This window comes from Rhamphochromis longiceps, linkage group LG4 (assembly GCF_057381845.1).
Source record: "Rhamphochromis longiceps isolate RC_006_pf linkage group LG4, R_longiceps_female_GT1.1, whole genome shotgun sequence".
NCBI lineage: Eukaryota > Metazoa > Chordata > Actinopteri > Cichliformes > Cichlidae > Rhamphochromis > Rhamphochromis longiceps.
This window is the reverse complement of record NC_140560.1, coordinates 26,294,505-26,416,400: the sequence shown is the minus strand read 5'-3', so window position 1 is coordinate 26,416,400 and position 121,896 is coordinate 26,294,505. Positions and strand designations below refer to the sequence as shown.

Here is a 121,896-nt window from a genome sequence, read left to right as displayed (position 1 = left end):
AAAGAGAATGCAGATTTTAAAGTAACCAAATTTAAAAATTAAGATTCTAACTCTCTTTCCAATTTATTGAATTTCACAATTTAAGCCATTTTTTTACACTGCATGTCAATGACAGATAAGGCCTACTGCAGTATGAAAAATATCAACGTAGGACAGAGTCAGGCTAAAATTAAACACATGTTAGGATTCAGTCACACAGGTCAACAACATCTGCTAACTAAGGAAAAATGTGTTTTGAGTGGTTGGGAGTGGTTGTAAGAGGTCGCTTGTTGTTGACAGGTGAAAATGACTACAAAGGGCTACATGGTGTTACACTGAAACCGTCCTTGCAACTGCTTTGCTCACTAGCAGGTTGCTGTGGTTGGTCCAATAATTTCTATGGAAAATGTCAACATGGCTACAGACACTCACTAACTGCTCACTAAGCAGTGATCCAGTGAAATTGTGAAAATAGTATAATACAAACTAGAAATGATGACTATCAACTAGAGATGGACCGATCCGATATTACGTATCGGTATCGGTCCGATACTGACCTAAATTACTGGATCGGATATCGGAGAAAAAAAAAATGTTATCCGATCCATTAAATATCACGAAAGCACCTCACAAAACTTGCAACACGCGTAACTCACCTCAGAACGTTAGCACGTCGGAACAGTATGCATCACGTGATAGAGCAGCTGTGGCATTTGTGACCTGTCGGTGGTCTGGATAGCATGTGGAGCTTCGCTAGCAACCCGGCATTTCAGCTCCGACAAAGTTATCCCCGAGAGAAGTAAAGCAAGTGTGTAAGTCCATCTCTGAATGTTTGTAAAGCATTCCTGCGTTAAGCTTAACAAGCGACTGCCTCTTCTTGCTGCTACTTCAATCATGAAACTGCTTAATGATCAGCTGATCGGCTTTTCTGTCGTGACTCCGTCTCTCTGGTTTGTTTTTGGCCCACTTTGCACCAGAAAGAGGAAACCAGCGGCTGAACAACAGCAGCACGTTTAAGCTTGATCAGCTGTTGTTAGAATTTATTTAATATTACTTTCTACTCGAGGATCTTTTGTAGCTGACGGCTGGTAACTGTGCAGGGGCGGATCTAGCAAAGTTTAGCCAGGGGGGCCGATAGGGCATTAACAGGGAAAAGGGGGCACAAAGACATACTTTTCTTTCTTATTCTCATTTAAAATGTCTAGCTTTTAATAAATAATTATCTGACACCCAAAGTTTTAATTTGATGTAAAATGAATAGAAGTCAATTACTGTATATAGTAACTATTAAGTCTAATATACCCTAGTAAGCTATAGTACTTTCTCCTTTGGGAAGGTACCATCTGTGCAGTCTGCAGTTCTGTTAAAGAAAGATGTTGAATCTATTTAATATTTCTTGAAAAATAATTGATTTCTGTGCATTTTTTTTCACACTGCATCAAATTAAGGTTGATTACGTCGATTAAGCATCATGAGGTGGAGTGTGAGGGGTGGTTCCCTATTTTTTATTTATTTATTTTTGTTGTTCCTGGGAGTTGGAACCCTATTAGTTAGGTTGCTTAATATTTACGCTAAGTACTCTTTAAAATACCAGAATAGGGAGGATGGTGTAGGTTTAAGTTTATTAGATTGATCAGTATTGCTGAACTATGAAATTTTTTTTTTTTGCATACAGGTATAACAGAATAGCTTTAGTGTAGTTGTTGTTTTAAACTTGAGTATGAACTTATACAAAATGCAGCAAGATATTAAAAAAAAAACAGTTTTGTTGATTAAAAAACACTATATCGGATTCATATCGGTATCAGCAGATATCCAAATTTATGATATCGGAATCGGTATCGGACATAAAAAAGTGGTATCGTGCCATCTCTACTATCAACCAGCAGCCACTTGCCAACTGGTCAAGGAATATATGTTTCCCTAGCAACCAGAGGTTGGAAGGCTATGACCTTAAGTTGAGCTAACTGGATAATGGACAGGTGGTGAAAATAAGCTTGCTTAGGAGGGAAATGCTTTGTTCCTGCTGCCACCGCAGGAAAAGAGGGCTCTAAGAGCATACAGTAATCAGCTCGCTATGAAGTAAGTAGCCATTGATGCCACCTTTCAGAATCAACACATGAGATTTAAGATCATGCTTCGTTTACCATCAAAAAAAGCTTCCACGTGAATGCCAATTTGTTTCTTAACATTGCTTCAATAAGTAGTGATTATGTGATAAAATTAAACGTCACTGGTTTATATTTGCTCTTACATCAGCTGCACTGAACCGATCACAGATGGATACCAGTATATGACATCTGCAACTAGTTTAAAAACATGACTTCAACGTTGTCTGCATCATTATTCAGTTGACTTTGATTAAGTTTAAAAGCTTAATTGTGTTAAGGAGCAGGAGCTGCTTTCATTTCCTCCCAAAAGTAAAACAAGTGGGAACTTGATTGATTGTATTGATTGGGGTTTCGGGTAAATATCGGGCATATTTCAATTTCAATATATGTAGAAATGAAGATTCTTACGCTAAAGGAAAAACAAAAAAAAAAGTGTGAGATAGACCTCCTGTGGAGAAACTGCAGATCTAAATGCTTGAACAGTGCTCGCTGTAGCTATCTATGTGAAAGCTAAAGGTAACAGGGTTCATTTTCACGTACTGCTCAGTTATATTGGGCTAATAAGCAATAAGATTACCGTGCTCCAGTAATAGTTTGTGCACGTCCACTGATGTCATTAAGCACTGTGATAAATGAAAAGCTGCAGTCAGTCATTTGGACTGAATAACTTCATACTGTACATGTGAAAATGGATTTCTCAAAAAATCAAGCAAACACTATATTGGTCTGACTGAGAATATCACCATTTAATGCTGAAGAACATGTCTGTTATTCCACTTTGGATGTGGGGAGTCTATTTAAAAATGGGACCCCCTCAAGTAAAAAGGCTGACGCGCCTTATTAACATAAAAGTTTTCTGAAAACAAAAACAAGAAATTCTGCATAGCTGTTTATCTCTGCTGCCTCAGACTAATGGGCTGTTTTTTCTGCTCTGATTTGAGCTGTTTCAGTGAGAACACAACCTGCTGCTTTTCATCATTATCTTTATTACATGTCACTGCCTCTTTTTTGGCGTCTTTTTTTCTGCCATTAACTGTAAAAAAAAAAAATCATCTTCACAAGTAGACATACACAAATTAAGCTGGGGTACATAGCTTACAAAAACTTTTGCTTTTACGTGGGATGAAATCTGGCTTTACATACAGTGGGGCAAAAAAATATTTAGTCAGCCACCGATTGTGCAAGTTCCCCCACCTAAAATGATGACAGAGGTCAGTAATTTGCACCAGAGGTACACTTCAACTGTGAGAGACAGAATGTGAAAAAAAAATCCATGAATCCACATGGTGGGATTTGTAAAGAATTTATTGGTAAATCAGGGTGGAAAATAAGTATTTGGTCAATAACAAAAATACAACTCAATACTTTGTAACATAACCTTTGTTGGCAATAACAGAGGTCAAACGTTTACTATAGGTCTTTACCAGGTTCGCACACACAGTAGCTGGTATTTTGGCCCATTCCTCCATGCAGATCTTCTCGAGAGCAGTGATGTTTTGGGGCTGTCGCCGAGCAACACTGACTTTCAACTCCCGCCACAGATTTTCTATGGGGTTGAGGTCTGGAGACTGGCTAGGCCACTCCAGGACTTTCAAATGCTTCTTACGGAGCCACTCCTTTGTTGCCCGGGCGGTGTGTTTTGGATCATTGTCATGTTGGAAGACCCAGCCTCGTTTCATCTTCAAAGTTCTCACTGATGGAAGGAGGTTTTGGCTCAAAATCTCACGATACATGGCCACATTCATTCTGTCCTTAACACGGATCAGTCGTCCTGTCCCCTTGGCAGAAAAACAGCCCCATAGCATGATGTTTCCACCCCCATGCTTCACAGTAGGTATGGTGTTCTTGGGATGCAACTCAGTATTCTTCTTCCTCCAAACACGACGAGTTGAGTTTATACCAAAAAGTTCTACTTTGGTTTCATCTGACCACATGACATTCTCCCAATCCTCTGCTGTATCATCCATGTGCTCTCTGGCAAACTTCAGACGGGCCTGGACATGCACTGGCTTCAGCAGCGGAACACGTCTGGCACTGCGGGATTTGATTCCCTGCCGTTGTAGTGTGTTACTGATGGTGACCTTTGTTACTTTGGTCCCAGCTCTCTGCAGGTCATTCACCAGGTCCCCCCGTGTGGTTCTGGGATCTTTGCTCACCGTTCTCATGATCATTTTGACCCCACGGGATGAGATCTTGCGTGGAGCCCCAGATCGAGGGAGATTATCAGTGGTCTTGTATGTCTTCCATTTTCTGATGATTGCTCCCACAGTTGATTTTTTCACACCAAGCTGCTTGCCTATTGTAGATTCACTCTTCCCAGTCTGGTGCAGGTCTACAATACTTTTCCTGGTGTCCTTCGAGAGCTCTTTGGTCTTGGCCATGGCGGAGTTTGGAGTCTGACTGTTTGAGGCTGTGGACAGGTGTCTTTTATACAGATGATGAGTTCAAACAGGTGCCATTCATACAGGTAACGAGTGGGGGACAGAAAAGCTTCTTACAGAAGACGTTACAGGTCTGTGAGAGCCAGAGATTTTCCTTGTTTGAGGTGACCAAATACTTATTTTCCACCCTGATTTACGAATAAATTCTTTACAAATCCTACCATGTGAATTCATGGATTTTTTTTTCACATTCTGTCTCTCACAGTTGAAGTGTACCTCTGGTGCAAATTACTGACCTCTGTCATCATTTTAAGTGGGGGAACTTGCACAATCGGTGGCTGACTAAATACTTTTTTGCCCCACTGTATATAATTGCCAAGTAAACAAGTCTGTGTAATGTTTTGCTTGCTTGCCACCTTCTTTTACAATTCACTGATTCTCTGGCCTGCCAGTCACTTTGCTCCTATATAAGGTTTTTGGTGATTTTCTCCGCCCTGGCTTTCGCTCCTGTTTATGTGAATATCTCTCTTCTGGCTGCAAAGGGCTGCCGGCCGGAGCAGAGAGGGGAGGCATGCAGGCTTAGAGCCACAGTCAGACCTCAAGAGAAAAGCCTGGCTCCCACACTCCATCCCACAAACTTTTCCATAATGTGAAACCATCGCTCATTCTCTCAACTCTGTCGTCATTCCAAACCGAGGAGATCAGCGCTGTTACCACCCAGTATGATACTGGCAGCAAATGAGCTTTAAGAAAGGAAGAAAGGCAGATCACTATTGTCGAATGAAAACCAGGGAAGTGTAATTTTGGTTATTTTTCTATTTAAATATATATAATTTTGCAAAATATAATTTTGCAGATTTATGGCCCCTCTGTTGCCCACATTGAGTGTCATGAAGCCCAGTTGAGAGTGGTTTTGAAGCACCTTCAGCTTTCAGCACTACCTGCTGTGGCCAGCCAGGCATGGCACAGGTGGTGCCGTGACCCAGTCCAACGCAAGCTGGCAGAAATCCCTCAGATGTAGCCAGTGTAGGAAAAATCATCTCCAGCCAACAACGCAGGGTTGATAAGAGAAGGATTCATTAAGGAAATGCACCAAACTTTGACTCTGGGAGGGGCAGTGAGAGGGGATCTAAGTTCTGGTATCATTTTTAAATTATAGTGATAATAGTAACAGATTAGCCACTTGAAAGTGACCTTAAAATTTTCCAAAAACTAAATCCATGATTTCAGACAGAGGTAGACAAAAGCAGTGTTACAATTTCTGGCTGGTGACGATCAGTTTTGCCAGGCGAAATGACAACTTTTCATCAGCTTTAAAACTTCTAATAAAGAATCAATTGTAACTCTAAAAGTTGGAAATATGCTAACCATCATTTTTACTGCCGATTTTAAATTGTCATTGCTTAAACAAACATTAAATAGGTCCATTTGATGGCTGTGTGTTGAAAAAAAAGATGAATTTAGATAATAATGTCTAAAGAATGGTAAGGACAAAAATTATAGTCAATCTGACTCATTCCTCTTTACCTCTTAATTTTAATGGAACAAGCAAGATGTGTGCTTTTATTAACAAGCTTAGTAATTAACGTTCACTGAATGAACAGCTCCTTTTGTGCTGGACTGAAATCCTAATCTTGCTGATATTAGTCTGCACCGTGATTTAAAATCTCATCCTTTTTTCCAATCCAGTCCAGAAGCTGCTGCTGTATACTACAAAGAACCAGGGGTCCAGATGAAAATATTGGATTTAACCCTGTCATCTTGCATTTGTATTTTGGAGAAGAAAATTAACAGAGTGTAACATTTTTGTACGTATAGGTTTGCTTTTCTCTTATGTCTGCAGTCACACTGCTTAAAAAACATGCTGCGAAATCTAAAGTTTCACAGGCTTGGTGTTTTTCAGCTGCTAAGCTGTTTGGATGATCACTTTGGTAATTGGCAGGTCTTCCCACCTTCACCCTCACTGAAGTCTAACACTGTTGCTTGCACTGACTGAGCTGACCAGCCTGTGGAAAAACAGAGATCGCCCATGAGAGGAAGAATCTGACATTTGAAGCAGCTGGCAGCAGAGTGCAGAGAAGAAGAACAGAGGACTGTCAACTACCTTGTGAGAGTCCAGGAAAGCTGAGGAAAACTCTGATGGATCAGTAAGATGAAAGGAGGGAAGAAACTAGAAAAGAAGGGATTTCCACAGCTGGCAGTGAGATGAAATGTAAAAGCGCTTTTTTTGGTTTCTTAGATGTTAAAAGACTGTTGAACTGTGACAGTGCAGCTGGTCCAGGCTTAACAGCGGAGGTATAACAAACTGCAAAGCTCATACGCTTCGGACTAACCGGCCTACTTGGCCATACCCAGTGCATTTAATTAAAATTTCATGCTGTTTAAAGAGTGCAGCCAGACACTTTAATTCAATTCAGTTTTATTTATATAGCGCCAATTCACGACAACAGTTGCCTCAAGGCGCTTTGCACATTATTCCATGCAAATGTCCACTTCAAATTTAATCAAGGCCACATATGAATTACTTGGATGTTTGCTATCCCTCTGGATCTTATCACACACAAAAATGTAATGCAATTAAATTAATCTTTATTGCATTAAATTGTTAACAGCTGCATGCCAGCACTGTGGGGTATGGATATATTGAACCAGAGCTGACATGAGAGACATGAAATCATGCCCGGTTTTAACATGCTTGTTGATTTTATTTTTTTTCAACAAATGTTGTGATCCAGAAATGTTTAAACACGAATAATCTCAACTTACTTTTAGTATGATAATAATAATAAACAATTACAGAGAATGAGGTCAGGTCAGTGTTTTCCTTTAAAGGCTGCAGAAGAGTTTTGCAATTTGTCAGCATCTTAAAGACATAACAGCCTGAAACTTTGACTCACACGTGACAACTTCTGAGACTGACATCTGGAAAAAAAAAAAAAGTGAAATTAAACATGAAATATAACTATCAAGGTTGTATAGTTTGATTTGGGGTTTTTTGCGTGGATGCTAACTGAACATTAACTGAAACCTTCTTAATGCTGTTTTGGAAAAGACTTAAACCCTTGTCTGTGCCCTTACTTTACTTATATCTGCACAAGCCCAGTTTCTCAGTGTGAAGAAAAGATTATTATTTCAACAAACTGGCCAATGAGAAATAATAAAATATAAAAATGTATATTTTTAAAAAGCCTGTTTGTTCATATATACAGTGAGCATCCTGTTGGGTAAAAATCAAAGATGAAAATGGCTTCTCCTCGTGTTGAGATATGAACCCGCAACATCTGGTATAACAATTCACCTCACTGTAAAATCTCAAATTCTGTTTCTGTTGTCAGGACCGTTCCAAAACATTCAGTCTGTCAGTTCTCAGCTTCAAACCAGACTTTGACATCTCTTCCTCGTCCGCATCCAGAAACAAAGGTAAACGGAGAAAGATGAGAAAGCGATATGTGTTTCTGTCCGTGTGTGCGTGTGCATCATCATCGCCATCATTAGCTGCATCCCCGGTGGATGTCTTCGGGCGCAGCGGTCAGTCTCTACCAGCGATAGAGTGCCTGATAAAGAGAAAACATCAAGCACAAACCGCCGTCTGAGGCTTCAGAGTGATGAAGGGCAGAAAATGGCACAAAAAATAAATAATTTCTAAATGAATCAGTTTATAAAAATAATACAAGTGTAATAAATCAGAGCATTCAATTAAATTAAAAATGTGACAGAAATAGATCATTTTTTTATTAATATAATAATAATAATAATAATAATAATAATGGATACTTTATTGATCCCCATGGGGAAATTACTTGTTTTTCTCTGCATTTGACCCATTTGACCCTAATATGCTTCCCTATTTATTTATTTATATTTAATTTTCCACTTTTTTTGCCCCATAACAGCTGAGAGAAGAGGAAGAAGACAGGTGGATGAATGGATAATCGATTGATTGGCTTTATTAATCTCTTTGAATTTTATATTTAGCATTTTTCTTAATGCAAATCAATCCGGAGGCTCAACATCCAAGAGAAATGCTTGCTTCTAGAGACCTGAGGCAGCTGGCTAAGCTATCTATCTAAAACTTATACAACTGCTCAGTACTGTTTGCAAGCAAATAAATTAATACTGAAATACATTCATACATTAATATTATAAAAGAAAAAAGTGTTCTATTTTATAAATTAACACCTACACTTCTTTTTAATAATTTTTTATTTTAACTGTCTGACTCTTTCATACACAGCAAAGTAAATCTGGATATACACTAAAAAAGGAAGCAGATGTACTCTTCTTATGCAGTGCATTATCTATCATTACTGACCTATGTCATCAAGCTGCTCTTTCGTCAAGCACCATGACAACCGCACATAATAACCGGCTCACCATTAGATGACTTTTTGCACAGGTTTCACGGGGTCGTGTAACCTGTGCAGCAGTTAGGAATAAGCAAGTTGAAACTTAACCTTTAACCGCAAAAAATAAATAAATAAAAGTTTCATCAAAAAGAGCTGATTTCACTTACGCATTAATCTCTTGGTGATATCAGTGACTTAGCGGGCTGGACTTCTTAAGGAAAGTTTATCTGATTTTTGTTTGACTATACATCATGGAAAAGGCATCAAGCGTGGAGCTGTTGGATCCCGAAGACAAGAATCATCACTCAAATTCTGACACTGATACAGGCAGTGAGTAAACCATAGGACATGGAAAAGATATCAGTTCGTCTTGTAAAGCTGAGCATGATGGATTGTGCATCGCTGTACAATATAATGCTCAGGAAAATAATACCTGGAACGATATTAAATAACATGAACCCACAAACCCACATACAGCTGCTGAACCATGGCACACAACTTTTTTTTTCTCTCTGTCTTTTTTTTAAGCAAAAATTTTGTCTTTGTCTTCACTCTGCCGGCCTCCTGTTTTAAAAAGCTGCTGAGTGTCTAATGAAAGCACGGTCATAATGAATTCAAGTGAATCTAATTGTCTAAGAGGTTAAGTGTTCCTTTTTAAAAGAGGCCTGACAGGATGTCTGATGTGTCCAGCAATAACTGCACTCATGCAGTGAGAGAAGTAAATAAAGAGACAAATTACTGACAAGGGAGTGTCTCACAAGCTTGTTTTCACAATTGAATCAGCCTTGTTTTCTTTTCCATAAAGCCCATCATTTATTTTCTCACTATATTCTCAATCCTGACTAATGAAAATGAGAAAAAGTAACGCTTCTGCCACAGATTTCCTTTCTAATCATTTTCTCCAACAAAACTATGGATCCAAGGGGCCTCTTCCATCAGCTGACATAGCACAAGAGGCAGGGTCCAGTCCATCACAGGCGCTCACAATGTAGAATCACCAATTAACCTAGCATGCCTGTTTTTGCACTGTGGCAGGAAATCAGTGGCAGAATAGGGAAAAACATGCAAACTCTGCACAGGCAGTGGAGAAAGTGCTAACCACTGCACTACTGTCCCGCCCTCACATTCCTTCCATAATATGAAAATAAACAGTCTTGTCTTGAACCAAATCCTTGGGCAATCTGCATAATTACAAATACACTTTATATAAATATATTGGCAGGCTGTTTTTCAGTGTAACACTGTCCCCCAGAGGGCACTGGAGGTTTTGTAGCATGAAGATTCATTTGTCAGGTTCAGGATATTCATTCAAGAGACAGTTTTGAATTTAATGGAAATCCATTTATTACTTTATTAGCCTTATATAACCTTAGGTGATATTTATAGTTGCACAGTTCATGACAAGTGAAGTAGCACAGTGGTGAATGTAAATAATTTAAACCGTCTCCATTTTTAAGAAACACCACGTTTCGTCACCACGTTTTTGTCTGGAGCTTTGGGTGTTATTACACAAGTTGTTTTGATTATGTGTTATGGATGTAAAAACGTAGCATGAAGATTCTCTTTCCGTCTCGGACTTTTGAGGGTTCCACTCAACCCCAGCTCAGTTTGTCGAGATCAACCTGTGCAGCATGGAGGGCCACTAAAATCCTGAAGGAATAGCCGTGGTCGTAGGAAAACTATCTTATGGCACCCTCAGGTAATGACTATCTCACCAAAATGCTGCTTCAGCTGCTCGAGGAATATGAAGGTTAAGACTGTGTGAGGGATGAGGCGGATAGCTGCAGGAACAAGACCCTGGACACAAATCAAAGCACTATTTCAGTGTCTTAATACTCTGTAGGTTACTACAGCACATAATTAGAAAGAGCTGTATAAAACATCATGTCTGCGTGAATGTGACATCCACCTTGTAGAACGCATTCGGCCCCAGCTTTGCTGTTTCTGTTAAGCAGTGAGACACACTCTGCAACAAGGAGACAAAACACACAAGAGACATGCCAAGCTGTGTCATTTTCCCCATAACCAATGAATAAAACATACATAACATCAGAGTGATGAGGGCGGGAGAACTCAGAGACCTAAATAAGCCAAACTCTCCTGCAAAACCAGATAACAGGAAAAGTCATTTTAAAGACACTCACCCCATACTGAACTTCTGAATTCATTAATCTTGTTTTAACAACATCCAGTGGTTGACAGAGGATTGTAGCAGAGCCACCCTGCGCAAGAACAGAGGGCTTATTTCAGAAAATCATGTGATGTTTGTCTTGCTATGCTATGACAGACGTGAGTCACTTACTGCAAACACACTCGCCAGGAAGTGAGTGAAGATGTTGTCAGTCAAGTAACCAGTAGCCAGAACCAACTCTTTGGACTGGTCGTAGCAGGCGAGCTGCAGGAGCAAAACACACATGTGCTGCGTAAGTTGGCTCGCATTTATGGCTTTCTGTTTTGTTTCTTTATTTTTTAAAGAAGTGTATAATTTCCAAGAAAATACTTAAAAAAAATATCAGTGAAATAGACCTAAAACCCAAAATGTAGTTTTGGTTTAAATGCTGCAGGCTAATCTGTGTCCTTCCTGCCACAGAACAAGAGCAAACTACACAGTGGATATACAGTTGTGGTCAGAAGTTCGTGGGTACTCAACATGGGCATAAATGTCATGGTGATTTAGGGCCTTTAATGATTTCTTTGAAGTTTTCTTTCTCCAGGGTGGAATGATTGTGCATAGATCTTTAAAGACATTAAAAAACAAGAATTGGATGCACAAGTTTTAATTTATTAGGATTTCCTCCAATCCATGCAGGGTCAAAAGTATACACACAGGCTCAAACATTTACATACGCTCACTTAAATCTTAATAAGTGACGCTGAAGGCCCTACAATGTTTTTACTAACTTAACAACACCAAGGCCTGTTAACATCTCGTTAGTGATCATGATTGTCTCCAACTGGTAGTTTCTCTTTGCCAGAGAAAAAGGAATTTCTTTGACAGCACTTACTGGTCTGAGCAGTATTCAGAATTTTGGCATTTTGCATGATAATTACATGCAGTATAACTTTTAGGATTATACTGACTGATTTTAAAATTTAAAAAATACCAACATTTAAATGTATAGATTTTTTTAATTGAACTTTATGCGTAGCCTCTAAAATATATTTCCCTACATAACAAGCTAAGAAAAACTGAATAAACACAGTTTAATCAGCTGACTATCTGCATATTTAGCCATTACAGATTTATTTATGGCAATAATTGTTGGGCATAAAAATTATAACATTAAGGCCATTATGGTTCTGTCTTACAGTTTGCTGTTACTGCTCAAAAATTCACAGTTTCACTATATTTGCAGTCACTGTTGTCTTGTAGGGCAGTTTATGACTTTACCTGTCCAACAGACACCAGTGCACCTCTCGAAGAAGCCATTGAAGCACCAGAAAACAGTTTCCTCAGCCCCTCTAAAAAGCACATTTCAGAAGGATGAACATTGTAAAGAAATCTTTAGTCAGTATTTGTTCTCTTGAGTTTAAGGATTGTGGATTTTAAACTTGTGACAGAACATACAAAGGAAATAAAAATAAAGCTTTAATGGTACGTTTAATGGTAGAAGCTTTTATGGACTTTACCTTCCTTACAGACACGTAAGAGCCCATCAAACACATGAGCATAACTGTAAAAAGGGAAAAAACTATCTTACAATATGGTTATTTGGAAAGAACTATAATTGTCTGTAATTATGATTCAGGATGTATTCCCATTTTTCGTGCACTTACTTTCTTCTGAACTCTGCTGCCATCTTGACGTCATTCTGCATTCTGTAAAGATGAGAGATTTCAAAGCCGGTTGTCTGTCAGCACGTGCAGCCTTAACACTGATTGTCTTGCTTCTGCACTCTGGGAAAATTGACCATCTAAAATTGGAAGGCTTTTATGCCACCACAACTTTTTTTCTTGTGTAGTTTGTACTTTCCCCAGCTATCTTCCTTTCACTTCACAACATTTCTACAGGTACCTACTTTGGATGTTATGTTAGAAACCCCTTAACCCCTTAACTTGTGTTTAGAAATATATATACACTCACAGACACTTTGTTAGATAGTACCACGTTTGACCCCTTTTCCATTCAGAACTGCCTTCATGGCATTGACAAGATAGCACCATGTCAGTTGCTGCAGATTTGTCAGTTGCACATCTATGATCTGCATCTCCTGTTCCACCACATCCCAAATGAGCCCTGGAGGCCTTTTTGATACAGTGCGTGCTGGACATGTTCAGCAACAATATTCAGGCTGCCTGTGGCATTTAAATGATGCTCAGCTGGTAATAGGGATCCCAACGTTTGCACCACAAGCAGCAGCATGATGATACCAGGATGAATCAATGTTTTCCTGCTGTTTATGACAAATTATGACCCTACTATCCAAATGTCAAAGCGGAAAAAGTCATCAGACCAGACATTTTTCCAACCTTCTGTTGCCCATTTTTTTTCTTTTATTTATTTTCAATTTTCATAACAATCAAAACACAAAATAGCATACACTGGACATGGTTACATCTGTGCAATCAGTAAGGAGAAATACAAAGACAGAAAAGTATCCAAGTACTAAGAACAAAATAAATAAGGGGTTGTGTAAAACTTAGCAGACGCACAAAAGAGAAAGGGCAACTGTCTGTTAGATTCTGTCCTTTGTTTTCTCTGCAACCTCAATCCACTCTTGCTGAAACTTTCCTTGACAGTTATTATTCCTTACCATCAGTGATTCACAGGAAGCAGTGTCTTTAACCATTCTATGAACTCTGGTTTAGTGTGGCTCCTCCAAAGGCAAAGAATAACCTAAGAAGCACAGGGTAAAACAGCCCAAGCTCCCAGTCGGCACAACTGAGGCAACTCTGGTAAAGGCCTATGTAGCGACTATCCAATACAATGAATTACTTGAAGATCAACAGTCCCTGAAATACTCCGACTAGCCTATCTGGCAGCAACAACCATACCACCTTCAAAGTCGCTTCTGTCACCATTCTTCCTCATTTTGATGTTCTCTTTGAACTTCAGCAGGTCATCTTGATCACGTCTACATGTCTAAATGCACTGAGTTCCTCTCATGTAATTGGCTGATGAGATATTTGTGATGAGCAGTTGGACAGGTGTACCTAATGAAGTGATCCGTGTTCGTGTATCCTTTGTTACTTTTTGGTATTTTTCTTTTTCTATTATTGTTTGTTTTTTGGTCATCAAGCACTCACACAAAAGTACGGTGGACAGAAACCGCAAAACCCCAAAAGTTATAAACAACATTTTTAAAATGCTCAAGATAATAAAACGGCCACTTAAATGGACCAGAACAAACTAAAAATAAATGTAGGCTTTTATTAGTAATATGTTTCATGATTCAGTTTCAATTTAATCTCCATTTAAATGTATATTAAATATTCATAGAATTATTATAACTATTAAAGCATTTTGACAACAAAATGAATCACTTTTATCTCACGGCTGGAATGACAGCAAATTTAGACCTTAAACAGCAATGTAGTGGATGCACTGAACTATAAAATATAAACTATGACTTTTATGTGGTGAACCACAAAAATACATTCGATTCTACATGTGAAGTGCAAACAGATACAAAGACATAAACACTGTATCTCATCTTACATTCACCAGGTCAGTTGGGGTCCCAATGAAACCACCTGTAAAACCTGATGAAGGAAAAACAACATCTTTAAATGCAATTTTAAGTATAAAATGAAACAACATCTTTAAATAAAATGTAAGCTATTTTCCACCATTTACCTCCAAAGGCACCCAGGAGGACTTTCTGGTGGAAAGGCATAGGACCTTTATTTTTTCTCTTCATCTTATCCCTGACGGTCTCGTAAATGGCAAATTGTGACAAAGAATATGTCATCTGGACAAATGAATAAATAAAAACAGCTATGTCAAAGAGAGGAAGAGTGTGCGGCTGATAAAGGTTTTATGGAAATGAGTGTTGTTTTTGACCTGCCGGCAGAGGGAAGCAGTGAGCCCGCTGTAGAGAGCCAGAAAACCCTCTCTTCTCACTACGTTAAGAGTCATCCCAATCATCCTCATCCTCACTTCCTGCTGTGTTTGCAAGTGGACCTGGAAGCAACCATAAGGAAGCAGCACTAAGAGTCAGTGGCACTTTTAGTGAGAATTGGCCTTAGATATATGTAAGGTTCCTGTCTTTAAAACCGTTAATATCTAGTCTGAAAATATATCTCACGCTCTAATATTACCAGCACCATTCAGTCCGCATCCTAAATTAAAGAAAACCAATGCAATAAGTGGATAATAGCTGCAAGAAATAAAAAACTGTGCCACTAAACATACACTACAAATGTTACTATCATTTAAAGCACCTTAAGGAATCAAAGCAAGCCTAATGATTGCCAATATAAAGGCAATTTGGCTGCATAATAGCCAAGTGAAATTCTAAGAAACTGCTAAAATGAATATTGCTACAACACATTATTCCAAATTTTATCATCAGCAAGTAAATAGAAAACCAAAATAGCCAAAATAGACACATCAGTGAGGCCTATCTGGATCTATTTTGTCTCTGCCGAATGGAAGGATTGTGCTCTGGTGTTAATTCAAATTCGATAAGCTCTATAATTTACCTTTATCAAATCCAGTGGATGGGTTACACAGGCTGCTGCACTGGACGAGACCCCACCAAAATACCAACGAGAGACACGGTTCTCCTGCATGCTGTCAGTGAGGCAAACTCTAGAGGGGGAAAAAACCAAAGGGTCGACTTCTCAGAGGCTCAAAGGACAACTTTGCCCGAGGGTGCTCCTTTCATCGTTTTTCCCCTCAGCACTTCTGGTGATGCGTGGCCACAATTCATCTTAAAAGTCGACGGGAGTCATCTCAATGTAAATCTGTATTTTTGTTTCTTTTGAAGCAGTGGACAGACAAATATAATGAGTGTCCCTCTGTACTTACTCCATGTTTGTGTGCCAAGAAGAAGAGGGGTGCAGCTGGTTCATGGGAGAAAGTGTACGTTACTAAAAATAGTAAGCGGGCTTGACCGCTGCTGTAGTTTTGAAATTGTGGCCGACACACTGACATGGAGCAAAGGTCTCGAAGTTTAAACAAATATTTGTCAAGGATAGATTTGTCTAATTATAGCATTCAGACTTCAGGTCATAAGCACAAAAGGTTACAAGGTTACAACATTTTGAACAATGGGTCAGTGATGCACAGCAACATTATTATTTTCATACTTTTCTGAAAGTTTCTACAGCTAATGCAACCGTCTGGGTTGTTGAACATGACATGATTTTAAATGAGTGCTATGAATGACCAGCCTGGCACAGCAGCACTTGGGCTGACTCAGAGGGGGGGCACTCATGACAGATGATACAAACAGCAACTGGATACCCACTCCAAGTTGGAGCAAAGGTAAGATGTGAGCAGACACAGGCAGGAATGGGTAATGACAGCTAGCAATAGTCAGAACTGAGATTTAGGTTTCTGTCTAATGCTTTAACATGAGTTGTTGTTGTTGGGCCTCTTTTAGGGAGCTGTTTGATCAGATTGGGGGTGGTTGCAATTTGGCCTACCGTCTGTGAAATAAATGAGATGGGCAAAACGATAACTGCGAGGTCCAGAATAAAAATGAAGTTGAATGAACAACAGGCTTAACCTTCATGGTTGATAGGATTTATTGCAGGCCTGCTCCATTATTTTCTGCTGGCTGTAGCTACACCGGTTGAGATTGCAATCAAGTCAGACTGCAGACATTAATCTACTGCACATGAATCCAAATCTTTAAGGGTACACTGAGATTAAATAACAAGAACCAACTAGGAGTTAGGTCTATATGGATGTTATATTGCATTGATGCTGGATGTCTGCAGTTGGTGGACCGTAGGCTGACCTCAGTCACTTGAAGTGTAGGAGAGTGATATGCTGCTGCCCTCTGCTTTATGCTAAATTGCTGCATTAAATTGCATACAGCTGGATTTTGTTTTTATCATAAAGTGAGTTAAAATGAAACCTGCGACTGATTTGATGTGGTGACTTCCTTCAGCAGTCCAGGCCAGGCTTGCAATGCTATGACCCAGCCAGAAGCCATCATCACTAACACAGCAAAGTATCATTTTCATTCTCCAGGACAATTTTCTACGACTCTCATCAGGACTAAAGGGTTTTCCCTCCTCACTGTAGGAAAACTGGATGACAAGCCATTTCTTTCACATGTTCTTCACAGAGTTTTTAATCACTTATGTTGCGTTGCTCTTTCTCATGTTTCATCTGTACACATCTGTCTTCATTCTTCCTGCTCTCCATCTGTGCTTTGCATTTGTTCTTGTGACAGATGTAAAAACAGACTGTATTCTCTCTAAGATTTAGATGTGTCACGATAGATTAAGTCCGAGTGTTGACATAAAAACTAAACATGTTAAATTATCAAAGCACTAAAATTTACATTTAGGTTTAACCTTAAAAAAAACTAAAAGCAAAACTCCGTCATGATTTGGCACACATACCTTCATCGGGGAATGAAACAGAGTTAATGAAATCACTCGATCCTTCTACTTGTGGTGTTTCACCATTAGGGATTTCCCATTAATTATATTCCCCCAATGATAAGCTTCTTCCACCCAGGATCAAAGTGGAATATTCCACCAGTGAAACGATATAAGAGCAATCTTCAACACCTGGACCGATACAGGAGCCCAAAAGGATCAATAAGCCCAGAATATTCACCAATCCAACAGGAGTGAAATACTCCACGGTTTATCCTCAGCACTCTTTGTGCTAAAAACACATCAGTTCCCAGGTCCTGAATCCTTCCTGATGCTTCAGTTACAAAAAATTGCTGAGACTACTTGATTAAAACAACTAGCCAACATATCTACTGGGAAAAAGCACTATAAAAAACTGTTATATTAACATTATACTGCCATGATAGCAGGTATGAAATTGAGCCCCTTCAATGTTCTCTACATACTTCTTGACATGTATGTCCTTGCAACCTCTAGTGTCCATAAGTACAAAGCACCTGACTCCTCACCTTCTCCTATAACTATAATTAATCAGAAATTGTTTATATTCTTCAGGTTTTTCTTTTTACAGTCAGCAGTCTGCAGGTGATTTTGTGCAGGGTTAGCAGTTTATGTTCCTTATGTGAACCCCATTGAAGAGACAGATTCTCCAAGAGGAAAAGCAGTCCAACACTAGTTTTAAAATAACTGTGTATAATTTTTCTTCTTTACATGCTGACTTTTGCAGACAAAATAAGATTGTCTACCTACAGCAACTAAATGCATGTAGACATTAAATGGGCAGAATGAAAAGCAGATTTAAAGGACTTTGAAAGTGACATAGCTCGTAATGACAGCTGGGCTGGACCGAGTACTTAACTGCTGATCTGCTGGGGTTTTCTCACACGACCATCTCTAAGGTCTCTTCTGACATCTCAGTGTGAGATGTCAGAAGAGAATGAGTGTCTCCTTTCATCTGATAGGACAGCAACAATAATTTAAACAACCACTTGTTACAACCAAGGTATGCAGAAGAGCATCTGTGAACAAATCAGACCTTGATGCACATGGGTTACAGCAGCACAAGACCACACTGGTTGCCACTTATGCCAGCTAAGAGCAGGGAACTAAAAGTAGAGTTTGCACAGATTCATGAAAACCGTTTTTTGTTCCGAAGGCAAAAGGGGTTCAGAGGAAGGTATACCTAATTAAGTGTCCAGTTAGTGTAAATGGCGTAAATTACTTTCTCTCCAAATCATACATCATCACAGATACTGAAGCTTTTTTCCCTCTTTTAGGAAAACCTACTCATTTCTGTTCATTTCAACACTAAGGTTTACTCAGAAACAAAATGACATGCAAGTGCTGTTATCCAGCGTTATTAAGACCTCTGGTGGACAACCGCAGTAAAGCATTATCTAGTGAAATTCACTGTTCCACTATAAATGTTCAGTCAACACAGCACACATGAAATCTTGATTACACTCATCAAGTTTTCCATAAATTCAGCCACACGACCAATAACACATAAGAGCAAAATAATTATTTCAACTTTAATCACATTATTAACATTTCAATGAGATTTATCTGGACTCAACCCTGCCATTCTCTGAACTACACACAGTATCTGGTGCTCCTCAACATCAGTCATCTGTATCAACCTGGAAACCACAAGATTTAACCTTGTGAGAAGATTAAACACAAAGAATTACAAAGTAATTTCAGCCTCTTTCAGACATGCGCTCCTTCCCATTGATCTGACAGCATCTTGGTGTGGTGATGGTTTTGTGTCCATCAGCACCCTGATCACGCCTCTGGACGCAATAAATTTCAACCGTAGCAACTATGCATGCATCTTTGGCGAGTTACTCAGCTCACAGGAGAATGCAATTAAAAGCAGAAACGTTTACATCGTTTCTAATTTGGAATATGATTCAAGCATTCTTCCTAATTCAGAAGAAAGCTTTTTAGAGCATGCATGTGGGGGGGTAGGGTACAGCTCTCTCTGCAACACCACGCAGCACATGCAGCTCTTTGTAACAATGACAGAGAGAGAAGTTCTCTCAGTCTGTCGCAGGAAGGTCAGATAGAAACCAGAGGAACATTAATGTGATCAATGACCGCCGATTGACACAATGCCATTACTGCAATGTTATTCATTACATGTCTGAAAAAGGCGTTACTCTGCAGCCAACCAATCTCCTTAGCTTGTTTGTGACACGTGTATCAGACAAGCGAACCACCAAACAGTGCGGCGGCACATCTGCGAAGGCTGCGTGCTGGAGAGTTCAGTCTCAGCTGTGCCGTCACGACCTGACGTTGTAAGGGGACGGCGTTAATGTCAGAAGGCATTTGTTTCCATTTCTCTTACGATCCACGTCTTTGTCGTACAAAAAAAAAAAAAAAAAAAAAAAAGGGAGGAAAGAAAACAAATAAAAAGAAAAACTCAAGGATGAAGTGCATGAGTAGTAAAATGATGGCGAACAGTGGGCATAAGGGCAGACGAGATCTACTCCAACTCCACGGTGCCACCTGCTGCCTCCAGGGCTGCTTTTAATTTCTCTGCCTCTTCTTTGGATACGTTGGCCCGGATTTCCTGTGGAAGAGACTCCACTAGTTTCTTAGCCTGTTTCAAATAAAGAGGGCGGAGAAAAAAAAAAACAATTAGTGAAATTAACAAATTTGTGCTTTGAGAAGCTTTAACACTGCAGACAAAGCAAATTACACTATACACAATGTTTGCTTGTAGTTACTGCTCACAATAAAAAGAAAGAAATTAGGAACACTTGATCACCACAATACAACAAATTCATATCAATCTGTCAAGTTAGAAACTGTTGGGAATGCATTTCACCCACTTTGGTGCAAATAAAGGGACAACAGGTTCACTGCAAAGCCAACACCACAGACAACCTCTGTGAGCAAAGGACCCACTAAAAGACGTCAACCCATGCTACCCACGTGCCCTCTGACAGTTTGTTTAGAGGAATGCACATGACGAGCTTGCTGGAGGTCATGTAGTAGGACTGACAATTCTTTGCTCAGAGGAGCAGACACTGATGCCCTTGATATCCTTCTACAGCCCTGTTCAGCCTTCCTTGTGTAACAGCCCACCTGCATCACCTCACCACTCTTGAGAACATGCTGGGAGACATAGCAAACCTACTCATAACAGCACGAATGGATGTGTCATCCTGGATGAGCTGGACTGCATGTACTGTTTTATGCTACCAGCAGTGAGATTTTCATTTGCACCAAAGCAGCTGAAACTGATTCACAAAATAAATTGGACTGATTTTGCAGACTATTATGTAATAATATATGCATATTATTACCTCCAAAGCGTCATCTCATAAACATTTTATATCTCACATTCTAACACCGGCCCACTGCTTTTTGCCAAAAGCTACAATAAGCCCGCTTAAATAGCTCCAACAGTGAGACTTACCTGTACCAGATTCAAGCCCTGGATGCAGTTTTTCACTTCCTTTATAAGCTTTACTTTTTCAGCAGCTTTCAATTCTGTCAATTTTACTGTAAAGTGAGTCTTCTCCTTCTTTGCTGGTGCCACCTCCTCCTCTGCAGCCTAGTTGCAAAAGGAACACAATCGAGGTCATTTAACTGTGCGCACGGAGCCTCGTTGGCCACATCAACTATGAGTGGCTTTAAATTCTTAAGCTAGACATCTGAAAAAGAACAATAATGATGTATGTTGCTACTTAAGCCATTAATGATTTATAAGGCAGTCTTCAGAACTTCCCTTTAAAAACAATTATCAATACCTGAGCTGCAGGAGCAGCTAATGTCGCCATCGCCCCCATCGGCATCATTCCGACACTCTCAATGTTCAGAGTTTTCTGTGGTAAAGACAAACAAGTTATCACTCAACATTTAACACAAACGGACAGCAAGAAGCTCAGACAAAGTGCACTGTGGTTTTAGGTTTCCCACAAACCTTGAGGAGTTCGTTGAGATCGGACACCTCTAACAAGGTGAGGCTGGCTATGTCACTGACAAGCTGCTGGATTTTGGGGGAATACTGTTTGGGGGCTCCATCTAGAGGAGGGGTGGCGATGGCATCTGAAGACGAGGCTGGACTGGTTTTCAGAAGTCTGAGAGCACATAAGGCTGGTGTCTGCCGTTGAAGCTGTTGCCTGGGAAAGTGAAAAGCGGTTAGCTAAACGGCAGACTGTATCCACATATTCAGTATGGTGTGGATCACACCTGGCATCATCCACTGCCATATTTTGACTTTGTCTACTGCTTTACAAAACAATCCTTCTTACATTTAGAGTGCAGACTGCCTAACTTATGCATAATTAATGGTCTCAATTTGCAAACCACCAAATAACCCCTCAAGCTTCTCACTGTGTAAAGACAGTAGCTATTACTATGAGATGGGTTTGCTTTCTTATTTCACCTGGAGGACACTTTTATGCTTATTGCTTTGCAGTTTAACAGCTCAAACAAATTATGGTAATTTGGCAAGCAAAAACCCTGAAATTCCAGTTTTGCATCAGCAAATAATGCTATACAAAAACACCACACCACAAAGGATTTGGCAGGATTCTGCAGGTACTGGCTAGCTTTGGTTGGAGAGTCACGCATCCCTGGTAAGAATAGTAAGAAGAGATTTGTTGTATGTTATATGCGAGATGGCACAAATGGTAAATGGCCTGCATTTGTATAGCGCTTTACTCAGTCCCTAAGGACCCCAAAGCGCTTTACACTACATTCAGTCATTCACACACAGGCAACGGCAAGCTACATTGTAGCCGCAGCTGCCCTGGGGCGCACTGACAGAGGCGAGGCTGCCGGACACTGGCGCCACCGGACCCTCTGACCACTACCAGTAGGCAAACATGGGGTTAGTATCTTGCCCAAGGATATTTGGCATGCAGCCAGGTGGCAGCCTGGGATCGAACCACCGACCTTCTGATTAGTGGCTGACCTGCTCTGCCACCTGAGCTACAGCCACCCACAAGCGGTTGCTCAGGGCGGGCAGGACTGGTTGACATTACGGCAAGTACCTGTGAGCTAAGAAATCAACCATTATATTCTGGCAGTAAGGACAGATTTCAGGAATATTGTAGGTTTATTACAAAAGTACACTCTGCAACACGAATATCCAACTTGAAAACCTTTGGAACACGATCAAGTTTCATGTAAGCAGAATGTACAATAATAATATCAACTGAATTATAACCCTCACAGATGCAATTTATTTACCCGTTCTGTGTTACACCTTCCCTGTTGAGGTTACAATTGCATTATATAACAAAGGTTATATATCAGCTCAATCTTCTTTGTTACCCATCATCGTTTAGCAACCTCGCTATTCTATGAATGCAGGACTGTAATCAAAGAAAGTATGCAGACCTAGAAATGCACTGTGGAAGGGGGGCAGGAAGCTCAGTCCTGTTAGTAAAACTGACAGCACGGTGGTTCTTCATGCCTTCTCAAACATCTCAGACTTGGAATTTCACAATAACAGACGTGGACAGCTCAGCTGAGCAGTTGCTCTTCATTGATTGCATGGAGACCAGTTGGATGAGGGATGTGCAGACGATGCACTTATAGTGTCTGATGGTTACAACAAATTGTCAGGCATGTGGACAACCCACCCCCAAAGCTTCCCATTCTACTTGTGATTACAAAATTTAAGTCCCTTTACCCCCAAACAAACCCCTGGGTACTTGCAGGCAAAAAAAAAATTTAATAAATACAAAAATAAAAAAAATAGTTGTGCAAAGGGCAGTCAGCCTCCATGTAACCAGGGCGACACTGGAGGAAACTACAGCTTTGGCTGAGAGGTCCTGATAAGGATGAAGAGAGAGAAGCGCTCCAGGACAAGCCATGGTGGCTTACATCATAAAATCTCCAGCTGACAGTCTGGACATTAACTTAAACATCTTAACCTGGTTCGGGAACAGCACCATGCAGGACAGACGAGCTCTACAGAGGGTTGTGCGGTCAGCTGAGCGCACCATCCGCTCCGAGCTCCCTGACCTGCACTCAATCTACAGCAGGCGGTGCTGGACCAAGGCCAGGAAGATCGTGAAGGACCTCAGCCATCCCAACAACAGACTGTTCTCTCTGTTGAGGTCAGGAAAGCGATTCCGCTCCCTGAAGACCAACACAGAGAGACTGAGGAGGAGCTTCTTCCCGCAGGCGATACGGTCTCTCAATCACACCACCACACAGTACTGACCCACACATACAGTTCTTACACACACACTGGACTTTCTGGACTTTGTTTTTGCACAACAATGGTCACTATATTCTTCATTTCCGGTTAATACTTGTACAGCTGCTGTTATTGTGTATATATTTATTTATATTTAGATTTCTTCATACATTCTTATATAGTTCTATATTGTGTATTGTGTATTTTGTTGTACAGTTATTTTATTTTCAACTTTAATTTATATATTTATCTTTATCTTATTCTTCCCAGTTAAATTTACCCTTCATTCTAATTTGTGTTGTACAGTTATTTCATTTTTAACCTTAATTTATATTCTATTCCTTCCTAGTTAAATTTACCCTTTTTAATTTTTCATATTTATTTCCTATCTTATTCATAGCCTTTTCCTTTTTTGTTTTCTTTAGGTCACGAGCAGTTGTCCAAGCATTTCACTACATATCGTACTGTGTATGACTGTGTACGTGACAAATAAAATTTGAATTTGAATTTTGACATGTCTGTTTTAAGACACAACTGCCTCTTTTACACACATGGCATTGAAAGTCTCAAGACTCCCGAAAAACCCCAGTTAAAACTCTAGTCAGTTTTAACAGGGTAATGTAGCCTATCAAGCTATAAAAAATGTTTTAAAAAAAATCACCCAGAGTATTTTTACTACTGTCAAATACCAGAAAAGTCCCATTTGACCAGTGTAGGTAAGAAAAAAAAAAGGTCAAAGCCATGCTTCTCTTAGATTTTTTTTAAGACGAAGCCATGAAGGTATACTGCGTTTTGTGTCATTAGTCGGACAGCAGGGCTCAATTGGTCACGTTGTTCAAGTTGAAGCCTGCGATGGAACCCTTAACGTCGGCTAACCTACTTAGCACACAGCCGCAAACCACTAAACTCATTTCTGTGCTCACACAACGCGCATCGTCTGTCTTTAGACGAATTAAAAAGACAACATCGTGTTCTCCATCCAAATTAAGCGGCAGCAGTGGCCGGCTCTCTGCCCTTGAAGCCGCAGACACTCGGATACAGGTGTACTCCGCCTGTTACGTACCGATGCGTGCTGGCTGCGGCTCGCAGCGCGGTGCGGAGGCAGCGGCTGGTGCAGAACATGCCGACGGTAAATGGAGCCGGTGGTCCTCTCTCTGAGAAACAGACAAATTTATCACACACACGTCTCCTTCCAGCGGATCCTCTGCCTCAAAAGCACATGGCGTCCCCTCTACTCCTGACCTACCCACAATGCATTGCGTGAACTGTTAAAAAACCTCAATTCAACTGCTACGGGAGCCCACAAGGGACAATGAATGTGCGTGAGAGAGCGACAGAAAGAAAGTAAGTTTGAAATAATAATAATAATAATAATAATAATAATAATAATAATAATAATAATAATAATATGTCCAGTCTCATCTTTCCATCTCTAGCATTATCACTTCAATGACATGCAATGACTCATAGTGCTCCATTATCTGTTTTTCCATCCAGGTGTCTTTACTGCATTGGCAGTGTGGTTGGGATCATTCTAATGCTCAAAAATTAAGCTGTTACAGTCACATGCTTTCCAGGTGGAATTGCATAGTGGATCAACATCTGAAGGGATTTTGCTGTGTTCAGAATTCATCAGCTTTGACATTATCCACAACACCACTGGCTCAGATTAAGCCCGAAACCATGTCAGATCCAGATCCGAGGTCCTGTGTTTGGACTTTCTTAACAAGGCTTAACAAAAGAAAAGAAAAAAATAGTAAATGAGTGAAAAGTCAGAATTGGAGAATTATTGGTCAAGACCACTTTAAAAATGTAAAGTGGACTGGCTCCTTGCAAGCAAAGTAGAAAGAAATAAGAGGTGACTCAAGACTATAGCTGTCCTATTATTTGCTGTGCATGTGCATATGTCCTACCTGTAGTGTACCAATGCTGGGCACTTGGACACTGGGAAGGAGCATGAAGGAAATCCTCTTAACCAGGTAATCTCTCCACCCATCTGCTGCTACTGTCTTCCACCAACATGCCATTCCCTCCACTGGCCTTTATCGCCAGTGCAAATAAAAGGTAAGAAGCATCCGCTAAGAGAACAATGCAATGCATGGGAGTGCAATGCTAGATAAAAGAGGCACACATCTTTTCTTTTCTTTTTCCTTCAGGCCATGCTGCTGTCTCCTCAGGCTGAAAGGAACTGGGAGAGTGTTTGCTCAGTGCTCGAAGATGTGTTGGAGAGCCAGTCACACAGGCAGTTATTTGCTTTAGAGCTTGGTTCTGGAACTGGCCAGCATATCATACGGTTTGCTCAGAAGATGCCCTTTGTCATTTGGCAGCCATCAGACATCAAAGAGGATTCTCTAGAGAGGTTTGTGCCTTTCAGAAAGTGCTTGCCATGTTGACGTGTCAGTATAGTTATGTGTGACAGAAAGATTTACGAACATATTCCAGTTAAATCAATGATCTATTTAAACAAGTGATTTGTTGAAGTCTATGGATTTGACATTAAATCTAAAATGAAGCTCGTACACACCTTGTTGGCAGTATCAAGGCATATATTGCTGCAACCCAAGCAAAGACGGTGCTACCACCTGTTCACCTGGATGCCAGTGATCCGTGGGAGAAATGGGCAGGACTGAGTCACAACTCCTGTGACGTTATTATTTCCATTAATTTACTGCAATACAGCTCCTTCAAAACAGCCCAGGTAGGCCTGGTTGCTTATAAATCAACTGAAGAGCTTGAGATATATCCCCACAGTATTTTATTTACTTATCATTTTCTCAGGGAGTGTTCAGTGGAGCAGGACAGATCCTCAAACAAAACGGCCTTTTGATAACATATGGGGTATGTAATGATAGTTAATTACACTACAAATAAACCTGAACCTACTAACTGATGTCAAATTAAAACATTTCTCAGGTGTATGCTGTTAATGGCATCATCACACCAAGTTGTAATGAAAAGCTGGATGAGGAGCTACGAAAAATGTGAGTAGCAGCTATTTGGTAATATGTGTATGTGGTTGGCTGTTAGGATAAGATATGGACCATGTTTGGTTCTGCTGCATACAGGAATCCAGACTGGGGTCTTCCAGATATCGACGTGCTCAGACAGCTGGCCTATGGGAACGGGATGCGTATGGAGCGGATAGTAAGTCATGTATCTCGGCTTAGAGGCGATTCCACCTCCCAGCAGCATGTCTTTTACACTTGTAATGTTTCCTTCTTTTAGATTGAGATGGAAGAATACTACAAATGCCTCATCTTCAGAAAACTCTAAAGAAGCCAAAATACCAAAAGGACATTAAATTATTAGTTCACATCAGTTATGAGTGTAAGTCTATAGTCTTTATATTTGTAAGACAATTCTGCAATCTGATAATGGATATAGTTGAATAAAAGCTTTAAAAAAAAAAAACCCTCCTCTGTGTGTGGTTACAAAATACAAGTCGAGGCACGTGGACAGTAAGAACCAGATATTTATTAAATATAATTTTAAAATTACTTCAAAGTCAGATCAGTATGTTGGAATAAAGAAGTTCACAGATGCCAACTGAAGAGTTACAGAAACCACTGATTGGGTGTGTGATACATACATGCAGCACATCATGTTTGCTCTGCAAGCTTTTCTTCACTTCTGGATACTCAAGCAGACTTTTGAAAGAGTGCCCACATGTACTCCCGATGCAGGCATCTGTATATGTGAAAATTACAACTAATAGAATGTAGGCTGGGACTCCTGGAGGAAACTTGCACTTTATTACAGGTTAAATTCATATGCTTCAATTTTGTGATGGCACTTGATGTTCGGCAACACCAGTCGCTTTAACAGAAGGGATGCAAGATGCTATTAGAACTGCTGGACTGCTTTTAGTATGAATATTTTTTTGTTACTAATTGTGGATTTTTAATGATTTAGTTAATTAAGTATAATTGATGAAGACAAAACAACCACCCAGCTAATTTTCTAAACAGTTTCCCGTAACGTGCTAATCCCTGCATCGTCTCTGAAACTATATTAACACACAGTTGAAGCAGCACACAACAAATAAATGCCCCCCCCCCATTAAAAAAAGAAGACTCTAATTTGTAATTATGAGAAGGGATGATATGAAAACTACTGCCTATGCATTAGTGAGATTTTTTCCAGGTGTCTGACTGTGCTGTCACTCTTCAGACATACCAACAGCATCTTAAACAGTGAATACAGATGTTTCTCAGTCACTTCTTAAACTGTTAAAACACGTTGAAATAATTTGCTTCCATTCCAGAAAAGAACTGAAATTTCAACATGCAAATTTGGATTTAGAAAAATGTGAGACAAAGGATGGTTGCATCTTCTTCTCTCTCTCTCTTTTTTTTTTTTTTTTTTTAATCTCCTAAATGGTCATATTTTCTGTAACTTTAATACCACTGACTATTTCTGCTCTTCAGTTATTCATTTAATAAGGAGATACTACATACATATCAGCTGGAAAGGAGGAGGAAGAGGGTGAAGGTTCTTGGTTATGGCGCTTCCCATTGCAGCTTCACCCCTCCTGATTTTTATACTTCAGCGGGGGAGAGGCAAGGAGAGCAACAGTTCTGCAACATCATCACAATATTTCACGTTGCCACAAAAATCACAGCGAGGTGGAAAGTGGGAATTATGTGTGTGTTTCCAGAGGGTATCCTCAGAGTCCAGAGAGGGAAGAAAGAGACCAAACAGGGAGAGGAGCTGTAGTGTGTTAGACCCAGCAGCGTGAGGCCCTTCAGTCGAAGGAGATGAGCTGTGCCTCTGCGCTGCCCGGCACGGCTTGAGGTGCCTGCTGCTGCGGCTGCTGCGGCTGTTGCTGCTGCTGCGGGGGGCCACCAGGGGGAGCAACCTAGCAGCATGAATGCACAAGTAAAAATAGGAAGATTAGCCAGGACTGACATTTAAATAACCTAAATAAAAATACCAAAGATAAAAATAAAGAAAGCTTTCATGCGTTAACTGTGAATGACAGTTGAACCAATTAACTTTTAGTCTGTCAGAAGCTTCAAATACATAAATATACAACTGACCTGCTGATACATGGGCTGCTGGCCTGGCATGTACTGCTGTTGGGGGGGCATATTGGGGTCCTGTCCCGGCAATGCTGAAATCATGTTCTGCATATTGTATGGCTGGTAACCCATATAACCCATACCGTTAGTGGGGGGTGCCTGGGACATGGGGGGCATACTCTGCGCCTGAGAGGCCACATTCTGCACAAAACACAGAGAACAGTGAGATGCATTCATCTTTAAACGTTTTTGTGGCATTTCATGTATTAATCAGAAAATTTAAGTGGAGCTTTGTCAGACCTGGTAACCCTGCGTAGGTGTGGGCTGATAGGTGGAGTAGGGTGGACTAGTTGTGGGTGGAGCCTGACCAGGCGGAGGAGCGGGCTGCCCATTAGTTCCTGGAGGTGGGTACATGTATGCATTAACCATATTGGGATCTGAAAGAAAGGGGGGGAGGAAACACAAAACATTGTAGTGAACGATTAAGATTTTAGATCATATCGCTAATTGTAACACCAGATGACCAAAGTTGGTAGATTTCTTGTCTTTTCAGCTGATCCTTTTTCTTGTGAACCTCCTCACCTGTGGTAGGACCAGGCATAGCCTGGTACTGTGCTGGTGCAGTCTGCCCTGGCTGATTCATATAGATGTTGTGCATAGGTGAACCCTCCACAGAACCAGCGGGGCTGAAAGTGCCTGGGTAGCTGGGCGGAGCACCGGGTTGGTATACCACCCCTCCCGCGACATTGGGGGGCAAAGACTGCATCTACATAACAGCAAATAAAGACAGCATTAAAATTTCACCAAAAGATTACAATGAACTTAAAAAAGTTCAAAAACATAAAAAGTCTCCTGCTGAAATCTAAAAAAATGTTTCATTAGCTGAAATTTATTCTTTAGGTTCATATATTTCTGCTATTATTGAGACATTTGGTTTCTGCAATATCAAGTGAATTTACTGACTAGATTATCCTTGGGTTGAGTTCAGTCTGAGGCCAGATGGAGTATAAAATGTGTACCTGGGCATAGGGAAGAGAGAAAGCAGGCATCTGGGCCCTCATCTGGATGGTGTGCTTCTGCTGCTCCAAACGCATCTGCCTCTCTTTCTCCTGCTCCTGGAGGCGCTGAATGGCCAACTGTCTTTGCATCTCCAGGTACTCCTGCGGTCCAAAGAAATACCTGTGAGCATGGTAATGGCCTATTATATCTGAACTCTCATTGAACAGATTCAGTTCAGTACCTGTTTCTTCTGCCTCATGATCTCCAGTTTTTGTGCCAGCTGGATCTGCCTCTGTCTTTCCGCTTCCTCTGCAGCGCGACGCAGTTTCTCTCTGTGTTCGTCCCGGAGTGCGTTGAGAGCGGCCCGAGCATCACGAACCTGAGCTAGCTTGTCCTGCAGCCCTTCATAATACACTGACAAGACACAGATCATCACAGTTCAGAGCCTGGACACGTGGAGAGAGAAATCTATAAACATGGACACAATTACACAAGGCCAACGCTTACATCGCTTCTCATCTAGCTGGTTGAGGATGTCCAAAAGCTGTGGGTGCATGTTGTTGATGGACTGGAAGAGTGAGAGCACGGCGCTGTCGTTAGTGATGCTTCGCCCACGCATGTGGTTGCTCTTCATGCGGTTCAGGAAGGTGGTGACAGCATTCTGCAGAGCCTTCAGAAACTGCTCATGGTTCTCCTCTGATTCGCCATTCTGGTACTGCTGCTGAAAGAGGGGATGAACAGGGCAAACCATGAGCAGGGGCTCATTTGTGTTTAGCTTGATTTTGGTTTTTTAGAGCTCACAACTTCAGCATACCTCCACTATGTTGACAGGCTGGACAGGGACGTGACTTTCCACGGGCTGACTGATTGCCGGAAGTGGCTCAGCCAATGTCACAGGGGCAGGGGCTGAGGGGGTGGGACTCTTGCGAGCCTCTTCCTGTTTTTTCTCCCAATATGTTCTGTTCAGGTAACGGGCCAGCTGGAATGATGTCATATTTCCTTATTAGCTTTAAAAGCACGGTGTAGCATTTCCATTAATCAGCAATACTGCTAACATTTGAGAAGAGCAATATACCACATGTACCTCAGGATCTACATCTTCAGCTGATGGAGCAGAGGAGTTCTGCAATGTGTTTCATAATAGTCAAAAAAGAATGCATTTTAAAATTTGCTTAACAATAATAAAAATCTTTCAAACATGCTTTTAAAATCATGAAAACATTTTTTGTAGAGTATAAGTGATTTTGCTGGAAACAGCCTTACCACAGGGGAAGTGTAGAGGGTACTGACTGGGGGAGCTGAGGAAGTCACTGGGGTGGGATCGGTTTTGGGATACATCGAGTACGAGTTCTTATGTCTCTGCAATTGAGCATTCAGCTGTGTGTCAGCTTTTATTCTATATACTAGCTGAAAACAAACACATCCATACCCAAAAATGAGCATTTCAGCTTAGCAACCCACCATTCGCTCCTTCTCCTCAGCCTCACTTTGAGAAAGAGCTATGGCCAGCTGCAGCTCCTCCTCCTCCTGCAGGGCAGCCTCATCTCTCTTGGGGGGCATCTGGTGAGAAAGAAGAGCAGGAGAAATATATAGCAGGAGAGTCCAACAGCGAAAGCTTGGCTGCAACTGGATCATCTAAATTACAACAAATCTACAATAGAATAGCTGAAAAAGAAAACACTAAAGGTTTCATAATGACCACAAATAAAGCCCAGACATTCAGCTTGATTGAAATGCTGTAGAATTACATTAAGAGAGCTCTGCCTGCAAATCTCAGTGAACCAAAGCAACACTGTAGGAAAGATTGGGACAAATTTCCTCCACAGCAATATGGGAATTAAAGTCAGCTAGAAAACACTGATTTCAAGTGATTGCTGGTAAAGGTGGTTCTTTAAGCTAATGAATGATGGGGTGTACATGACTATTTATTTCCAGTGTGACAATTTTAGCAACTTTTTCCAAAAAGGCTAGAAAGCTGTCTAAAATGTAAAAAAACAACAACAATATAATAACTCGAAAATCATTTAAGTCCTATATTTAACAGGTAACAAAACAAAAACAAAAAATCTAGAAAGACAGTGATTGATATAAAGAGTTTCAAATTATTACCTGTGACTGCTGGGACAGTGGGCTGGTCAGGTACTCAGGTGGCAGTTCAGCAGAGCCTGAGGAAGGGGCTTTTCCTTCAGCTTTCCTAAGTGGAGGAGAGAGGGAGGGGTGGCTGCTAAGGAAGAGGGATCAGGGAGGACAAATAACCTTGTAAATCAGAGTTTCAAGCATGCTGCTTGAAACAACAGTAGCACTCCAAAGAGAGAACAATACAACAAAACATCATGGGAAACACTTTCAAGTTACTCCCATTTGGATTTCGGATCTCCATCCAAACACACACACTGACAAACAATGCTTCCAAGTATGGTACACACCTTTGTTTTTAGTTTGTCGTTCTTATTCACTAAAGTTCTGTTATTTTTGTGTTTAAGTATTTTTCCCCAGTTAACATACAGAAAGCTGCTACATTAGAGAAACAGTAAACAACAACCCTTATCATCAATACATCTGGCTCATCAGCTCTTTGTTCTGTGTATAAATAACAGGAAACAGTGAAGACGCATATCACGATTTCTTGAAGTCGAAGCTGAAATGTCCTAATGTCTGATTTATTACTTCTAGTTGATTACGTCGATTAAGCATCACGAGGCGGAGGGTGGGTGGTTCCCTATTTTTTTTTTTTTTTTTTACTGGGAGCTGACAACCCTATTAGTTAGGTTGTTTAATATTTCTGCTAAGTACTCTTTAAAATACCAGAATAGGGAGGATCGTGTAGGTTCAGGTTTATTAGATTGATCAGTATTGCTGAACTATGAAATATTTTGGGTGCAGTGTATTTTTTGCATACAGGTATAACAGAATAGCTTTAGTGTTTTGTTTTTTTAAAACGTGAGTATGAACTTATACAAAATGCAGCAAGATATAAAAAAAAACAACAACCTGTTTTATTGATTGAAAAATACACTATATCGGATTCATACCGGTATCGGCAGATATCCAAATTTATGATATCAGTATCGGACATAAAAAAAGTGGCATCGTGCCATCTCTAATTACTTCAACATTATTTATTGTTGTATGTGCGATGATGTTCATACAAATTTTGTCCAGATTGCCCCCCCCCCCCCCAAATTGTGGAAGAGATAGTGAAAATACAGATATATATACACACACATACATATACTATCATCATTATAATAATATTATCATCATCATCATCAGAATGTCTGTTTTCTGCTGCAGGAAAAACGGCCTCAAACCACAACTGTTGATATGCTCACTTTGCTTTGTTGCAGCCGCCACATGCTCTTTTAAAGGATCCCACACACATACTCACTCATTCACTAGCTCACGTGTGTGTACACACATACACATTAGCGCTACCTCAATCAAGAAATATAATACTGTCAGAACTTGTTTTATTGCTACTAATTTAAGAAAGTTTTATAATAAGGAAATAATATTTTAATTTATAAGGCATAAATTAAAATGTTATTTACAACATAAAACAAGGCGTTTTATGTTGTTTGCATAACTTATTTTATAATACAGTATTATTTATTATTTTCTTTTGCACTTAAACATTTTTCTTAAGGAATGCTGTCCAATTCCTGTGTGATGTGGGATTCTAGGTGTTCTTTGCTGCTTTCAATCAGTGAAAGGTATGGAGTGCAGGCATATTCTTCAACTACTGTCTTGCAAAGCCTTCCCTGAAAAAGACGTCATTTGGCTAGGAGCGTATGTTGTTCTAAAAAACGTTCAGTGCCGATAATGCCTTTCCAGATGTGCAGGCTGCCAGGTCCCCAGTACCATCAAGAATGCAACTGACCACTGATAGCAAACCACCTCCTCTTCAGTCCAGAGGATATAATATTCATGTTTTCCAAAAAGAATTTCAAATTTCAATTCATCTGACAACAGAACACTTTTCCACTTTGCTTCAGTCCATTTTAAAAGCCAGCGCTTTTCTTACTTTCTTCTGATGCCAAAAGAAGGAAACTGAACTGCTTTCTGAGCTGTTCATTCTGATAGACATCAGTTAAAAACGTATTAAACAAGCTCTTGTTGACACTGTTTATTAATCATCTCCATTTTATTTTGAGCCTGGTTTTGTATTGCTATTAACTGTATTTTAATTTTCTATCATATTTCATTATAATTATTCTGTTTGCACAGCACTTTGTGACAACATGTCTTGTGAAAAGCCTTATAAACTTTACTTACTTACTAGACAGGCTCACAAACATAGTCTGCATGTTTTCACAATCCATGTATTTCTTTTCTTTTTAGAAAAAAAACTTAACTACTCATGTTGCAGCATACTAAGTACTTCCTGATTTTAGCTTGACACGTCCAGCTAAAATCTTTCTGCATTGTCCTGTGAATTACCAGCTGCGAGTGAGACAATTTAACGACTGCTTGGAGCAGTTGACTACACAGCATGTTTCACCCAGTGTTACCAGCAGTCTTTCAGTATCAGCTGCCAAACATGTGCAAACATGCCTCAGAACACGTTACACAGTCGCAGACATCATTTGCATACGTTTACATAGTTTATTTTTAAAACCGGCATTATCTTCATATATCTACATACCATTTTTTCATTAGAAGTCTTTCCGTGTTTTTCTTTAATGGTATTTGTTCCAACTTCTCAAAACACACTCTCACTCATTAGTACATTTTCATCACTACCCTTAATCAACTTAACGTGCTGCACATCCTTTCCAGCTTTATCTTTTTGTCTAGGTAGTCGATAAAAATTATTTTCTCGTTCCTTAGTGCCCAGCCTCACATACAGCTCACTCTAAGCCTTTTCCACCTCTGCTGTACCCCTAACATCCTAGTACTCTTGTCTACTTTACTCATCTCCCCTACTATCCCACTTTTCTTTTGCTTCCCTCCTCCTTTGAATATTTTCCTGCACTTCCTCATTCCACCACACATCTATTTGCCCTCTTTCCTCTCTCCATAACACATTCTCTGCATTTTACCTCAGCACCACAGCTGCACATATTTAACCTATCATTTTTTACAAGTCATATCACAGCTACATATCATTTTTACCTTGAATTTTTACCCTAATTCTAACATTTTAATCACCACATCTGTGGACTCACTTGTTAAGCAGCTCGAAGCAGGGCTCGCACACACGCACTTCCTTCTCGATCCCAAACTTTGGAATAGTGGAGTACTTAGACGAACACTTGCCGCAGAAAATCTGACCACAGGCTCGACAGTGGTGCTGGGAAAGCACAGGACACAAAATGAGGTTGATTTCCACACATGCGCCGTGAGAAGGTACCGCATACACGCAGACACACACTCACAGCATCAAATGAATGAAGGAAACCATAAAACCTCCAAGTGGCCTAGTTACAAGCAGGCCCGGCCTACCTTTCTTGTCATAACGCCAAACTGGACTCTGCACCGGTGGCACTCCTCAGCGTCAACCCAGTCAGGGGCCTAGATAAACAAAGCAGACATCACATTACTCAACTACTTCTCAATGTAAGGGGCACATGCCACAAAAACATAACTCTCTTCACACATCAGTAAAACAAGAAACACAAAATATCTTACTCTCTCAGCAGCAAACATGGCGTCACTCTCCTTGAACTCGGGGAAAACGTGACCTGCAGACAAACAAAAGCAGAAAATCTTTTTACAACAGCTACAAAAAAAAAAAAATATCACAAAGAGGCAATAACTTCTAGCTGCTGATGTACCTTTTGACAATGAAATTTGAATCAATAAAATCAGTTTTTTATCATTACAAATCATCTGAACTGGTATCACCCAGTTTTAAGTGGCCTGTTAGAAAACATTTTCTGGGTCAGTAAGCTTTCAGAGATCCTTTGGTTTCATTTCAGATGTGAGCACTCGGCTCGTTCAAGCTTACCTTCCACTTTCATGATCTGATAGGTGTCTTGAACCACTTTATATTTGGGTTCATTGCGGAAGGCGTGAGCCCAGGCCTGGATCAGGTAAAGGATCTTGTTTCTGACATTTGGTTCCGTCTGTTTCTGGAAGTCAAGGAATTTACACACAATTAAAGCAAAAAGGTCTACTTTCCCTGTTTCTGAATTCTACTGTCAAATAACACACTGAATTCATCAACACTGTGAGGTGGGAAGTCCCTTGTTTTCATCTGAAAAAAAAAAAAAAAAGACTCCTGTCACACGGCAATGACATCACCAGGAAGTTGAAACCAGCATGAGGTATACAGCCTGTGTCACATGATACAGTTAGGATCCAATCAAATATTGCTAGCTCATGCTGTAATCCAGTCAGCTGAAAGAGTGAGCAGTCATAGGAGAGGGGGAAAGCTTATGAAGCCTCCAGCCAAAATATATAATTGAAGCACTGTAAAGACGCTAAACCTGTTTTTTAAAAAGTTCATTTAGTATCAACTACTTTAATATCAGACCACTGTGTGGCTGCTCACTTTAACATCACTCTAACATGTACACCTTTGGGAATCTGGAGCCTGTGTTTGAATAAAGGTTTGAATAAAGACTAAAACTCTTCATTGATTAAGCCAAAGCAACCACTCCGCCTGACCTCTGCCAACAAATTAAGCTTCACAGTAAGAAGACAACACAGGCCATCTCTGAATGGCATTGAAAAGAGTGTGGTGGGAACTGAGCAGACAGGGAGTAGATAAAATGAATGTCACCTTAAGTAGCTCCTTCAGTTCCTCCATGGTTTGCTTACTCGCCACCTCATCGTGCACCGTCTGGCCACAGTTCTTCACCACTGACTCCAAGACCTGAAGGGTGAGGCTGCATTATTCTCAACAACCCAACGCAAAAGATGCCAAGTCTACTATTGCCCACAGTTAGGTGACAAAGCAAGAGAACACACCAACCAAAGCAAAAATCAAACTATGTTTACAGGCAACAGAGATTTTGTATTTTTGATTGTATACTTTCCACACGTCTTACCTCAAGTGCATAAATCGCCACGTGTGGATTTTTGTCATTCAGCTTCTTTTTAATGGCCCCAATGGCATATTTAGCTCTGCAAGGACAAAAAACACAGATATCGCTTAATGCAGAATCATTGGCATAAATTCAATAAGCAAACTCTCAAGTATGTTTATTTCAAAAACATTGAAGACAATAGTCGAAGCTGTATTAAATCTTCAGCTGCTGGAGGATGTGACTGTAGAGGGGAAGAAGACAGAATCACTCACTGTGTGTCTCCCTGTCGAATGAGATCACAGATCTGCAGGATGGATTCCCAGTCAGTCTCCAGAAGCAGTTGACTGGTGGCTTTATCTGCATGAGTACAGAAAGCTTTAACATGCATGTCTGTCAAATGGCATCTACAACAGCAGCTCCACAAAACTGCACCGGCAGTTACACATGAACAAACGCTTCTTCCACATGCTTTAATCTTTATAGAAACATCTGTACTCCTGCTATTAACGTAGGACTCCAGATCGATCTTTGTATGATATCAAACTATTACCACACAAAAGGTTTGAGGTGTCAAACCTTAATGATATAATAGAGATCTACTTATTTATTATATCATCATCAGCAGGGATAACTAAAAATATTTTATTGCTACAGATGCTTCCGTGAGTTCAGCTGTCAGAAAGAAAATAGCCTTGCATATGATTCAGGTGTGCCAAAGCGCTGCAGTCCTGGGTCTGACATTTGTTATGCCCTGCGGAACTGTGGGGAAAACAGGAAAGCACTGATAGCACGAAGTGATAATCCTGTTTGGCATATGATTGCGATGCATTTAGTAGATGAAACCTGGTCTTGATTTGCATTTCTAAATACAAGTGGAACCTAATCCAACTTTCAGCACAACAAACGACCTGTTTGCAAATCATAAAATAAAAAAAACTGCCCAATTTTTAGGAACCAAATATCATCTTATTACATGTCAAACTGAAGGATGTGTGCTGTGAATTCAGCAATCACCCACACATAATGGTGGTTTAATTGAGTTAAATATATTTAAAAAGATTAAATGTTTTAAATACACATGACATCTGCTATAAAACTGCGAATCTGATCATAGGTTTAGAGGTGTGCATTACTCAGTTCAGACTTTTTTTATTTTTTTATCTGCTTCTATACTTTGAACGTCAGGTAAAATTTATGCTTCAACAACAACAATGATTCTGACTACAGGCAGGGGGTAAACAACTGCAGAGGTGGTGCAGGTGTAGTATCTCTGCATCAAGTTCAAGAAAAAAAAAAGGAGATGAGTGTGCTTTTTAGAAGGGACAAAGACTAGCTTCCGCCCCTGCAAATCAGTAGAACAACTGTGGAAGTGGTCACCAGCTTTAGTGTACATCTCACTGAAAACCCTATCTGGTGTCACAACATTTCCGTCCTGGTTAAGACACCAACACCAACGCTTCCACTTTTTCAGGAGGTTGCAGTACGAGGAACTTGTTAGCTCAGTCTTAAACCTATTCTGCAGATTTGTGGGGAAAGAGTGTCCTGAGGACGGCAGAGAAAACGCCTCTGCTGAGGGCCTCCCCATCACTACAGACATTTACGCCAGCAGATACAGGAAAAGGGCCTCCTCTATCTTGAAAGACCCCACTCACCAAGCACATGCAGTGTTTGTTCCCCTCCCCTCAGGCAGGAGGCCACAGAGTATCAAGAGCAGAACCACCATGCTTTTAGACTGCTTCTGTGTCTACTTCTCCTAGCCAATCGTAACAAAGACACCAATTGTGCATTTGCAATATCCTCCATACCCTTAAAAAATGATTATTCATTCTCTATGACACTGTAAATATGTTTTCTCTTCCTTGTTTCTGTATATTGTTCTCTTGTGTGTTCTCATTGTTGCTGGCGTTAAACAGGGACCTGAGTGCTAAATTTAGTTTCAACTCATGTGAATACACACGTTTGAAATGGAATAAAAACCCTTGAATCCTTGAGAAAAACAAGTTGGGACTGCAACGATAAGTTCGGCAGGAATTATATTTAATGGATTCAAATTCTGAAACCATTTCCATCACTGGTAAGGAGAATCAAACACACGATTTATAACCTATTTGATGGTTTTAATACAAACACTTTGATATTTAGGCCTCAAATATCAAATTATTACTGGTTACATTGGCAGAGTAGGCAAAACTCTCCAGCTGAACTAAAGAGACCTAAAATGTCTGAAAATTGTTTAATAGTAATCAATATGCACAGCTGCGTATTCATTTGACACTTCACAAAATAATTTGACATTTACTGGGTGTATACATTTTTCATCCAGGTTCGCTAGTTAACCTGCTCATCTTTGTAGCCCAAGAAACTTGTTGTTGCATAACTGGAAATTCACTTGGGACTCGTTTTAAACCAAGGTAACTGTTGAAACATGCTATGACAGAGACGCCTTGTTTTCTATGATTAGTCATAGAGTAAAAGCAACTATTAGCCATCTGACGTTAGCGTAGGTCTATACGTGGATCACAAAGTATCCCAGTCGCTAATTATAGACATGTGTCAGCGAACTAATCAACCTGTTGTGGTCTTTAAAAAAAAAAACTCAGGACAACAGAGCGCCTCACGAATACCAGCGTTGTGTTTGTCTGCCTGGTTTCCTTGGATATGGGGTAGTTAATGTGTGAAGTAACAGCTAATCGTATATTACCGTGTATGAAACGCACAGGAACACAACAACAGCTTTGGTTAGCTTAACTAAAAGTAAGGCGATAACACTGGACCAGACTTTGAGTTAAAACTGTTCGCTTCAGCTAACTTCTTAGCATTTCTTGGCCTTCGAACAATAGCAGCGAATTTGTTAGCAGGCTAGGAAAAAAAAGCTAGCTGGCCTGGGAGCCACAGCCCGATCGACTGTCAAAACAATACGCTGGAAAACATCGCACTCTGCCTTATAGTTGCTTATTTTACTCTCAACTTACGCATGTGCTGTTAACTTACCGAGAAGCCTTTCAAATGTGCCTCCACCTTTTCCCATGTTAAAGTCAGAGTCTCAGAGTGGCTGTCGAGATGACTTATTTAATTAGCGGATCCCGATACTTTCACAACGGAGGTTAGCTGTTAGCCACGGAGCACAGCTGTACAGCAGGTACAGCCTCCTCTGACTTCCCACTTCCGTCGCAGAAACAGCGACACGCATGAAATGTCTCCCTCTCGCGGCGAGTATGCGCAATTACGGGTGCATTTTATTATTATTTTTAATTTATTGAATTTATTTATTGATTTATTGATTGATTTATTGTTAAGCGAAACCTTGACATGATGATTGCCGCTTTAGAAATCTAAATAAAAATATGCATTATCAGCAAGTCATTGATGAGATGTGTGGTAGGAGTGACAGATTGGTTTAAGGTGAGGGTGGAATTACAGTAGAGACTGGTTCTGAGGCAATACTGACAGGGCAGCTCATGTTGAGCAGTTTATAGACAAGGCTGACATGATTTAGACACGTGCAGAGGACCGATAGTGGCTATATAAGACAAAGGATACTGAATATGGAGATGCTAGGCAGAGGGAAAAGAGAAGATTCTTCGCTAAAGAAAGCAGCCAAAAGAACAAGAAGAACTAGAAAGTGCATTTTCTGAAGAAACTGCAGTGTGAATGCTTGAATCTGAATGTATGCACTGAAATGAATTAATTGCTGAATTTTGAGTTAAAAATGTTGAATGATAAAAAAAAACAAAACCCGAATTTAACGTGAAAACAAAAGTGCTGAACTGCTAAAAGCTGAAGGTTACACAGAAGAAGAAGTTGGAAAAAAGCTGAAAATGTTTTAATTGTAAATTAGAAAAATCTAAGAAATGAGAAAAGAAACTTTAGAGTCAGAAAACACCTGAATGAATATTAAAAGTTCATATTCTTTGAATCACTGAATGACTAAAATGTGAGCCCTCCACTTGGATCCACACAGTTTTACAGGTTTACATCTCTGAGCTTTTGAAAGACACGGTGTTGGAAAGAGAAGAACGATGGATACGTTTTGAGGGTAAAATGATGGCTGTAGAGCAAACACTGTGGACACAGCAGCAGTTGAAAGAGAAGTGTTTAAGATGAATCTTGGCAGAGTGAGAGAGAGCTCGTTAAGCAGACACGTGTGAGCCTGGTTGCTATAGTGACTGCACCCAAATGCCTCCATACACACGGACACAGACATGCACCTCACTTTTGCTGCTTAAAATGAACAGAAAAGTCAGCCCCAAACAAATCGCTCCCAAATGAAAAGTACAAGTCGTATTGACGAAATTCTTTCACCGTGAGCGACAGCAATGTCTAGTCTACTGAATTCTCAGTTTTCATGACTGTGGAGTATATTATATGGACGTGGTGACAGTGGAAAGACACCATGCTCTTCTGATTTTCAAACGAACCTTCTGAGCCATTTTAACATTAGAGTCTATGGAAGAGTTGGAGGGAGGAGGCTGTGCATTGGTGACATTTATAAAAGAACCATAACACCTAGTACAATAGTAAACACATTGGATGAAAGAGGACAGCGATGGCTACGTTTTGAGGGTAAAATCATACCTGTACAGTAAACGCTGTGGACACAGCAGCAGTTTTAAAAAAGATTTTAAGATTAATTTTTTTGCTCCTCTCACTCTAGCAGTTGAGCTGTCTCACTCTAGCCCCAACATTCCGTCCCATACACACCCATTATAAACTCTGAAACGGGTGAAAAGACATCATGAAACTTAAACTGGAACTGAAGAAAAAGTATAATAGATATTGAAAAGATAAATACAAGTTGGATAGTTGAACGTCTTGTCTTCGTTTTAAAGTTTGAATGGTGGCTCTACGTCAATGTATGTGGAAGTAGATACAGTTTAAAGAAGAGTAAGTTGAATGAGAATTTGAAGCGTCTCTCCATTGAAATACATGGGAAATTTTTGTTGAAAAAAGTTGAATAATTTTAAAAATATAAATGTTAAAAATGAGAAAAATAGAAGCAGTCATGTCCAAAAGAAGAGGAATCTAACGGTGTTTGAATGGTTTTTCTAAGTTGAACGGTTTTGAAGGAGATAGAGTACAAAAAACGTACGGAATAGATAATAAAATAGTTTAAAGATTAGAAGAACAATACTGTGAATGCTTTTCAAGCATTCACACTAATTATGCTCTTTGATAAAACAAATTGAACTTTCATAAGTGTAAAGTGATGTGTATTAGTTGGTGCTCAAGGCACAATAACATCCAAAAATGTAATTAAACACCCATGGCAGTTTTGATTTTCATGATCATCTTTCTGCACTCCAGGACATTTTGACATGCAGTAAATCACTTAAAAGCATGATCAAAATCCTCCAGTTTTATGTAACGGTCTAACACAGACAAACAGTGAGTTATTTCTTGATACCTTCTATCTGAGTAAGAGTTTGCATGTAGGAATCTGACTTTGGCAGCAGGGTGATGATGATGATGTGATGATCACAGCAGCAACATCTTGGGTTCAAATCCACAGGCCAACTGGGGCCTTCCTATGTGGAACTGGTGACCTGTCCAGAGTGCACCTAAGACAGATGGGCTCCAGCCAGCCAGAACTTGAATCGAATAAATGGAGGAACGATGAATAGAATCTGACTTTAAGAAAGTGGTTTTAAATTATGTTAAAACTTGAACATACATATGCGATTATGAAAATATCTTTAGGAAAAACGTTTCTTTTTTCTTCAATTCATTAGGCTACATTTATTTTAAGGTTATGTTGACTTTGGAAACAACCAAATCCCAATATCATTTTTGTTTGTTTGTCTTTATTTCACATTTTCTGCACATGTACCCTTGATTTTTACAGCCTAAGGAAAGAGAAAAGAACTATACCCCACTTCACACATACTACAGCACTCACACCAAAAGACTTCACAGACAATTATCAGTGTTTGTATTTACTCAGGGAACTCTAGAGCTCTAGAAAGCAGATCTGAGATGAACTGGACACACATCAGTGTTGCCCAAAGTCTCAAATGCATCAGTGACGTGTGCAGTTATCGCCTCCTTGTAAATGATACACTCATTAATTCACTTTCATGTAATCAACTTCTGTGTTAACTCTTTGTTACTGTCATTGTTAAGAACTGCATTGACACCATACCTCGAAGCCACTTTGAAGCACTCCATTCATTATTTACAATGTAACTAGTGCACTCGTCTCCCTCTGTTGTCTTCTTTGTAAGCATACAGTAAAATGCCACAGACTTACAGTATTCACATCATTACTCTACCAGCACTGGTAAAGGCCTACTTAGGTCATGTGTGAGTCACTACCTGGCACTTGGAACACTAGTGGCTATTGTTATTGTAGTGCTGTAATGCTCTATAGAGTGGCATTGTGTTGCTCTGTCTTCTGCTGTCACAGACAGAAAGCAAAGGAACTGATAGATTAATGCATGCCCGCACAACTACGATTATATTTACAGTCACCTACAGTGCAATCAATCAGGTTTAAGAACAAGGATAATATCTCATGAATAAAGATGGTGCTTGGAATTGTACTACATGAACACATGCAAAGACAGATAGTGATTCAGGCTCAATCTGGTTTTTGCTTGTTATCATACAGTTATCTGCTGGAGCAATGTGTGATTTTATTAGAAGAAATAGCAGGATCTTTATGAAGTGAAAAAAGGATCATGTATTTTTCTTTGTTCCCGCCGTATAGAGTAACTCAGATAAGGAAAATGAGATGGAAGACAGGACAACACACACACACACACTGAAAAATATGGCACCACATGCTAATGCACACACATCTCCATTGTTCTATTGTTCTTCTTCATTCAGCAGAACCCCTCGTAGTGTTTACATAAATGACTCAAAGGTTTTTCCTTGTAAAACAAGTATTTTGAGGAGCTTTAATATATGTAATGGTACAAATGTAAACACACACCATTTTTCCTCCACAGAGCATACAACGTTTATTGTATTTAACTGGCAGACAGAGAAAGAGTGTTATTGAAGGGTATCAGGTATGACATAATAAAACAAGTTCAGTTTTCAGCCTCCTGTGACGTTTCTCAAGACAACAAAAGAAAAGTGACACTTAATAAAAAATAATTACATGAATCAATGTCAAGAGGAGAAAAGACAGGTTTGACATCATTCGGGGTGGATTTGTGGAAGGCCTTCAGACATTTTAGACATAACCTTTGACTTGTGTGGCAGGTGCCCTGCGTGGACTGCTCTCTCCACTGCTGAAAGTGGGAGAGCCTGGGATTCCGGGAGGACTTGACCCCGCATAGAGCAGTGACCCCCCAATTAGAAGCAAGGCTGATGCCCCCCAGCCGATGTAAAGGGCAGGGCCGAGCTCACGCTTGTGTGGAGCTGCCACATGTGGATCATAGAAATCCCTGATGATGGAGTGGGCAGTCCAGCAGACGGGCACAAGGTAAAGAAACCCCGCGATGGCAAAAAGGGAGCCAGAAATGCGAGCAATGCGGGCTTTAAGGCTGTTTACGCCGATGCATTTAGTGCACTTGACTCCTAGGACCCCCAGAGCCAGAGCCAGGCCACAGAGCAGGATGGACAACACAGTGAGGCCGCGGGCGGCCTGCATGTCGCTGGGCAGAGCCAGCAAGCTATCGTACACCTTACACTGGATCTCACCTGTGCTCTGCACTATGCAATTCATCCAAAGGCCTTCCCAAATGATCTGAGCTGTCACTATGTTGTTACCGATGAAGGCGGTGACCCGCCACAGGGGGATGGCACAAACTATTAACCCACCCACCCAGCCCACGATGGAAAGGATCAGACCCAGCAACTGCATGCCCGTGGTAGCCATGGCGAAAGACAGATGGACTTGTCTCTGATATATTAGTCTCTGCACAGGCCAAACTTATAGTCCCACAAAGAAATGTGACAGTCTATATTGCTCGAAATGCCGTGGTCCACTTCGCCGTCTGTGGATGATGGGGTCGATGAGGTCAGTTTGATGTGGATTGATATCCTAAAATTAACAAAACATAAAATAGTCGCACCAGCCGGGTTATTCTCTTAGTAATCAAACAAGCAGTGCAAGAAAACGCTCAGAGACACACTGGATATTACATCACATGCTGTTGTTATTTACCACAACAACCACTAGCATAACATTAGTAAAGTATGAAAAGACTATTGGAGCATATAGTTATCATAAATATTTGGAATCAGGCTGGGAGGCCTGTTGGATTCCAGTAAGAACTGCAGAGAATAGCTTTCTTTGACATGACTGTGGGTGTCGAGCTACGCCTTGCCGGGTGGTGGATTATCTCAGAAAAACATGAGGAGACTCGGAACACAAGCAGCTTTCATGAAAGCCTGTAGAGTGGGCCAGGAGAACCTGTGTCTTCTGTTTGTTACAGCTACAATTTTACTAATACTGTTTATACGATCCATTCATAACAAGATCGATACATATGCAGCAGGACATTGAGGACCAATGGGATGCATTTTACTATTTAGTTCAGTTATTTAGTTTGAGTTTTGACTCCAGTAAAACTAATTCTTAAAGATTATTGTGATGTTTGGTGCAGATGACAGTGGATAAACCATATTAAAATAACAGAGGGCCCTGGAATATTCCCAGATCTCATTACTAAAATGTCCATTTCATTCCTAGGAAGTTTTGCAGATAACACAATGGAAGAAAAGCCACTTCCAGTACATACATGTGTTGGAAACTAACAAACTAACAAAGCACATAGCATTAATTTGCTCTTAAGCCATAGTGAAGACATTTCTGACATTTGGAAATGTCCAAACAATATTAATGAAATGGTTATTATGAGGAATATTTACCTGAAATAGAGGTCGCTGAACTTTCACTGCTCCTCCCGGAGATGATTCACAGTTTACGGTTTGCCTGAAGCTCCGTAGGTTTTGTAGTTGAGCTGTGAATGCCTGAAGTTGTGAATGACAGCCCTGAGAATTCAGTTCAGTCAACAGGAAGGCCAGAGAGCAGGGGAGGCTCTCTGTCTCTCAGCTCCAACACCCAGGACAGGACTGGAGATGGGGCTGCCCTGCGAGATGCCAGTGTGTCTGTGTGGCGGTGGGCTGAAGCACGCACTTCTGTGCACGACTGTGTCGGTGTGTGAATGCGTGAATGTGTTTGAGTGTGTCTCCCAGTGCCTGGTGTACGGGCACAATGCCCTGCTGTTTTACTGTGCCCTCCCCCCCGCTTTCCCTGCTTCTCGTCAACCTCTGTCCCAACCCTGCAGCCCCGCGCATCCATCCAACTCAGCAATCCTCTTTTTTCTACTTTCACTCACTTGTTCATTTATGACAGCCATCTATTATTTACTGCCACACTTTTTTCTTTTTTCAGTCTGTTTATGCGTTTCATTGAAGTTTTCAAGTGTACTGACGTAGTCCTTTTGCACCATCTTGTTCAGTAGCCTGCTCTGACAGGGAAAATGTGGCTCATTGTTCAATAGCTTTGTAAATAAATAAACACATTAATCACGCTAGATAAATATTAAGGAGATAACAAGAACCAACAAGTAACTCTTTTTAAACTGGAATGAGGTTTAGATGTTGCAAAAACTTGAGCAGATGACTAGAGGAGCTGCATTTCTGCCTCCATGCATGCGACCAGGACTGAAGAATGGATGGAGCCGATCTGTGAACTTATCCGTGAAGGTCTGAATGTGGACTCCAGAGTCTGCGCAGTAGAAGGACACACGACCTTCGTTGTAATCCAGAAACACTCCAAACTTCTTGGGTCGTTGGTCTAGAGCCAACTGGGTGACAGGAGAGGTGTTTGCAATGTACTGGCCTCCAGCTTTCAGGCTTAAGGTCCAGAAACCATTTGCAGGGCACACTGTGAACTTGCCTTTCCTGTTTACGGACTGTCTGGCAACACCTAGGGTCCATTCTATCTTCTCCCCAACCTCCACTTCCCAGTAGCACCTCCCGCCAGCGAAGCTTTCTTTGGCCAGAACATTTCCCACTCTGTCAAACCTCTTGGGGTTCTCCGGTACTTCCTGAAGCTTATCCGTGTGCCTCACCTGCTTTCTGTCATCTGAGACCCAAAGGAAAGGGTTTGCTGTTTTAGCACTTAGGTTAACATCCACTAAAAAGAAAAAAGAGCAAAGAAAGGAGAAAGGAGAAAAAGAGCAAAAAGTCAAGAATTAGTCAAACAGTGCTCATTCATTTTCAGCTATTCACAACAGCTGAAAATTCATGCAGTTAAATTTTGAACTCAAAATGAAGCTGAATTATGGTTATATTTTTGATATTATCCACAAAAATAATCTTCAATCCCTAATCATTTTTGTAAAGTTGATAAAATGTATTTCTGCACAGCGAGAACCTTACCTGAGTATTTCTCGATTCTCTTAAGTTCTAAAAATGAACAACAGGGGAAAAAAAAGAATGTCAATGAATTTATCTTTTAAGATTGATATGATGCACGCAAGATTAAAACAGCACCACCCACCAGCTTTGGAGAGTCTGTTGACTTCTAACTTTATTTGTTCCAACACGTCTGACAGTGCTCTTCTGGTGACTCCAATACAAGGATCAGTTTCTATGGTAACCTTGGACCAGTCCTTCATCTCACAGGGCTAAATAGCATTCGCAGTGTTGGAAAGATTTTACAATTATGCTTCAAATCACATCATCATCATCATGCATTTGGCAGTAGATGGAGATAACTTACCTTGGCAGGTCGCTTCAAGTCGTCACTCTGATCACCAGAGATCTGAGGGTCCGGTTCTTTGGTCTCCTTCCTCAGCTCCTCAATCTCCTGTTCGATCTCTTTGACCAGTGTTTCTACCTTGCTCTCCTCTTCTCTCTGCCTCTCCTCAATTGCAGCAACAACAGCTTTATGGCTCTTCTCCATAGCATTTACAAGTGCAGAGAAGATCTTCTGACTCTCTCGCACCTCTCTGAGGTAAGAGTTCTGATTGGACAGCAACATCATTTAATGATGTACAGATCAAAGGAAAATAAAGAAAAAATATAAATTATGTTATACATGTTTAAATTTTATAGATATTTCCACTCACCTTTTGTAGCCCGAGAGAGTATTTCAGTCTTTCTATCTTCTGCACCCTTTCCTGAATCATTTGGTTAACATCTATAACCTGTGAATGTGCAAACGATTTGCATCAGCACACAAAAATACACTAGATTTATTAGATTAGATTACCTGTTATTAGATAACAGACAAAAGAGTACCGTTTCCTCATCTGGTGGTTTCTGTGGTCGAGACTTCCTGTAGTTTTCAGATATGTCTGCCAGTATGTGGTTGACACTGAGATCTGGCTTGTCTGTGAACAGTCTCCTGCAGTGAGGGCAGTATTTCAACTGATGTCGTGTCCAGTATTTGGACAGGCAGGACAAGCAAAAGCTGTGTCCACATGGTATGGTTACGGGGCTGGTGAAGATGTCCCTACACAGAAAGCACAAGAAGTGCTTTTCAGGGAGCAAGCAGATGGTAGAGGCCATGATCTGAAAAAGAAATTATGTCAGAAAAAGTAAGAAACAGAGCTTTTTCCTGCTGTGCATATCGAAGTCTTTTAAGGGAGTGTTGTGTTTGAATAGTAAAGCAAAGACTAAACCAAAAGTGATACCTAAGAGTAAGTGAGAAGTGCCAACAGAAGTCGTTTGATAAACAAATGCAATGAAACCATCTTGTTAACAGTCCAAACTTAAAAGTACTATAAAGTACTATAAAGTAGATTTGTGTTTTTAACACATAATTGTGTAAATGCTCAATCCTGCATCCAGGATTTTACTTGCGCACTATGACGGTACACAAGTATCAAAAGTACTAGTCACTGTTACTCATATTACAAGATGCTTATCGTATGTTTTATGAATTTTCAAGTGTATTAGTCATACATTGATTGGCCACTTTGTTAGGTGAGTCCGTTTAATTGCTCGTTAACATAAATATCTAATCTGCCAATCACATAGCAGCAACTCGTACATTTAGGCATGTAGAAATAGTCAGAATGATGTGAAGTTGAAACTGAGCATAAGAATGGGGAAGAACGTAATTTAAATGACATTCGATGTAGCATAGTACTTGGCAGAGAATCACCCTGGGCTACTGGGGTTTTCCTGCACAACCATCTCTAGGCTTTACAGAGAATGGTCTGAAAAAGAGATTGTATCCAGTGAGAGGTCAGAGGAGAATGACCAGACTGCTTCAAGGAAGGCAACAATAACTCAAATTAGGGCTGGGCCATATTATACCGTTCACGGTAATACCGGTATAATGTTAGGCAACGATAGGAAAATGAAATATCGCGATAGAATGGGAGTAAAACGCGCATGCGCAGTGCCTTTGTTTTCATACGCACATGGCCGATTGTTGAATGAAACAGATGAACCAGAATTGGTTTGTAAAAATGGTGCAACTTCCGTGATGTGGAACTGGTTTGGTGTTTGTCCGTCAGATACACAACAAAGCACATTTTTTGCAGAACATGCAAGCGGCCGTTGTTATTGTCGTATTTGTCGGACTAAGATGCTCTTAAATCTGGGAGTAATCTGGGTCCTAAACTCCGTATACTTCAGGTCAAACAACACTGCAGCATCACTTAGAGTTAAAAACTGTCTAAATTCTTTCATCTTTAATAAAACGATCAGCATTGCTGCTTTACCAGGTGTAACTATAAAGTTTAACTTCCAGGCATCCATGAAAACAAAAGTAATTACATTTAACGGAGTTAGAAGTTAGCAGGAAGCTAGCGGAAGTTAGCTCGCTAGTTTCGCTAGTTACCTAAGCACGATATTGCATGTTCTGACTGAGAGATTTCTGAAAAAAAATCAAACGTACAGCTCTGCTATCACTTCCAACATAAATGAAGACAGGAAACTAAACAGCAGTGACGTTTGTAGGGTTACTGAAGTTGGGCTAGCTGGTATATAATGATGTGCTACGTGATCGCTAGCGACACAGCTATGTTAGCATAACATAAACAGTGAAGCTGGAGGACGAACACTAACACTTTTCCACTTATAAAAGTTAACGTGAAGGTTCTTCATGGTTAGAAACAAATGCAATCGCATGGCAGGATGCTGTAAACGGACCAAACTTCAGTCAGGAGAACAACTGAGATAATCCATCCACAATACGAGGTTAGTCATTAATATACTGCAACAACATGGGAATAGAGCAGCTGCCAGAGAATTCAACATTAATGAATCAATGGTACAGAAGTGGAGGAAGCAAGAAGAATGAGTTTAATAAAGTTTGATTTATCTGACTGCTTTGTTTCGCTTAATGTGCCTTATAATCCCGTGCACCTTATGGTCCGAAAAATGCGTACTGCACACTGCAGTTTAATGTTGCAAAGCACCTCTTTTTAACTTCAGTGGATATTATACATGGTTATGCTCAGGATATGTCAGCCCATTTCTACTGGAAATGCCTTTTGGTTAAACTTTCAGCAAGGAATTTGCATTTGCACTGTTACATTTTTATAAAGCTTTAATGTACATAAAAACCAGCTTCTTGTTTAAGTGAAAATAAATGGAAGGTTGTCTTTTTGCGCTAGTAATGTTGTGGAGTTGTATTTTGTCTCGCATCAATTATATCGTCGGTTATATCGTTATCGCAAATTTTCAAATATATATCGTGATAAATATTTTTGGCCATATCGCCCTGCTCTAACTCAAATAACTACTTTTTACAGCCAAAGTATGCAAAAGAGCATCTCCTTGAAGCAGATGGGCTTCAGTAGCAGAAGACCACACCAGGTGCCACTTCTGTAAACCATGAACAGGAAACGGAGGCTACAGTTTGCACAGGATCACCAACATTAGACAATAAAAGACTGGACAAATGACTCTCAGTTTCACTTTGCTGCCATGTTCAGATGTTAGAATCAGAATTTGGAGTAAACAAAAGCATGGATCCGCACTCCCTTGCATCAACAGTTCAGGTTGGTGGTGTTGGTGCAATGACCTGTGGGATATTTTCTAATCACACTTCAGACACCTTAGTACCACCACAACCCAAGATTTTAGACACAGATACTTAAGGTTTGACTTTAAAATCCATGCTTATTAAACAACAGTAAAAATTCAGGATTCAGCTCACATTTCGCGTGAGAGAAGGCGGATTTACTCATGGCAGAAATATTTTCACTGGAATTCAGGGCGTCATGTTTTAACATTGTGTTCTCATACAGAATGGATTACTCTCATTCTACACAGACTAAAGAGGCAGAAACAACTGGACATGATTATACTTTAATGCCCTGCTGTTGAACTTTACCCCGTTATCTCTTTCTATCTCTGCGTGTTTTGATTGCCACTGTCACAGCCAGTGTGAGCACCAGCAGATAGATAACAAACAGAGGCAGCAAAATATGCAGTCAAACTGGTATTTGCCAAATAGTTTTCTTGTGTCATGAGGAAGCTACTACTCAAAACAAAAATGAACTCACTAAATTCTCAAGATCGTTTTAATGTAATGTGCAATCCTCAGTTCAGACTCCCTTGTACTCCCTTGTAACATAGGAAACAGTTTACGATTATGCAACATGGCCATAAAAGATTGAGAGGACTAACATGAAATCAGCACACAGGTAACTTTGTGAAAACAGACACGTTTGTTAAAAAGTATTAAAGGAAATGTGATCTTACCTTTACTTAGTCGATCTTTTCTGGGTAGGAGCGGTGTCTGTATGGCTTGTACTTGTTAATTTAGTTAATAATACACAGAAACTTCACTGGTTCACACTGAACAGGTGTACTGAGGTATGTGGATTGTCTAGGAAAGTGGCAGCGCTTTAGACAATGGCGTGTTCAGCTAAGACTCCGCCCTACATGTTATTTGAGTTGCACTTCAACTAATCCACAGCAAGGCACCAGGAAGAGGTGGAGGTTGAATAAAATATAAAGTGTTCACACAAATCTGCTATAAATGTGCTAAAATCACAGCTTCATTTATTTATAATAGGCCTATTTATAGTTTAAACTGGTTGTCACAGTTTGAATTGATGCCACTGGAAACCTTTCAAGTTTTCTGTCGAAATAGTCTCGTACTACACGTATGTTCTTGAGATGAAAGAGGGCTTAAGACGGCTATCTAGTTTGTTATCAAGTAAGTCAGAAAGCTACCTAACCAGAAGTTGGATACAAAGAGTAAGTTTTTTATTTTCATCAGGTCATCAGTCAGTTCCCTTTGTCATGTACGAGGAGCTGCAAAGAAGCGGTTAATAAAGATTGAGTTGAAGTTCAGTCTGGCAGTCGGGGCCATTCTGTTGTCCATATGCTTTATTGCCACCTGTGCTGTTCCCCCTGCTGATCCACCCACTGCACCACCTATGATCCCATAGAGAACCATCCCTCCTGGGCCCTCTATAGACCCGGCCAGCGCACCCATCACAGCCCCCACAACAAAACCCGTCCCCAGGCCTCTGACTAGGGACGTCCTGAGCCAGCTGTTGTCGATCTCCGCTTGAGCTCTAATCTCTGCGCCAATATTAGCCGTATAGGCATCCTTCTGGAAGTACAGCTCCTCTTCCATGTATTGCTTTTCCATCTCAGCCCATGCCTTCTCTATCTCTGCTGCTCGCTGCTTCCTAAGCTTATTCTCCTCCTTCTTTACACAGTCCTCTGCCTTCTGGAAAGTTCTGCTGGAGAAGTAGCCTCCTCCTAACGAGGCAACCATCAGCTCTATATTCTTCAACAGCTCTCTGTCCTGACTTCGATCTCTCCAGTTCTTGTTGAAAAGGTGAAAGCGTCCACCGTACTTCTCGATGAGTTCTCGCAGATGCCAATCTGTCTTCTTCACCCTATCTTCCAAGGCAGCTCTATTCTGATTTCCTTCATAGGCCAGGAGGACCATGGCGTGTCTCAGACAGTGTCTTCCAAAGCGTTCCCTCATCAGTCTGGAGGTTCTCACATCATTGGGGGAGATTTTCTCCATGTCAAAGGCAACAAGAAATGCATGGGGACCAGGTATACATAAGCACTTGGACCTCCTTAGCTCCATCTTCCTCTTAGGTTTAGATATATCCTTATCATAGATGTTTGGTCCATTGATCACTGCCACTCGTCTACCAGCCAGCTCACCGTTGTTCTTTATGCTGCCAGAAAGGCTGGTGACATCCTTAGAAAACACCTGTCTCCCAAGTATGGAATTGGTTAGTAGGAACTGAGAAGGTCCACTGCTACCAACCACCATGAGCCTTAATTCTATGGCACCACCTTTAAAAATGAAAAAAAAAACCAGAAATTCAATTGGGATCAGATTGATAAAGATATATTTTTTAAGTGTGTAATAAACTCAGAAAACAATAAAAAAAAATGTCAAAAGAAGCTACAATATCAGCAATTAACATCATTAACACCATATTGTTTGTGTTTGTCTTATTTTATACTTTTTCTGATATCAATGCAATGCAAAGCATGTTTGAAAAGGGCTGTGTGTGCATGTGTCTGGTTCATCCTACTTTCTGAACATAACTTATGGTACATGTGTGCAGTAAAATCTAACAGTAAGTAGGGTAGTTTGATTTTTATTGTTAAAGTTAAACCCAAGGTTCAACTCCTCCTTCTCCACCTTTAGGTATTTTCCCACAGTCCCTGCCTGACATGCAACTTGAGAATATTCCCCTTTGTGCCTTTGTGCCTAGAGCAAAGAGAAACCACATCAAATCCTTTCTTTGTCATGTTTTCATGGTTAATGGAAAGCCTACCTTTCTTCCTTGTATCCATTTGGCAGCTTCACATCACAGATTCAGTAGTTTGTTTGTTTTTTTTTAATTTGGAAATTATTAAAACCTTTCCTTGAACCGACTTCACACATTTGAGTTCGGTGAAAATATATTCCTGTGTGTTTCTCGTCTCTCCCTCTGTCTGCCTCACTGTATCTGCTGATTAGATAACTGGTCACTAGATTTTACATTAAGTGGAAAATGACCTCAGGGCTGGAAGCTGGCAGTGAACATATTCACATTTATTGACATTAATATTAATCTATGTGTAATTAAAGCTTTAGATTTATTACTGATTGAATGTATGAACACTGTCTTATTTTGGAAATTATATTGCAGTAAATTTTATTATTATTAATCCTTTATTTATCCAGGTAAAAATCTCATTGAGATTAAAAATCTCATTTCCAAGAGAGACCTGGCATCATGGCAACAAAATGAGAGCAGGTATACATGCATGCGTTATTTGTTTTGATTTGAATTATCAAGTGAGGATCACACTCATCTGATGATGAGTAGCACCGACATGGATCCATGATTGCAGTCATATCAGAATGATGAAGACATTTATTGCCTATAATCCTGATTTATATTTTTAATCTTTAGTTAAAAAATAATCCGTTTTTAAAGCAGCTGTTCTAGGCTGTGTTACTGTCTGTGTGCTAGGCTTCGGAAAAATCAATATCTCATTAGTTAGTTTCATCGTGTGTTAGTGGGACACACATTTATTTTCCAAATATAGACTTGTGTCTTTATTTAATGTATCAGCTATGCTCATAAGAATTCCCACATAATCTACCAGTGGATCAGCCCAACCATACCCTTGAAAGTCTCTAGGTTGTCTTGACTATGGTTACATGTGTCGGTCCACTGAGTTGGTGCCAGATATTTGTATTATTCAATTCAATTATATACATTGCCAAATCACAACAACTCTAGCTTTAAAGCGCTTTATATTGTAAGGTAAAGACCATACAATAATACAGAGAAAACAGAGGAAAACCCCAGCAATCATATGAACCCATGAGCTATGGCTTTGGTGACAGGAGAGGAAAAACTTCATTTTAGGAAGAATAAACCTCCAGCAGAACCAGGCTCAGGGAGGTACAGCTATCTGTCGCAACCAGTTGGGAGTGAGGGTAGGAAGACAGCATAAAGACACGCTGTGGAAGAGAACCAGATATTAATAATGACTCATGATTAAATGCTGAGTGATGTATAAACACTTAAAAAGGTAAATTAAGAAGAAACACTGAGCATTGTGGGAATCCCCAAGCAGCCTTCCCACAAAGGGAAGGTTTACATTAGGACTGAGGGTTATCTGATCCAGCCCTAACTATAAACTTTAAGCCTTAAAAAAAAGTTTTAAGCCTAATCTTAAAAGTAGAGAGTGTGCCTGTCTCCCAATGTCTCAGAGCAGAGTGCTCTGTAGAGGTGATAGAGTACTGTGAGGTTTTTAAGATAAAGTGGGGGCTGAGTATTCAAGACCTTTTATGATAGGATCAGAATTGTAAATTCGATTCTGGATTTAATAGAGAGCCAATGAAGACAAGCTGTCTCTTTCTGGACCCTGTCAGAACTCTTGCTGCAGCATTTTGGATCAGCTGAAACCTTTTCAGAGAGTTTTAGGACATCTTGATAATGCTGAATGTAGTTCAGCCTAGAAGTAATAACAAGCAGTTGAACAGGTGTGCCCAACAAAGATTACTTATGATTCATAGGCTCCTAAATAAACTGCATCATTTTCAATATAAGGCCCATATAAATCATATTTTAATCAGAAATAGCCTAAAATCAGCCTCTAAATCATAGAATACGTACTAACAATACTATTCACCTTCCAGCATGTTGTCAAATTTGAACCATTTTAAACTTTGACAACAGCAAAAATACCCTACGTGTTATAAATATTTAATACTGTTTGATTCTTTTGCAAATTTTATATATAGTGAGTCTATTTGGGGTCAGATTTGACCTGTATCTATCCAAATGTATTTCAGATTCACTACCATTAGTAAAATCAAGGAAAACTATGAATTTTAGGGACTCTTGAAACTTCAAAACTGTGTGTGCCTTGTCTGTTATGGGGTGGTGGTGACAGAGTTCAAGGGCCACATTTGACCAGGTTAGTGCAAAGAAAGAATAGGAGTTATAATATATAACCCTACATGACAAGCAGAGGTCAAAGAGTGCCTTGATGCCAATGATTACCAATTTCACTTCACAGAGAGAGGGTTCCTGGTTAAATCCTGGCTAGGGCCATTCAGTATGAAGTTTAAAGGCACTTTGAGTGGTTAGAGTGGAAAATGCTATATAAATATGAGTGTATTACAGTTAGACCTGAAATGTCAAAAAAAAGAAAAGAAAAGAAAAACAAAGAAATAATTCATTTTGATAGTCTCATAGTTACATAACACATGTGCAAGTCCCACACAAGCAAGGAGTTCATTAATGTTGCGATAATAATGATAACTGAAGATGGTACTTACAGAGATTTGTTATGACATAACATTGATCGTAGTGTTTAATGGTTGTAAAGGTCATACATGGTTATATAATAAATCCCAAGAGTTCAAGGAGTTTCTTTCCATTTCTACTTTAGCGTTAGAATATATTTAAATCCTTACCGCTGCAACGTTTTCACGTTTTGGGTAAAACTGGAAAAGATGTTGTGTGAAAATACATATTTTTCACCAAAAGCAAATGTTGCAAACCTAAAAACCTGGCTGACCCTCTTGTGCTTCGGGTATTTCTTACTGTGGTAAAACAGCGCCCCGCTGTGGCCAAACCGGGAACATGAAGAGGAAATCGCTCCATGTATTTCCGGTTGGAGCGACTTGACGGCACCTTCAAATAGCGTAAATACAAAGTGAATTTACGCTATTTTGTAGCTACTTTGTTGTCACAGAAACGCATACCGTTTGAGTGATGAAGCCGGGTATTGAAGTAACCTCTGGTTCGGGTCGGAGAATGTAATCTCCCGTGGCGAAACAAACGCTGTCTCCAAAATGATGAGACGCACATTAAATGCGGTCAGTCGTGTCCTCCCTCCCCGACTGCAGCACTTCTCGGTCGGAGAAGTAACCGAAGATGTGTCTGAATGTGCGGCTTCTCCACAAATCACAGAGCGCGCGTCTCTTTATGTGCACGTGAGCTATAGCTTCTTTTTCTGAGAACATCACGCGCACATGTATCCGTAACTGCATGCTGACTCACCTGATTTAAGCATAAGTGGGCTGTGTCATGACTATAAGGTTCTTCCTCCCCCAGTGGCCTTACTGTCTCAGGAGGTGCTCCTACTGCAATTTCAATAAGTACATATCCAAAGAGAACAATGACCATATCATGACTAAGTGCCTTCAGATGGAGACTGAGACACTGCTGCGACTCAGTCAAGTATCCTGGTATGTGCATTTATTAAACCTGACAATCAGTAACTGTAAACTGCAGCTGAGATCACACTCTGGTTTTCATTTGTAGCATCACCTCAGTGTTCTTTGGAGGTGGGACTCCAAGCCTGGCCCACCCCTCCATCTTTGCTGCGATCCTCGAGACTGTTTCCAGGCAGGTGAATCTCTCGGATGAGGCCGAGGTCACCCTCGAAGTCAACCCCACTCCTGCGGGAAAGTCCAGGTTAGAGGACTATTGCCGTGCCGGGGTGAACCGATTTTCCATCGGGGTCCAGGTGAGCGTAATCCTTGGGTGCTCATGAAAGCCCATGGAAAAGCAGGGCCTTCCAGCTGTTTTACTCAAAGCATTTAGTGGTTGGTTGCAACGTTACACTCAAGGCCTATCATTGTGTTCATGTTTTTTTTTAAATTCCCTCTTCTGTGTGATGACATTTATTTAAAACGCACTTTTTGAAGTTTAGTCCTGTCAGGTCCAAATCACACATCTAGGGTACCAGTGCTTGTTTCTTTTGCTCTGCATCATAGACATGAAATTGCATGCAATGAAAATTGCAATTTGGATTTTATATTGTAGATTTCAGTTGGAACAGAGCTTAAATGTGTTTTCAGAGCTTAATCTTTCCATCTGTCTATCTCCTGACTCGATAATATTGGAAAAATAACACAATTCAAAAATGTTGACCCACTTATATGTATTATGAGGTGATGTAACTCTGAAAATTGCATTAATAATTTGATTCTGAAAGGGTAAGGTGAGAACTTTTTTCATTTTATGGAACAACTCTGATCAAACTTTCTATCTTCAGTCTTTGCAGGATGAGGACTTGAAAAGTCTGGGAAGAGACCACGACTCCCACAAGGCTTTGCAGACTATCGAAGAGGCCAGGAGGCTGTGCCCTGGTCGGGTGTCGGTGGATGTCATGTTCGGACGTCCCAAACAAACCGTTGAATCCTGGGAAATAGAGTTGTCTGAGCTGCTGAGGGTGTGTGATGATCACGTGTCTCTGTACCAGCTGACCCTGGAGCGAGGCACTCAGCTTTTTAAACAGGTTGAGTGCGGTGCAGTGACGATGCCCTCCGAGGATGTGACAGCAGAAATGTACCAGCGCGCCAGGAAGACTCTGCACCAGCACGGCTTTCAACAGTACGAGGTGTCGAATTTTGCAAGACATGTAAGTCTTTGCTGTAACAAAACCGTACTTTAACGCTTCACCTTATCATGCATCCGTTTTATACACAAAAATGATATTTTAAATCGAAGGAAGGTTCGGAGAATGAAAAGAGAAAATAAATAAAAGAAAAACACTTCCTTGGTACACTTGTTTAAATGCTTATTAACACAAATACCTAGCCAGCCAATCAAGTGGCAGCAACTCATTGCATTTAGGCATGTAGACACGGTCAAGACGACCTGCTGAAATTCAAACTGAGCATCAGAATTAATAGAAGAGCGCTGATTTCAGTGACTCACAATGTGGCATTGTTATTTGTGCCAGACAGGCTGGTCTGAGTATTTCAGAAACTGCAGATCTGCTGCGAGTTTCCCACACAACCATCTCTAGGGTTTACTGAGAATGGCCTGAAAAAGTGAAAGTACCACTCAGCAACACTTCCTTGGTAGAAAATGCCTTGTTAATGTTAAGAGGTCAGAAGAGAATGACCAGGTTGACTTGAAGGCAACAGTAACTCAGATAACCACTCGTTACAGCCAAGGTTTGCAGAAGAGCATCTCTGACTGCACACCACACCAAATCTTCAAGAAGCATGCCAGATACCATCCTGTCAGCTAACAACTGGAAACTGAAGCTACAATTCCCACGGTCTCACCACAATTGGATAATAGAAGATTGAAAAATGTTGCCAGATCTGATGATTCTCAATTTCTGCTGCAGCTTTCGGATGGTAGGGTCAGAAATTGACATAAACATGAAAGCATGGATCCATCCTGCCTTGTAGCAACAGTTCAGGTTGTTGGTGGTTTATAATGGTGAACGCCACAGTCTATGTGAGTGTTGTCACTCATTGTGTCCATCGCTTTACGACCAGTGTCGTCATCTTCTGATGACTGCTTTCAGAATAACGTGCCATATCACAAAGCTCAAGTCATCTCAATCTGACTGATAGTGGCTTCACTGTTTACAGTTCATGCAAAAAAAAAGTCTTCCTTCACTCTTAATTGTAAAAAAACAAAATCCGTACAACAAACTACATGTTCAGTCCTCTGTTTTATAGGCATCCATATTTTTCTTGTATAATTTAGAGTCATCGGATGTTTTCGAGGTTATTGAGCGAGATTTAAATGTCCAGTTCTATCGAAAACCAAAGATTTATATTGTTTTTCCCCAGCAGAGTCTACTAAGTTGTATTTTTAAGCTTCTTTTTAACTTTGTGTTTGGTTTTCTGTCTTCATTAAATCTCCGTAATGTGACAGTTTTACTATTCTCCCTCATAAACACTCAGTAAATGTTTTTCTCTGTGTAATGTAGAACTCAGTGAGTCATCACAATATCAGCTACTGGAAAGGCAACCAATACATCGGTGTCGGCCCAGGTAATACTTAGATGTAAAGCACTAAATCACTCCGGTTATGCTCCTGTTGGAAACTGTGCTTTTTATATTGTTGTCTCTGACACAGGAGCACATGGGCGGTTTGTTCCTCTGGGGGAGGGAGGTGTTGTTCGAGAGGCCCGGACCCAGACTCTGGAGCCTGACGTGTGGATCCGTGAAGTGCGGCATTGGGGACACGGGACGCGGAGGCGGCTTCAGCTTGGCCATCTTGAATTGTACGCCGTTGCACTTCCAGGCAGAGACAGATGCCCAGAAATGCTCTGAGCATGTGAAATGTAGCAGTGAAGTCTGAGACAGTCCACAGTGTAATTTATCACACTGAGTGTTGAGGCCGTGGCACATGTGCTTGTTCTCTCAAACATTCTGTCCTTGTGAGATGCTATTATGAGACTTGTATTCAGGCCTTTTACTCCGTAATGACTTTATCTTTAATGACTGTTCTGTTCTGTCCTTGCTGTTCTGTATTCAGTTTAAGTTATGAAAGATGTTTGCTTGGCAGATTGGAGGAGGTGTTGGTGATGGGAATGAGAATGACTGAGGGCATTAATCATAAGGTAAAGCACACAAAATAAATCTTTCATTGTATTTTCTGTCACGGCAGATAATGTTCAGTTCGCAGAGACTTTTTTTTTTTTAATTATGTTAACAGCACTGGGAGATGTTCAGCCCACAAACTGGCCTTGATGAAGTTTTTGGTGAATCCATTGTCGTCCAAGAGTTGCTCCAGAGCGGACAGCTGATTCTCGATGACAGGTGACTTATGATGTTTAATTTTCTCTTTAAGTTTCCTTACCTGTGCGGAAGCCAACCTAACAATTGTTTTTATTATTTGATAATATTTCCCTTATTATATAACTGTTTGGTGCATGAGGTGACAGAAAATAAGGGGAATAGTCTGTTCTGATTTCCCCAGCATACGGTATTTAAAACGTCTCTACAGCTTGAAGGTTAAATCATTTGTGTCTTTTTTTTCTTTTTTCCTTGTCAGGGGTCTGAGGTGCTCCTGGGAAGGACTGGCCTTACTGGACAGCATCCTTCCAGCTCTCCTGGTGGAGCTGGAAAGACAAATTTCCCCCAAAGCCTCACAGGGACCACTCTGAGTCTGCTGGCAGACAAACCAAGAACACCTCCAACCTTCAATGACACAAATGTTTATAAAGCAGATACGCTCGTGGCTGTCAAAACATATAAAAACCAACAGTTTTGTTTGGTACACCTTTTAAACGTGTTAGTGAAGGCTCTTCATCATTTTCCATACCATTGCAAACGTGACTTTATCTTTAATGACTGCAGCCCAGCAGCGATCGAGCATATTGTGTTATGTCCGTGTTGCCTCTCCCACCGGTTAGAACGAGTCTTGGATTTAAGTCTCCAGATGCTTTCATGCAGTCATTACTACAACGGATACACTTTGCACTAAAGCTTTAATTGCTGCTGTTGCTGTCGTTTAATCATAATTATACCTCTGACAATAAACAGGAAATTATTTTGGATTGATGTCATAGTCTTTTGAGCAAATGTACACGGTGAGTGGGAAGTTTTAGAGGGTGAACAAATTATATTATACCAAGTAAAGCCTCCGAGTAAGCAATCATTTTGTTCTCGGACTTGATTGATATCACTGCAGGTGCTGCATGTCTTCTCAAATCCCTGGAAATCATACCAGATGGATGAACATTAATTTCCTGGTGAGTAAAGGGATATATATATATATATATATATATATATATATATATATATATATATATATATATATATATATATGTATATATATATATATATATATATATATATATATGTATATATATATATATATATATATATATATATATATGTATATATGTATATATATGTATATATAGCTTTAAACTGATCCCAGCTCACTTGTAAGTCTCTACATTTCGTAATCACTGTCGAGTTTGCCTAAAAAGAGCTTTGAAATGTGGTACTCCTGGAGAGAAGTGAGACATTTGTGTTGTGCATACAATAAAACTCCCCCTCATGAGAGAATAAATAATAAATATTTAGTCCATTTAAAAGGATTGAGTCTTATCTCAAGGAACTTTACTGTCATGAGACATATTCAGACATTATTATTTTTCCATGAACTAGGTCTGGAAATACAGATCTTTATGATTCAACTGTGTATTGAAAACCCAGCTAGTGCCCTGTCACTTAAAAAGTACATGCGGGTACATCGGCACCTTTTAAACCTTGTTTGTAGATTGAAATCTGGTGACTGGAGGCATGTTGAGCACCAGTTTGAGATGATTTAAGCCTTAGCAGCCATTAGAAGATGGGTTCACTGTGATCAGAGGTACTTAAATCCCCTTTCGTTCCCATTCTGATGCTCATTTGTGAATGTACCAGACAAATTTGTCAATAAACTTTTAGTTTATCTTTCCAAAGTGGGTTTTATTGATCCACTTCAGTTTTACTGTTTGGAGAGGTTTATTTTAAGCAAATATACTGAACTTCTTGTCAGTGTCAGTAATATTAAATGCCGAGTTGAATAATCGTTGTGCTCTCTCCATGGTGCTGATCTCACTCCGTCTCTCTCCTTTCGCCCACCTTCCCCTCTTTAATAAATCATGCGCTATCACTCATTGTTTCCTCCAACTGCCATGGTGACACACAAGCGCGTACACCACCTCGGCTGATTAATAGGCATTGTAGCACCTCTGTACTTTAAGCCATTCACTAAGCCGTGGGCGTTCTAAACAAACCGTGCAAAAACTCTCGAGACTGACAACAGATACTGGAAGATGTTGAAGGTCTGCGTTTGAATCATCCACCCATGGCTCTGAACTCCCTCCCACACTCGAGGTTTTTACATCATCACTCGAAGAGAATTGACTGCTTACGTCAGTGTGCGTAATCTGGCCGTGCCCGTCTCTTTGTGAAGAGATTCTTAAATTTTTTGTAACAAACGGAAGGATGGAAAGCAAGGACACAAAACACGCAAGATAGTTGGAAATATTCAGCTTTTATTACAGGGTTATAGAACAGGGATATACAAAAAAACACGATAAGAATGCACTGGTCCAGCCAGGTGCTACAGAGTATAACTCTTTACGTATACCATATTGCAGCGTACTACTACAATTTGTTTGTCGAGAAGTCTCACAATTCATTGAATCTGACACTTCTCGGGTTTGTTGTGTTTGGTGCTTGATCCAAGCACGAGTTGCAGGTCGCTGTTGAAGCTCGGGCGGCGCGCCAGAGGGTCCACTGCGGCACAGGGCGCAGAGAGTACCCGCGTACGGCTACCCCTCCTGCCTCGCTGGCCGACGTACAGCGACCGGTAGGTGAGGATGGGTATGACCTGATGTCGCGATGGACTAGTCTCGTGAGGTAGTCCACCCAGAGAGGCAAGGGCTCTGAACATCGCGTCCAGCCCGGTGCCGGTTTTAGCAGAGGTTTCGAAGAATGGGATATCCTCGCCGAGGATTTTCCCCACGTCTGGCCGTCTCACGACTCTCTCTGAGTCTAAGTCCCCTTTATTACCGCATACAATGACTGGCACTCTCACTGGCTGTTTTAATTTCAGCAATTTTGCCTTAGCAGCTTTGATTTCGCTGAGCAGCTCACAGGCTTCACTCAGAGATTCTCTGTCATCCAAACTGAAGACGAGCAGAAAAATGTCACCTGGAGAGACAAAGAACATCAGATGTAAATTAAGGTAGTTAGCATTCATTTTCAAAATATAAAAAAACAACATCCCTTAAAAACAGATTTAATACAGCACTGATTCCTAACCTGTCAGGATGGATAGTCTGCGTTTGGCAGGGAAGTCCCTCTCACTTGCCGCATCCAGAAGATCGACCTGGTATGCCTCTCCTCCTATGTGGAACAGCTTTCTGTGGAAGTCTTCGATTGTGGGCTCATAGCTCTCCTCAAAGTCTTTCCCCATGAACCGCCGGAGAATGTTTGTTTTACCCACTCTGGGCGCACCAAGCACAACTATTCTATGACAATTTCTGGGCTTGGTCAAACGCAACTCCAGCAGGTCCACGGACCTCTTCGGGAGTCGATCAGCCGACACTTGCCGATTGCCAGAACTTGAGGATCTACTCACAACTATCCTCGTATCCTGCTGTCTCCAGCACCCCTTAACCTTTTTGACGAGCCCCATGCCTGTCGCTACGTTTGAGACTTTGGGGTGCTGGAGCACTGGACCGAGTGAGGTGCTCTGAAGATCTGGGTGCGTAATGCTTGATTGTAGATGCCCGGTGAGAGAGTTCAACATTTCGAGAATGCCATCAACGGGAAGATAAAACTTCTCAGTTGTGTTCATCTCTTGTGCTCTTTCAAGAGTCTCCAGTCACCGAGAGGCAATCACAACCTCACCAACCCAGTTGCTTTCCCATGTGTCCAGCGAAACAGAGCCGAGTGTCATCTCTTATACACCCACAGTTTCTGCGTCAGCAGGCTCATTCAAAATGCATTCCTTTTATAGAAGCACGGAGCCCCCCACGGCCCCCGCTTGTGAAAAATATTCCTTTGGAGGAAGACAAAAGTGCTAGATTGGTCTAGAAATATACAGTAGACTTTTTTCAGTTGGTGCATTGCAGCTTTCTGAAAGTTATCCGGATTGTTTTAAATTACGATCTTACTTTGTTCGGGGGGGCACGAAACACTCTGATCTGTTCTGGCACGTTTCTATTTTTAGCATTTGACCTGCAGGTGCTTCCTGTCTAATTCTGGGTAAATGTTTGGTAGACAGAGTACAGATAATTGCCAATATCATGGACAATTGAGGTGTGACGTGCGAGCGCAAATTAATTTTGTTTATCCTCTTTTCCTGAAACGCTGTCACGGAGACATTAGCCATTTGCCGTATATATATTTATATCTGTTATTTAACAGTTCCACAGTGTTTTCATAACAAATCCCACTTAACAACACATCCCTGCACCGCCCGACATAAATCTGTGCATGACGGATTTTATTATTCCTGAACTGTGATCGCATACTCTGGAAGTCCCTTTATTTTCTGAATTCCTCACGACTTTTTCGAGTGTTGAAGCTTGAAACAGAGCAACTCTTTGCTTTATGAATCATAGATGACCTGGCGATGAGTCCTCTGCAGAACCTCCGGAGTCAGAAAGCTGATGTTATTTTTCCACGGTACACTAACATATAAATCAAATTTGTATTTCTGGAGGAGAGATATGCTGATGTTTTAGGGAGAAGGTGAATCACTGGAGCATACCAAATCATTTGTGAGCTCAGTGCAGAAGTTAGAACATGATACAAAGCCTTTTTTTTCCCTCCATCAAACTATTCTCAAAATCCAAGGACACTTTGAATGGACAGCCCACATAATGGTTTCTTTCTTGAACCTGAAAAACATGCAGTTATATATACAAGACTAGCTGATCGCCATGGAGATTGCAGTCTCACTCTAATAAGTGCACTTTAGTGCTACAGCTGAAAACCATGTTGTGATGAATAATGTAATATAAGCAGCCATAGTAGCTGATAATGTACTAGTAGATGGTTGGTTTCTAAATAGGTGCTATCAGCAGTACATAATGGAACACTGATATACTTTTAGAAATACTAATGGGGTGCAAAAGTCTGAGAGAGCTCGTGAATATATTAGCTAGTTTGCGTTTTTCGAAATTATATTGTAAAATTTTCCATTAACAATAACAGTGAGCTTAATAAAGTGAGCAGAAACACGAATCCACGTATTTTAGTGCATCTTTGGTTTTGATCAGAGCATATACTTGAGATTCGCATTGTGCAAAATTTGCAGATTTTCTTTTTTGTTTTCAGGACATAAGAAGGAGACAAAAACACTGCCCCTAGAGGGCACCAGAGACAAACAGATGAAGTTAGTTGATTAACCAGTGGAAAGGAATTGATTATGGTTATGCACATCATGCTGCTTTTGTTGCAGCAGCAATTAACTAAAAGTAAATTATTATTCCAATTCATACACATTACAGGACATTACACCCATTTTCAACCCTGCTCCTTTGTCTTGCATGGCCTCTTATTTTAGCTGTTGTTTTTAGCATTCTTTGCTTGATGTAGCAGTTTACCTAAACAACAGCCTGAGCCCTCCTTTGTCAGAGTTCTTAGTCAGAGTGTCTTATCCTCCCTGGTGTGTTCCTTTTGTGATTGGTCTGGTCTGGATGCCACTTTAGATTGCTGACTCTTTTACTACATGCTAAATGTAGTTTGGTGCTGTCATGCTCAAATAAGCAAGGCTTTCCCTGAAAAAACAATGTTCCTTGAGAGACAGCATATGTTGCTCCAAAACCTATTCAAATTGTTTATTATTATTGTTTAATGGACCTTTCACAAATGAGCAAGTTATCCATGCTGTTTGCAGCACCGCACATGATCACAGATGTAACCTTAGAACTGTGCACTGAAAACAAGGCTCTCTTCTTTAGCTCTGATGTCACAGCACCCAGCTTTTAAAAAAATATGTTGCTGGTACTGAATTAAATTAAGCATATATTTTTTTCAAATACTTTTAAATATGCTGTCAATAAAAACAGAATACAATGATTTGCAAATCTCATAAACCCACATTTTATTCACAATATAATAGAAAACATATAAATGTTTAAACTATAAAGACATTTGACATTTTTGTGAAAATTTGAGCTCATTTAGAGTTTAATAGCAGCAACATCTCTCAAAAAGTTGTGATCAGTGCAACAAAAAGGCTGGAAAAGTAAGTGACATTAAAAAGAAACAGTTTGAGGAACATTTTGGGGCAGGGATAGCTCAGTAGGTAAAGTGGTCGCCCCATGATCGGAAGGTCGGCGGTTCGAATCCACTTAACGGCTACCCTAAGGTACCCCTGAGCAAGGTACCGTCCCTACACACTGCTCCCCGGGTGCCTGCTTAGTGGGCTGCCCACTGCTTCACTGAGTGAATGGGTCAAATGCAGAGAAAAACAAGTAATTTCCCCATGGGGATCAATAAAGTATCTATTATTATTATTTTTCAACTAATGAGATTAACTGGCAGCAGGTCAGTAACATGATTGGATATAAAAAGAATATCTTAGAGAGGCAGTTTCTCAGAGCTGAAGATGGGCGGAGGTTCACCAATCTGCAACAAGCTCTGACATGCAAAGAAGAAGCCATATGTGAACATCACTGGGACACACTGCCGTCTTTGTAACATAAAATACGGAAACAAGACCAAGGGCTGTCGGACAAGAATGGAACAACATTCCTCTCCCAAAAGACTGCCATGAAATTCAAAGTGGAGCTAATATTGTTCTTATAATTGTACATTTGATATGTGTTCTATGTTCCACTGTGAATAAAATATGTGTTTATTCTGTATTTATTTACATTTTACAGTCTGGTAACTTTTGGGAATTAGGCTTGTGTGCCAAATTCTTAGTTTTAATAAACTTTATGGTTAAATTATATTTAAATTCTTTGCATTATTACACTATACATTTTTTAAAAATCCAGCTTTTTGTTTGATGAAATAGGATGTCATGTTAATATCCCTGAGACTTACTATAGCTATAACCACCATAATCTAAGTCTTCCTTTCAGTGTAGTAATTTACATTATACACACTCACTGTAATGGAGGTGTCCCCAGGAGGTATAAGACTGTGTTAATAGATTAATGTCTCCAGAAGTAACACATGTGCACACACACTTGAAGTCTGATTGCCTTTCTTGCATGACGTCATCACTGGCCGTCCTCTCTCCTCCCCCTCTGTTTTCCCAGCCCTCGCCTGCATGTCCCCCCTGTCCTGACCTCATCACGCCTTTGTTGGGGAACAAAGAATGTTCAGGCATCTGTTTTGAGGAGAAATAAAGACAGAGAGGAGGAGGGCTGAAAGAGGTATATGAAATGAGCTTGACTGACTGGATCAGTGAAAGTGAACAGGGCGGCTGCAGCAAGCAATAGTACATTCCTACACACAGGGCTGGGCAGTACACACTTATTTCAGAGATATATATTATTTTTAAACCCCAAATCATACGTCATATCGCTTGATGACATTTTAATTCCTGTGCACTTTGCCCTTCAGTTGTCTTCAGGAGTGTTTTTGTTGTTACAAGGTTGAGCTGGTATTTCCTGTATATCCTGCTCAGTCAACCACAAGACCCGCTGCTCTCTCGCCAGCAGCTTCTCCCTTTAGTTAGATAATCATTTTGCACTCACTGTATGTTCATACAGACACCCTCAGATTACACTGTGCATTTGTCTGAGTCCAAGCCAGAGTGAATACAGAGCAGATTGAGGTCTTAATGCACAAGGATGGGAGTTCAGACAAGAACCCATTAGTGGTAATAAATAAGTAAAGAGCAGAAATGCATGGAAGAAGCTGGTGGGAAGGAAGTGTAGTTCTTTGTACACTCCCCCATGGGAGAGCATGTTCACTCAAAAAGTGTTGCAGCGCTGACTTTCTGTGAAAAGATCTGTGCCTGGCTTAGATTATTTGTTCTTATCTCACAGTACAAAATTGTACATCGGTCTAGCTGTGTGTTTGCACCACTCGCAAATTACACACAGTTCTAGTTGTTTTAAGCTTGTGAATGTTTGTGGCAGAGAAAAAGAGAGATTCCTCAGCATGTGCTGTGATCACCTGCTTCAGTTACGACAGATGATTTTCCATCAGGCAGTGAAAGAGTTAAGTCTGACTCTGCATGCACCGAGCAGGCCTCCCTCCCTCCCCTTCTCTCCATCCATCCATTTTTACTGTGTGTGTTCGCGTGTTTATAGGGGGCTGTGCCATCTGCAGGCTCAGTGCCTGGATTTGTGATAAGCACACACAACTTAGTTTGATAACAAACTAAACAGCAGCTTCCGCCTCCGCGCCGTAGTTTGGGATTCTTACACAGTCCGTACGCTTCTCGCTGACTGCTTTGGGCTTTAAATATCTTTCTCCACTAGTTCTTCTCTGTGCGACAGCTACGGGATATGCCGAGAGGCGGAGGCGTTTCTTATTCTACCCAAAGCTTCCCCAAGTTGGGACCCCACTGACGCGCTATGACATGAAGGTAAGAGGGAAAGTGGACACGGTGGAGACGATCTTTATGTTTTTCGTGGTTTCTTTTCGTTTTATCGGGGTTTTAACTTTTAAACTCGGAAACAAGGCTGAGTCACGGTCACATACTTCACCTACCCGATCATCGCATTTGACGCAATAATGGCCCCGGTCTTCCTAGTTTGGGACAGAAAGAGCATGCCAGGAAAAGAGCCGCGCTTTCCCCCAGCGGGTCAGTGATTTTTCTCACGGCTGTAGCCCGCAGTGAAGAATACCTGGGCGGGTATGTAGGCCCGATCTGGGAGCAGTTTTATTTGGGGCGGGGGGTTGCGTCCTATAAGTGCAGATAGATCGCGTTCTTTTAATTTAAGCAGGACTTTCTTTCTTTCTTTTTTTTTTTTTAATTGTTTAAATCCTCCAAATTTGAAAATGGTCAAGTCAAGGTCAGAAATGGAAAATCAGTTGTGTTTTTGTGCGTGTTAATGTTTTGGGCCTGCTTCTCTTCCTGGCTGTACTTTGAACTTTGTGATAATTAACGAAATCGAGGTGCCAAAATTTGACTTAAAAAGAATTTATCGTCTTCATTTTGCCACATTAACAGAGGCAGAAATCTGTCCAGAGAGACTTTAACTGACTTCTGTTAAACATTTCTCCTCTGCTAGCCCTCATAAAACCACCTTTTCCTTTAAACTGACTTCCACTGACAGAAAGTTATAGGAAGAACGCATTTTCTCTTATTTTCTGGGCACAGCTATGTAGTTTCAAGAAGGGCCTAAGCAGTGAACCGGGCCTGCATTGATCACTGAACCTGCTGTTCTTTGAACCAGAAATAGACTCACTCACTCCCTCTTATCCTGGTACAGTCAAAGGTACAGCTAAATCTTTTGAGAGACAAAAGTAGCAGTGTGCTCATATTTCGTGTAACACAATAGATTTTCAAGCGTAATTTTTGCTGTTTTACTTTTTTTTTTTTTTTTATTGTAAGTCCTACTGATGTGATTGGGCTGTCACTCATCTTTGTACTCCTTTATGTGGGGGAGAGGAAGCTTATCAGTTAGCTTATGATTCCCCTGACTATGTAAGACAAAGCAATCCAAAGTTCAGGACAAAGTGACATGTACTGTAAGGCATAATTTTCTGTAACTGCTGCAGAAAAACATTTTGGTGATTCAGGCAGATAGACATATGCTTACATGTACAGGACACTGGGTGTTTCGTTAGTTATGGGAGGCCCACCACCGCTGTCATGATGATGTAACCAGGTCAGACCAGCAGGGGAGGTGGAGCCCCTCCCTTTTCTTATAATGCCCAACACCTGCAGATTAAACAGTAGTCCCAGATACAGTGAGTTTGGTATGACACAAAACTGTGCTTTTATTAGCAGCAAAAGTGACGAATGAAATAAGATATAGCAAATATTTGTCAAGCTGGTGGCTGCCCGCTTAGGAACAGTGCACTGCATGCCTTAAGCCATCGCCCATGTCTTCAAGTAAATTCGGGGAAAACCGAGATCAGGTGTTTGTTTTTTTTTCACTTTGCTCAGAGGCGTGGAGTTATTTCTCTCCTTCCAAACACTAATAATGGGTGGGAAAACATGAGAGCTAGGCGAGCTCACTAATGCTGCTGATAATTGCAGACAGAAGATGATGTATAAGGAGTTATAAAGCTGACAAGTTATGTGAAATTCTTATTTTACATATGCATATGCTTAAATCATGTTTTTATTCTTCCAGAAGGAGCACACTTGTGGACACAGCTGAAGTCACCTTTGGGCCTTCCCTTTAACCGCATTTTTCCGTTAAGCTGAACAAGCCGTTTTCCTTTGAAGCAACACAGTGGGCTGGCCTGCTGCTGCTAGATTTTCTTCCTCTACCTGTTAAACACCGCTGCCATCATGCAGACATCATCGATCCGCCGCCAAATGAAAAACATGGTCAACAACTACACCGAGGCCGAGATAAAGGTTAGAGAGGCCACCTCCAACGACCCCTGGGGACCCTCCAGCTCGCTCATGGCTGAAATTGCAGATCTGACCTTCAATGTTGTGGCTTTCACCGAGGTTATGGGTATGGTCTGGAAGAGGCTCAATGATCACGGCAAAAACTGGAGGCATGTTTACAAGGCGCTCACGCTACTGGACTATTTAATCAAAACAGGGTCTGAGCGCGTAGCCAGGGATTGCCGGGACAACATATACAGCATTCAGACACTGAGAGACTTCCAGTACTTAGATCGAGATGGACGTGACCAGGGCCTCAATGTGAGGGAAAAGGCTAAACAGTTGGTGGCTCTGTTGAGGGATGAAGAAAAGCTAAAGAAGGAGCGAACCCAGGCACTGAAGACCAAAACACGCATGACAGGGGTCACAAGTAGCTTAGGTTCGAGTCCCTTACCTCCTCCTTACCCAGGATACCCGAGTGATGAGGGCGTCAGGTGCAGAAGCTCTCCTTCCTCCTTCCACTGTGAGTAGCAGGGGCTGTTGTGTAACTACAGACTATATATTACATTACTCAAAGCACACAGTGTTGAGTACTTGAATATTTCCTTTTGCACGGGAGCTGTCATTTTTCTGAATCACTCACATGGCAAGTCACAAGTTAAAATGGTCATGAGTTCATCTGATAAGTTCCCTGAACTCTTATGTGATGAAGTAAATCAAAACCTGTTTTCAAGGTAGTTTCGAAAACACTATTAGTTTTAATACTCACGCTCCACCTTTCCGAGCCTTGACATGCATAAACTGACTGCGATTTCGTTTCAGTTTTGCTCTCTTCACACTGTTGGGCATCTGCATTCCTTTGATTGTCTGGCAGCTAAACTGGATTTATGATAGAGAAGAGGCCCAATGTGTGCTTGTTTCACTCCAACACAGGTTTACAGCATGTTTGCTTGAGGTGATACTCTGTCATCTGCCACTTAAGTGTTTAGGTCATTAGATGGGTTGATGATATAAGACTGAAATTTTCAGTGTGCGACTGAGGAGAGATGGTATCACTGACTTCATCAGCTACAAGTGACAACTCTAACTGGAAAGCTAAATGCATCATTTATAAATGTGGTGCTACTGGTCTGTACTATACTTTGGCAAATGTGTGGTCTTTGTGGGGAATGTTGTTTAAAAAGGCTGTTAGTAACTTTTGCCCTTGTGGTGTCTCAAGGGCAGATGTTTATCTTTTTATGTCTGTGGCTTGCTTCATGAGGGAAAAGTAAATACTGTATACCCGCAAGACGGTATATGACTGTATTTTCTTTCTTTCTTTTTTTTGTTCAACAGATTTTCCACCTAATACAAATTACTAGCATACTTTTCTGAGCAAGAATGAGTGCCAGCGGAAGCACATGGCCAGTGTCCAATTCCTAGCTCTGGTTCTGTGGTTCAGAGATACTATAAAAATAGCATGGTTTATTTGAAGGAGGCTTTCCTATCCATTCCAGAAATCATAGCAAGGAATTGGATAAAGAAACCCCAGATGATTTAGAAAGCCCCACCAGTCCTCTGTTGTTGTTTCTCTCTAGCTGATTTTAACTATAAAAAGGGGGGATATTTTGGTGATTTCCAGAAGATTCCATGATAATGATAATGATTAGTACCGTGGGAGGGGGTCACCAGGTTGTCAGCAGCTAATTGCTAGAAAGTATTCCAGCTCAGACGGGGGATATTGAGGGGCAGTGCGGTGGAAAAGATTGGTTTCCGAGACCTGACTTTTCCAGCGTGTGGCCTGCTTCCCTCTTTTAGCCCTGTGACCCACAGCCTGGCACCCAGACTGGTAAGCTGCCAGCTCCCCCCGACCCCCTTCCCTATTCCCTCTCTCAAATCTGGACCTGAATCCTCCAACTGGCCCAGAGGATTCGGGGTAATAAGGTGGGCCCCACTCCAATCCATCCATTCCTCTCCCCCACCACCAGCCGAACTCTCCACACAGCCACACCATTGTTCTCAGTGCAGGCAGACTGTGGCAAGCAATGTGATCAAAGGCCCTTAACAACAGGCAATGGAAAATTAACATGCAAAAACAGTGCCAGCTCGTTTCTGACCTTAAAAATCACCCTAAAGTGTTTCTTTCTTGGCTTTGCATCCCCTTCCTCCCTCCATCTGTTGATGTTTCTCTCATCCTATGGCTCCCCATTCCTCCCTAAAACCCACTCCCCTCTGCTCTTTCTCTCCTCAACTAGCTCCAGACCTGGAACAAGCACGGCCAGCAACCAGTGGCGAAGAGGAGCTACAGCTGCAGCTGGCCCTGGCTATGAGCCGAGAAGAAAGTGAAAAGGTACAAAAACACACAACACACTCGCTCTTTCAGTGAGCACAAACCTTTCACGCTTACAGGCACATGCGCCAGACAGAAAGAGGCTTCTTCGCTTTGTTGTTGACATTTTATGCTGTAGTAAAACATTAAACAGCTGCCCCAGTGGTGAAGCGTTGCTCCTGACTGTGTATTTTCCAGAACTGTTGTCAGAAAATGATATCATCAGCTCAACCTCTGATGTAGCCAACAATGACCGAGCAGAGTGAGGAAGCTGGGAGCGAAAGAGTGAGAAGCCAGACAGAATGTGTGCATTGATCCACTCTCAAGCTTCCACAGCCCGCCCCGGTCTCCATGCCAAGGGCAGCTTTGCCCTCGGAGACTTCCTGCTTCAGCTCCTGTAGGAATATATTAGAGTGCATATCAGTTTCCACTTCAGCAATCAGACAAATCGGCTGTGATTTTTGATAAGAAATCCAAGGCATTTGATCTGTTTCTCTTCTTTCCAGCATAGCCTATCATTACAGCAAAATCAAGCACGCTTTTTTACCATTTTTTTTGATTTGCCTTCCTCCAATTCCCTCATGTGTAACTCTAGCCACCTCCTCAAGTGGATATCGATGAGCAGACCCAGCTCCAGATCGCTATGAGCCTCAGCAAAGAGGAGGCCCACCAGGTACATGTATACTGGGAGGGATGCAGCTACCTTTGCATTTTTTCTTTGTCCCTTGGTTTAAACATTTAACCCAGTATCACATTCCAGTGTTTTTCCTTCACAGAAGCAACTGCATGCCTACTCACTTTCTCTCCTTCCTACAACTGAACTATCCCCCCTTCACTCACTCACTTTTGAACAGCAAAGAAATATGCAACTTTCTCTAAAAATTAACCAATTGTGGTTTCATCCTTTGTTTTTTCTTATACTAACCATAAGTTGTTTCCTCTGAGTACACTTGTATGAGACACACATCTCAGGCTCTGACCTGGTGCTGCTGACCTTCTGGTGTGGTGCCAGGGAAGGGCAAAGGACTGGCTCCTTCACATTGATTGGGAAACCTGTTAAATTTGCTTGTGAAGTACTGTGAGGATGCCCAACTTTATTTCTGGTAAAATGGAAGCTGACTGTAAATCCCTCCTTGGTTTACACTTTCACAGCCAGTCCAACGCGCTCCTGCTGCTGCCCTGGATATGGACGAGGAAACTCAGCTCCAGTTGGCCCTGAGCTTGAGCAAGGAGGAGCACCAGCAGGTAGAGTGTCCTGGGGAGTGGGTGAGAGGACTTGAACCATTTCCTAAGCACTTTTGAAATAGACAGTAAGAACTGTCGTGACATTTTTCACAAGTTATTTATAAAAAATGAAGGTGCAGGTGACCACACTTGTCACTTCAGTTTGAATTACAGTGCTGTGCAAAAGACTTGAGCCACCCCCTCATTTCTGGCTTCTACGGAACCAGACTTCTTGTAACTGTTTTATTTTTTGAAGTTGTCTTAAGCCATAATTCTCCAGACTTTTTGGAGGTCTTTCAAAGCTTTTCCTTGGACATTGACTGTTTTTTCCACTCATTATCAAAGGATTTTTATTTTCTTGGTAGTGTTACGTGGCTTAAAAAAAACAATCATTTAAGCAAAAAAAAAAAAAGGAAAAAAAAGGCAGCCTGCTCAAGTGATGAATCAGTGCTGTGTAAACACAGACAACTTAGCAAAGAAGCAACTGTAAATGGTATATTTTGGCACTTCCAGTCTGTCACAAAAATCAAAAAAATTTTTCCATTTTCTTTAGTTGAATCTATGAAAAGTACTAAAGATGACACGGTTTGACAAACCAAAAAGAATCATTTTGCACCAACAAGGTGATTCCCACAAAGCTATTAGCTAAAACTCGCCATATCTCAGCATGGTGTGCGGTGTGTTCATTATAAATTTAAGGAAATCAGACAAGTGGAGGACAAAAGAAGTGGAAGGACTAAAAAAGGAAATGGAAAGCATCTGAAAGTCATCCATCCATCTTCTTTTGCTTATCCAATTCAGAGTCATGGGTGGGCTGGAGCGTATCCCAACTGCCATAGGGCGAATGGTAGGGTGCACCCTGGGCAGGTCGCCAATGTGTCTCAGGGTTTATCATGTTCTTAAGAAACAGGAAAAATCCAGCAAAGAAAAACACACAGTGGAACACTATTGGTCATGAATTAACCTCCACAGAGCCCACACCTCACCATTATTGTAACAGTGTGAGATCATCTTGACAGAGAACAGAAGTAAAGACAGCCAACATCCAAAGAAGAAAGAAAGCTGCTATATATGCTGTATTTCAAGCCATCTTATTCCACATCTTAAATAAATAAATCATAAATGAATACATTACTATTTTGCCTATTTCTTTATATCCCAGTGATATATATAAGGAAATTAAATGTGGGTCAAAACTTTTGCACAATACTTTATTTATAATGTAAATTCAGACTTGCTTCCTGAATAGCTCAGGAGAATATTACCTGTTTAATTTCAGTCCTCTGTTACAACATAAGCCATTATATGATCAGTGCCACTTGTCCTAAATCATCCTTTCTCTCTGTATTTTTTTTTAAATTATATTTTCCCCCATACAACCTTTACAGTACCTTATTGCCACACTTTCTGCTTCCTTTTCTTTGCCTTGTTTGAAAAAGTTGTATAACGTTCACTTTGTTGTATTATCTCGGCAACCTTTGGACCCCCGCTTCCTGTCTCACTCTCTTTGTCTCTTTCCTCCCCCTTTTTTACCCTCTCTGTCTACACTCCTATATAGTAACACAATAGAACTGCTCTGTTAGAGATCACAGGGATGCTCTGCTTTCTGTCCTCTCTTTGGCCAGGGAATTTTCTGGTTTCTGCCAACTGTGTACATATGTTGCATAGGAAAAATGCAAGCCATCTATTTTTCCTGTGCACCGTCACTGAATGAGAAATATAGTGTGATGTGACAATATGTGACCCGTAAAGGCTTACGTGTGTCTTTTATCTGTTGAAAGGAGCAGCTCAGCCGCCAAGGAGATGAGTCCCTGCTCCAGAAAGCTCTGGACGAGAGCAAACGTGAAATGGAGAAAAAAGGCGGGGTATGAAAGCTTGAAACATAAGCAGTAGTATATGACTATGAAAACATTCAATAATACTGTCAAAATATATGTTGAAATATAAACTTTTTCTGGTTTTGTTTTTTTCTTTGATGAATTTGGTCAGACGGCCTTTATGGACCTGGTAGATGTTTTCGCAGTACCCACAGATCTGCCTCCCAGTGACCATCGGTGGAATAATGCCTCACACCAGGCAGCTGCTGGGGCTGGAGGTACAGACCATTGGGACTCTTTCGGTGAGCCTTGAGTTGGCTTGGTCATGGTATATTATTTTAGATGGAATCATATGAAGATGAAGAATCTTTTTTTTTTTTTTTTTTTTTTTTTTTTACATGAAACTCTCTGCTTTTTGTACCTACAAAATAATTTGAACTGCTCACCGGCTAACACTCTTTTATTTGTGTGTTAATTAAGAAGGCAGCCGCGTTCCAAGAGCTGATTCTCCATGGATGGTACCTCCACCTTCAAATAGCCCTCCCCCACCGTGGGAACCTCCAGCCAACCCCTGGGATCCACCACAGGACAACGTCTCCAGCCTCAGTCCTGTATGGTCTTTGCCTGCAAATACAGGTGAGTGTTTTCACTTACAAGTAGGGTAACTAAAATAAAGATGTCACCTGGATATCTTAAAAACTACCTATGTTCCACAGAAAGTTAAATAGCATTTCTGTCATGTTTTTATCCTCGTCAGGAGCTGATCTGTTCACAGCGCCTTTAGGAAGATCAGCACCTACAGAACCTGCTCCCCGAACTCTAAGTCCCTCAGGTAAACAATACACTATCTGCTATTCTTGTTCTACTTTTTGTACGTTGGTTCCACTTGCAGTCTTACTTGTCTTTCTACTTTTCTGCTGACAGATGCTGATCTGTTTGATGACGCTATGGATGGTGGTCAGGTGAACGGGGCTAGTGGGCGAGAGGACAGCCCTGAGCTTTTTGACCTTTCTCGTCTTCGAGAAAGCCTGAATGACCCCAGCTCTCGAACATGCCGGACACCCGAGTCCTTCCTGGACCCTTCGGCAGCTTCCTTGGTGAACTTGGACAGCTTGATCCCAGGAAACCCATCAGCCAAGAACAAGAACCCGTTTTTATCAGGTATGTTTTGTATTATTGACTGCAGGTGCAGTCATTGCACTTTGTTATTGGACATACAGAGTAGTTAAAACATTGTATTCAAATCAGCCAGGTGCTGGTTGTGCATAAGATGAGCACAACCACCACCTGGCAGTGTTAATCATTTACCAGTGTGTGCCATGTACTGGTAAATGCAAGCGAGTGATAATCCGCTGCCATGTAACGACTGCAGTAAAACCCCCACGTGCAGAGTGCTAGATATTTCCATTTTTCCATTTATCCTTGCTGGTATCTGTTTTTTGTGATCTCCAGTTGGTTTGTGAATGAGAATTAAAGTTTTTTTTTTTTTTTGTTCCTGCCTTTTAAATCTCAGATGAGTTTTGGGAACAGTGTGTGCTTGAAACTGTAGCGTCATGAGAGACATAAAGAGGTCATTGACTCATCAGGTTCAAGGCTCAGTTTTAGAAAAAATAAACTTTGAATAGGTGTTAAAAGTAGACTTTTTCTCTTTATTTCTTTTCACATAGGCCTGAATGCTCCTTCACCCAGCAATCCATTCCAAGCAGATCAGCCGAAACTAAGTCTAAATCAAATGGGCACCGGCTCCGCCTTGACGGCTCCCCACGCCACTTCTCTTCCATACAGTGCCTCCTTGCCGCTGCCTACAAGTCATCCGGGTGCCAGCATCCCGTCGTCACATACTCACCCCACCCATCCTGGACTGGACTTGCCAGTGAGGCTCCCTGAGCCCTTGTTGCCTTTCTCTTCAGCAAGTGCTCAGGGATCACAGGCCGCACAGAGCAGTCAAAACCCCTTCTTATGAGGACAAACTAAACCGGAAAAAATATTTTAGAAAAATGGAAATTCACTAAATTGTCCTCTTGAAATATTGCTCTAACTGCACACCAAACTACAGCCCAATGGACTTGTATGAAAAACCTATTCTTAGTTGTTTTTATATTCTTGTAATGCACAATAACCTTTAGGTAGACGCAAGCTGAATCTGCTCTTCACTGCAGCAACATATCCTGCTCCTCTTTTAATGAACAGACTACAACAGAGATAACACTTTTTTTTTTTTTTAAATCTAACTACTAAGTGTCAAGTACAATTTCAAGGTCATACCCTACAACGTAGAAACAAAAGGTCTGATAATATTTTGCTGTCAACAAACTAAGCTGTAAGTAGAGGGAAGATGCATTACAGGTTTAGGTGGTCACTGCTGATTACACATTCTCGGTATGTGCACATCTACCTGTTCGCTGCTTGAAGTACTGCATCATACTGGTATATGGCTGGAACAGAGCTGGTGGGGGAAAATCAGTGTATACCAGTCTGCTATTATGAAATTCAAGTGGCGAATGAAGTAATAGTTTGGGAGGACTGTGAGCAAATAATTCATATGAAGTAACCTTAAAAAATGTATGAATATGAGTTTATTCATTGCTTGCAAACCACTGACTTCACCAAATATAGGAGTGTATTTACAACACTGCTCAGTTCTTCACATGGGTTTATTCACTTGCATTTACTCATTTCCCTTGGTATCAATACATGCCACATGAAATCATGACGACTCAGGAACACACTCAGTATCACTGTCTCATAAGCAGTTTGCGCCCCCTGCTGGTGGTGAAGTCAGCAATATTACCTCTTACATTGCATCACTACCAGAATAAACAGAAAAAAGTGACAATAAGCCAAAAAAGAAACACAAAAAACTGCTCCTCTCAATTAAAACATAACATCCACATACACTGAAAACAAAGTTCATACACAAAATCCAAATTTCATTAAGAAAAAAAACATATACAAAAATAAATACTGAATGCCTTGCATGAGAAAATATTCTGTAAAATCTTCATAAAGTTCTATAAGAGTTGTTACTCATTTTTTTTTATTTTTTATATTAAATCTGAAGTGAAAGAGCTTTTTTTTAATTTCAGACAGAGTTCACGTGATTTACAGCCATGGAAAACAGCCATAACAGAAAACAGGAACTCTTATAAGTGACAGTATCAATCAGGAATACCTCAGATTCCCACTCTGCGTCGAATAACAAATGCATGAAAGTAAGACCTTTGCAAATGAGACAATCATTTGATCCTGTTATACTATCACTTCGTCCTCTTCACTCTGCCTAATGTACAGTTATGTCTTTGTGCTACCAAAGATAAACACTCTTACACGAGAAACACACCATGAAAACCTCAACAGAGTAGCATATAAGCTGATAAAGACCAAAAGGCAGAACATTTTTTGTATAAACAGTATCACTATTATAAGATACAAATACAGAAACTGGCACGCACGCACACACACACAGTCACTGGCCACTTTATTAAGTATACCTCACTAGTTCAGGGTTGGACCCATTTTTCCTTCAGAGCTGTTTTAATTCTATTTAACAAGGTGCTAGAAACATTCCTTGGATTTTGGTCCATACTGACTTGACAGTCTTATGTATTTGCTGCAGATCTGTCATATGCACAACCATGGTGTGAGTTTGCACCAGACTTTGAAGTTGCTCCACTGGATTGAGATCTGGTGACTCTTGTGGCCATTTGAGTACAGTGAACTGATTGTCAAGTTCATGACTGGAGCTTTGTGACATACTGCGTTATCCTGCTGGGTGCAGGGTACCAAGAAAATATCCGGCACACCATTACACCACTACCAGCCTGATCCTCTGATATAAGGCAGCATGGATCTATACTTTCATTTTATTTATGCCAAATTGTAACAATACCATCCAAATTGCTGGGAGAAACTTACACTCACTGGACCAGGCAACATTTTTCAATTCTTTGATGTCTAACTTTGGTTAGCCTGTGCAAACTATAGCCTGTTTCCTGTTCTTAGCCCCTCTGGTCTCCTTTTCCTCTGATCATCTACAACAACAAGGCCAGAGAACCCAGAGAACTCGGTTCAGCAGATCATCTTTACCATGTTTCAATGCTTAAACTAATTCAGTTACTGCCATGTTATTAGCTGATTAGATATTTGCATGAAAGAGTAATTGTGTACCTAATGAAGTAATCAGTAAGCGTATGTCACTTGACTGTGACGGACTCCAGCCAGCTCATCACCTCTTTAAGTCCCTCTCCAGATCTGGCACTGACTTCCAGTGTTGTGATTGGCTGAGTCGCAGATGCAACAATGTCATCCATCCTGAACAGTGACTTTATCTCTATAAGGCTCATAGTGCAAGGCATGTCCCTGGGGGAAAATATAAAATTGGAAAAGAAAATCAAAAATTTCCTAGTGGTATTATTAGCTTTCCTTATTACATACAAATTGCATTAAACCTGCTAGAGATCCTGTACAATATGGTAAAACACTAATAGAGACTGATGTGTATTCTACGAGTGTCACCTCTTGTTGAAGAGAATAAGCACAGAGGCCTTGCTCAGAGGCTCAGCTGACAGTACTGACAGCAACTGGATACAGGAGGAGGATATCTGAGCAATGTTGGCCGAATCCACCATGAACTATGGAGAAACAAAAGAAATCTACTCAAGTACTTCAATTTAGTAAACCCATATTGAATATTACAAATATAAACAGCATGTATACAAAGATCATACAATGACAGAGGAGCAGTCTTTGAAGTAACTGGGCCATATAGGGCCCATGCAGCCTCCCAGCTCTCTCACAGTCACCTTCTTCTTCTTCACGGTTAGATCTGTCAGATTGGTTCCTACCTACAAAGAATGAAGACTGGAGATGGAGAACTTACACGGATAAGGTGTCAGAGACTTTGAACTGTCCATTAGTACTTACTGTGGGAAGAGTTGAAGGTGGTGTCCCCAATTCATCTAAACCATGTACGATAAACTGTAAATGAAATCTGATAGGAAAATCGACTGGAGACAGCATTGCTATCAGCTTTAAAGAAAAACATTTTGAAATGTTTACGCAATATTTTATGAGCTATGAAAGTAGAACTTGAATATTTGTTATGAGTAAGGTTGGTGATGTCACAGCTGAGAGACTACTGTTGACTTGTCACCTCACAAATGAAATCACGTCATCTGTTCAGATGACAGTTTATTAATAATCCACCAATTTGGGCTAAGTTTATATGCGATGGGCCCCATGCATGTAATCTAGGCAACTGGAGGATAGTGTTTAACTTGTGCTGTTGCAGATCACTTCCCTTTCAATCTCTGAAATAGCTATGTGAACGAGAACTGCCTCCAGATAAATACTGGAAAAACCAAAGGGCTGGTGGTGAACGTCCACAGGCACAAATATCCTTCTCCACTTACGAAATGGAGAATGTGGACTATATCAAAAAAAATGCTATTTACCAAAAAGGACAGAGCAGGCTGTATCTGGTAAGTATGCCAAGGACTTTTGAAGTGCAGGAGAAGCTCCTGAAGACTCTGTGGTTCCAACAGCTATCTGTAATGGTGCTGGTCTGTTGGGGCAGCAGTATCTCTACTGGGGTCAAAAAGAATTGAAACAGGTAGACCAAGAGTGCCAACGTGATGCCCTCTTGACCCAGTGGAGGTAGTAAGTGACAGGTAGCATGGTAGCTAAACACATCCCACCCCATGCAGGACACTCTTACAGCACTGAGCAGCTTCTTCAGCGTCAGGCTGCTGGACCCACGGTGTGTAAAGGAGCAATATTGGAGGTCTTTTCATCCAGCAGAGCCGCAGCAGTAAAACACATGTATACTTACACATGCACACATTGGGGACTGATAAATCACAGTGTGCAACTGTTTTCAACACTCCATCTTCTATTAGCATCATCTGGGGCTCTGTTTTTTTGCTTCTAGGCATCTAAAGATGTTATTTTATTTTATCACTGCGACATATATGTACACACATTTAAATTATACTTCGTCTATCTTGTACATGTTTCCTATTGTTTTATATAATTATAATTATTACTGTTATTATCCACTTTCTGACCATTGACAATTTCACATTACAGTACAGCACTAATTTCTGCTGTAATGTGAATTTCCAAACTATTGGACTAATAAGGGCTACCAAAGCTTAAATATTGTAATAATAATCTCTCTTACAGATCTTATTATGAAAATGAATTTGTACACATACCGATGCAAAATAAAATAACACTGGGTATCGACATTTGGCAATTGGGAAAGGCGATATACAAACCCTGGTCGTCCATTACTTAGAAACTTAAGTACTACACAAGCTCATAGGCTAAATTAGTTAGCTAATTAAGCTATTTGGTAGTATTTCCTTTTACGTCAAAGAAATTCACATGGCCACAAAGGATATTTTGTAGACGTTTGAGCAACAACGTCTTTCCAACACCGGTCGCTCCGAGGAGTAAACACATTTCTTTGCTGGTCATGCCGGTTTTTCCGCAGAACCATAGTTAAACTCGTAGCGTATAGCTGTAGCCTCACTTGGCACCATGGCGACGTTCACGTGACCGGACAAACGTCGCAACTATTGGGCAAAGTAGAAATCAATCAACCCAGACTTGTTTATGATTGGCTACTACTCAATCATTATTTACATAACGGAAGAAAAACAAGATCCTGCTTCGGGACAAAGTCCTGGTTGGCTGCCGCAACGGAAACTGTCAGAAAGACTTTCATACCCGCATTTGCGATGCGTAGGTGGTTTTAGTCCTGCTGTAACTGTCCTGGAACTGATGATAAATAATCATGGAAGCTAAGTTAAAGAGGGAGTTGGGGACAACCATGCTGAAATCAGCTGGTCATGCTGGAGGTGGATGCATCAGCGAGGGACAGAGTTATCATACTGACACTGGGAAAGTGTTTGTAAAGATAAATCACAAGAGTGAGGTATTTGTTATTGTTAGTTTTTCATTTTCTTTAACTGTTGTGTCATTCAGTTCATGATCGGCTTTCGGCGTGTGCTCAACTCGGGACTTAAATGAATGGGACATGATCCAGCAGCTGCACCACACTACTGTCCGTGGACTTTGTGTAGATGTTGTGGAGTGGAGAACAATGCAAAAATTCACATTTACTGAAGCTTGTGTTTACCAGACCGTGTTGTCCTGTCTTTAAATTATCCAGGCCAAACTGATGTTTGATGGAGAAATGGCCAGTCTGGAGGCTATTGTAAAGACAGAAACCGTGAAAGTCCCCAAGCCCATAAAGGTGATTGAGCTTGACACAGGAGGCTCTGTATTTGTGATGGAACATCTGGACATGAACAGTCTTAGCAAGTAAGAGAGCTCTTGACTACATTTTTTTCTTTAGTGCAGATGAATTTAGTTTTAGAAACACTGAGCAAAATATTTTTTCAATGACATACTTGATTTTTAAACACAATGAGCAGGTACTCAAAACAGCTAGGAGAGAAGATGGCAGATCTGCATCTTCACAACAAGAAACAACTGGAAAAATTAAATAAAGAGCAACAGACAGTGGGTAATTCAGTTTAACTTCATCTTAGGATGCCACAATGTGGATAATACACACACACACACACACACACACACACACACACACACACACACACACACACACACACACACACACACACCAATGAATAATAATGAACTGTGTCAAATTTAAGGTAAAAAGTTTGTGATTACTGTTTATTAATATTACGGCTATATATGCAGGAAAAGGAGCGGGGCAGTCAGATGTGGCTGCTGTTGAAAAATTTGGCTTCCATGTAACTACATGCTGTGGATATCTGCCACAGGTAAAGCCAATGTATATGTGTCTATATACTGTGTCTGCATTCTAGTGGAGGGTGTACAGTATTGATGTCTCTAAGTTGTGTTACAAATGTTTGGTCTCCAAATCTTCAAGATGTTAAAGTGAATTTCAGCAGCATCACAGTTTTTTCTCATTCTTACCTCTCCAGGACAATCAATGGCAGAGTGATTGGGTTCCATTCTACACCCAGCAGAGGCTGCAGCACCAGCTTAACATGGTGGAGAAATCGTATGGAGACAGGGAGACCAGAGAACTATGGGCTGAGTTACAGGTGCAACCTCCCTTTGATCCTGTTTGAAATTAAACATATTTTGCACAAGACATTATGATTGTATCAGCATTGTAATGTGCATGTTGTGTCTCTTATTTCCAGCTGAAGATCCCTCAGTTCTTCAAAGATGTGGAGATAGTCCCTGCTCTCCTACATGGAGATTTATGGGGAGGAAACGTGGCAGAATGTGCAGATGGCCCAGTCATCTTCGATCCTGCTTCCTTCTACGGCCACTCTGAGTTTGAGTTGGGTATTGCCGGGATGTTTGGTGGCTTCAACAGTGCTTTTTACTCTGCATACCACAGCAAGATTCCCCAAGCACCAGGATTTGCAAAGAGGAACCAGCTTTACCAACTCTTCCACTACCTGAATCACTGGAACCACTTTGGTGGTGGTTACAAAGGTTCTTCCATAAGAGTTATGAAGACCCTGCTGAAATAAACACACTCACAGGCACTCTTAGAAAGCATTGCAGTCTTACATTGAAGTATTATGCGATTTTGCTTATTTGACCAAAAACAGTGTGTGAAGACACTAAACAACACATCTAACACTTTAATGTCTTCTGTACTGTGCAGAAAATACTGACCTAACATAGAAAAAACAGTTGCATCCTGCCAGCTCATCTGACACTTTCCTGCTTCCTAATATTTAAAACAGAATCTGCAAATAAATTCTGTATTTTGCACAAGGTGTTACAGTGAATTAAGTGTAGTTTGTTTATAGACATAAATTAAACAAAACTTGTAAATCAGAAGTCTGTACTGCACACCAATGACTGAACTTAAAAATTATTGTTTTTTATTTATTTATGTTAATATTGAGGAATCCTTTATAAGCAGGTAGAACAAACCAGAATCTGACTTTCACTATGGATGCAATGTTTTATATTTTATCTACATTATAGTAGAATGGCTACGAATGGAATAAAGGTTGGCATACTAACTACACCTACAAAATATCCCTGTATAACAGTGAGTCATTGCAAGCCCTTGTTGTGCATGGTATAACCATTATTAAATCCTAAGCGAATCCATTGTGTTTTTCCAGACCTGCTGAATTTGTTATTTATCTAGTGTGAAAACCTTTACACACTAGATTTACACACCTTAATTCCCTGTGAATGGAGGCATGGAAAAGAAAAACAATCCCATTTGGATAGAAATGTTTCATCATTAGGTCAACTTCACAGCAGCCCAAATAACTGTTTAGTAAAAGGTTAGTAAACATATCCTGCATTAATACGGTCTAGAGAACACGTGACCTGGGACTTTTCTTTCCGCCCCTGTTAACCACGTGAGCCATCTCGCTTGCCGTACCGGGGCGGGGTACGACTACAACAGCTAGCTGCATCGTTATAGACATCAACAATAGTTGTGTCCAGTGAAGTTTATGTAATTTTGAGAGCTGCCATATTTCGCGCGTATACTCTCTGAACCTCCTACGCATCTTATCAGTATATGTTTTAATTCAATTCACCAGTTTCCTGGAATAATTTCCACCTTTCCGCTTTTATTTGTTCGCACAAATGCTAATATTAGCTAGCTAAACCTGTCATAACTTGCAACAGATACTCGTGCTAAAGGTCTGCGATAATGCCTCTATCGGAGACGGAGAATGGGTTTTCCGGTGGTGAAGGAGGAGGAGAGGCGGACGCTATTGTGCAGACTTGTGTGCTGGGCAGCTTCAGTGAGAGAGGCGAGACCACAGCCCTCATCTCCAGCCTGCCGGAGGTCCACGGAGACCTGGGGCCAAGGGAGTCTACTACAGAGAGGTTCCTAGGTGAGACGGTCACAAATAAATCAGCTTCCCCAAGATAAGCAATTTTAAGTGATTAGTTTGGAGACGTGATGGTCTGCTAATTTCTCCCTGCAGTAATAATGAACAGATATCAAGAGCAGCCTCATCTGCTGGACCCTCATCTAGGTACACTACAACAGCTAATTTACAAATAAAATCACTCAGTTTATAAAAAGTCAAAGGAGCTTGCAGTTTATAAAAACACTTCCTTCCTTATTTTGTTCCTTTTTTATTTTAGAATGGATGTTAAATATGATACTGGACTTTATAAGGAGTGAAAAGTCTCCACCTTCGTTGGTTCATTTGTGTTTCAGGTTCCTCTACGTAATCTGCAAGGTCAGTTTTCTCATTAAAAACCTCCTGACTGCACTGAATAAAAGCCGCAATGTGATTGCACTCACGCATGTCTTATGCAGCAGATTCACTAATCCTGCACGTTGTTTGTTTATTTCTGGTTAGGTCAGAGGCTATAAAATTTTCATGCAGCTTTTTCCTCATGAGGTGGCCGATGTCCAGCCAGTTCTGGACCTGATGTCCAGACAGGATCCCAGTGACTCTGAGGTGAGGCTTTAGTTTAAAGGGAAAAATAATAGCTTCACACTGATGCATCAGTTACATATACCTATAGGCAATAGTGTATATTGTTTTGATCTTTATTTATTTACTTGTTCCAGACTTGGGAAACTCGGTACATGTTGTTGTTATGGCTGTCTATGACCTGCCTCATACCCTTCGATCTTTCTCGTCTGGATGGCCACCTCGAGTCAGATGGTGGTAAGGCTAGAGAGCCTATCATGGATCGCATTCTAGCTATTGCCAAGGTTAGTTATACCAAAGTGATATGATGTTTTTATGTTTTGGCATAGCCATTGCCAAAGTCAAGAGTGCTGTGGCCTACTTAAAAAAGAAAATCGCATGGGGCCCACTTAGTCTTAAATTTTTAACTCAAATCAAAATAAGAAAGAAAGTGATGTGTTTCCTTGAAAAACTTATTTAAAAAACATAACAAAGGCTGTTGGTTATAGATAACTAATGCTACTCAGTCATATGTAACGTGCTAAGGCCAATGTGTGACCCACCTTCCACTGAGACACAAACTTCAGTACAAGAGTAGTGAAATTAGGTCAGAATAAGGAGTAAACCATCTCATATTACCAGTTTTTTATATACATAAACTAATTTTATAGAAATATTTAACTGTACATATCTGAGAGTAATTTTAAGGTGAATTTCTATTACTACAGTGCCTTTGCATCCCGCCAGGGGTCCCGGCCCACACTTTGGGAGTCGCTATGTAGTGTTGCGGCTTGATTTTTGATGATATATATGCCTTCCTGTACAAACTGATCCACCAGAGATTCCTTAACAAGAAAATCCAGCAGTGTGATATTGGCACTAGATTTAATCTTGTCATTTAAGATTTTTGTCAATTTTTTCAAATTTGCATAATACAGTATGTGTTTGTGTATTTTTAAACAGTATGAATAATCGCACTATTTTTTTTCTTCCACAGTCTTATCTAGTTGTGAGCGACAGTGCAAGAAATGCTGCATCTGTATTGGTATCAAAGTAAGTGGACAAATACCACACAGACACTTAAAGTTAAACAGTGTTTTTAGTAACATACCTGAGAGGTAAACATGCTCCAGTCCATGTTTTTAAATCTGTCGTGGAGTACACAACCTACTCCCATTGGCCACACTTTGATTGTCTTCGCTAATGGTTTCACACGATTGATGAGTGGTGAATATTCGGGGGAGAAACAAAGAAAGGTGATCAGACTGTCCCAGGTGGGGGAGGGGCGTTACCGTGTAGGCTCCAGCAATAGGATATCCATCCATCCATCCATTCGCTTCCGCTTATCCTTTTCAGGGTCGCGGGGGGCGCTGGAGCCTATCCCAGCTGTCATAGGGCGAAAGGCGGGGTACACCCTGGACAGGTCGCCAGTCTGTCGCAGGGCCAACACATAGGGACAGACAACCATTCACTCGCACATTCACACCTAGTGGCAATTTGGATTATCCAATTAACCTATCCCCACAAGCTGCATGTCTTTGGACGGTGGGAGGAAGCCGGAGTACCCAGGGAGAACATGCAAACTCCACACAGAAAGACCCCGGCCTGATGGGGGAATTGAACTCAGGACCTTCTTGCTGTGCGGCAACAGTGCTAGCCACCGTGCCACCGTGCTGTCCTGGATAAGGATAATCTTTATTAGTCCCACACATGGGAAATTTGTTGTACCACAGCAGAAAGTGAACAGTCTAAAGTTACAGTAGCAAAAATTAAGAAAAACACTGGAGTAGGATAAGATAATAAGAATAAGATACTATATACTATAGAATAGAATAAAATACTATATATAACAGAATAAAATATGTTATCAGAAAAGGAATTGCAATTGTATACACATTGTCCTGTGTTGTCCCCTCTTGTGTGGCAGGAGACATGTTGATAAAATTTAGCTAATACTGTCTTTAGGTTGGAGTGGTTGAAGTCACCTGCTACAATAAATGCAGCCTCAGTGTGTACAGGTTGTTGTTTGCTAGTGGCCGCATGGATTTCGCTCATAGCAAGCTTATCATTAGCATTAGGTGGGATATATGCACCTGCATTTGGTTGAATCTGAGCAGAGTGTAGTAATATTGTCGAGGCAATATTTCTGTCAAAGCCCTTGAGTTAAACCTGAAAGTCTGCAGTTCAACCACATGTTGATTCTTTGACTTAAAATCTTTTTAGTGATTTACATTGTTCAAATTCTTATGGACTTTATTTTAAACTTAGTTTTTTATGATCTAATAATGTTTCCCCCTGCTGTTTAATAAATTATTTCTGGTATTTGTTCCATTAGACATCTGTGTGTTGGAGTGGAGAGTGTAGCATGCAGTATTAGATTTAAGATATGGTGTGTGTTTCAGGTGCTGCTGACATCATAGTCACTTTCAGTCTAGTGGAAACCAGGGTATTTTTCAAATGACCATAATCTTAATTATTTTACAGTGTGTTGCTTCAAAGCTAAGCTAAAAAACACAGTTACGATGTTTTTAATTTTGCATCTTTATGTTTGTGAAAATATGTTTTTTACTGAAAACCATACAAGATCATTACTAAAGCATTTTGCCCCTGGTTACAAATATATCTCAGATTCGAAGTAAATTCCAACAAACAATTTAAAACTATTGATCTGTAATCAGGTCTTTATCCAGTAGGGGGCAAGATTGCTCTTGTTATATTTAGTGTCAGCGATTTGGTCTTTCATGGTGTTGTCTTATTTTACATGACTCTGCAGGTTCGTGACTCGCCCTGATGTGAAACAGAAGCGCCTCGGAGACTTTTTGGACTGGAATCTAGCCACTATATCCCAGACCAATGATCAATCATTAAGAAACATTGTGGTGTTGGATGGTGCTCTGCAGTCTCTGGTAAACATATGCGCTCACACTCAAGCCTGTATGTTGTGTGCATACTTGTCTGTGTGTGTATGTGTGTTTGAAGACAGTGTAGTCTGTGTGTATAAAAACCTGTCGAGGGGGACTTACAAGAGCTGACATGACTGGTATGCTTCACACAATAGCCTGTGTGGTTTTAGCAGGTGTGTTATGCACCTGCTGCATGTGTGGGATCTCTTGCTTCAAGTGACTTAATTCAATTTCATCTAATGATTTAAGAAAAACGTTTCTTGTTTTTTTTTTTTTTTTAAGACAACAGAAGTTTTTTCCCATGTTACACCTTCATTGATAAGCTACGTTTAGATCACTTTGTCTAATCTAAGGTGATCTAATGGATCCCACAAGCATGCACATGAATGTTGTATAATTGGCACGTAAACTTGTATAGCATGTTTTTAAAAAGCGTCGCTTTGCACTTAATGTTTGCTAAATGAACCTGGAGCCAAGGTGTTGCTTAGGGCATTCAAAACTGGCTCTGTGCATTTAGTCTCAAGACTTCAGAACTCAAGCTTACATGTTTTTGTGGTTAATGGGAGATGCTTAAAAGTGCAGCTATGTACCAGCTGCATTAAAAAAAACAAACTATGTTACAGGCAAAGCTCTTCAAGCATGGAAAACGAGATGACCTCTTGCAGTATGGTAGGTTCCTTTTCTTTGTTCATGCACAAAGTAAGAAGCAAGACTTTGCTCTACAGCAGGGGTAGGCAACTCCAGGCCTCAAGGGCCGGTGTCCTGCAGGTTTTAGACATCACCCTGTGTCAACACACCTGAATCAAATCATTAGTTCATTCCCAGGCCTCTGGAGAACTTCAAGACATGTTGAGGAGGTAATTTAGCCATTTGAATCAGCTGTGTTGGATCAAGGACACATCTAAAACCTGCAGGACATCGGCACTCGAGGCCTGGAGTTGCCTACCCCTGCTCTACAGTCTCATTTTGGGGACAAAAATAAATAAATAAAAAGAATCACTGACATGCTGTCTCTTGTATAACTGGCATGTGATTGTTGTTTAACTAATTGTTTAATAGCTTCACTACCTGGAAAATATTTCAATCTAAGTATTAATTTCCACAAACTTTTTATATTCCTGTGTGTTCGCTCATGTAATAAATTTAATAAATAAATTTCCTCAGCTCCTGCAGTTCTACAGTGTCTGGAAAAGAAGCATCTGTCAGAGAGCAGCGAGGCCATGCTGAGGAAGCTTGGTGTCAAATTAACCCAGAGGCTCGGCCTTACCTTTTTAAAGCCCCGTTTGGCCGCTTGGAGGTCAGATTTAGTACCAGCTAGTTTTTAAAATAAGCAGAAACACAGAAATGCATTTTGTGTGTGTGCTTTTTTGTAATATGCAAAATTTTCAGGTATCAGAGAGGCAACCGATCCTTAGCAGCAAACCTTTCCATGTCCCAATCGGCTGCAGACAGTACTGGTGCGACCTCTGAAGTGGAGACAAAAGAACAGGAGGAGGACTACGACATTCCCGAGGAAGTGGAGACTGTCATTGGTAAGTTTCTGCTTCCAATTAATTTAAAATGTTTGTCCTTACAAAACATTTAAAAATAATAATAAAATAAAAAAAATCTGATTTGCATGTTATTCTACAGAACATCTGCTATTGGGACTGAAAGATAAGGAAACAATCGTGCGCTGGTCTGCAGCAAAGGGGTAACAAACCTTTTATATGACACTTGAAAAACCTGAACTGTTTATAAAAACGCATCCATGTTGCTGCTTGTCTTTGGTATTTTGACATGTCAAAAGCAGATCATGAGAAAGAGTTGTTGTGTTACAGTAATCTATGTTGTTTAACCCCTCAGCATTGGGAGGGTGACTGGAAGGCTTCCCAAGGAGCTGGCAGATGAGGTGGTTGGATCAGTGCTGGACTGCTTCAGGTACATTCATGCTTGGGGCATTTCGGCTCTCTCTGTTACTTACCCCTCATAGAGGGGCAATGTTCTGCGTTTTGATATGCTTTGCATGTGTTTTGATCCTGAAGCTTCCAGGAAACAGACAACGCTTGGCATGGAGGCTGCCTGGCACTTGCTGAACTGGGTAGAAGAGGACTGCTGCTGCCTTCCAGATTGACAGATGGTAGGTGATTTAATATCTCAATACTTAATGTATGATACACAGACTACTGTAAACAACTTTTATTATTTTATTAAGCATCTTTATACATATGACATGACATTTACAGTTGTCTGCTTTACAAAATTGTTCAACTTTTAGAAAACTTGCAAAATTTGCTCATCACCTTTTCAAGTCATTTCTGAGATTAAAAAAAAAAAGAACAGTGTAACATTTTACATTTTTAACCTTGTAGCAGTGCTATTGGCTAAAACAGTCAAATCTTTCAGTGCTAAATCAATACAATAAGAAGTCCATTATCAATGAGGCTTTTAGACTTTAGATCAGAGATGGTCCTTATTATAGTCAGAGTTTAGTTGTTAGCAGCAACGAGATCTCCTCCTCAGAACCCGTCCGGGCGCTTTTACTCTCTTGGGTTTATGGCATTTGTTTTCAGCCTTTCCACTGTGTGGTCTTTTGATTGCTGTTGCCTTGGCCCTGGTCGTTTGTTTGCTCTTCTCTTGATAAACAGGACTTTTAGCTTCTGTGGAATCTGTCAAGGGCTCGTCTATAGTACTGAAGTCACGTGAAGACGCTGCAGAGCTTGCAATGGCTAGCTGACAGAGTGCTAGAGCTGCAGTCTGCCTCTGGTCACAAGGCTCTTCATCCAGCTTTTCAATGGAGCTCTGCTGAAGATCTTCTAAAGTGCTTGTTGGAGAGCTGCATACAGGGCTGGTCTGAGAAGTTCTGAGGCTGAGGTTCAGGGGCGACTCATGCTCTGTTGATTTCACTGTGTCTGAGCAGCTCAGTCTGTCGACAGACTGAATGTTTTCCTTGTCTTGGTTTCTTGTTGAGAGGTTGAGGGGAGCCATATCATCTGTGCTGTCGACTTCATGACGCTCTGATGAAGTTTCAGGATGTGGATCAGAATCAGACATGAAGGAAAATCTGCTGTTCGCAGCTAATCTGAAACGGAAAGGCCAAAACCATAATGTACACAACATAACAATACAATAATAGAAACAAAAACGTTTTTAAAATTAATACATCCAAAATTTTGAATTTTGCTTACCCTCTGTCTACGTGCTGAGCTGACATTTCTGCACACTCCTCTGGTCTTAAGTCATTTTTGATGTGTTGCACCGCTGTAGACGTGTTTCCTAGTTGTGGGCCGATCTGTGACTCACTGATGTTGGTGTACTGCAGCGCCTCGATGTCTCGCTGGATGATGTGAGCTTGGCTGGGTCTGTCAGGGGATCCCAGAGCTGAGCTACCCTCTTTGGGACTCAGCCTTGTTGCCTTGTCTCCACTTTGCCCGTGGTGGCTCTCTGCTTGTGTAGAAGTGTGTGGGTGGTTCAGACTGGCACGTGAATGTATGTACAAGTCATAGTCTTTATGGCCAAAAGTTGGGCCATACATATCCAAAGGAATATATCTGTGTCCTGCAATTGGCATAGAAAGCTCGTGGGGTCTGTACAGAGTGTAAGGCAGAGGGTGCCCTGGGTGAAGAGGATGGCAGTACCTGTATGGGAAAGAGGGAAATGGGGAAGTGTTAGCTGGAGTCACTGGTTGTTGTACCATAAGCCTCTGGGGATCCAGAAAATCTGCCTGAAAGGAAGGAGAGTTTGGCTCATTCACATGGTGATTTCCTGGAAGATAGTAAGGTGGATATAGGGGCCGATCAGGCTGGAGATAAGGAGAATATTCGGGAACCAAGAGAGGCGCGAATGATTTTAAGGGAATGGATGATGAAACCGTGCTCCATGGGAAGCGTGGGTGGTTGAAAGTGGGAACAGGAGCTTGCAAGTCCTCGGTCTGCTTCACAGGTGTCTTGAAAGCTTCTGCTCCGTCACGGTTGGGTGTGACAGGTGAGAAGGCAGATGGGCGCGTCTGATCCTTTTCCTCGTTGCTTTCCGTGCTCTGTGTCTCTGAAACCATATTTGGATTTGCTGCACTCTGACTGTCCTTGATGACTGGACTGTCACACCCTACATCGACCTTTTCTGTGTCATCTGTGCTCTCAGCTTTCTTCTCTTCAGCTCCCTGCTTCTCTGGAGTGTTGTTCTGAACTGCTGGTTGGGCATTTGTTAAATCCTTAGTTTTAGGAGGGATTGCTTTTGCCATTGCCTTCATCTGTCTAGCTGTTTGCCCACCTTTCTGTGATACGAGGGAGATGGAGTTTTCACACAAGTTGTATTTCATATGGTTGAAAAGATGGGACTTTTCGTTGCAGGTGAATGGGCACTGGAAGCACTGGTACTTGAAAGGCTTGCCTGGTGGTCGGGGAATATAGTGGGGTCTTTTTGGCTTGCGTTCTTGAACAGTCTCCATCTTGATTCTGAAAGAAGAGTATAGCGTGTCGTAGTTGGAGATTTAGTAATGGTTTAGATTTTACTGAAGTACCTCTATTCTAAAGTAAACATGCCAATAAATCGGCAAAAAAAACAAAACACACCCGTCTTACAAAAAAAGTCACAAATGTCAATGGACTAGGCCAGTTGCCGATGGCCAGTAAATCCATCCAAATGCCCAACCCTACTCTGTACCAGATTCCCAAGCTTGCTGTCAAGTAATGAGCCTGCTCAAGTTGTTTGACTGGTTACCGTAAAAAGTGGTTGATTTTTCGGTGAGTGTTTCTTCAGCTGCTCAGCCAGAAAATCTCTAGCTGCACAAAACACAGAGCCCTCGGGCTAATGTATTTCTGCAACTTCACAGTGCTTTGGACACCAAACAGAAATATACCCAAATATGTAAAGTAGCCTACCATATGCAAAAATGTTGCCACACGTTTGCATAGATGCAGTTCTGTCCTAGTTTCGTTTTGGTTGATTGACGGCAGCCTGCAAACACCTCCACATGTTTCGCACTTTCACTCGACAGTCGGTTTTGCGATTGCTTTGCTCATCACGCCTCTAATGTTAGAGAGTCGCTAATCCACTAGACAGTTAGACTACACACTTTCTAGCACAAACCTCGAGGGCATGTAGAGACAAGCTCGCTCCCTCTCTCGCTCTCAATCTACTAAACTCTGCGCTGTCGGCGTGGGAACCACCAGCCACCTGCTTCCCATGACTACACCTGCGGGATGAATTTATCACTTGATGAGCTCACCAGCTCAGGAGACGCATGAGTATTGGAAGTAATTGTTTAATAGTTTTTCTTGTGATACAGCGTTCACGCTAGCTGAACAATATCAGCAATTAGTAAGTCTGCAAACGAGGATGGCATCTGTAGCACTTCAGGCTTCTGAAACGAATCATCACCTAAAGCTGTAAGTTCAGTGTTGGTGGGCGGACTCAGAGGAACCTGCTTGTCATGCGCTGTTGCAAGAAGTTGCCACTCGAGTTTCTGTCCCAACTGTGGTAGCATGCAAAACCACTCCCTTCTTAAGAAGTAAAAGTCTTTCGAAAGTCTTCTTATAACAAGTCTTTATTTTCATTATAATACAGCTTTAAAAAAACAAAAACAAAAAACAAAATAAAGGATCTAAACTTACTTGTTTTTTTAAAATAAATCTGGATGGAGTGAGATCAGGTAAGTTTAGTTTTTTAAAGATGATATTCTTTAAAGAAGGCTGTCTGTCTGCTGTCTAAATAAGTATTTTAGACCTGGTTAAAAGGTTGTCTGCAGAGCTCAGATATTTACCTGTGGCTCAGTTACTGCAGCCTGAGCAGGGACTAATTAGGATCAAGAGGTAGCAGGTGCACAGTTATCCCTACCCTTTATGCAGCCAATAAAAATGGTTAGAAACACCATTACAAATCACAGTCAGTCTTATCCATTGGCAAAGAAATGCTTTGATAGAGTGCTGAAAATAAGTTTAGTGTTAATAAAAGAAAGACAAAAAAAGAAAAAAACAAAACAAATCCTACCTTCTCTAGCCAAAGGGTCAGTATCTTATCCTCTTTATCCAGTGGGCTGCTCCACGCTTCACGCCGCACGGCACTTTCTGGTCAGGACACCTCCGTCGGTACGTGCTCGGAGTTCAGAGTGGGTGAACGTGTGTGTGATCATGAATGTGTTTGATATTTGTTGTGTGGTGAGTTTCTATCTCTGAGGAGTTGTCTCACCTGTGGGTGGAGCTTTCATCTAAACAGCAAGGCCCTCGGGCAACACTGATGTACCTGGTATTAGTCAAGCCTCAAGCAATGATTTACATGTGGGGGGGGGTTGCAATCCTTCTTCCCCTTTCTGGTTCCAACTGAACAAATAATGTATATGAAGTTTTAAATAAAGTTTAATAGCAGGCAGGCCATTTATTCTCCTATTAGTCCTTTTTATTTTCTGTTAAAACAAATGTTCTGTTATTATGAAACAGATTTATTTTGATAATCATCCTAAATAACATGCACTTACTATATTGTTCATAATCTGACCTTGAAAAGTCTTATGAACTGGTGCTAGCTTATTTTCATGTTGTATTACTCTCCTTTAATCTGGAATTGCAAAAGTCAAGCTTTGTGAAGATAAAGTAGTGATCTTTGCTTACCAAAAACATTTCATGCAGTTTGTGTAATATATATTTTGGACATTTCTGACAACTTTTCATCTCACTGCGGTGTCTGCTTGCAGTTGTGCCACTCATTATCAAGTCCCTAATCTACGAGGAAAAGAGAGGAGCGTGCAGTGTTGGTTCCAATGTGCGTGATGCTGCCTGCTACGTCTGCTGGTCTTTTGCGAGGGCTTATGAACCCAAGGAGCTCAAACCTTTTGTCACTCAGATTGCCAGGTAACCTTCCCTTATACACATGAAACACTGCTACACATAGGCAATGATGGGAATAACGGCGTTACAAGTAACGGTGCTACTTTTTTCAGTAACGAGTAATCTAACTAATTACAATTCCTATCGTTACAACGCCGTTACCGTTACTGACAAGAAAATGCGGCGCGGTCGCGTTACTATTTTTCAACAAACAGACGGTTGAAGCTGTGTTTAGCTTCCAGCACCTATAATCAGTTGCACGGAAGTAGCTGTAAGTAATCTGGGCGCTACAGCTTTAAGCAGCGGCACGCTCCCACGGGCGGCAATCACTTTCTGGCCGACGATCACTTTTTTGCACAACACCTGGAGCTAAGGGGGCAAAACAATCGCATGAGTGCTGCTGTTTGACTGAGGAAGAATAAAGTAGTTGTGGTAACCCAATCACATGACCACTTAAAGATGACAAAGCAACAAGGTGATATATACCAGTTTTTAAATTGTGTTGATAGGCCACGTAAAACCAGAGTCATGATAAACAATATATACGCATTTTTCCTCAATAGTTTCATCACGTTTACGGTCTAAGGACAGCGCTAGCAAGCACTCTCTGCTTATGACCAAAAAACAAACAAACAAAAAACACCTCTTTCGAGTTGGTGGAAAAATGTCGACCAATCAAAAAATGATATGGCAACCTGACATTTGGTTGTTTACGAATAGGGGGAAGTTTTAGGAGTGATGGCGAGAGAGAGAGAGCAGAAAAAAAGAGAGAGAGCCAGTTTTGAGATGTGAGAGATTTGTGACGTTTAGCGTGTTTGGAGTGTGTAGTTAATGTGTTGTCTTGTGTAGTTAGTGTGTAGTGTTGTGGATAGTTTTGTGTTGTGTGTCCGAGCAATGAGGTGACTGCTATCTGCAGGTATCAAGCTGTGATGTTCTCCTTTATAGTGGACAGAAATTATTTTTTTGGAGTGGCACAAATAATTTGTGTGGCATCTTATTGAATGCAGAACAGCTGATTGTTCTGTAAATAGTTTGAAATGTTTTTTTTTAAAAAGGGTAAAAGGTAAATGGCTGCAAATAACTTGTTGTTTGCAAAACTTGTGCATATGATTTTAAAATTGGCAATTTATATTTGCATTTAAAGTTATGAAATATGATTAAATAAACATGTTTGTGGTTGTTACAGTAAAAGACCTTTTCTACTTGGAATTTATGTTTTTTTTGGTCTGATTTTAGATCAATTGCGTTAATACAGTATATCAAAATGAAAACATAACTGTAAATTCAAACACGTGAGGTTGTGCTGAAAAACAATGATACCAATCAAGGCAAAGTAAATAGTTTTTAACGGTGAAATGTAAAGGAAACATCAAAAGTAGTGAAAAATGGCCAATTATACCCTGGACCCCAGAGGGTTACATTTTTTTTTTAAAGTAAGGCAATAGTTACTTTTCAAGTAATTAATTACTTTTAGAATATTGTAACTCAGTTACTTTTTTTGAAGAAGTAACTAGTAACTATAATTAATTACTTTTTCAAAGTAATTTCACTTGTTATAGAAAATGTATAACAAACCTCATTTCCCCAGAGGAAAACTATTATCGTTATTCCACTAGTAAAATGCAAAATAATTACTTAGAGAATTATCTCCAGTTTCATTAGATTCCTTCAGTACCTTGCTGCGGTTTAATATTCAAGCAAAGTCAGCATTTATCCTCCTGAGCAGTTTAAAGTTAATGCATTTAAGAATTAGAAACACCTTTCTAATTAATATAATACAGTTGAAAATGGAGGATAGAAATTTTGCAAAGAACCGGCTGAAATCAAGAGATCGGTGCACGTGACATGTCAAGTAATCAGTCAAGTCATTTGATTGCAGCTGTTAGGAGTGACATTATCATTACAATTTGCATAGAAACTGCAAGGTGTTTTTACTGCCTCAAACCAGTTTTTCTGTGTCATATCAGTCTTGCATGTCCCCACACAGGCAACATACATCGCCATTTGATAATGTTTTCATGTGTTCAATTTAGAATAGGCTACAAGTTTGGATTTTTATGTTGTAAAAATCAAATAGATTCAGTAAAGCTCCAATTGTCTGAGGCAGTGGGTGGGAAAAGTACTTTTTTGTTGTTGTTGTTTTTAAAGCAAATGCACAACATGGGCTTTATATGCTAAATAAAGGCTATAGTCCTTTTTTTTTTTTTTTTACATAGAACTTTTTATATTACGTTTCGGTTTTGAAATGAGATCCAGTATCTAAAGATCTGCATTCCTGGTTTGCAGGACGTTGACATTTGGAGTATTATCTAGCATATCTGCTAAAGAGCACATTTTGCTCTGTTTTGGTGTTTGACTGAAAAACAGAAGGTTTATAGGTTTGGTGCAGAAAGGTTTATCTCAGTATTTTTTAACCCTGGTGCAGCATGAAGGGAAATTTATTTTAGAAAAACAAGGAACCAAAATCTGGTCTTTTCCTACAATCCTCATCAAATTTATAAAAATGATTTTTATGTTCTGTTACCTTAGACTGCATTATCTCTATTAGCAGTGCATTTCTTTCTGCATGTTTTCCCCTCATGTTGCTGCAGCAGCCGCTATGTTAAACTGCAGGCATTTAGTTAAGACTTCATTTGCATGCAGCATGCTTATACGGGCATGGCAAGAAGTACTGAAATCGTTGTTTGTTTGTTTTTACATGAACATTAACAGACGGTACTTGCTGAGTAAAATGTTTTATATGCCTCACTTTAAAATCAGAACTAGCTCTAAAAATAAAAACCAAGATCGGGAGATTTTCCCATCTAATGAGCAACCATGCAGAGAAGTACGACATCACCCATTGACATGTGTTCAGTCTTTGTTAATAGTAACGGTTTATCTCATCCTTGAGCTCTTTTTCTTGGTGTGCATGTATGGACCTGTGGCCTGTGACTGTGCAGACCAGCTCTGCAGTGTCAGTTTGAACCCCTGCAAATTATCATCAGCAGTCGCGACAACACCCTCCCTTTCTCTAGCCTACAGGACTGCCAGGTTTCGCCTGCTGTTGTAGGTTTCGGTCGCCGTTTGGCAGCAATGCTAAGACAAGCTGGTTCCTGCTCTATTCATCAAAGCTTGATGACATTCACAGAAAACTCACTTTTGTCAGTGGCTTGGGGGCACACTCATGCACTTGTATTCTTACTAACTTAAATAAATAAACTATATACTAATTGTAGCAGTGTTAAAAGTAATTTAGAGTAAGCTTTATGTCTAGAGTTCAGCCAGGAAGTTTGTTTTCTAAACCCTCAGGGTGAGGGCAGTTAGCATAGCCAAATTGGGCAGCTGGTAAATCTCCATGCTGGGATCTTGCTGAAGCTGGGTACATGAAGGGAAAAAGGACAACAGCAGTCAGTCTCAGCCTGTCACAGGTTGGCCCCCACTTAAACGTGGTGTGGGGATATTTAGGTCAGAAGGCAGTCGTGCTTAATCATATTATGGTTTACCGTCTGTGCTGAGAATCTGTGGTTCACAATCACAGTTTGCAATAATGATGTAATTGAAACCTAGCATCTGACTCATCTGTGCGCTCATAAGAATCTGTACACTGTTGGTGAAGATTGAGGTTAATTTCACAGGAATGGGGCAGTCTAACATTTATATTAGTATATTTTTAATTCCATATGCATAAAAACTGTATTTAAGCGTTAACTACAGAATTTTCTAAAATTGAAGTATCCGTCAAGCAGAAAAATTATAAAAACAAAGTACAAGAAGGCTGATTCATCTTTACTTAACGCCCTGTGACAAGAAAAAGTTATTACCTTCTCCAACACGTTTGGTGGCGGTTGAATGTATTTAACATATACTTTGTGTCTTTCTGCAGTGCTTTGCTGATCACTGCTGTGTTTGATCGAAATGTTAACTGCCGCAGAGCTGCATCTGTAAGTTCTCTTTTCGACATCCCATGCTTTCCTAACTAAGACATACAGTTACAGGACAGCAGTTCATTTTGTCTCTTTTTGTCCCAGGCTGCCTTCCAGGAGAATGTCGGCAGACAGGTTTGTGACCTCAGTATTGACTACATGAACATTGTGACTAACAGAATCGCTGTGATTTGAAGCTTATTTGTTGCCAAATATCTAGCTCATGCTCAAACTTGCCTTGTTAGTGAGAACCTTTTAAGTAAAGAAATAGCCTCCCAGTATGGCTGCAGGGCACCAGCAAAAGCTTGATTTGCAAGTAGACCTCGAGCAATAACTCTGTGAGATCGTTTCTTGAATTTGGAACCTAACTGTGTGTTTTCTATCTCATAATCATGAGCTCAGTGTTTAATAATATGAGCAACCTTTAATTAATGAAATGCAGTAGAAACATCTCAGCACTTTCTTGGTTTCTTGTGTCTCAATAGGGGACATTTCCTCATGGTATTGACATCTTAACAACAGCAGACTACTATGCAGTTGGTAATCTCAACAACTGCTACCTGAACATCAGGTAAGAAACACTGCACAAATCACAGTAGCCTAAAAAATAAATGTTGTAAACAGGTAATACATTTTCTTTTCACACTGGCACAGCACAGAATTAAATCTCAGTTTTTCCTAACATTACTGTTTATGTGTGTTGTCCCTAATTAAAAATATCTTATCTCACTATAAGTGACAAGCAAGAAAAAAATCATTCGGGCCAAAAGTGGGTTGTGTACTCTCTCTCTGGAACAGCGGTCCCCAACCTTTTTTGCGCCACGGACCGGTTTATGCCCGACAATATTGTCACGGACCGGCCTTTAAGGTGTCGCGGATAATTACAACAAAATAAAACTAGTACCGGTACCGAAAAAAAGAAGATTTATTCATAACACACGTGAAAAGACCCAGGAAAACAGAGTTAATGATAAAAACGATAACAAAATACCGCTGAAAACCGATAAAAACCCTGAAAACCATACATTTCACACCCGAGCCTCAAGTCTTGCGGCCCGGTACCAAACGACTCACGGACCGGTACCGGTCCGAGGCCCGGGGGTTGGGGACCGCTGCTCTAGAAGATAGACCCTGCCTCCCACTCTAAAAAGAGAAACCTGTCCAGAAATGTCATAATCTTGGATTCTTCTTTGACTGATGACAAAATAAGGTCACACTTTATTATGTCTATAAGAAAATTACACTTTTTTCCATTTTATACTATAGTAAACACTTTCCTTATTTCTTGATTAATCAGTTTCAAGACCTTTTCAGTACAGCAAACTGGTCTTTGTGTGCACTGCAGTCTTATTCAGAGTGAAATAGACAGTAAACCATGGCATGCTTCAGGGAGTGGCTACCTTGTGATTGACAAGTTGCCACAACACGAGCACACCTCATCTTTGCTATGTCAATGGGCTCCACTCTTCACTCGCTTCAAATTAACCTTTTACATAAAGTGTACAGTCCATCATCACATCATCACATGACCTTGGGTTAAGGTAACTGAGTTGTAACGGCACCAAAAATCTTAATATTATAACCCAGTATATACACATACACATTTGATAAAGTGTATATTGAAGCCAGTGCAGAAAAACTTTAGCCTTTACAAGAATCTGCACCTTTGGCAGGAATGTGTCACCAACTTAGTAAACATTTAAGCGGTGAAAACGAATAAAGATGCTAGCCTCAGGGCATGAATGAATACAGAACGAGGAAGGAACATAGCACAGTGATAGCAGATGTGATTTAAGTGTGGCTAAACTGATGTTTGCATTCTATTGGTTACCAAAACATGCATAAAACTGTTATGTGTGTTGTTATTTTTTTATTACTTGTCTCAAAGTGTCTATATAGCAGGTTTCCCAGAGTACACCAAATCCATGATCGACCATTTAGTAGCTATGAAGATCAACCACTGGGATGGGTAAGTACTTGCATTAATAATGCTGCCAAATGTGAAAAGGACACTGTTTTGTTTTCACTTATTTATTTATCTATTTATCTTTGTGTATATATTTTGCAGTATGATTCGAGAGCTTGCCACTAAAGCTCTCCACAACTTGACGCCTCAAGTGCCTGATTATATGGCAGCAACAGGTAAACAATGTCACCCTACCTGTTCCTCAGTCAATGTTTGCCTTTTAGTTCAACTGCTAAATGCTTTATGAAACTGAATGAAACCTTCAATTAAAAATAAAGAGTGGAAATTTTATACTCCCCCTCCCTGCTCGGTTTCAGTTTTACCGCAGCTGTTGAAAATGGCCGTGGGTATTGATCTCCATGGCCGGCATGGAGCCATCCAGGCTTGCGGGCAGATCACACATGCTCTGTACAAAGTGGGCCTTCAAACCAACAGGTAGGCTTTATATACACAATAAAAGTAGCATTAGCTAGGGTTGGTCTAGAACTGAAACTTCTTTTTAAACCTTAATATACACGGGTTAAAAACACTTTTTAATCAGAGTAAAGCATTAAGTCAGTTAAACTTCTGGCATATTAAAGTGGTCGTTTAAGTAGCAGAGGGGGTTGTTGGTTTGATTCTCATGCTTTGGTGTTAATTAAATTAACAACAGGTGCACTAGAGGGGAAACAATGACACAACGCCCAACACAGGAATGGTTTTACAGACCACTTCTACATTTTGCTAGTTTAAGTGTCACTACTGCTAGCATGAGGCCATACCTCACTGGACCTTGCAGAGGTTTCACTGGTAGTCCTCCAGGATGGCGCATCAATATGTGCCACTGGCAAAGGATTTACTATATCACCCAGCACAGTCTCAGGAGCATGGAGGAGTTTCCAGGAGGCAGACAGTTACTGTAAGAGAGCTGGACAGGGTCGTAGAAGGTCGTTAACCCCTTAACAGGACTGATATCTGCTCCGCCTATCTGCTTGTGTAAGAAGGAAGAAAATGAGCACTACCAGAGCCCTATAAAATGACCTCCAGCAGGCCACTAGTGTGAATATCTCTGACAAAACAATGAGAAAAAGCCTTCATGAGGCTGGCCTAAGGGCCTTACAGCCTGTAGCACCCCGTGCTCGTAGCCCAATTAGCATTTGCTATAAAATACCACATTTGGCAGGACCGTGTGCTTTTCACAGATTAGAGCAGGTTCACCCTGAGCACACATGACAGACGTGAATGGATCTGGAGAAGCCAAGGAAAATATTGATTCCTGTGACATCATTCAGTATATGGTGGTGTGTCATTGATGGTTTGGGGAGACACATCTATGGAGGGATGCACAGACCTCTACAGGCTAGCCAACAGCACACTGACTGCCATTAAGTATCAGGATGAAATTCTTGGACTCATTGCCAGACCCTATACTGGCGCTTTGGGTCCTGGCATTCTCCTGGTGGACAAGAATGTCCGACCTCATGTGTCCAGGCAGTTCCTGGAGGACGATGATACCCTTGACTGGCCCCCACAATCACCTGACCTAAATCCAGTAGAGCACCTTTGGTACATTATATTTTGGTCAATCTGATGCCACCAGGTAGTACAAGATCTCAGTGATGCCCTGATTGAAATCAGGGACGAGATTCCCCCAGGACTCTATCTTTCATCTCATTAGAAGCATGCCCTGATGTTGTCAGGCATGCATGGAAGCACATCGGGCCATACAAATTTCAGTAAAATGGACTCCCTGAATATGGCATCTTTTTGTTACTAACACATTACTGAGTCCTTATCAATATAGATAACCCATAACGATTTGATGTGTTTTCAAAGTGTCCATGTAATTGTTTTAGCAGCGTGCTTTGACAGTGCCCTGTAAGCCTTTGGCACATTAAATGATGGCACTATTAAAATCGGGCTTGTATTTGTCCCATAGGACTGTGGTGGACATGATTTCTCCAGAATGTGTGGATGCTTTAAAGAACATTCACCAAATGGTAAGTGCATGAACTTAAAAATAGTTTCAAGATTAACTTCAAATTAAACAAACTTTGCTCTTCTTGCTCATTTAAATTTGTTGGCCCACTTTCAGCTACACGACCGAAAACAGTACAGGTATGCTGAAATAATCTGTTTAGCTTTGCAGTATGGCAGATCAGTAATATATTACTCGTATTACAATTATGTTTATTTTGTTACATAGGGGCTTTGGTGGAGAGCTGATGAGACCAGCAAGTAAGTTTACATTCAAAGTTGGAATTTAAAAAATAGTTGCATGACATGCTGACGATTCCTGATTGTTTGTTTTTTATTTTTTCACAGTTTGTAGTCTTATAGAAAAGCTGTCCCTGTCCAAAATGCCTTTCAAGAACGACCCCATCATTAGTAAGGCAGTTCTTTACAGCACTGAGGTTTTGCTTTTCTTTTTTTTTCCAACATCACAGCTAACAGTATGTATTATGTTACAGCTGGCTGGCAGTGGATTATAGACGACACCATAAAGACTCTTCATCTTGTTTCTAGTGGAGCAAAGGATGGCATTATGGTAAGCTTAATGCCTTTTCATTCTTCTCTAATGTTGAGGTCATTCCAGGAACCAGTGAGAATGATGATGCTCATTTTTATACGTCAGTTATATCTGTTTATTGTAACCAATCAATAGAGCAAAACACAGGTATCTGTAGTATAAGGTAAAGTGGTTGCTCCACCAGAGTGTGTACTAGTTTGGTCATTTTCAAAGCTGTGGAATCAAATACTGTCACCATTTGTTTATTTGTGGACTATTTTCTGTTTTCTACTCTCTGGCCTTCCCTTTCCTGTGTCTGCAGGCTGCACTTGTATCAGCCTTGTCTGCCTTGTGTGAGGAGTACTACCAGGCCAGTCCAGGCCAGGCTGACCCACAAATGCAAGGTAGCTTAGCTATGGTTTTCTCATTATTCTATAACCAAATATGGATTTCATCTGTATGATTTGGTTAATGTCTGTAACATGTCCGTGTCCTTACATGTTTAGATGCTCTGGTGTCTCAGTACACTGAAGGGCTTAACAACCCACAGATGCTCACTCGTTGCGGATCTGCCCTGGCCCTCGGCTGTCTGCCAAAATTTATGATCCATGGCAAATTGAAGCAGGTGTGTTTGAAGTGTGTCCACACTTTCATTTTCAAGCTGTTTTCCATCTAGCTGTCTCTGCATTTTAGGTATAAATTGGTTTGTGTGTTTGCGATAGATCATTGAAGGCCTTCGGCAGCTGTGCGCTGAAACCCAGAAGGAAGGGACTTTTACTGAGGCGAGGAGAGATGCAATCACATCAGTAGCTCAGTGAGTATTCATATGCACACGCTTATTGCCTTCTCATCTTCTATCTACATTTTTTTCTACCCTGTTGTTTCTTTGGTGTGTATTTGTGCACTGTTATGTTTGTTTGTCTGTCCTCGGCTCTTTGCCTGCTAGTTTAAACACGTGGATATGTAGACAGTGGTGCTAAAATAAACAATTGGCCGACTATACCTGCAGGACCTGAAGGGCATGTCTGGCCATTTCTCCGATAGCATCTTTCCTCAAAATTCTAATTTAATTTCTTTGCTGTGGTTTGTGTATATTTCTCGTTGTCCTTTTAAATTATGTTTTGATTTGCAAACTGTTTTTCATTTTCTCCACCAGAGTGAGTGTGAAAGCAGGCGCATGTGCTGAAGGCTCTCCGGACTCTACCCTGTGCTCTGCAAATGTAGATGAGGTGTATGGCACTCTCCTCTCCAGTATGGTCGATTACACCACCGACAGCAGAGGGGATGTCGGGGCCTGGTGAGTGAAATTGCTCCTCAAAGGCACATATGTTCTTTTAACCGCCTCGGGGAGGAAGAATTCTTCCCCATTGAGACGTCTGGTCTTCTGTCCCTCCACAAAGGGACGTGCCCATGTCACAGGTAGCTCCAGGCCACGGTTACCGACACGCCTGGAATGTCACCAGGCTTGTCACTTGTCTCCAACATGGGATGGGCTGCTTGCTTTACACTGTCTAGTAATCTTGTTATTTCCTTCTTTCTCTTGAATCGCTTTTCTTCCTTGTTTACCTGCAATCTTTTTTTTTTTCTTTCGTAATAACACTGAATGAAGACAGTCCTTCCCTTATTTTCATCATATATAATCAAGAATTCACAAGTTGCTTGTGTTTAAGTTTTGAATAAACACCCTGATCAGCATTTCACATAAACAAATTGTGCCCTTTAGCCATGAAACTAATTTGACTGTAAAACTGCAGAATCCTGTAAAACTGCAACGGTCTTCTGTTGTTTATGCGGCTGTAGCTCAGCAGGTAGAGCAGTTCAAATACTGACTGGAAGGTTGGTGGTTTGATCCCCTGGTTTGATCCCTTGATGAATCCATCAGAGGGTGAATGTGTGTAACATTAGATAGAAAGCACTTAAGCATAGAAAAAAAAGTGATTGAATGAGTAAGAGTGAATGGGTGAATCAGGCATGTAGTATAAAGCGCTTTGAGTGCCCAGATGGAGTAGAAAACGACTATATAAGTTCCAGTCCATTTAGATTACCTTAAAAAAAAGTAATAGATTGATAGATTTAATAGAAAGTGGTGGGGTTTATTCAAGCCCATGCCATTTAAATATACTGTGTGTGTCACTTGCTCAGGGTCAGAGAGGCGGCAATGACTAGTCTGAAAGATGTGACTATGCTGGTGGCTAGCAGTGCTCCAGAAATCCTTTCAGCAGACATGTGAGTACGAATCTTTAATTATTTAAATATGTTCTGTTTTTTCTGTATGTTCTAGGCTCTCCAACTTTACTTTTACTGTTTATTGTTGTCATATAAATTATATCCAATGTTGCCTTTGAGCTTCTTGTAGTTCAAGATCTTTTTTCTTAAGTCTTGATGGCAGCAAAACTTGTATAAACACAACTGTGAGAGAATAGTGTCTTTATTTCACACTAATGTATGTAGGGTGAAATGTATGATGTGCTGCCTGGCCCAGCAATCTGCCGAGAAGATTGATCGCTACAGAGCCCACGCTGGCACCATCTTCCTTCACCTCCTTCACAGCACAGATCCTGTAGTACCTCACATTCCCCACCGAGAGGAGCTGTTGGGCATTTTCCCCATGTGAGTCACTACCACAGTTAACCAGTAGCTTTAGGAGCTTTAATAATTGCTATAATTTTAACCAGCCTTTTGTGTTTGGTCGGTTTTGGCACATGCACATGCAGTTTAACAGTGTTTCGTAGATGACAGCTTTATTTGCTGATCTGTGACCCATTTGCTCTGTGTTTCAGTGAGACCACAACCACTCTGAACTGGAATGCTCCATCTCACGCTTTCAAGTATATCGCCCAGCTGCTGGGATTGTTTGAGTATCAGTACCACACTCTGCTGGGGCTCACCGTGTCTGTGGGAGGAATCACAGAGTCCACAGTAGGTGGAGAAGTTGAATATTGTCAAATCTTTACATTGTTATGTGCAGATGGGTGATAGTTTTAATCTGTAAACGTCTAAAAGGTTGGCAGTGAGGGATTTAGAGATTTTCACCTATTGAGCTGTAAAGTTTGATCACCGGTAGGAATGATTTCCTGCTTCTGTGGCTGTCCACTACCCTGAGTCTGCTCCCACAGCAAAGGGGATCGCACTGGCTAACACAGACTCGAAAGACATCATCCGGTAGATGTTAAAGAACTCAGTCGTCTCAGAAAAGAGGGACAAATTTAGCACCTCTTATTGTGGGCTTTTGTGTTTTTAATGAAGTCCAGTAGATGTTTAATGATATTTGTGCGTAGAATAAAGCAGTGGCTTATTATAGAAATGTACTTTTCAGCATTAAACATCCCACAATAAGATCAACACACAATAAGATTTGTGTTGATACTCAGGTTGAGTTTAGACCAGCAGGGGGAGCTATCAGTCTGATGCACTCTGATCTCGTGTCTGACGTATAACACCTGCCTTTACGGCAGTCCATCGAGTCATTGATACCAGCTATGTTACTCATCTCCACCTGATTACGTCTTGTCTTTTTTATGGCCAAGCGTGAGTCAGACTTACCTACAGATTCAAAATGGGAACATCCCATAGGTTGTATCTGGAGTTTAGCTAATTTCCTGTCCTAATATTTTACTCAACGTCAGTCGGGAGACTCAGCTGGGGTTGATCAAGTTTCCCCCCTTCGTCTGTTATGACCTAACCTGTTAAAACCAATCACTCGGAGGAGAACTTGCACACACAAATTGGAGCCAGTTAGGTTATTTCTTAGCTTTTAGTGTTTATAGATGTACTAAAGAAAATAAGTTTAATGCTTGTAATAGCAGCAGTGGGGCCAGTAAAGTCAAACTTGTCTTCCAGTGGTGGCCTAAATATATTCCCCAAGAGGCAATCAAGCTCTCGTCCTGGTCTTCCAGTGGTTTTTACTGCAGATACATCCTCAGAGATGAGAAGTAGTGATATGTTTGCACAGGGTTGCATTTAGGAAACTGAGCCAAGACTGCATCAATCCATGGGCCAAGAATACTGTTCTCACACCACAGGCACATATTCACACAGGCCAGAGAGACATGAAGCATCTACCAACTTTCCAGGAATTGTGTGGACGTAGATGGCCCACATGACCCTGAAAAAGAGCAGCCACACAACAGAAAAAAGTTGGAGGCGTAAAACAGAAAATTAACCACTGAAACATTAAAAACTGTTATTATTATGTGTATATATGTGCATTAATGTGGATGAGATTTTCAGCCAAGAGTTTCTTAGTAACTCTGTTTATAGGGCATTGTGCAACTATATTATGTTGCTATCTTGCAAATGTCAAGATTTGACACTTTCTTCGCTGTGGTCTGATAATATCTGATGCTTTTCTTTCCCAGGCTCCTCAAGTTTGCACTCGCTCAGCAATAACTTCACAGTAATTTTAATATTATAGTCCAGGTTTCTGTTTTTTCTCAGTTTTTTTCTATTTACATTTCCTACCTTTGCCTTTGAATGACAGGAAAAGAGTCGTAACACGGCAGTGTTTTTGTACTGCATGTACACGTACTCTTGGGTTGTCAATCTGTCCTGTCTTATTGAATTTATTGTCTCTTAAACACCGTGAGACACTTTTTTCCATTTGGAACAAGCATTAAACTATAGACACGGACCTTACAGTGGCCAAAACTTGGGTGTTATTATGTATGATCAGTTAAAATGATGTAGTTTTATATACAAAAAGCTCAGACTTCATCTTCACTGTGACATCATACTGTTTTACAATAACACTTTATTTATTTTTTTATATATATTTACTAGTTTTTTTCTGTTTCTGTTTAGGTGCATTTCTCTTCCCAGTCTCTGTTTGACCATCTGAAATTGATTCAGAGCGATAGTGCTGCTCTGGGACAATTTGGAGAAACGTTGCTGAGGATCTTCAGAGACAATCTTCACAATGACAGGTACGTGATGATGTGAGGCTTTTTTTTATCTGTCCTGTTTTCAGTACATTACACTTGTAAAAGCTGCATATATTCTCTTTTCTTTTCCTTTTAGAGTGTCCGTTTCCTTTCTTAAGATGCTCAATCAGATTCTTGCTAACAGCTGCTTCGAAATATTCACCATGCAAGAGAAGTGAGTGCTGTGATTTGTTTTTCTTTCTTTGTATTAAACTAAATGTGGATGTTTGTCAGAGCTAAACTTTTTCTGCCTGTGTTTTCTTAGTCATCCGTTCTGTGTGGACCTTTTGGCCCTTTGCAAAGAATTCAAGAAGTCCAAAGACATTTCCAAGCTGCGAGCATGTATATCAGTGTAAGTCTCTGTCTCACTGATAAATGCACACATGATGCAAATCGCTAAAGCTAAATGTATGTTGACTATGCCGGTTTGTGTTTCCCAGTTTATGTGGGCTGATCCAGTTCCAAGGTGAGGTGAGAAAGAAGGTTTTGTCCCAGCTGCTGCTGCTGCTCTGCCATTCATTTCCTGTGGTAGGTTTACTTGGAGCGTGCACCGCTATCCTTGAAGCAGGATTGTTGGGTTTTTTTGATCAACAGTTTCATCCAGGTGGAAAGATCTCAACACCTAATTACTGTACATTCAGCTTTGTTTATGTTTTTTGTATATTTATAGCCAGCTCTAAGGAAAACTAGAGCCCCATCACGTTGTATTTTTGAGTGGACTAAAGGGGACCTATTGTGCTTTTCCTTATTTTGTCACGCTGTTACAGAGTGCAAAATTGGCTTTCAGACTTCTCTAAACACAGTTTCTAGTTTCTTCTGCTCTGAAAAGCCCTGGCAGTGAGCACATAAGCCCCACCCACCTGCTGATCAAAGCTTTTGTTTGTGAGAGGCAACCTATCAGAAGGAAGGGGCCTCAAAGCAAGAGGAGCTAAAACAGCTTTTTTTCCTCCAGACAGTGTATCAACAGAACTGTATTAGTATTAGATATATGAATCCTTTTGAACTGTGAATCATGCAAAGCTACTCAAGTAGAGTCCAAGAATAAAAATAAATGTGAGCATAACGTGCTCGCTTTTAATGAATGGATGAATTGATATGCATGTGGCTTTGGACACATGCAGGGTGATGATTATTGTCATCAGGTCTAGTTCTCAGTTTATATGTTTGGATCAAGCATAGCTGATTGCTGGAATAGCTCTTGACTCTTGTTCTAATTTGTATTTCTCACAACTGTAGATAAGAAAGACCACAGCCAGCCAGATGTATGAGATGCTTCTGACCTACGATGATGTTGTTGATCCAGAGGTGTTGGATGATGCCATGACTTTGCTAAGTGACACTAACTGGTAAGTAGTCATACTGGAGGCAGCTGTTAAATAAACTGACTATAAGCAGTATGTAAAACGTTGCCATGCTCCTTTCCAGGGAAAGCGACCTCGCCACAGTTCGGCCACATAGGAATCAGCTTTGCGACTGGTTAGGAGTCCCCAGGCCACAACCAGTTACAAAGGTAACCATTTAGCGTAATTATTGAGAGTTTAGAGCACAAGGCAAACAAATTGAATTGAGTTGATCCTAACTGCTGTCTTTAATCAGCAGGGCCCTGTCCAGGTTTCCTGATCACTCACAGGAAATGAAGAACACCCCATGTCAGGTAGCTCTTCTAACTGCCAATAAAACACATGGAAACAGTCGAAATACAATAAATGTATAAAAGAAATTACTTGATTTGTTGTGTTGTTATTACTAAGACACACCTGCATAAAGGTTATATCTCTATCACTTTGCGTGCGTTCTGGTTACAGCCTAATGTCACTTTGGTTTCAGTAGAGCTGTTTACTTGTAATCTGCACCTGGAATGACACAGATAGATGAAACTTAAACTGTAGTCTGCGTACACTCCAGGGGGATGTTTTCATTTAGCCATGTTGGCACACACCGTGGAATCTCACTGAGGCCTACGCAGACCTACTTTTTCTGCATCGGTGGAAGTGCCAAGGGCTAGAGGAGTCTCGGGGCCTGATAGCAGAGCCTCCCTGGTGCTCTGTGGTACAGAGCCTTTGTCATCAGAGGCTGATAGTAGCCACATTGTGTCCGACACCTTCCTTCACAAAGATAGAATTGTTGCATTATTTTCAAATTACGTGCTTCTGATTGCGAGTCACACAGTGTAGAAACTCCCTAAGCTGGTAATCACTATATTGCATTACATTTTTTTGTGCTGTGTATAATATGATTAATGTAACTAGATTTATCCTTTCTCGTGGAAACTGATCTGTATTTTGACCTGTTTAAAATGGATAGAGAAAAAAGTTTTTTTATGATTTGCTTGGCTCCGTGTATTTCAGCAAGGCTGCGTGTGCTGCCAGATCATTAGTGACATATTTTTTCCAGTTATTCTTTCACGGATGAACTCTATGATATTCTAAACAGCAGTTCCACGGCACAAAACCATGACTGGAAAAAAAAATCCCCTCGTGGTGGTTTATGTAATCGAAAATCAACATGACAAAATCAGGAAATATAACATGAAGTTTGAGGTTATTTTATATGAAAGCCATGCTTCAGCTGTTTCCATTAGCTTTATATGTTTCTTGAATCAGCAATAATGGTGCCAAAGCCGTTCAGTCACTTCGGCTCATTTATAAATAGGTCTATTAAATATGACATGATTTGTCTCATAACGAGTGAGTAATAACTTCTGAATTAGTGTCTCTGACAAGTGGCCGTGCCTCGTATCCTGCTCATTAACAAGGCCACATTCATTCTTACCCTCCACGGGCGTTGTTGAGTTTGTCTGAGTAGGCCAATATTGCCGCGGCCCATAATTCGACTTTAATTAATTCCCAGCCAGATGGAAATTCCTGTAGTTGCTAATGAAAGAAATGTTGTTTCTCTCAAGGCGGATTGACCGTAAAGAGAGCGGCTTTGCTACAGTGCTCAGGGTAGAGAGGAATGCTAATAATTCTAAAAGGCTTACAGTGCGCCGGCAGTATCCATGGTAATTCTTCACATACAATGGTGGCCTTTTTTTAGAGGAGTGGAGAGGGGAGGGAGGCGTCTTCCTCGTCGATTCAGTTTGGTGCGACATTAAGAAAGAGCTCCTGTGCACTTTCAGCTGTTCAGGTTATTATTAGACATTTTATCCAATGCAGTTTGCTTAGATTAATGATTATGAAGCGATTTGTAGGTGTGTCTGTATGTAACGTGGTTTGGTAGTCTGCCTGAAAGAGTTACTCATAAATGGTTAAACATAAACATCACCAGATCATCGCAGAATTTCCCTAACGTAGATAAGATTTCGATCGCTCCTCAGCCCCCTTTTTTCTTTTCTTTTCCTGTGTGTCGTGTCGCTGTTCCCTGCAGGAGGACGGTGTGAGGGCGTTGTGCGCTTTTTTTTTCTCTCATCAGTAATGTCAGGCTCTGTTTGAATACTTGTTATGGCTTAAAGAAAACAGTGTGTTTCTAATTTACCTCATGATCCAGTGATTGCTATCAACATCACAGAAGCATGTATAATCAAAATTCACTTCCCCTCTCACAATCAATGACTCAACTGTGGTGAACACAGAGGCGAGTGTTACGCTAATTGCCCTCTGGATAACCTTTTGTTTATTCATTTGGTTTCTTGACCTGCTCAGTACTTTTCTGGGGTAAAAGGAACTGGACGGCATATAAATGTCTTTCAGTACAAGCATGCACTTCTCTTAGCCAGCGCGGCGTGGATTGAACCTGACGTCATAGTACGGGTAATTGATTTTATATTACTACTGCAGTACAATACATAGAATATTAAATGTCATATTTAATGGTTTAAAAAAAATCTTGTAAATCCAGTAGTCCCATAAAGCAGTTCTGCTTGTTGATTTATACTATTGCCATCAGTGGCCTAATAACCACATAACCACCACGCGGCAGAAGCCATTTAATCTGGAGATTCATGGCTCTAATTTTGGCATTTATGCAGTTTAACTATCTATTATATGTTCTATGGATAAAGCTTTTACTGTGCTTTCAGTGTGTCCCAGCCCTGAGATGGTGCTAAAGTTTATTATTCCCAGGTGTTTTTCCTGCTGGGTCCTTGTGTATATGGCCACCTGGTGAGGGAGCAAAACCCTCCTCCTGCTTGCTAGTCAGCTTCATTAGTGAAGCCCAGGCTGTAAAGGGCCTAAATTCATCAAGCCACTGTCACAGGTAGTGTTCCTTTAAGTTCAAGCCTCCAGAACAACCTTTAATATATTATAAATGCATACATTGAGATGGAATTTGCTTAACTAGAAGTGATAGTTCTTTTATTTTCTAAGCTGCTTCTTCTTGTTTCGCTTGCTTCCTTAAAGGGTTGCCACATTGGATTATCTTATCCCTAACATCCTTTTCTATCAACCCAACCCACTGCATGTCTTCTTTCACCTCATCCATGAACCTCCTCTGTGGACTTCTTATTTTCCTCCTGCCTGGCAACTCCATAGTCAACATCCTTTGTCCGGTATATCCACAATCCTCCATGTGCTCAAGTCTAAATTGACTTGACAAACAAAAAGGCTTTTCTTCCTTTATTTTTGCTTTCTGTTCAGCAATATCCTCCAAACTGTGTGCTCAGCCACGTCGTCCTCCACAATCAGAAAAATTCTGTGTTGCTTGCGGAAAAAAAGGAGAAACGCTGTCCCAAATGTCATAAAAGTCATGGATCGTGAACTTTAAGAAAACTTTAGGAAACTGCAGAAGTAAAGTTTAGGTAGAAATGACAGAAGACCTAATTATATGACTGATAGAAATAGCAGATATACGATAATCATAAGATTGATAGAAATAGCAGAAATGCTATAATTATGAATATGACAGCTGATGCGGTCTCCCTCCAGGAAACCACCGTCTTTATACGTTTTCAAAAAGCCATAATCAGCAGCACACCAGGCATGCGCTCTCTGCCGAGGAAATTACCACGTTGTTTGGAATTATAGTCATTTGGATATGGAGGCAGTTGGATACGTTTGGGAATGTGGCTTAATTGCTAAGCCTGTGTCCTTTTTGTAGACCACAGGTTAATGGGTGGTGTGTTTTTATATCGACAATGCTTACATGTGCTTGTAGATAATTTGGCTAATGGAACGGAAAGGTGGTATTTTTAATTCCCTCATTTGTTAGTTAGAAAACATTATCTTATAGATTTTTTTCCATAAAATGTTCATTTATTTGCTTGTATAATAGACTCTTGGTTTTTTTTAAAGTGTGACCAGCTTATTCAGTAGCATGTGAAAGAGTTCCCCGGGCTCGTGTCTTCTGAATACTGACCGCCCTTGTTAGAGCATGCACCATCCAATTAGCCTTCCTTCCTTATCACTGCTGACCTGGAGGAGGCTGACAGCTGTTATCGGCTCCAGCACCTCCCAGATTCCCCATTCACTATTCATAGTGCGTGTGCAGCATTTCTGTGCACTTGCATCCTCACAAAGAACTGTGTTTGTTTATTGTTCAACTGTACTTATCTGACCTGTGAGCAGTGAAGGACAGTTACGATTCTTCTCTTATTGGCTAAAAGTGCAGGTCAGGAGCTTGTGAGTCACATATGTTGTTTGGGTTAAAATGATATCAAATGACTGCTGAGAGTTTCTTGTTGCCTTCTGAGCGATGTCCTCCATCCACTGTTTGTTTGATTAAAGAAGTTCAGGCTTGCTTACTTAACGTCACTTAGAATTGTCAAGGTTTTTCTGTCCGATAAGATTTGTTGTGTATTCATAGTTGCTTGGTTATGAGTATGATGATAAGACTAAATTTAGCCTTGAAAGAAAAGCTTTTTTGCTCTCTCACTCTATATTGAAGCTGTAGACCCATTAACACATTTAGTGCATACAACAGTTTTATTGGCTGGCCAAAAAGTTTCGGCTTATGGCCTTCTTCATAATCATAAAACATATTACAGGCAGCATTTTAAGTAGGATAATTACAGGGCTTGAAAAAATACAAAACAGACAATCACAAAGACCAACATGCACATTGGTCATTGACGCACTAACAACGATGGGCTTTGATCTTGCGGTTTAGAGTCGGTCATTGTTCCTGGCCGCAAGCTGAAGTGCACTGGTAGGGCACTGAAGTTGTTATATATACTGCATGTGCTGCTAGAGATTTAATTTGTTGCGATCTTATCGTCTTCCTGCAACATGGAAGTTGGTGAAGCTGTGCCACAAATCTTAACCCTGTCTCTGCTCTTTATTCTGATCACATCTGTTGAAGCTGTGGTTTTTTTGTTGTCTTGGGGGTTCCCTTTGCCAGTACTTTCCATGTGGTTCTTGGTCTTGAAGCAAGCAGTTTCAGCCCCGCTCCAGTTCAGATGTAACTCCTCTTCCTGTTATCGTTCTGGCCTTGAATGAACCTCAGTTATTCTCTGTGTTTGTGAGCATGTCTTCAGAGGTTGTCCTGCTGATGCTCTGTGCTCTTGAAGAGTGACTTCATGGAGACAGCTCAAACTTCAGGGGTCTGGCTCGCCTCTTGTTTGGACGCCGGCCAAAATGAGCTCATCCATGACAGTGCTTCCAGCTGCTTGGTCGTAGGAGTGCTGTTCTTCCTTGACCTCCTCACCCGGCAACGACGCCGTGAGGTGGTGCGTCTGTGACACGGTTCCCAGAGGCTCCGCCAGGGACTGACCACTGGCAGCCTGCCGCCCCCTCGGCGCCTGCTAAGCAGCGCGGCCTCAGGCCTCCACTGTTCCCTACGGAGAGGCCCAGTTTGTTCTGGACACACGCCAGCGCTGAGCGGTTGGGGGCAAGGCCAGGTCAGCTCTCAGGGGTGGTCTTGTAGTCCATGCGTGCGAATGTATGTGCGATGTGTTTGGAGCCACGATGATTAGCTTGTGTTTTGTTTTTGTGTGATTCTGTTATTTTTTTGCTTTGGTTTTAAGCTCTCGGGCCGTAAGATCTCTCTCTGTCTTTGTCAAACCCCCCAGCGTGTCCTGGGAATAGCGAGGAGGAACAGCACACAAGAGATTATGCTTCTAATTCATTCAGCTATTTCTATGAAGATAAATGCTGAAGGGGTGCGGATCCTGAAGGAAGCTTTTGTCAGTTAGGGGACACAGAGAATTGCTAGTTCCAGCGCTGCTACTCATGCTACACTTTCTTTTGATGCCGCTGCATAATATCAGCATGAGTTAGAAATCTCTGGAGCGTATAAGGTATCAGCAGGCCTGAAAGATATCCCCTGGGAGGAAGATAGCTGCATTGGACTGTGTGCTGGGCTCTGTCACTCAGTCATCTCCTGGCCTAACACAGTCAATCTGGTCTCAATCTGTAGCAGAGCACACGAGCAGGAGGGGGGCCAGCCAAAGGTCAGAACCTGAGAAGGAGTCACCCGTCCCCCGTCCCCCCCTTCCTTCTGATCCACTTCTCCATTCGTGGCCACCTCCTCCAATGCTTCACCCACTTCTGCCTTAGCTCACCATTTGGAATCCATTATCCAACCCGGCTGGAGTTTTCTGATAATTAAAAGGAGACGTTCTCGATGTTCCCTCTCAGATTAACGGCTGTTCTCTGGGATCAGCCGTTGGCAGGGCGAAGACTGCAGGCAGACTGGTGCTCATCCAGAGCTGGGAGCAAATCCTAGTGTACATACATACATAGTGTGCTCACATAGTGTGAGCGAAATCCATTCGTTTTTTTAAAGTTAGCACTTTTGGAACTGGGATTTGCAATATGTTGGAGAAGAGAGTGGGGGAGAGGTGTTCATCTGGGGTACGTTAAGGCTGCGGTTTGCAAAAGAAAGCTATCAAAAACATCTGTCACACAGCGGCGAGCTTATTCTGAACTTTGGGGAGGGGGGCAACTCTGAACTCAGTTTAATTGTAATTCAAGTTTGGCAGCGGTGCTGCTCAGCACAGAGGTCAGACACACTTGGTGTTACATTCTCATCAGACCATCCCTCCAAAAGTGCACCTGGTCAAACTGAGTTCATCACCCATTTCTGAAACTGTGTTTGACAGCTCTAACTTTTATTACAGAGACTTGGCTCAAATCTGGATTTGCATTCTGTTTCTCTTTTTTTACCGTTGATGAAAACTTTACCCGTTATTCAAATATGCACGTGGCATGAGGATAAAGAAATCCCTGATGGCAGCCAGCATTTACACAACCCTTCTGTCCAGATACATTCATTTGGTTAAGCAAATTCATTTGAAAAAAAAAAGTCTAATAAAGTTAAAAGTTTTGGCTAAAGAGGACTTCAACTGATGCAATACAAGATGCGCTCCCATGCACTAATGAACTTGTGAGGCTTTTTCATTAGTTAAAAAACATATGAATCACATCAGATAACACTGTTTCATGCGTTATTAGTTTCAGCTAATGAGTCATTTTCCTCCTTATCTATGAGCACATCTGTTGGACTCAGTTTTTTTTTTTATGTGTGTGCATGCAGCAAGAGATAGTTCGTACTATTATTTTCCTGGCAAATTTAAGAGTTACCAATTTGGAGTGTGACCTCAGTCAAAGGCAGTCACTTGTTTGCTGTTAAAGCATGTGATTAAATCCTAATGACAGTGCAGCCGATTTGGTCTCTCTCGGGGTAGTTTAAGAAGCATAGCTGGTCTTGAACTTGTGACATGCAGCTAGTCTTGACAATTCACAGCTGCGAGGCCCCAAAGATCATCACAGGACTCTTAAATCAGATGACATGGTAGCCGGTGTGCTTTTTTTACTTTTTTGCAGTCTGTTAACAAGCCTTTCTGCAGTTTATTTATCCCCCTGTCACGTGATTTTGTAAATATTCAGGATGCGCCTTATTTCAGCAGCAGCTGTATCCTCTGATCGGAAGTTATAGAATGTAAGCTGTCGTCACTTTATAGTTGCAACACAGGTCGAGTCTTTTGAAATCGGTGACACAGTCTTGGTAAGAGCAGGGTTGCAAGAATTATTGCTCATCTTCGTGGATCTCAAGGGCAGATCCAGGCCACTTCAGAAACAAACGGCTTTTGTGGTTATGTGGATCTGCTGAAACGTAGAATTAGAGGCAGCATCAAAAACTCAGAGCTCTGTGATGATCTAGTTTTATCTGCTGGTGTGATTTATTTATTTATTTATTTATTTTTAAAGGTATTAGATATAGTTTTTTTTAGGTTTTCTGCACCTTTACTCAGTTCTCAATTCCGTCTTATTTGCTCGGAAGTGAAAAAATACGAGTTTCAACATTTGCAGTGTGGTTGTGGCCAATTTTGTCTTGTCTGGTTAACCTCAGGGGGACAGATTAGTTTCTCGTGTTGAAAAGCTCTCTGCATCTCTGTTTGTTAGCAGCTTCCACAGTCAAAAATGGCAGAGAAGCATTTGTTTTTATTATAGCCTTTTCTGTCATTTGCTTTAACCTCGTCTTCCTGCAGAAGTCCTAATTACAGGGCTGGTAGTCATAGTGTGTTGGTGTATATGTTCTGTGCGTAACCCCTGCTTCTCTTAAAGTGTTTCACCTGTTCATGCATCATTTCCTGCCAGCCTTCAGGGATAACATCCGGGGCTGCTGCAGTGTTCCAGACATGTGTGGCTTATTAGCATGATAAATAATCACACTAGTTGCAGCATTGTTGTATATTTTATATAAACTCGAAGCGTAAACTTCAGAGACGCTGAGCCGATCAAAACATAGAGCTTGAATCTAGCTTGAATTTAGAGTTTGCAGGCACATTTTCACATGTTTATGTTTAAATTTCAGAGCAAGGAGTGCTTTTGAAATCATTCATGTGCTGAGAAATCACAGGCTGGCAGCACAAGTAGCAAAGAGGGTTTTAAACCGAGGGGCCTCTTGAGTCAACGATGCCATGCTTCTCTCCCCCACAAGGAAGGCCTGCTGCTGGAGTCACGAGCCAACATCAGCAGCCTAATAAGAAATTGCTTCTCTGCTCCAATCAGAGGAATTCAAACATGTGTGCAGGCCAGCCGCCCTCCCCTCTATTCCACTATTTTAAGAGCCAGACCAAGGGGGGTGGAATTACACTCCAATATACTTAATCATTTCCATCAGTGATGTGGGATACAAAAGCCCTGCTCCTCCAGGGCTGTTTCCAAGAGACATATTCACTGTACACATAAATGTCCTGGATGAATTAAGTGGAGAGATCGCTGTGCAGCTACTACTTGCACAGAAGCTTTTGAAATTGTCAATGATGTGCGTCACGCCTGCTTTAACCGAGCAGTGTGCGCAGAAGAACTGCAGTGCTGTGGAAGAGCGATAGCAAGAGATTTGGCGATGCAAAAGAAAGGGCAGTGGACGCGGTCGCAGCGGTCTACCAGCAGCTGTCATCCTAAACGAGTGACTCAACTCTAGGAAGTGACTTTTGACATACAGTATAGAGTAAAGGAAGTGTGCACAAGTGTGCCGTAGTCTGATCAACAGTTTACCAGCTTTTTCGCTTTTTTTTCGCACATTTAGCTGCGTGTGCCCAGCGTCAAAGAAGCAGTGTTGTCACTTATGGCTTCTTGGTCCCCCCCCTCCGCCCCTCTTGTTTTTTTTTACTCTTTTCTTTTTGTTTGTAGTGGTCTTATCATATTTTTCTGAGGTCCCTCAGAGAGACAAGAAGATAAAATTGCAGGATGTGGGATTCCCCTCCTGCTCCATATGAAATAATCATCCCTCTTCCCGCTTCTCCTGTCATCTATGTGGTTAAGGGTGGTGGTGGTGGTGGAGGGGGGGGGTTTCAGAGGAAGGAAAAAGCGCGTGCAGAAGCACAGACGAGCTTGCACGCTGCAGCGAAGAGCACAAAGACTTTGGCAGGAGGTTGGCTGTGATGTGGCGGCCCTCTGATACACATGGGCACCATTCTGGCCGTGAATGGGAACAGTGGAGTACTGCTCACCGGAAAGCCCCAGCCTTTCTGATCCGTCACACACACACACACACACACACACACACACACACACACACACACACACACACACACACACACACGAGCACAAAAAAAGCTCTGGCTCAAAATTTTCTCCACCTCAGAGCTGCTGGTTCAAAGCAGCCTTAGCAACTTTGTGTTTAGAGGATTGAGTCCGATTTACGTTAATTGGACTAAATCTTCTTGTCGTTAACGCGGATGTTGGAAAAACCAGAAGATTCACCAGGTCCCGTAACCACGGAGTCATCACTGACGTTAAAGGTGCAGTCAAGCCGTCACATGATGTTTTGATTTTCTTGTTTTATTATTGTCTGACAACTTACCGGTAACCTATCCTACCAGTGCGCCCTCTGACACACTCTGCATTAGTTGCGGTGGAAAGACAAGTCTCTGCACGCGGATGAAACAGTAGCCATGTTAGCAGTGTTTATCATGATAGCAAGAGGGTAAACAAACACTCGAACTCCTTTGAGGTCCTCTTTTATTTTTAAACCTCTGCATGCTCTGCTTGTCACCTACAGCAGCCTGAAAAAAAAGCTTTTGACATGCAAGAACACCAACTGACATCCTGAAAGTTTGAAGTTAAGGTACAAGTTCACCTGAGGTGCAGTTGGCTCATGAATGTGGGTGCACCGAAAGCATCACAAAGCCATAACTGCTACTGATGCAGTAATGGATGGGAAACCGCCAACTGATTCTTAACTGTGAATAAGTGTGAAAGTCACCAAAGTGCAGGTGAGATAAAAGGTTACAAGAAAGGAAGGAGGGAGTTTTTACTGCTATTTTTTTTCTTGTAAAGTTATAGCTTTTATCTTTGTGGTTAGATGTGGCTTTAAGCAGCGTTTTTTTGTTGCACAACAGTCAGCAGCACACATTTCAAAAAAATGAAGACAAGAACAATGCTTGTATGGATCAACACAGAACACAACAGAGAAGCTAAAACAACAAAAATGTCTAACAAATAAAAATGAGTAGACATTGTATATGTGTGGCTAATCTGTAGTGAGAGTTGGGAAAAAAAATAGGAAAGTTAATAATCAAAAAAAGACATGCAACTCTGAAAAAAACTTTAAAAAATGGTACACGGAGTTGTTCAGTGGTTCTAGTTTCGGCCATCGTGCAACTGTGCTGCATAATGACCTGGAGAAACCTGCAGTCAGCTGAGACTGAAGGAGGAACCTGGGTTACCGATGAACGGACTCAACCTGGGATTTCTGTACCTGGATGATTGAGCAGGCATCACGACATGTTAACCTGAGCTTTTCTGCTCTGAGAACTGACATAACATCCTTAAGCCACAAAGAAATAACTGGATGATCAGGTGACTACCAGAGAAGCAGGATGCAATGTTTTTTTAAAAACATGAAAATAAGTAAATGTATCATAAGAATTATAGTTATCTTATAGCAGTGATATGATTAAGCCCAGCTGTGTTGTCCAGCTGTGGAGATCTAGATATTTGTGTGACATACAGGGACTGAACCACAGAGAGGTCAGGGGTGGCCACCGCCCCACCCACATGCAAGTAATTGTGAAGCCCGTTAGAAGCTGCACACACACTAAAGTCAAAGAAATTCAGCTACTTCCACTGAGTGCAGGCAAAAATAACTGCTGGCAACTTGGGCGAGCCCAGAGTTAACTGAAACTACTGCCAATGAGAGCACAGGATACCTTTGACTGAGATATGATAGGGGGTTACCTAGGCAACCGGAGCCTGGAAAGACTGCTACCAGCCGTCAGCTTCAGCTCAAAGTGATGCATGATAAGCAATTTGCTTCCTACGTGGACGCCTCTATTATATTATTTTTAACAGCACGGCCACCCATTTAAATTCCAGTTATTCACAAACCTTATCAAAAGTTTCCATCACTGAAACGGAAAAGCTTATTTATGTGGAAAAAACATAACAAGAAAGCAAGAACAAGGCATCAACTTCTATCCCGCTCCAGTATAATTAATTAGCCCAGCCTTTCCACCTCCAGTAGTTTCGCAACCAAACAGGATTATAGATTGATGTTATTCTGTAGTAAGTCTGCAAATAACATTTAACAGTAATATTATCTGTATTTATAACATTCAATAGGCTGCCAGTACAGTACTCTTCTTGCTGAGAGGCAACAGTGCTGACCTCTTGTTAAAAATTGCTGGAAATCAGAGT

At 40.9% G+C, this 121,896-nt stretch overlaps 14 protein-coding genes across 23 annotated transcripts; 5 read left to right on the top strand and 9 right to left on the bottom strand.

The window, feature by feature from the left end:
- Positions 1 to 10,512: 10,512 nt before the first annotated feature.
- On the bottom strand, positions 10,513 to 18,730 carry slc25a10a (solute carrier family 25 member 10a). The gene is given in 11 exon segments (XM_085404143.1): positions 10,513 to 10,614; positions 10,727 to 10,783; positions 10,962 to 11,039; positions 11,120 to 11,212; positions 12,209 to 12,279; positions 12,448 to 12,491; positions 12,595 to 12,636; positions 14,460 to 14,520; positions 14,615 to 14,729; positions 14,822 to 14,941; positions 15,463 to 18,730. Coding segments are annotated over 11 exon segments (873 nt in total). The 5' UTR covers positions 15,553 to 18,730.
- A 998-nt stretch (positions 18,731 to 19,728) lies between these two features.
- mrpl12 (mitochondrial ribosomal protein L12) lies at positions 19,729 to 24,771 on the bottom strand. The gene is made up of 5 exons (XM_085404144.1): positions 24,588 to 24,771; positions 21,293 to 21,491; positions 21,120 to 21,194; positions 20,786 to 20,923; positions 19,729 to 19,963 (listed from the first exon to the last, which is right to left on the bottom strand). The coding sequence occupies exons 1-5, from the start codon at positions 24,644 to 24,646 to the stop codon at positions 19,847 to 19,849; spliced, it is 588 nt and encodes a 195-aa protein (XP_085260270.1). The 5' UTR covers positions 24,647 to 24,771; the 3' UTR covers positions 19,729 to 19,846.
- Positions 24,772 to 25,683: 912 nt separating this feature from the next.
- Positions 25,684 to 26,797, top strand: LOC146671781 (methyltransferase-like 26 B). The gene is made up of 6 exons (XM_085404142.1): positions 25,684 to 25,883; positions 26,060 to 26,222; positions 26,303 to 26,362; positions 26,438 to 26,505; positions 26,590 to 26,668; positions 26,750 to 26,797. The coding sequence occupies exons 1-6, from the start codon at positions 25,684 to 25,686 to the stop codon at positions 26,795 to 26,797; spliced, it is 618 nt and encodes a 205-aa protein (XP_085260268.1).
- A 181-nt stretch (positions 26,798 to 26,978) lies between these two features.
- hgs (hepatocyte growth factor-regulated tyrosine kinase substrate) lies at positions 26,979 to 39,668 on the bottom strand. Of its 6 annotated transcripts, none has more exons than XM_085404135.1 (20): positions 39,510 to 39,668; positions 36,791 to 36,875; positions 36,540 to 36,615; positions 36,272 to 36,364; positions 35,495 to 35,618; positions 35,176 to 35,228; positions 34,990 to 35,058; positions 34,713 to 34,837; positions 31,654 to 31,768; positions 31,006 to 31,104; positions 30,808 to 30,903; positions 30,629 to 30,667; positions 30,359 to 30,523; positions 30,052 to 30,265; positions 29,786 to 29,958; positions 29,565 to 29,705; positions 29,128 to 29,311; positions 28,846 to 28,982; positions 28,564 to 28,746; positions 26,979 to 28,382 (listed from the first exon to the last, which is right to left on the bottom strand). In XM_085404135.1, the coding sequence occupies exons 1-20, from the start codon at positions 39,544 to 39,546 to the stop codon at positions 28,269 to 28,271; spliced, it is 2,322 nt and encodes a 773-aa protein (XP_085260261.1). In that variant the 5' UTR covers positions 39,547 to 39,668; the 3' UTR covers positions 26,979 to 28,268. The 6 variants fall into 6 exon arrangements, with proteins under 6 accessions (XP_085260261.1, XP_085260264.1, XP_085260263.1 ...); XM_085404138.1 differs by having other exon boundaries at positions 30,052 to 30,262; XM_085404137.1 differs by having other exon boundaries at positions 31,654 to 31,765.
- Positions 39,669 to 43,420: 3,752 nt separating this feature from the next.
- cldnk (claudin k) lies at positions 43,421 to 44,359 on the bottom strand. Its single transcript, XM_085404134.1, has one exon. The coding sequence runs from the start codon at positions 44,344 to 44,346 to the stop codon at positions 43,699 to 43,701; it is 648 nt and encodes a 215-aa protein (XP_085260260.1). The 5' UTR covers positions 44,347 to 44,359; the 3' UTR covers positions 43,421 to 43,698.
- Positions 44,360 to 46,069: 1,710 nt separating this feature from the next.
- btr02 (bloodthirsty-related gene family, member 2) lies at positions 46,070 to 51,266 on the bottom strand. The gene is made up of 7 exons (XM_085404132.1): positions 51,147 to 51,266; positions 47,724 to 47,996; positions 47,552 to 47,629; positions 47,203 to 47,445; positions 46,981 to 47,107; positions 46,860 to 46,886; positions 46,070 to 46,614 (listed from the first exon to the last, which is right to left on the bottom strand). The coding sequence occupies exons 2-7, from the start codon at positions 47,991 to 47,993 to the stop codon at positions 46,070 to 46,072; spliced, it is 1,290 nt and encodes a 429-aa protein (XP_085260258.1). The 5' UTR covers positions 47,994 to 47,996; positions 51,147 to 51,266.
- Positions 51,267 to 51,687: 421 nt separating this feature from the next.
- Positions 51,688 to 53,210, bottom strand: LOC146671777 (GTPase IMAP family member 7). Its single transcript, XM_085404133.1, has one exon. The coding sequence runs from the start codon at positions 52,690 to 52,692 to the stop codon at positions 51,691 to 51,693; it is 1,002 nt and encodes a 333-aa protein (XP_085260259.1). The 5' UTR covers positions 52,693 to 53,210; the 3' UTR covers positions 51,688 to 51,690.
- Positions 53,211 to 56,032: 2,822 nt separating this feature from the next.
- rsad1 (radical S-adenosyl methionine domain containing 1) lies at positions 56,033 to 60,916 on the top strand. Its single transcript, XM_085404131.1, has 9 exons — positions 56,033 to 56,373; positions 56,495 to 56,628; positions 56,705 to 56,909; positions 57,441 to 57,806; positions 59,121 to 59,184; positions 59,270 to 59,417; positions 59,702 to 59,756; positions 59,852 to 59,955; positions 60,191 to 60,916. The coding sequence occupies exons 1-9, from the start codon at positions 56,233 to 56,235 to the stop codon at positions 60,300 to 60,302; spliced, it is 1,329 nt and encodes a 442-aa protein (XP_085260257.1). The 5' UTR covers positions 56,033 to 56,232; the 3' UTR covers positions 60,303 to 60,916.
- Positions 60,917 to 62,332: 1,416 nt separating this feature from the next.
- rasd2a (RASD family member 2a) lies at positions 62,333 to 63,703 on the bottom strand. Its single transcript, XM_085405236.1, has 2 exons — positions 62,962 to 63,703; positions 62,333 to 62,850 (listed from the first exon to the last, which is right to left on the bottom strand). The coding sequence occupies exons 1-2, from the start codon at positions 63,497 to 63,499 to the stop codon at positions 62,333 to 62,335; spliced, it is 1,056 nt and encodes a 351-aa protein (XP_085261362.1). The 5' UTR covers positions 63,500 to 63,703.
- A 4,188-nt stretch (positions 63,704 to 67,891) lies between these two features.
- epn3a (epsin 3a) lies at positions 67,892 to 78,504 on the top strand. Of its 4 annotated transcripts, none has more exons than XM_085404127.1 (11): positions 67,892 to 68,203; positions 69,924 to 70,652; positions 72,364 to 72,458; positions 73,033 to 73,110; positions 73,590 to 73,682; positions 75,443 to 75,526; positions 75,651 to 75,780; positions 75,962 to 76,114; positions 76,236 to 76,310; positions 76,403 to 76,639; positions 77,146 to 78,504. In XM_085404127.1, the coding sequence occupies exons 2-11, from the start codon at positions 70,085 to 70,087 to the stop codon at positions 77,439 to 77,441; spliced, it is 1,809 nt and encodes a 602-aa protein (XP_085260253.1). In that variant the 5' UTR covers positions 67,892 to 68,203; positions 69,924 to 70,084; the 3' UTR covers positions 77,442 to 78,504. The 4 variants fall into 4 exon arrangements, with proteins under 4 accessions (XP_085260253.1, XP_085260251.1, XP_085260254.1 ...); XM_085404125.1 differs by having other exon boundaries at positions 67,893 to 68,203; positions 75,959 to 76,114; positions 77,146 to 78,500; XM_085404128.1 differs by having other exon boundaries at positions 67,894 to 68,203; positions 75,651 to 75,756; positions 75,959 to 76,114; positions 77,146 to 78,494.
- Positions 78,505 to 78,692: 188 nt separating this feature from the next.
- arl16 (ADP-ribosylation factor-like 16) lies at positions 78,693 to 82,037 on the bottom strand. The gene is made up of 5 exons (XM_085404130.1): positions 81,883 to 82,037; positions 80,402 to 80,457; positions 80,206 to 80,322; positions 79,994 to 80,109; positions 78,693 to 79,837 (listed from the first exon to the last, which is right to left on the bottom strand). The coding sequence occupies exons 1-5, from the start codon at positions 81,956 to 81,958 to the stop codon at positions 79,672 to 79,674; spliced, it is 531 nt and encodes a 176-aa protein (XP_085260256.1). The 5' UTR covers positions 81,959 to 82,037; the 3' UTR covers positions 78,693 to 79,671.
- A 150-nt stretch (positions 82,038 to 82,187) lies between these two features.
- Positions 82,188 to 85,110, top strand: fn3krp (fructosamine 3 kinase related protein). The gene is made up of 6 exons (XM_085404129.1): positions 82,188 to 82,418; positions 82,656 to 82,807; positions 82,921 to 83,012; positions 83,210 to 83,292; positions 83,458 to 83,580; positions 83,683 to 85,110. Exons 1-6 carry the CDS (start codon positions 82,278 to 82,280, stop codon positions 84,019 to 84,021), a joined length of 930 nt encoding a protein of 309 aa, XP_085260255.1. The 5' UTR covers positions 82,188 to 82,277; the 3' UTR covers positions 84,022 to 85,110.
- tbcd (tubulin folding cofactor D) lies at positions 84,900 to 110,597 on the top strand. Of its 2 annotated transcripts, none has more exons than XM_085404123.1 (39): positions 84,900 to 85,362; positions 85,456 to 85,506; positions 85,619 to 85,716; positions 85,840 to 85,941; positions 86,055 to 86,201; positions 86,894 to 86,949; positions 88,670 to 88,802; positions 89,423 to 89,468; positions 89,964 to 90,096; positions 90,189 to 90,331; positions 90,432 to 90,492; positions 90,645 to 90,719; positions 90,824 to 90,918; positions 95,467 to 95,623; positions 99,465 to 99,522; positions 99,610 to 99,639; positions 99,990 to 100,075; positions 101,393 to 101,473; positions 101,573 to 101,646; positions 101,788 to 101,905; positions 103,389 to 103,449; positions 103,545 to 103,567; positions 103,656 to 103,687; positions 103,775 to 103,837; positions 103,921 to 103,997; positions 104,281 to 104,362; positions 104,465 to 104,583; positions 104,681 to 104,772; positions 105,115 to 105,255; positions 106,101 to 106,184; positions 106,410 to 106,568; positions 106,739 to 106,877; positions 108,759 to 108,880; positions 108,975 to 109,052; positions 109,143 to 109,229; positions 109,318 to 109,405; positions 110,114 to 110,223; positions 110,303 to 110,387; positions 110,477 to 110,597. In XM_085404123.1, the coding sequence occupies exons 1-39, from the start codon at positions 85,176 to 85,178 to the stop codon at positions 110,495 to 110,497; spliced, it is 3,594 nt and encodes a 1,197-aa protein (XP_085260249.1). In that variant the 5' UTR covers positions 84,900 to 85,175; the 3' UTR covers positions 110,498 to 110,597. The 2 variants fall into 2 exon arrangements, with proteins under 2 accessions (XP_085260249.1, XP_085260248.1); XM_085404122.1 differs by having other exon boundaries at positions 110,474 to 110,597.
- Positions 90,967 to 94,944, bottom strand: znf750 (zinc finger protein 750). The gene is made up of 3 exons (XM_085404124.1): positions 94,767 to 94,944; positions 91,967 to 93,232; positions 90,967 to 91,860 (listed from the first exon to the last, which is right to left on the bottom strand). The coding sequence occupies exons 2-3, from the start codon at positions 93,223 to 93,225 to the stop codon at positions 91,275 to 91,277; spliced, it is 1,845 nt and encodes a 614-aa protein (XP_085260250.1). The 5' UTR covers positions 93,226 to 93,232; positions 94,767 to 94,944; the 3' UTR covers positions 90,967 to 91,274.
- Positions 110,598 to 121,896: the final 11,299 nt, after the last annotated feature.

What these genes read in the sequence shown, in the direction of transcription:
- hgs (XM_085404135.1), bottom strand. Translation starts at nt 39,546, where the DNA reads ATGGGAAAAGGTGGAGGCACATTTGAAAGGCTTCTCG. An exon ending in AACTGAAGGAGCTACTTAAG is followed by an intron (nt 35,619 to 36,271) that starts GTGACATTCATT and finishes CTTGACTTCCAG; the next exon opens with AAACAGACGGAACCAAATGT. An exon ending in TTGGCGTTATGACAAGAAAG is followed by an intron (nt 34,838 to 34,989) that starts GTAGGCCGGGCC and finishes GTGCTTTCCCAG; the next exon opens with CACCACTGTCGAGCCTGTGG.
- tbcd (XM_085404122.1), top strand. Translation starts at nt 85,176, where the DNA reads ATGCCTCTATCGGAGACGGAGAATGGGTTTTCCGGTGGTGAAGGAGGA. An exon ending in AGATGACCTCTTGCAGTATG is followed by an intron (nt 89,469 to 89,963) that starts GTAGGTTCCTTT and finishes AAATTTCCTCAG; the next exon opens with CTCCTGCAGTTCTACAGTGT. An exon ending in GACAATCTTCACAATGACAG is followed by an intron (nt 108,881 to 108,974) that starts GTACGTGATGAT and finishes TTTTCCTTTTAG; the next exon opens with AGTGTCCGTTTCCTTTCTTA.
- rasd2a (XM_085405236.1), bottom strand. Translation starts at nt 63,499, where the DNA reads ATGAACACAACTGAGAAGTTTTATCTTCCCGTTGATGGCATTCTCGAA. An exon ending in CAGACTATCCATCCTGACAG is followed by an intron (nt 62,851 to 62,961) that starts GTTAGGAATCAG and finishes TTGTCTCTCCAG; the next exon opens with GTGACATTTTTCTGCTCGTC.
- arl16 (XM_085404130.1), bottom strand. Translation starts at nt 81,958, where the DNA reads ATGACCAGCAAAGAAATGTGTTTACTCCTCGGAGCGACCGGTGTTGGA. An exon ending in GTTGCTCAAACGTCTACAAA is followed by an intron (nt 80,458 to 81,882) that starts ATATCCTTTGTG and finishes GATTTCATTTAC; the next exon opens with AGTTTATCGTACATGGTTTA. An exon ending in AAGACTGCTCCTCTGTCATT is followed by an intron (nt 80,110 to 80,205) that starts GTATGATCTTTG and finishes GTTTCTCCATAG; the next exon opens with TTCATGGTGGATTCGGCCAA.
- znf750 (XM_085404124.1), bottom strand. Translation starts at nt 93,225, where the DNA reads ATGGAGACTGTTCAAGAACGCAAGCCAAAAAGACCCCACTATATTCCC. An exon ending in GCTCAGCACGTAGACAGAGG is followed by an intron (nt 91,861 to 91,966) that starts GTAAGCAAAATT and finishes TTTCCGTTTCAG; the next exon opens with ATTAGCTGCGAACAGCAGAT.
- rsad1 (XM_085404131.1), top strand. Translation starts at nt 56,233, where the DNA reads ATGATGAGACGCACATTAAATGCGGTCAGTCGTGTCCTCCCTCCCCGA. An exon ending in TGTCGAATTTTGCAAGACAT is followed by an intron (nt 57,807 to 59,120) that starts GTAAGTCTTTGC and finishes TGTGTAATGTAG; the next exon opens with AACTCAGTGAGTCATCACAA. An exon ending in ATACATCGGTGTCGGCCCAG is followed by an intron (nt 59,185 to 59,269) that starts GTAATACTTAGA and finishes TCTCTGACACAG; the next exon opens with GAGCACATGGGCGGTTTGTT.
- mrpl12 (XM_085404144.1), bottom strand. Translation starts at nt 24,646, where the DNA reads ATGTTCTGCACCAGCCGCTGCCTCCGCACCGCGCTGCGAGCCGCAGCC. An exon ending in GCCGCAGCCAGCACGCATCG is followed by an intron (nt 21,492 to 24,587) that starts GTACGTAACAGG and finishes TCACTTTCCCAG; the next exon opens with GCAACAGCTTCAACGGCAGA. An exon ending in AGGGCTTGAATCTGGTACAG is followed by an intron (nt 19,964 to 20,785) that starts GTAAGTCTCACT and finishes TATTTGAAACAG; the next exon opens with GCTAAGAAACTAGTGGAGTC.
- epn3a (XM_085404125.1), top strand. Translation starts at nt 70,085, where the DNA reads ATGCAGACATCATCGATCCGCCGCCAAATGAAAAACATGGTCAACAAC. An exon ending in GCCGAGAAGAAAGTGAAAAG is followed by an intron (nt 72,459 to 73,032) that starts GTACAAAAACAC and finishes GTGTAACTCTAG; the next exon opens with CCACCTCCTCAAGTGGATAT. An exon ending in CCGAACTCTAAGTCCCTCAG is followed by an intron (nt 76,311 to 76,402) that starts GTAAACAATACA and finishes TTCTGCTGACAG; the next exon opens with ATGCTGATCTGTTTGATGAC.
- cldnk (XM_085404134.1), bottom strand. Translation starts at nt 44,346, where the DNA reads ATGGCTACCACGGGCATGCAGTTGCTGGGTCTGATCCTTTCCATCGTG.
- LOC146671781 (XM_085404142.1), top strand. Translation starts at nt 25,684, where the DNA reads ATGCTGCTGTCTCCTCAGGCTGAAAGGAACTGGGAGAGTGTTTGCTCA. An exon ending in GCTCCTTCAAAACAGCCCAG is followed by an intron (nt 26,223 to 26,302) that starts GTAGGCCTGGTT and finishes TCATTTTCTCAG; the next exon opens with GGAGTGTTCAGTGGAGCAGG. An exon ending in GATGAGGAGCTACGAAAAAT is followed by an intron (nt 26,506 to 26,589) that starts GTGAGTAGCAGC and finishes TGCTGCATACAG; the next exon opens with GAATCCAGACTGGGGTCTTC.
- btr02 (XM_085404132.1), bottom strand. Translation starts at nt 47,993, where the DNA reads ATGGCCTCTACCATCTGCTTGCTCCCTGAAAAGCACTTCTTGTGCTTT. An exon ending in ACTCTCTCGGGCTACAAAAG is followed by an intron (nt 47,446 to 47,551) that starts GTGAGTGGAAAT and finishes CTGTCCAATCAG; the next exon opens with AACTCTTACCTCAGAGAGGT. An exon ending in CAACAGACTCTCCAAAGCTG is followed by an intron (nt 46,887 to 46,980) that starts GTGGGTGGTGCT and finishes GTTCATTTTTAG; the next exon opens with AACTTAAGAGAATCGAGAAA.
- fn3krp (XM_085404129.1), top strand. Translation starts at nt 82,278, where the DNA reads ATGGAAGCTAAGTTAAAGAGGGAGTTGGGGACAACCATGCTGAAATCA. An exon ending in TAAAGAGCAACAGACAGTGG is followed by an intron (nt 83,013 to 83,209) that starts GTAATTCAGTTT and finishes CTATATATGCAG; the next exon opens with GAAAAGGAGCGGGGCAGTCA. An exon ending in GCTGTGGATATCTGCCACAG is followed by an intron (nt 83,293 to 83,457) that starts GTAAAGCCAATG and finishes TTACCTCTCCAG; the next exon opens with GACAATCAATGGCAGAGTGA.
- LOC146671777 (XM_085404133.1), bottom strand. Translation starts at nt 52,692, where the DNA reads ATGGTGGTTGGTAGCAGTGGACCTTCTCAGTTCCTACTAACCAATTCC.